Here is a 144179-nt window from a genome sequence, read left to right on the forward strand (position 1 = left end):
GTTTTTTTTTTTAACATGAGTTTTCTTCCACAAAATGACCAATGTGGAAATGTTTTACACAAGTGTAACCTCGATCAAATTGCTTACCTTTCTAGGAAGGGGAGAAGAAAGAGAGGAGAGGAGGGAGAAATGGAGAGAGGGAAAGAATATGGAAAACAAAATAAAAAAATGAATATTAAAAATTACTGGAAGAATTAAAATGTTATATTAATAAAATACAAGAATGGTTTTCTGTTTGGAGAGGGGAGAGGATATAAGGAGAAATTTATGCAATGTAAAATTACAAGATAGAATTAAATTAAAAAGAAAAATGTATTATTCATATATGTATATTGTATAAAGATAGCATGTTTATCAGATGTTGTATTGTATTGTAAATTTTCCAGTTAGCTAGCTATTTCCCTTCTAATTCTAACTGCATTTATATGTGCAAAATGTTTCACTTTTATTTAATCAGTTGTTCTTTTGATATCTCCTTGTCCCTGAATCCTTTTTCAGTCAAGAACTCTTCCCCCATCAGTACTCTATTACTTTATAGCAAGTTATATACATGTTTTGCCCTACAACTTCTATTTATAATACAATACATTTTATGGTGAGCATCTGATTCACTGGCCCCATGAGGTTGAATCTTTTCTTTCCCTTTCTAGCAAGGGTTAACCATAAATTTGGGGTGATAAAATGTGGATAAAAATCTAAACAGAAATACAGCATTTAGGTATAGTTTCAGTAGACCAATACTAAAAAATAAAATAAAAAAAGGTGGGTGGGGAGTGGGGAGGTAGAAAATCTCTACCTGTAGCTTTTGGTGTTAATATTTGAAATAATAGTCCATTGGTATTTCATGACATCTAAGTGACACAGTGGCTAGAGTCCTAGGTCCAGAATCAGTAAGATACATTTTTCTGAATTCAAATTTGACCACAGACATTTACTAACTATGTGAATAAGTCATTAAACTCTACCTCAGTTTCCTCACCTGTAAAATGACCTGGAGGAAAAAAAAATGGCAGACCTTTCTAATATCTTTGCCAAGGGAACCCCAAATAGGATCATGAAGAGTTGAACATGACTGAAAAAATGATTGACCAATTCAGGGTTTATTTTCCTAAGACTCTAGCAGTTAGCAGAAACTATGAAAATACTGTCCAGAAGGCAAACTTCAATATTCTAAAGTTCTGTGAATTCAGGGATGCAAATAGTTTTCCTAGCAGCACAGATTGTAGCCCATCCAATGCATTAGTAAACAGTCTTCATGAATTGCTATGGCCACAATAATGTATCATTTGGTGATCCCCCTGGTCTGGTCTTCCAAGCACCTGTCCTCAATCCACGACTGCACCTTCACATGGAAATCTTTCCAGCTTAGTAGGAATGGACAGTTTTCATTCCATGAGGGTAGCCCTGAGTGACAGTAGTATGAAGTTGTAGCTGCTTGCAGTACTAGTCTCAAAGTCAGTTCCAAATCCCATTTCAGGTACTCGCTAACATTGATTTGGTGCAAGTCATATAATTTGTCTGAACTTCATTTTCTTGATATGAAAATGAGTTTAATAATAATATCTACCCTCATTGGGTTATTGTGATGAGGTCTGGAAAATGCTTTGTAAACGTAAGTAACAAAGTACTGTATAAATGTGAACTTTCTATGCCAGTCAGTCAACAAACATTTATTAAGCATTTAGTTTGTTCCAGATGGTGTGCTGCCTTCAAAAAGCTTACTGTATAATGGAAAAGACAACACACAAAAGAAAGCTGAAAGGTGGCTGAGGAGGAGCTGCTAGGTGCCTCAGGAAATGGAGAGCCAGGTCTAGAGACAGAAGATCCTAGATTCAAATACAGCCTCAGACACTTCCTAGCTATGCTACCCTGGGCAAGTCACCTAACCTTCACTGCCTATCCCTAACCTCTCTTCTGCCATGGAACCAAAACCTAGAACTGATTCTAAGACAGAAGGTAAAGGTTTAAAAAAATTAAAAGAAAAAAAAGTGGCTGGAGGAGGGGATGAATGTAACTGGCAAATTGTGATGGAGATATCTCCCCAAATGCAGCCATTTGGGAATAAAAAGATGGTTGGCCTGGGCACCTTTCCTTAAAGGAGATCTTGGGAGCAGCCCTACCACCTCCAATCAAAGGGAAGAGTTGCAAAGGCAGAGGTGCTTCTGAGGTGTGAGGTAGGAGTTTTAGGGCTGAAGTGTTATTCCAGAATGAAGAAATTCTAAGGGGCATGATAGAAGATAATAACTATCATATTTTTAAAAATGTAATAAAATTCAACAAAACCATTGATTTTTTCATTATTGTTATTTCAAAACCCATCTAATAAATGGGTATTCTGACTTTGGAAGAATAAAAATTTCCGAAAGGAAGGAAATGATCAATGTTTTTCAGTGAAGAAATGTTTCTTTGTTCAGCAGTTAAAAGAAATTTCATTGGCAACTTTTTGAGGCAAATGTACAAAATCCTTTAACTTTCAGATAGGTCCCAAGATATTCAGATTTTGATTTATCAAAATATTCAGATTTTGAGTATCAAATAAATGACCTGTTCATTTCTAATTCATAATATGCTTAATTATAAAATTGACCATTATGAGTTGATATTATTCCTCAGTTTTTCCATTACTAGTAGTATTCTACATCATGTCTTGGTCTATTTTATTTCGTTGACAGGCCACATTTTCTTTACTCATAATTAACTTTGAATGTGTGTATCTCTGGATAGTTATCAAATTAATCTAATCTTTCTGTCTATCTATCTGAGTGGCAGTAGAATAGTGGACAGAGAGCTAGCCTCCACGTCAAGAAGATGTGGATTCAAATTGTACCTCTGACACATATAGGCTGAGTGACCCTGGGCAAATGACTGAATATCTCAATGTGTCAGGAAATTCCTGAAGATTCTGGTACAGATCTGCAGTGGATGGGAGTTTCTTCACTAGGAATTCCATTTATTGAGCATATGCCAAGTCTTGATAACATTAAAAAATATAATTTATACAGAGTATCCTGAAAGCCTTAATGAAGTTTTCATTCATTAAAGCCTAAAACTGTGCTGACTTTTAAAACATTCTGTGCATTTTATTTTAAATAACATTATATTGAGCTACTTATTAGACATACATGATCATACAGCTCTAGTGAGTGACACAAAATACTGTTATGATAGTTTTCTTCACCAATGAAAATCTGAAACTCATGTATAGCAATAGAGCAATGGACCTAAAGTTACGGGTCTATCGTAAGGTTATTTGCCTTGCTATGGTGCGATAGCTCTTACATGTTAGAGGTAGATTTGAACTTAGGTCTTTCTAACTTTGAAGATGTCTGATATTTTACATGATTTTTCTATGCATATACCTATGTGTGATAAAAATCACATTTTAAAATTCCTTTATATATACTATAGTAATTTTTTTAAATTTACAATAGAAAAACAGGCTTAGTTGGTATAGCTGTGAATTAGTTCAAGTTATTATAAAAAAGTCTTAATGGAATTTTTCAGGAAAAGTAACTAAAATATCCAATATCATCTCTACTGACATATGTCTCCAAGAAGACCAAATATAAACAGGACCTTTCTTCTCAAATATTGAAAACAATATTTTTTCTTTTTTTTAAATATGCCTGCTTTGTTTTTTCATAAATTAAATTTTCCAATGTAAGCCTCTCACTCCTTTCCCAGATAGACATCCTTTAACAAAGAATAAAACAGAATTTTGCCCTAAAACAAACACATCCAAATATGTTGTCATATGCAGAATTTCATATCTATAGTATCTAAACTGTACAGAGATAGGAAAGAGATTAATTTACTTGCCTTCTTTGAACCCACACTGAATCATTGTAACATTGCAGTATCAATTTTGATTGCTGTGTTGTATAATTTTCCTGATTCTGCTTATTTCACTTTGTATCAGTTCAGTTAAATCTCACTTTATGTCTCAATATTTATTAAATACATCCTTTTTTTAACAGTATAGTAACATCCCATCACATATATTACATTTTATTTCAACATTCCCCAGTTGATGGGTACCTAAACTGTTTCTGGTTTCTTTGCTATTGCAAAAGGTCATGCTGTAAATGTTTGAGTATGTATGAGAATACTTTTTAAAAGAAAAGTTGCTTATTTAATTATCTTTATCATTTCTTCCTCTAATTCAACCACTAAATCAAAATAAAACAAAACAAATCCAAACAAAAAATAAAAACTTCATCATAAATATTCATGGTCCAGAAAAACAAATTCTATCATTGGATGAAAGCATAAATCTCTTTGCATTTTAATTAAATCTCTCACTTATTTAGTCAATGCAGAGTGGCATCTTTTATTTTCAATCTTTTTAGGTTTATCATGTCATTGATTAGATTCCTGAAATCTTTCAAAATTGTTTTACTCCTTAATATTATATAAATTGTCATCATAAGTTGCTGTCATTGTCATCGTATAAATAGCTTTTTATTTTCTTCACTTTGCTCTACAATAGTTCAAAGAAGTCTTGGTTTCTTTTGAAACTGTCCATTTTGTCATTTCTTATGGCACAATAAAATTACATTGCATACACATTTCAAATATTCAGATGTTTAGCCACTCCCAAGTAAAGGATATCCCCTTAGTGTCCCATTTTTGACTATTATGAAAAGAGCCCTTATAAATATTTGTATAGATATAGGTCCTTTTCCTCTGTCTTTGACTTCTTTGGGAGTATAGGCCTAGCAATTATACACATAATTTTGTAATTTTTGAGCATAGCTCCAAGTTGTCTGATAGTAATGCATTAGTGTGTCCATTTTCTGGCAATTAACTCAAATAATTTTAGTTTTCCTTTTTTGTCATCTTTGTTAGTCTTGTGGGTGGGTAAAAAAGAGATCTCTCAAAGTTACTTGGAGGAACATTTCTCCAATTATAAGTGATTATTAGTGATTAAAGTATTTTTAATATAGTTCTGAATAGCTTGGTGTTCTTCCCCTGAAAACAGAATACTACCTGTTCAAGTCATTTGATTGTATATCTAATGCATCTCAGGCATCAGTTTGAATAAGTTCCATATATGTATCTACCTATATGCATATATTGATATGATATGTAGATATGTATTTGCATGGATATATTGATATGATACCTTCATCAGAGAAACTTGCTGCAAAATTTTTACTCATTTAACTTTTTCCCTTCAAATTTTAGTTATATAATATTTACTTATGGAAATTTTTAAAAATTTGACAGAATCAAAATTGTTCATTTTATTTTGTGCAATCTAATCACTTTTTTTAAATCATGAACTCTCCCTAAATCCATGAATCTGAAAGTTAATTCTTCCTTACTCATGTCATTTTTTAGTGATGTAATCTTTTGAATCTAGCCCAGATATCCATTTTGGAATTTATCTTGGTATGTGGACTGACTTGTTACTTTAAATCAAATTTTTACTAGATTGGCATCCAAACTTCCCATTAATTTTTGTCAGTGACTCCTTTCTCTAGTACCTGGAATCTTTAGACTTATTGAACACGATTTTAATGAGTTTGTTTGCTTCTCTATATGATATGTAAAATCTATCCCACTGATTAGCCTCTTATTTTTAAAATAGTACCATATTGTCTTAATAATTACTCCTTTATTGTAAAGGTTGATTTTTCTAGCTCTCTCAAGCATTCATTTGGCATTTTGATTGCTTCAATACTGAATTGCCAGGTTAATTTTGATGATAACAATATCATCATTATTATTATATTGGCTAGACTTAGCCATGAAAAATTAATGTTTCTCCAGACATTTAGGTCTGTATTTTTGCAAACAATTTTTTTATAGTTGAATTCAGGTAGGTCCTGAGTGTACCTTCATAGACAGACTACCAAATATTTTGTAACTACTCTTGTTATTTTAAATGGAATTTCTCTTCCTAGCTCTTTTTTATTGGTTTGTTAATAGGCAAGGATGATTGTAATGTATTTGGATTTATTTTATTTCCTGTAACTTTTCTGAATTAACTTTTGTTTATCTTTTGAGGGTTTCTAAGTAAGTCATTTTTATCTGTAAAAAAATGATAATTTCATTCTTTGCCTGTGATTGTTTCTTTGATTTCCTTTTCTTATTGCCATAGCTATCATTTTTAGCATTATATTAAATAATAGTTATAGTGATAATGAAGATTCTTGCTTTAATCTTGATCTTTTTGAAAAGGCTTCCAAGTTGTTTTTTTTAAAAAAATCATTGATATTGCTGAGTCAGAAGCCTACCAATGGAATCATTTGGTCAAAAAGAATGAACATGTTAGTCATTTTCTTAGTATAATTTAAATTTGCACAGTTTCACCAACAGTGTAATGGGCTTCACAACAGTTGTAGGCCTAGCATTCCTATTTTTTATGATCTTGGCCAATTTGCTAGATGTAAGGTGAAATTTCAGTTATTTTATTGCATTTATCCTATTAATAATAATTTGGAACAATCTTCATATATTAAATTACAATTGGTAATTCTCCTTTGGGGAGTTGTTTGATTATATCCTTTGACCATTTATACATTAGTGACTCTTGGTATTAAACATTTGTGTTCCTTATCTATATATCTTGGATATCGGATCATTGTCAAATATGTTTTTGCAAAGTTTTTTCCCCAGTGACCAAGTTTCTTTTTATCCTAGTATCATTTTTTTTTCATATAAAGACTTTTAAATTTCACATAATTGAATGTCTTTTTTCTTAAGTGATTGCTTCTGTCTCTTTGTTTGGTGAAGAATTCCCACCCTTTCCATGGTTGTAAATGTCATCTAGTCTTGTTCTCTTCTAATTTAGGGAGTTATGGAAGGCCCTCTCATATTCAGTTCACATCTCCATTTTTAGCTTATTGTGATAAATGGTATGGAATGCTTATTTTAACCCAATGCCTGTCAAATTACTTTCCAGTTTTTTTCTAGCAAATCTTTTCAAACAAAGAACTCTTCTACATGAAATTTATATCTTCAGATTTATCAAACACTAGATTATTGAGTTAAATTATCTCTAATTATTTCTTATCCAATCTATTTCATTTATGTAGGCATTTTCTTTGGCTGTTCCCTATGCCTGGGGTACTCAACCTCATCCAGTGCAACTATTGACCTCAGTCTCAACTAAAATTTCACTTTCTATAAGAAGTCTTCCTCAACCCCTGTTAATTCTAGTGCCTTCTCTTTGTTATTTCCTATTTATCATATCTTGCTTTATACATATTTGTTTTCATGTTACCTCTACCAGTAGGTTGGAAGTTCCTTGAGGGAAGAAAGTCTTTTCCTCTTTTTTGTAGCTTCAGCACTTAGCACAGTTGCAGACCCATAGTAGGGCTAGGTAGATCAAATGCCAGACTTGGAATCAGGAGAACCCAAGTTCCTATCCAGTCTTAGACACTAGCTGCGTGATCTTGAGCAAGTCATTTAAACCTGTTTGCCTCATCTGTAAAATGAACTGAAGAGAGAAATGGCAAACCACTCCACTATCTTTGCCAAGAAAACCCCAAAATGAGATCATGAAGAGTCAGACAAGACTAAAAGGACTAAATGAAAAGTGTTTCTTGATGGATAGTTTTCCATTTTTTAACACCAGTACCACAAAGTTTTGCTTATTACTATTTTTATAGTATAATTTGAAATCTTAAAGTGTTATTTTCCCATTCTGGACCACATCTAAATCTAATCAGTCTTATACTTCAAGATCAAGATTAAAATTATTCTATAACATCAGCAACCACCCCCCAAACAAATAAAACCAAATAAAAGCAAAAACTTTAACAACAGCAAGAGCAATCAGGATAGCAGACGTACTCACGTGAAGGTGAGCTCTGCTGACTCAGTATCTCCCACCTTGGTGTATACCAGGTCAGTAAGCATTCATCATTTGACCATCTCTCTTGCACTCTCCTTCCTCTCCCCCCTCCCCACCCCGACATCCCCAGGCCTCCCTCTTCTAGGTTTTAACAGAGGCAACCAGGAAGTTATTTCAATGGATCAATCTTTAGTTTCCTATGCTAACTAAATTTCAAGAACAACTTCATTATCTTTTAGGTAAAAGTGAACTAGGTATACGTGGGTATCTATTGCTCCTATCACATCTATACTTTATTACTAGTTTTCATTATTTCTCTTGAGAATATTCATTTTCCCTCTAAATCAATGCTACTAATATTTTGTCTGATTCTATATTTACTTGGCAATTTGACTATCAGGCTACTAAAATTGAAACTTTATTTAGATAGTATTTTAATTATAATTATATTGTTGGAACCTACTTATGAACACTGGATTTTGCTCCAGTTATTTAAGCTAGGCAGTTTGGTAGTACAGTGAATAGAATGTTGGGTCTGGAATCAGGAAAATCCAATTCCAGCTCAACTTCAGACACTGTGTAAGTTTGGGAAATTTACTCAACCTTGTTCCCAGTTTCCTTAATTATAAAATGAGGACAATAGAAGCACCTACCTCACAAGACTGTTGCAAAGATCAAATAAGATAATATTTGTAAAGAATTTAGCATAATACTCGGCATATAGTAAGTGCTAAATAAATGCGTTTGCCTTTTTCCTCCTCACCATATTATTCCTTTAAATAGTATTTTGTATGGTTCTTGAGTGTACATTGTGGAATGACACAGATATTTTATGAGTTTTTAATTATTGTATTGTATGGTTCTTGAGTGTACATTGTGGAATGACACAGATATTTTATGAGTTTTTAATTATTGTAAATGAGACTTCCTTTTTCTATGATTAAAACCAAGCTTTTGTTATAGCAATATAGAAATTATGTTGATTTTCAACTTATCTTTTATCCTGCTACTTTACAAAAGTCATAACATTGTATTTAATTTATTTGCTGATTGCTTTATGTGTTCTAAGTTAAGCCATCACTTTATCAATCCAGTAGTGATAGTTTTGTCTCCCTTTTTCTTACTTTTATGCCTTTAATTTCTTTCTCTTATTACTTTTGCTAGCACTTCTAGAACTTTGTTAAATAATATCAGAGAATGGTAATATCTGTTGCTTTATTCTTGTTTACAAGGAAAGAGTCTAGTGTTTCTCCTTTGCATATGATGTTAGGTTTTATTTGATCTTAAAAGTCTCTGTACTTTTTAGGGTTTTTTAAAAAGTATATATATGAGCATTGCACTTTGCAAAGTCTTTTTATTGATATAATCACGTGGTTTGGGATGTTGTTTTTACTATAATTACTTAGGCTAAGTGTTTTCCTATTATTCAATCTTCCTTGTATGTCTGGTTTAAAAAAAACTATATCATAGTGAAAAGATTTTGGCTATATCATGTGGTCTTTTGGGGGGGGACTTATTCAGCTTTAAATAAATATTTATTAATGCTATTGATGCCTCATTTTCTTCCTTTATTACATCATTACGTGGTTTAGGGTTTAAATTGTCTCATAAGAGAAGTTTAGGAATTTGTTTTCTTTCTCAATTGTTGAGACAATTTGTATAGAATATGTATTAAGGCGTGGCACAAAAAATTGGAAATAACATGTCTGACCATGTATTGGTAAAAGGAGGAACAAATTGTAGTGTATTCATTTAAACAAATAGGGAGAATTCAGAGAAAAATGGGAAGTCGTTGAATCAATGTAGAGGGAAAAAAGTCAGAACCAGAACTTTATTCTGATGCTCCTGGCACTTAGTTGGTACTTAAGAAATGTTTATTGAATTGAATTATTGTTCTAAATTTAAAATTTGTTTAGAATTTAATTTTTTAAATTTAAAATGTAAATTATCATTTAAATGGTTGTGCATTATTAATGTTCTAGGACTCAGTAAATTATTTCATCATATTGTCTTAGCAAAATAATAACATAAATGTAATGTTTACATCATGCTCTTGGGTTATGAGTATTAGGATAATTAACAGTGAACATTGTTTTAAAGTATGATCCTTCACTCTCATATTTTAGATGTCTTTTCATATGATGTTAAGTTGGAAGGGGCCTCAGATGTCATCTATCCTGACACCCCAATTTTACAGGTAAGAAAATGAGGGTACAAAGAGTTTTTCTAAGCTGATTAGGCACTGAAGTGGTGTATTTCAGCATCTTTTTTCGCTATAATAAATTGCTTCCTATTCCTACCCCTCATGAGTTCTGCTTGGAGAAAGGCAGTGTAGTATAATGGATAAAGAGCTAGCTGAAGATCAGTAAGACTTACTTACAAGTTCCACCTTTTACATTTATTGGCTATATGACCTGAGCAGATTTCTTAGCCTCAAAAGACCATCCAATTCTCTTACCCTATAAATTGCAGAATAGATGCTAATCTACATTGATAGAAGGAATTTTCTTACTAGCTTTTTCCTACCAATGAAATCAGAGGTAAAAAAACAAAACAAAACAAAACCTTTTAGACACCCAATCACTCACTTAATACTTGGCACATAGTAGATAACTCAGTAAATACTACTTGACTTGGGTTTGACTCCTCAAAGACTAAATCTATAATTGTTTCTTTTGTTGTTATTCAGTCATTTTCAATCATGCCAACTCTTTGTGAACCATTTGGGGTTTTCTTGAAAAAAATATGAGAGTTATTTACCATTTCTTTTTCAGCTCATTTTTTACAGATGAAGAAACTGAGGCAAATAGGGTTAAGCGACTTGCCCAGGATAACAAAACTAGTGAGTGTCTGAGATCAGATTTGAATTCATGGATGAACATCTCTGACTCCAAGCCCCATACTTTATCCACTGTGGCAACCAGCTGCCAAAAACTGTGAGGAAAAAGCCCTGTTTTACTGTAATGCCTCATGCCAGATAACCACTCTCACCCCCTGTTGGGGGTATGAATTTAGTTACCTAACATGTGCCTAGGATTATACTTTTGCACAAGCATTTCTTTTTAATGCTTAAATAACAAACCTTGAACAGCATAGTCAAGTAGTCACCTGATAGTGCACCTCTCAAAATTTTTTGTTCATGCATCTGATAAATGAAAATTATAATATCTACCCCTAGCTAGTTAGTGGGGATATATTCTAAGTAAATAAGATAATAGATATAAAATTATTTGGAACTCCAGGAAAAAAGAAAAAAGTGAACTATGGAAATCGAGATGCAATCAATTCTTGATTATATATTTGCTGATTATGTTAGACTTGTTCCTCTTTCCTGTAATGAGATTGTAAACTCCTAGTAGATATATCTCTTGCCATTTTAATGAAATTTTGCATGATACCTATCATATTAGTTCCTTGTACATAATAGGGACTCAGATAATACAGAGTGATAATAGTGAAGATGACAAACCAAATAAGATTTATTTACCTTGGAGAGGAGGCTAAGAGGAGGCAACAGATTGTCCATTGATTGCAATGATCATTTTAAGCCTCATTTCCTACAAACTTTGCAGACCTTTTTTTAGGGTTCATGACATTTTAGTTCTAATCTCCATTTCTTCATAAAATGGTCCCCTATGTCTGGAATGCTCCCCTACCTCATGTCTAACTCTTGTAATCCTTGATCTTCTTTAAGACTTTCTGCTCAGGTACCACCTTCTGCATTTACCCTTTTCCTTCTCCCTCTTACTAGTTCTCTTTAAATTATTTTGTGTTATTTGGCAAAATCTTTTTATTTACTTATCTGTGATAATGTTGTATCCTTCCAATAGTCAACTAGGTAGCATGGTGAATAGAGTGCTAGTATTGGAGTCAGGAAGATATTATTTTCAAATCTGGTCTCAGACACTAACTGCATGACTCTGGGCAAGTCACTTAACCTAGACCTCAATGTTCTTACTTTTAAAATAGAGACAGTAATAGTTTTTCTTCAAAAAGTTGTTTTGAGGGTGAAATGAAAAAAAATTGTGGAACACTTTGTAAATCTTAAAGTACCATATGAATACAAGTTATTATTTTATGCTTTTTTTGAAGGCAGAGAGAGGTTTTTTTTTGGGGGGGGCATTGTATATCCCATGCCTGGCATAGAACCTTGGACATAGTTGACCCAGTGGAACTGGATAGAATTGAATTAGTTAGAAGGATGGAATAAGAAACCTAATTTCAACTCTCATAGTGATTTGATAAAAAAAAAAAACTTTCCAAAGGAAATAATGAAATATTATTCCTATAAAAATTTAAAGTCATTCCTATGAGATGGTAGACTCAATTCAATTCAAAATGTTTTAAGGCACCTACTATGTGTTAGGGAGTATTCTAGGAAGTGGGGATATAATGAAAAAAATCCCACTTGTTTTTCTTCTCAACAGGCTTATATATTTTACTGGGGATAGTATACTACATGTGTTACATTTCAGTCAACTAACTTCAGGTGTCTCAGTTTCCTCATTTGTAAAAAAATGAGATCGGAATTAATTACTTCCAAGGCTGTTTCTATCTCTGAATTTGTGACCTCATGATGCCAAGTAAATAAATGTAAACTATACACAAATAAATATAATAATCTCTTTTCTATTGTTCTTCTGATTTCATAGCTTGGTCTGGCAGCCTGTCTGTAAGCTTTCAGTGTTTCTAACCTAGTGTGATCTGAGGAGCTCTTTTCACTGCCCTTTTCTGATCTGCCTGCTAGTTCTTACCCAGCTTGGGTCCCGCTTCCTCACGTCCGTGACTGTTCCTCTCCACTCTGGAGCTATGACCCAGAACTGGGTAAAGAACAAGAGAGCTGCCAAATGATGCATGATCCTGGAAGCAGTGCCAATACAGGGGGGTTCCTTCATCTCTCTTTACTGTCCCTGGGCTTTAGGCTGCTCCCTGGCATGCCTGTGGTCACCACCACAGTCCAGAGTTACCACTTACTGCTTCACTGTGTCCCTGGTCAGCCCCTACCCCAATGTTTTCAGACCTCCCTTTCTGTCTTTCTAAGCCCCTCTGAGCTAGCAAATGACTCAGCTGAAGCTCTGTCTTGGTTTTCCTGCTCAATAATCAGCTTGAGACATTTCCTGTGGATGTTGTAAAGAATTTTAGGGAGAGGTTTAGCAGTTCTGACCTCTCACTGTATCATCTTAACTCCATCCTCTAAGAGATGATTTATCTTCCTTAAAATAAAAGCAATTTCAAGTTCTTTATGGGCAGGGATATATCTTATTTATCTTTGCTTCTCCCTCAGTGATAGCCAATGGTAGGTGCACCATAACTAAAGTCATAAAGATGTTGTTACCTCTAAGAATTATATGAGGAAAAGGCAAAGGAAGGAACCTTGCCTGGATGACTACATGATTTTAGAAATAGAGATTTTGAGCTATACTCTCATTCCATGTATTTGGAAGGTTACATATTCTGTTAAAAGTTAGTTCTGTTTAAATTCCTTTGCTAACTACAATAGAAGCAATAATGCATTACAAATATCATCTCATTCTATCATCACAATAACCCTGGGTAGTAGATGTTCTTATTATCTTTATTTTACAGATTAGGAAACTGAGGCACATAGGTTCAATGAATTGCTTTGGGTCATACAGTTAATAAGATTCTGAATGGAGGTCTTTAATTTAGGTCTTCCTAAATTCCAGGTCCTGATGTCTAACTATTGTGCCACTGCACTGCCTCCAAAGAAAGGTATTTTGATTAATAAATTATAAATGTGCTTTTTTTTCTTTAAAAAAAAAAGAAAGAACACAAGACTTGGAAAAACAGGCAGAGTTTATTTTCGCCTTTGCTCTGATGCTTTAAAAGTTCCTTAACCTGTCTGAATCTATTCTCTCATCTATAAACCAGAGAGGTTAGACTAGATTATCTCTAAGTGTCCATCCAAACCTAAAATTCCATGTCTATGTGATATTAGCAACCAAACTGATATAGATTTAAAGACTAAGAAAGACTTTAACCACACATGTACTGTTAGATGCTCCTAAATAAAGTTTTATATTCCTTATTTCCAGTGATAGAGCAATTTCATTGGGAAATAAAAAGAATAGGGGAAAAGGTATACATTGGTCATCCTGTATAACTAGGCATATGTAGGACTATCATAGAAAATAAATATTAGTATTATTGAGACTTTCTCATCAAAGCTTTTATTATATACTTTAAATTATATTTTCCCACATTTATTCAGTTTGTCTGAAAGGATAGTAAATTATCAATAAGTTCTAACCCAAAGGTTTTCTTCGACCAATTTTACTCACTCATACTCAAGGATACAGTAAATAATTTAGAAGCCAAACTTAGAATTGGCTGTAGGTTCTTAGACCCACCTGTTATAAATGCCATAATGTCCATTAAAGGCTCTCAGATATATTGGATTAGAGTAGGGACTGAATAAAATAAATCAAAGAGGATTTTGGTGTTATAAAAATGAACATATATCTATTTGACTCTCAATTCAGTGAAGGAAGCATTTTTCCATTTTAACTATGGCCAAGGGAAAAAAAAATTCTGTCTCAGAAAGTCCAGGTGATATTTCTTCTCCCAACTAAGTACATTCCCATTTGCAGGGAATATAGTATGATAATTCTTTCAAGAATCAGAGTACTTAATTGAGGTAATAGTAATGCATTGCACTAAGTTGCATTAATCCTCAGCATTTTGAAAAGTGCATCTGTGTAATCTAAAATATCTGGCTTTTTAACAATATAGATTGGATGTTATTGATTTTTGTTTATTTTCATTTAATGTCTAACCTAAAATGTTATCTTCCCTTCCCATAGCTTTTCTGTTCTCCAACTCCTGAGAAGTACATGTGAAATTTCCTCTTCAAGCAGAGGAGATTTTATAAACTCCAAGTGGAAGTGAACTGCTTTCCTTCCTTTCTTTTCTTCCTTCCCACCTTTCCCTGGAGAGTTTCTGAAGTGTGTGCCTTATGCTGGAAAAGCATAGTAACAAGGAGAGAGGAGTCCTTAGAGGGGGTAGAATTGACTTGCAGGACCCTGGCCAGGGCACTTACACAAATGTGATCATGGCAGATTTGACCCCTCAGAGCCTGCAATATGAGTAAGGCTATTTCCAGCCTTGTTTTCCAAGCTGACTACTCTCTTATTGATCAAATTTCTCATGATGAACCAGAGGGAGAGGTACTTTCACTTGTGGGGAAACTGGAGAATCATAGATTCAGCAGAAGAGAAGAGCCAAACAAAGAAAGCATGATGAAGACACACATAATATCAAAAAGATATTATGTCAGAAGGCATTCGTAAGATGGTGGGTATCATCTATAAACCTAAAACCAAGGAGACTCACAAGACCTAGGAGATCTTACTTAATTGTAACTAGACAGCACTGGGAAATCAGTCATGGAATACCTTTGTGTTGCAGCAGAAGAGGTCTTAGCTGTCATGAAAAATGAAGGAAAAAAGGAAACCGACCTACTGTTGGGACAAGCAGATGATAATTGATAGTAACTGTTGGTGAACTTTGGGGAAAAGATGACATCATGATGGAGACAAGAAATCCAGAACATGGATTAAAATATGTTTGGAATGTGTGGTTTAAGTTGGATGGAGATGGAGATGATAAGACTATGTATGAAGAGATGCAAGAAGAAATAAATATCTAATGATAATATGGAAAGGGATGAGGCTATTGCCTTGAACACCTTCTTAGCCAATCTAATAGCCTCAGGTGAGCTGATGAACTCTAAGAAAAAGTATTTGCCTTCTTAGGACATTGATGTCTTTTGGTTATAATGATAAGTTATTTCTATAATGATGCCATCTCATATCTCAGAAGAAGACAAAGTTCTAGACATTTTAAAGTGTGGGGAATAAATACACAAAAAGGGTTTGAAATGAGTTTTTTTTCTTACAAAAGACAGCCAGTGATGACCAAGTGTGAGAATCAGCTGATTCTGCTCCTGAGATTCAATATATTTGATTTTCTTAAAGTGCTATGGCAACAAAGGAAGATGACTTTATACTGTACTTTGTTGATACATCCAGAGAGTAAAATGGAGAAGGAAAGGATCATGGGAGAGATTAAATCTTATTCAGAACTCTCCAAGTTCCTCTACTAGCTCCAAAACTAAGGAGGATCCAATCTAAAAAGAGCAGTCTTGGAAGAAGTAAGTAAGTCAATCCAAAATGAGCAAAGATCTGGAAATCATGCATCTAGATAAAGGTGGGTAGGCACTGGTCCCAAGGCAAGATCTAGTGTTCTCAGGGGAGTCATTTCATGGTCAGTTAATGCTATCAGTTTTCTGAGGAATCTTTCCACAGTCAATACAAGGTCTATGAGAAGATGCATGTGCCTCCTTTAAAGCCCAAACCTTTTTGACTCTGAAAACTAATTGCTGCCATTGATGAAGCTACAAAATATGTCTAGGCTGGACTTGAGGACTTTAAGACATTCAACAAGATACAGAGCAAACTCTACTCCACTGCTTTGAGACTGAGGACAGTCTAATGCTCTGTTCTCCCAAAGGTTCTTGAAAGACTGATGTGGCACTGGTGTGTATGCTCTGAAGATTGGAGAGCACATTAACAATGATAATACCATCAAGGTGGATGATTTCAAGATCATCCCTATTGCTCCTATGCATTCCCTGGTACAGGAGATGGTGGGAAACTTTGGAAAGCACCTCACAAAACAGGGTTAATGTGGCAGGGCTGAAAGTTGATCACCAGTTGTTCAAGGAAGAAATCAGAGCCGCTCAGATAATTGTCTAAACCCCTGAGAAATGGAATATCATTGTCCAGAAGGTTGGGGAACATACCTACATCAAGCTAATATGCCTCAACATGCCTAAAACGTTCAGTTTTACAATCGAGTAATGATTCCAAGGCAAAAGAGCAGTAAAGACTAGGCAGTGGGGGTTATGTGACTTGCCCAGAGTCACATAACTAGGAAGTATCAATGATAACACTGATTTTGCAAGTCTGAGTGACTGGAAAGATGGTGGTGCCTTTGACAGTAATAGGGGAGCAAAAGATAATGAATTCCATTTTGAACATAAGCTCAAGATGACTTTCTAAAATCCAGTTTGGGATGTCCAAAAGAAAATTGGTGATTCATGACTGGAACTCAGGAGAGATTAGAGTTGGATATATAGATCTGGGAATAATCTGCATATTCCTGATAATTGAATTTATGTAAGATGATGAGTTCATGTATCACTCTAGTAAAATGGAACTGCTTTGTTGTAGAGTTCAGCCATCACTAGTTTTTTGTTGGTCCTGGAACAAGATGCATCATCTCTGAATGCTGTGCCTTTTCACTGGCTACCCATACCTGATATGCTGTTCTTCATCACTTCAGCCTCCTGGTTTCTGTGGCTTCCTCCAAAACTCAGCTTAAATCACATTTTCTATAAGAGGCCTTTCTAGTTTCTTTTCCCACTTTCCTTCCATTGATTGTGCCTTTTCTATACGATTACCTCCTATTTACACTGTATAAATGTTATATGTAAATAGCTATTTATATGATGCCTTGCCCTCAAAATGTTAACTCCTTGAAGGGAAGAACTCATTTTTTTTTTGTATCTCCAGCACTGAACACCGTGATTGGCACATAGAAAGTGCTCGATAAATTCTTTTTGATTGAGCAAACAAAAAATAAATAGAAATAAAAAATAAAAACCCTTACATTCTGGCTTAGAATCAATTGTGTGTTGATTCTAAGGCAGAAGAGCAGTAAAGACTATGCAATGGGGGTTAAGTGATTTGCCAAGAGTCACACAGCTAGGAAGGTTCTGAGGTCAGATTTGAATTTAGACTCTCAATCCACTGAGACACCTAGCTGCCCCCTTATGTCTCATCATCTTGAATGGAATTTATCTTCTCCACAATGACAGAGGTCCTGTCTTGAAGGCTTTGGTAGCCAGTGCGATTTGAAATACTGAGATGACCCCAAAACAGATTTGACTCTTTGGGCTTAATGCTACCCTCCCAAACTATGAGATTGTTGCCATTTTCTTCATATAGTTCCTTCCAAGGGCCTTTTCTTCTGCTAAGTGCCTCTTGAATAAACATATGTGGGTAAACAAAGTAAAAAGGAAATCAATTATTTCCAGATTACAAATGAGATTATTTATGAGAAGATTTTGGAGCATGCCAGGAAAAAACCAGGTGCTAGTCTTTGTCCACTTTCAAAAGGAGACAGGAAAGACATCCAGGACCATTCGGGGTATGCGCCTAAAAAAGGATACACTGGACCTCTTCTTTCAAGAAGGCTCTGCCTCCACTGAGGTTCTAAGGGCAGAAGCTAAACAGTACAAGAATTTAGAGTTGGAGGACCTCTTGCCTTATGGCTTTGCATTCGTCATGCTGGTATGACCAGAGCTGACTGAATATTTATGTAATGTTTTTTCATTGACAGACCCATCCAGGTTCTGGTCTCTATAGCAACTCTGGATTGGTGTGTAAACCTCCCTATAAATACAGTCACCATTAAAGGTACATGACTATGTAGCCCAGAAAAGGGATATCAGTCAGAAGTGAGAGCACTGGACATTCTGAAGATGCTGGATGACCACAGTATGACACGAAAAAGGAAGCCATCCTCATTACATCTCCTGGGGAGCTGTTGTTTGTCCCTGCTCAGTCAGCAGCTACCTATTGAGGACCATCTTGTGTCATAGCTGTCTGACATGCTCAGTGCTGGAACTGATCACCCTGGAAAATGTTCAGAATGCAAAGGGTATAGTAAATTGACTGGATTATGCCTATTTATATAGACGAAAGCTCCGTTCCCCAAACCTCGATTGCTTTTCACTTAATAACCTTAAAGGTGATTGCTGGCTGGATTAGCGATGGCTAGATTGGATGCATGCTACAGCTCTCATGCTAGACAAGAACAATTTGTTTGATAAGATACAATAAGAAGACTGGTAACATCCAAGGGACAGAACTTCCCCATATCTCCAATCACTATTATGTCATCAATGATACAATGCAGACCAGCTTCTAATCCAGAGGAAGATTGGGCTCTTTAGAGTGTCCCCACTCTTCAGAATTCAAAAACATCACAGTAAGAGAGGAAGAGAAGTTAGAGCTTCAGAAATTATTGGAAAGGTTTCCTATTGCTATGAAAGAGAGCACTGAGGAACCAAATGCAAAGATCAATGTGCTTCTCCAGGCCTTTATTCACAGCTAAAGCTGGAGGATTTTGCACTGATGGCAGACATGATATATGTTTCACAGCTGACTGGTCAGCTAATGCATGCTGTCTTGGAAATTGTTTTACACTGAGGCTGAGCACAGCTGACAAACAAGACTCTGAATCTGTGGAAGGGGCTTGACAAGCACGTGTGCCAGTCCACATGTCCCTTGAATCAGTTCTGGGAACTCTCTGAGCAGGTGGTAAAGAAGTCTGAGAAGAAAAACTTCCCCTTTGAGCTGCTGTAAGACCTGAATCACAGTGAGATAAGTGAGCTTCTCCACATGTCCAAAATGGGGAAGACCATTCACAGGCATGTCCATCTGTTTCCCAAATTGGAATTCTCTTTGCATTGGTAGCCCCAAACTCATTCTACCCTGAAAGCAGAGCCGACCATAATTTCAGATGAGATGAAAAGGTCCGGGTTTTAATATTTCATTGTAGGCATTCTGAATTCTGCTAAATGTGGACAGTGAAGTAATCCTACAACAGGAGTATTTCCTGCTCAAGACCAAGCATGCCCATATGAGAGCCTCATTTCATCCTTTGCTCTTGTCTTTGAACCAGTTCCTCCTCACTACTTCATTCATGTAGTTTTAGGCTGCTGGCTGTTGTGTAAGCTCGTCTCCTTCCATCACTTAATCTTACCTGAGAAATATTCACCTTCCATATGATTTTTAGACTTAGAGCTATTGCCTGTGTCTGTCCTGAAGAGCAGTGCCTTTGAGAGTCTCTACCAGAAAAAAAATTCTCATTCTTCAATCCCATCCAGAGTCAAGTATTTTATGCTGTGTTCAATAGTGATGACAGTGTATTTGTGGGGGCCTCCATGGGCAGCAGGAACATCATCTATGTGTAATTATGCATTTTAAGGATGCTCTTGTAGAATCTGAAGGTCTCTGTTTCTGTATCACTGCTAAGGAGGCTTTAGCAGAATAGGTGTAGATGGACCAGTATGAGAAGTTCCAGAAGCAAATGAATGAAAAGGTAGTCCTACTGACAGGAGAGACCAGCACTGACCTGAAGCTTTGGGACAAAGGAAATATCATTAGAAGCACTTCTAAAAAGCGGGACATACTTTCTCTCCACTGGAAGCAGTACAAGAACATCCAGAATATCAACCGATTAGTGGTGGATGAGATCTACCTTATTGGGATTGAGAATGGACCTATACTTGAGGTTATTTACTCTCATATATACTACACATCCTCCCAGATAGAGTGATCCATCTGCTTCATGATACTTTATTTCTCCCCTTGGAATGCTGAAGATGTGGACCATTGGTTAGGCTGTAGCTCCATTCCCACTTTTAATTTTAACCCTAATTGTAGGGATGTCCTCTCCTGTTGGGAGTGTATGTTCTAGGTGTCAACATCAGCCACACACAGACTTGCTTACTATCATGTCATTACCAGACATTAGGCCAAGAATCCCAATATTGCTTTTGTCCTGTCATGTAAGCAGCCTCGCCTGACTGCCATCGATATCCTCACCACATGTGTAGTGGACATTCAGCAGCAAAGGTTTTTGCAGTGAAGGATCTGATCCAATTCCTGGAGAAGCTGAGGGACAGCACTCTTAAGAAGATGCTACTGAGCAGCTTAGGCTCCCTGCATGAGGGCTCGGCTCCTCAGAATGGCACCCGGGAGCAAAGCCCTTCAGCTCAGGTGCCATCCAGGTGGTGGTGGCCTCTTGAATCCTTTGCTGGGGCATAAACTTGACCTAAACCCATCTGATCATCATCAGGGACACAGTATTATAATGACAAAACTCACTTTTTTATGGATTATCCTATTTATGATGTGCTACATGTCAATCAACCCCTACAGATGATTGAAGGATGTTAAATCATCATCTGTCAGGGCTCCAAAAATGATTTATTTAATACATTTCTGTAAAAGTTACTGCCAATAAAGTCTCATATAGACCACTTCAATGCTGAGATCATCACCAAGACCATTGAGAACATGCAGGTTGCAATAGGTTACCTCCCATAGACCTTACTGTATGGATGTATGACCCAGACCTCCAACTACTACAACTTACATGGTATCTCCAATCATCATTTGCCAGATCACTTAACTAAAGGGTAAAGCAAATATTAAGTGACCTGGTATAGTCTAGATGTATCGATATTGAGGATGAAATGGATGTGGCACCCCTAAATCTTGGCATGATTGCTGCTTACTTCTACATTCATTTTACCCCCATTATTGAGCTCTTCTGTAGAACTCTGAATCCTAAGACCAAGGTGCATGGGCTCATTGAGATCATTTCCAGTGTAGCAGATTAAGAGAATATCCTGAAGTTGAGGGTCTTTCAATAATGAGAATGAGAAAAAGAGTGGAGACCTCTCTTCTCAAAGTGGGATTCAGGGGAGACAGCTGATGTTTTAGGGTTGGCTCAGAGAGAGGAGAGGGGGTTTGAAGAGTTTCCCCCTTCTGTCTTCCATCCTTAGCTATGGCTGTTCTCCCAGATTTTCTCTTGTCCCTCTTGTCCCCCCTCCACTACTCGAGACCCTTGATCTCTTCACTCACACTTAATTCACAGTTTGAGGAAAAGATAACTATTTTAATGTCAAATTAACTCAATCAGGGTAATACAAAGGATTAACTGGTAGGGAAAGCATGGGAAAGGAAAGTGGGGAAAAGGATATCCCTGTCTCTATCTAAAACCCTTTTCCCTCTCTCCTCAAGTTTGGGGGGAACTCAGGCCTTGGCAGCCTAAGCCCCCTGAGAGAAAGTCAGGTTGGTTGACCCTGGGTTTGGCCCCTTGGCCACTGTTCAGACCCAGGGCAACAGGAGCTGAGGTAAAGTCTGACAGACATTCAAAATGCCTTTCCTAAGTTTCTCTTCTCTGAGGCTCTTCAATTGGGAAATGTTGTGGGGAAGGATTTCCAGTCACAAGCAGGAAAAAGTGGGTTACCCTTGGGAGAAAGTTTTATTCAACCTTCTCTCTTCAGCTTCTCTAGACTGAGAGAACAACTGCTCTTTCATCCAGAATCTTCTGCTCCTCAAGATTCCAATCTCCTGGGACCCCTCCCCCATCAAGGTGATCAGTTCCACACACTCTTCAGCCTGGCACTTTTCTTTAGTGCCAGCCTCTGTCACAATCCCCACCTGACATCATGAAGACCCCCTGGTATCATAGTTGGTGCTTAAAGTTAAGCTAAACTAATCAAACTTAAATTCAGTGACCTCCATACTGAGACCAACTTGTTGTTTCAGGCCCGGCCCGTTGTTTGGCCTATATGTGACTTAGTGCTGAACTGCAATCTGACAGAGGGGATCCTTAGTAGGGCAATCCAGCTCATCCAAGCCTGCATCTTATTGTCCTCTTTAGCAATGGTTGGCTCAACCCTGTTTTGGCAGCCATAGAACGGCTCAGAGAGTTACCCAAGCAATATGGTCCAAAGACTCCTACTTGAAACAGCTGACACACTTCACTTCTGACCACATCTAAAAGTAAACAGGCAAGAGAGTAGAGTGGTTTTTACATTATGGGGAAGGAAGCTAAAGAACACAACACACTGCATTAACTGTAGAGACCTTCAGATTATTGATGTAGTCCATTTTAAAATTGCTAACCCAAAATTGAATTGTTTAATGAGGTGCTGGGAAAGGACAGCATCCACAGTAGTGGGCCAGTTGTCACACTGGTGCAGCGGGAGTGAGAAAAGGAAGTCACGGGCCTTGTTATTCTCTTTTCCCAAAGAATTGAGAGGAGGGTCAGCAGGTGGTGATTGGAGACTCTAAATCCAATAGCCTCATCTCCATCAAAAGGTTGACCCTATGCCAGAAGGACAAGGTAAAACTTGATTTTGTGGCTCCAGCCATTGGTGCCTGTAATTATCCTCTCTACTTTATGAGTGATGTCTATATAGGTTGTGACCAGGAATACAAATTCATTGTGGATGTGAAGGAAACAGAGAATGATAAGTGATTCCGAGTCCCAGGGCATTCATTTATACCCAAAGAAAATCACTCAAGTAGGATATGAAATATGTAGTTGCTGGGACCCTGAACTTTGGGAGATCCAGTATGAGAGGGAATCATGCCACTGTTGGCCTACTTGTCAGCATTTTTACCTTTTATGTGGTTTTGACTCTTTAACTCCAAATCTCCTTATTGATTTTAATGCCTGCTGTTTTTTGTTGACTATGCTGAAACAAGCAATTTTAGTGCAGTATTTTGGATACTGTTCTTTTTTTGGTCCTTTTTGAATTTTGAATATTCTAATGAAGTCATTTGAAGACTTCACAAATTGTTTTGTTTTGTTTTCTCCTTCCTTTATCCTTTATTATGAATCTACTATGTTCGAGGGTGTGTTCTAGACATTGAGAATACAAAGTCAAGCCCTTTGCTCAAAGAGCAAACGTTGTATTAAGAAAACATCACGTAATATATGTACAAGTATAAGCAAATACAAAGAAATTGAGGTGGGAAAAAATTTGAGGGATCAGTAACGTTTTCACGAGGGAAATGGCTCCATAGTTGAACTTGGAAGAAAATTAGAAAGGCTTAGAGTTGGAAAGTGGAAAATCATATGGAAATAACAGCAATTGGGCAAAATATTCAGATATTTGGGGCAGACATCTCACTAACTCACTAACAGTTTTGAGGCCTGTTGGTTACCCTCAACCTGGTTGAATCCATCTGCTGCAACTGTTTTACTGAAGCATGGACACTGTTCATGCTACATCTTCTTGGAGCCAAAGGTGAGAGTTAGGCAAAAGGTAGAAGCAAAAGTCAATGAGCAGCCCCCAAAAGGGTTTGTCAAGTTCTCACAAAAAAGATGCTAATCCTTTCTGAACACCTCATATATCCCAGTATGATGGGATACTGTCGAGACGAAAGGACTATAGATTTCACTATTACTTGTGTGTAAATTGTAATTTTAAGAATGGAATATAGCAATTATCATAATGCCTGGCATATAATATGATCTCAAAAAGTGAATTAATGAAAAAAGAGCTGGAAAAGACCTTTAAGATCTTCTAATCCAAGATACTCTTTTGCAGATAAAGAAGCTAATGGCTAAGAAGGTTGCGACTCATCCAAGCTCACTTAGAAAACAACTGTCAGAAGTAGAGTCTGAACTTCATTCTTCTGACTCCTTCCATCAATCTTTCCAGTTTAAATGACATTTTCTCCCCTGAAGATTAAATAGCATGGGAATTAAAAATCTTTCTGGAAGATGTATGGTAAAGTTATTACTTGAAGATATACTGCATAATTGAGATGAATGTGATATGTTGTCCAGAGTCCTTGGCCCATATGTATTATGTGTGTAAAAGAAATGTGTGTAAAATATAATTGTCCATAATCTTTAATAAAGATTAAGCTATGAAAACAAGATAAAATTTTAATAAAGACTGTCATGATATGCAGATTTTGAAGTGATTGAGTGATTGGTCTTAAAGAATAGTCATTATTATCTTGATTTCAACTCTAAAATGTCTATAGGCTATTACTCAGGGGATCGTTGCATAGACCTATAGTATCTGACACATCAATGATGGGTAAAAATGTAGATAGTATGCTTATTAAATTTGAAGATGACACATTGGGAAAATATAGCTAACACAAAGGATAAAAGAGTCAGGCTGTAAAAAAGATCTTGACAAGTTAGAATACTGGGCTGAACAAAGTAAGATGGAATCTAATAAAGATTTAAAAAATCAAATTGGTTTAAAATCAATTTCTCAAGTATAAGGTACGGGAAATATATAGATAAATTGAAGTTTATTTAAAGAAGGTCTTGTTTTTAAGAGGATTTAAAACAATATGAATTGACATAATTTAGTAACCAAAAAAGTAATTTGATCTTGGACTCCATTAAGAGAGGGATAATACCCTCTCTTGGAGGGCAAAGAAAATGATAGTCTTCATACACTTGGCCTTCTTAGGTCACAGAATATTTTTGGTTGCCACATTTTAGGAAGCACAAGTGCATTCAGAACAGGATGGTGAAGGGGTTCAGGATCATGTTGCATGAAGGTAGGTTGAAATGACTAAAAATGTTTATCCTGAAAAAGTTAAGACTTGGAAGATCAGATATCTATCTTTATATATTTGAAGGTTTATCAGATGAAAGGGCAATTAGACCATTTAGCTTTGGCCCTAGGAGTGATGAATAGAAACTAAAGAGAGGAAAACTTAATCTAGATGCAAGAAAAAAACAAACAACTTTCCAACAATTAGAAATATCTCCCCAAAATGGAATGGGTAGCTTTGACAGGTAGAGGGACTTCCCCTCACTGATCATCTTTAAATTAAGACTGACTAACTGGGTAGTAGAGATAATCACTGTTCAAGTATGACTGGTGAGGTAGATGGTTTTTGAGTTTGTATTCGAGGGATTTGTTAAATTGTATTCGAGGGATTCAGTCTTTCATTATAGAGAGGGGGAAAGAGAGAAGAGTGGGGGAGATAGCTGGTGTTTAAGGTTGGCTCAGAGAGAGAAGAGGGGTTTTGAAAATTTTCCCCTTTCTGCTTTCTCTCTTTAGCTAAGGCTGCTCTTCCAGATTTTCTCTTATCCCTCTAGTGCCCCCTTCACTACTCGAGACCAAAGGGTCTCCCCTTGATCTGTTCACTCACACTTGATTCACAGCTTGGGGAAAAGATAACTATTTTAATGTCAACTCAATCAGGATAATACAAAGGAAAAACTGACAGGGAAAGAATGAGAAAGGATAGTGGGGAAAGGGGGTATCTGTCTCTATCTAAACTGTTTTCCCCATCCTCCTTGAGTTTTGGGGGAACTTGGGCCTTGGCAGCCTGAGCTCCCTTTGAGTCAGGTTGATTCACCCTGGGTTTGGCCCCTTGGCCACACAGTTCAGCCTCAGGGCAACAGTAGCTGAAGTAAAGTTGGACAGAGATTTAAAATTTCTTTCTCAGGTTTCCTCTTCAATAGACTTTTCAATTAGGAAATGTTGGGGGGAAAAGATTTCCAGTCATTACAGGAAAAGTGGGTAACCCTCAGGAGAAAGTTTTTTTCAACCTTCTCTCTTTAGCTTCTCCTGACTGAGAGACCAACTCCTCTCCCAGTCAGAGACTTCTCCTCCACCAGATTCCAAATCCTTGGGTCCCTCCCCTGTCAAGATGATCAGTTTCACACACTCTTCAGCCTGGCACTTTTTCTTTAGTGCCAGCCTCTGTCACAAGTTCCCTTCCAACTCTAATAAATATTCTGTGATTCTATAGAATAACTATAATGCCAATGTAGTGCATTGTAGGGGTACATGGTAGAGAATCTCATGCCCCCGTCTCACTTCAGAGCAGGAACAACTTGTCAGCCTTGATGACTTTTTTTTTTTTAACTTACCTTCTGCCTTAGAATTAATAATAAGTATTGGTTTGAAGTCAGAAGAGTGTTAAGGGCTAGGTAATTGGAGTAGGCAACTGTAGTTAAGTGACTTGCCCAGGGTCACACAGCTAGGAAGTATAGCTATCCAGCTGCCCCAAGGATGACTTTTATTGGCTTTTGAACCAGAACTCTGGACACAGTAACTGAGTGATCCCTGCCTCTCAGTCCCATTCTTTCTACCAGCTTAAAATGCAAAGATGTGGGCCTGACTCTCAATTCACTGAGCCACCCAGCTGCCCCTCAAAGCTAGATTTTAGAGGGATTTGAATGCTAAGAAAACCAGTTTAAGTTTATATACAGGGACTAGATTTAGTCTGAAAAGCTAGCATCTAGGATAGTGCTGTTAACCTAAATAGATCCTGATTCTCCTTGTATATCTATTCCATAGGTTCAAAATTAACTTAAAACCTATTGTAAAAATAGTTACCACATACCTGATTGTTTGATACTGGTGTTTCTGTGTGTTGCCTTTGTTTCACTGCTGTCCTATCCCCAGAAATGCCAAATAATTAGAAATTGTAGTTGAGAGAAATTTTTGGTTTTCTGCTGTGTTTCATGGTTGTGTTTTGTGGCTCATTTGATGAAACCAAAGCTATTGGGGTATTTGTCAGCTAGTTGTCATTTAGATGCTGCTAAGTAGAATTGTGTTTTATATAAGCATTGCTTTCATATGGGTGGGCTATAATTTAGGACTTCATTGCTTACAATTCTGTTTTCCCATTTCTTTTTTATTTGGATATGAAGGTGATACAGAAAAGGTGAAGAGGCCATATCTGGCACACAATTAAATAATATTTATTAAGTACTTACTATGTACCGCTGAGCGAAGCCCTGGGAATACAAAGCGGCAAAAGATAGTCCCTATCCTTGAAGGATTTATAATCTAATGGGGGAAAAAGTGTGTGTGGGAAAATACACACACACACACACATATAGACACACACACATAAAACAACTATAGACAGGATAAATAACATCCATTAGAAGATCATGTCTCCCACCTAAATTTGAAAATTCTCATTCCTTCCCAGACCTCGATTATGTTCAGGATGTTTCTTTTATGCTGTTTGTAATGCCTTTTCTACTCTTGCAGTCTAGAGAAGCTGACTTGACTTATAGACTTCAAATTGATAGCAAACATTTTTTCCCAATTTTTTTTTTTAGTTGCATGTAGAAAACGTTTTTGACAATTAAAAATTCATATTTTTCTTCCTGTCCCCTATTACTCCCTCCCTGAGGTGGTGAATGGTCTGTCAATCGGCAAACATTTCTCAAACAACTACTGTGCTCTGGCACTGTGCTAGGCACTGGAGAGGTAAAAAGGCAAAAAAAAAAAGGCAAAATCGCTTTTATTTCTAAAGGGCTTGATTTGCAATGAGGAGACCCAGTGATGTGCTGGAGTTAGCTAAGCAAGCATGATTAAATTGTTAGTGAGAGATTTGTCCCCCAGAAATCAGCAAATACTATAAATTAGAATTCATATTTTAGAATGATTATCTAGATGTAATAAACTGAAGAAAGAAATAGTTAACTGTGTATCATTGATCCATAAAGGTGAGGTCAGGGCCAGGCGAGGCCAGAGGAGTCCATGCTTGTTTTGAGAATGGAAATTCTCATGGAATCCTCTGGCGGTCTAGTGAAACCTACGGATCCCTTCTCAGAACAATCTTTGTGACGATGTGAAGAAACGCCAAATTTCGGTTATAGGTTAGTGAAAATAAGGCTCGTTGGCAGGGGTGGGGTGGGAGTGTATTATATAAAGGTCAGATTAAGAGTCCCTGGTCTAGATAAGTGAGCCGCGGGACTTGACATCGGAACGACTCTTTTTTTTTTTTTTTAAGGAAAATAATTTCAGCCGTTGCATGGAGGATAGATTGGAGTGGGCAGAAACTTGATGCGTAAGAACATCAGAAGGCAAGTGGAATCGTCGGGCCTATAGGTCATAAGGGCCTGAAACAGTTTGGTGGCCTTGCGAGTAAGTAGAGAGAAGTAGAGAGATCCGAGGCATTATGGGGAGCCGGAATGGATCAGACCTGTTGACGGATTGGGTAGAAGAGGTGAGGAGGGATGAATCCCATCGCTTCTGTCCAATCAGCGTTAAGGGACTTGCCAGGTTCACCCAATGGGGAAGTGTCTGCGGACTGATTTGAGGCTAGGTCTTCCTGACGCCTGTCCACGAACTCTATCCCAGTGCTGCCCTGCTGCCTCACAATAGTAGCTTTTTAATAAATGCTTGTTCCCTTCCTTCATGTTAGTTGCTCTGCTGCTCATGAGGGAATTAGAGTCATCTCATCTACCTCGTATCACCTTCTGTAGGTAGGCATTCCGCAGTATCTGGTGATTTAGCCCCGGGAGCGTAAAAACTTGGAAAGTGTAGATTAGATATAATTCAGGTTTGAAATAATTGCTCTCCATGAAAACGATCACAGCATTGTGGGTATTATGTTAATAAAGACACTGGCTACCCATAGGAGTCCCCAATCTTAATGGTTACTTCATAATGATTGTAGAGCTGTAAAACCTTAGAATGGAGTTTTATTGTGCCTTTAATGGTGCTGGGGTTGTGGAGTCAATATAGCACCTGCCTGTGATTCAAGAATTCTTTCCGTGCTTGCTTACCCCACGCCAGGCACTGTGCTGGGAGTTGTTTGTGTTAACAGCAGAAGAAAAAGACTGTGGGCATGTCCTTAGGGGGACTGGAGACAACAATTCATATTACTACTAAGCTGCATGCTTTAGAGTAGCTTTTTGGAACAACCTGGCATTTCATCGGTGGTGGATCCTGTGTGGAAAGGTTCTCTGTGGATGCAGATCAGCAACTCATCAGATTCATAATTTATATTTTAATATATTATATAAATATATTTTACACACACATATATGTACATATACATGTACTTGATTAATAATTGCCTGAGGAACTCAAAAGTTAAATGACTTGTCCATGTTCATACCATTAGAATTTGCCAGTTTTAGGATTTGAACTCAGGTCATTCTCCTTCCAGCACAGATTTCTAATCCACTATACCACATTCTATCTCTAGAATGAAGTTTAACTAGGATTAAAAAAAAATCTGTTTTAGTTTTTCATTCATTCATTCATTCATTCATTCATTTATTTGCTTATTTATTTTTTAAACCTTTTTTTTTCTGTTTTAGGAACATCTCTAAGACAGGAGGGCGGTTAGGCAAATGGGGTTAGGTGACTTGCTCAGGATCACACAGCTAGGAAGTACCTAACGCTGTATTTGAACCCAGGTCCTTCTTGCATTAGGCACATTGACTTTGGGTTGATGGTGGTGGAGAGGGAAATAATAAAGATCAATAGACTAAGTTCCTGAACTCAATAATCTTACCATGTGAAATTCTGAGAGTGTATGAATTAAACTAGATTTGTTATTAATCTTTAATCTTCCAAGTCTCTCTTTATTTCACTTATGGTTAGTTAATGTTCTGAGGCAGCTTGATGGCACAGTGGCTAGCATGCTGGACCTGAAGTCAGGAAGGTGAGTCTTCCTGAATTCAAATCTAGCCTCAGAAACATAGTAGCCGTGTGACCCTTGACAAATCATTTAACCCTGTTGGCTTTAGTTTCTTCATCTATAAAATGAGCTGGAGAAGGAAATGGCAAGCCACTTCATTATCTCTGCCAAGAAAGCCCCAAAGGAGATCATGAAGAGTTGGACATGACTGAAAAATAGCAGAATAGCAGCAAGCTTCTTCTCTGTTCTTAATTCTTATACAACATAGTTAAGTTAGCTTACATTTTATGTACAATAAAATCTTGCAGTCTTCAAGTCCTAAAAAAATCTACTATTTAAAACCTTAATGTTTAAGATATATTTTCATAGCAAAGACCAGTCTGTAAAGCTAGCCACATATTTACATAGTTTATTTTCAGTAGTTAAAGAAAAATTTTTTTGAGTTGATATCCAAACAGTGGAGAAATAGAAGCAACATAGTACAGTTGAATAAAGTGCTAAACCTGGAGTATGACTTGGGTTCAATTTTGCCTCTTACATCTATTAACTTAATAAATCATTTAACTCTTAGGTGCCCCTGGACAACTCTCTAGGAATTTTATTTTAAGTCATTCATGGGATGCAGTCAACATTGATGCAGAAAATTCCCAAAGGAGGAGTCTCCCCATGCCTAAGAAAATATTACACCCCTTTCAGGCATTTAAGCATAATCCTGATACAGTGTTATCTGTATTTTTGAGGCCTATTCCTATTGAAAGAGGTTATTTGTAGGGAGAGATTTGTCAGAATGGCCTGTTTCTGGTACCCCTGAAAGTTTCTGAAGGCATTGTAGCCCGAGGCCTTATATCTTAATTTTGTAGTTTGCATCTATTCAGTTAACTTAGTAAGACTTCATTGCTTTGCATCTACAATGTGCATAAAGTAAGGTAATTGTATATATAATTGACTTACACATTTAAATGAAGCATATTTTCAGTGACTAAAAAATGCCTTGTAATCTTCCTTGTATATTTGGCAAAGAGACTGTTATCCATATTGAACTTGCTAAAGGCTTTGAAATTGGCTGTTACTACTGGAAGTGGAAACTTTTATTGGTCGGCTACCAACAGTATAATTTCTGATCTATTGGTTTATAGTTTTTATGGTAACTTCAAATATAATTACCATTTGTAATTACCAAGAAAAATAATCACAATTATTTTTTGCCTTGAAAAATCATAGAAATTATCAATTTATAACCTTAGCATGTTATTGCATTGCTCTATAATAACTCTCATTGTCAAATTATATTACTGTAACTAGAAATAGCTGTATGAAAAACTGCAGTGGAAAATAAATTTTTTCCAATGAAATATTAAATAAGTGTATCAAAATTCTTTTGCATTAGGCTGCTTGCATATTGTGATGGAGTTGTAGGAACATTTGTTCGTTCTCTTTTGGATAAATTCTCTTATTATTTTAAAATGTTGCTTGTTTGTAATATATTCAAAAGCTCCTTTATATTTGCTTCCAGAATACCAAAATCATTACCTGACTTAAAAAAATAGCATATCAATAAGGTTCTGGAAAAGGGTAATAGGTAAAGAAAAGAAAAATTTCTAGAGTGTGTTCTCTTAACTCCTTTTGTGTTATGGTCCCCTGTGTCAGTCTCATGAAATCTATTGATATTTACCTAGAAAAAAAGTTTTAAAATGCATAAAACAAGATATGTAGGATTGCAAAGAGAGCCAATCATATTGAAATACAATTATCAATTCTTTAAAAATATTACAGCCATATCTAGTGACAGGTCTAATAACTGCAGTAATTTTGAAGTAGTGGTGAGAATAAATGTTTTTCAAGGCAGCTGCAAAAACTATAACATGCTATTTCTATTGTTGACAAAGTCACAGTTACTAATGATACTCATGTAGTTTGTCATCTACATTCCTAATGGAAGGAAATGCTACACTTCAGTTAGAAATTAGTAAAAATAAAGAAGTATTTTTTTCTCATCCAAGATTATGGATTCTCAGAAATCCATCAAGAATCCCCGAGGGGTTCACAACTTCCAGGTTAACAACCTCAGATCTAGAGACTCTGCTGAGGAAGCATTGGCAGGACTGGATCGATTGTATTTGGGGAAGGCAGCATGGGCACTGGGCAGAGAGTAAGGAGTAATGAGGCCATGGAGAATTACGTGCTAGTAGTAGGTGTAGGTTGAAGAAGGGGAAGAAAGAACGAATTCAGCTTTTTACTTGTTCTGTTTCAAAACCTCTCAAGTTAACTTTTCCAAACATTCCCTAAAAACTCACTAGATTCCTTTTAAGTGGTCTATTTTTCTTTCAACTGTAACTGTCAATTTTTTTTAATTTTTCACTTTCATGTTAGGTTGCAGAGAAGAACAAAGCATGCAGATCCTCTCTTCCCTCCCATTCTACTGTGTTGACTTCTCTGCAGTCATGCATATTCTTCCCTATAAAAATGTGTTTTTAATGGAATCATGCTAAGGCTTTAATTTGTGGGCATTATAATTGACGATATTCCTAGGAAATATCCTTCACAACAATATTTAGCAACAGACCATGTATTTTCCATATCGTAACTTGAAGAAAGATGTATATAAGATCTCATTGTGCATATTATTTATTGATTATGAAAAAATTTGAGTCAGCAGAGCAAAATGCCATGTTAAAGGATCCTTTCCAGTAAGAGTCTTTCATTCATACTTCAGAATTCTTTAATACTCCTTAAATATCATTTTAAAAATCTTATGGAATAGTCTTCTGTTCATAAATACTGGGAAAGGCATATAACATGAAGATTTATGCTACAGAACACTAGAAGGTTGCCTTTCACCTGTTCTATATTTATTTTGTATATATCTATTTATGGATATGCTGTCTATTCCATTAAGCTTCTTAAGTAAACTCCTTAAGAGAAGGGACTGTGTTTGCTTTTTCTCTGTATGTGTGGAACTTAGAACAATGCCTTGTTCATAGTAAGCATATAATGAATGTTTATTTATCAATTGATCCTATCCATATTATTTTATTATAATATATTTGGTGATACTAAAGAAATATATAACAAACTGATATCATGATATTATGCTCATACATGATTAAATCTATATACAATATTTTCTAATTTTGACTGGCCCCCATTTCACCAAATTCTCTCATTGACTTCTTTGACAGAACTTTGACCCACTTTTTTTACTTCTTTACTAGTTCCTCTTTCTCTTCCCATTCCCTAACTAGGGCTGTTCCTTGCAAAGGCCAATCCTTGATATTTTGCCTTTGTCTCCATACATTCTTTCCCCAGTCTATTGTAATTACTTTTTGACATTGAGATTTCTGCATAAGAAGTCAATTGACCAATATATGCAGAAATAAATATGACTTTATGTGGCACATCTTAACTAACACAAGGTAAGATTTTTAGCTTGTAGGCACCAATGAAGAGGGGCAAGAGAAAAAGCCAGATAATTGTCACTAGAGACAAAAATACAAGCTAGTCTTCAGTTAGTCAATCTATAATTCAGTCATTGGAGACTATGCCAATGTGGGGGTCAGTTGATCATTAGGTTATGGTAAAATGAATAAGAGAATTAACCTTTCATTGAGACTATCTCACATTTAAAATCACGAGCTCTTCTAACTGTTGTCTTAATCTTTTGTTATATATGACCAGTCATCCAATTTTTTTGATTCTCAAATATCTCTTTCTTTTTCATTATTTCCTCCATATTTTCATATCTACCACATTATGTTGTAATTAGAATATTGCTGTAATCTTCTAACCAGTTTCCATTCTCTGAACTCTTTGCTGTCTATCCAGACATCTCCTTTAAGTGTGATTAGAATTTTCCTGCCCTAGTCCCAGTAGGTTATAGAGAATAAAGGCTTGAATCCTAGAGTTGGAGTTCCCCTTCAACTGACTGGGAAGTCACACATCCCACTGACAAGTAGGTCAACTCAATAACTTTGGGATGACCAGCATAATTCTCCCCATTCCTTTTCCTAAGAATAGTCTAACTCAATGGATTCCCTAGAATAGCAACATGATTTATTAGAAAACATGCAAAGCTTGGAGTCAAAAGACTTGTATCACTTTAGATAAGTCACCTAATCTCTCTGAGACTCATCTTCCTTATTTGTAAAATGAGGAATTCAGATTAGGTAATAACTAAGATCCCTGGGAGCTCTAAGTCCTATGCCCCCTATGTCTTCTTTGAGCTTCCACTGTGTAATTTTTAGATTTAAGTGTTTCCATTTTCCCATGGTACATTTTAGAATGTACTATGTGTAAAGTACTGCCTTCTTTACTTATGTTTCCTTTATTCCTTATATTTTAATTTTGGTCCAAGGCTTTAGGTTCACTAAAGATGGTAGCCTTGGGATATTAATCCACAGGAATAGAACTTAATAGACGAAAGAAAAATGGTAAAATAGTCCTATTGTTCCTTATTGCTTTCCTTTTCTTCTTTGTGATATTCTTGGTTTCCAGCTCCTTTTTAATATTAGAGCCTGATGTACTTATTGTCAACATTGCATGCTTTCTTCTACCATCCCATTAAGTTTCAGGGGTGTACTCTTCTGCTCAAATTCTGTGGAGACATAGAAATCTTTACAAAAAACTATTTCTTTACTCTAGTCAGTTGGCCCCAAATAAATACTCCATCTTGAAACTTACACAGGCTCAAGAATTTTCCCATTGGTGCCAGTTGAAGCAGCTGGAAAGTAAAAGATATTGTCTAGTTTATTTCAAGACCACATTCAATATTTTGCAAGGATGCTTATCTTTGGCACTAGAAAAACACACACTGAATTGGTCATAAATATAGGAAAGTACCCACCTTTAAAATACCAATGTATGACAATGTAAAGAGATAAGAAGAGTAGCATTTGAGGCTTGAAGTGACCAATATTTTTTCCTTTAGATATGAGAATGAGAATGAATCATAGTCATTATATGAGGTTGGGTGAGCTTCCTCTGAGGGTGCTAAACTGCATTATATGTGGCTATTGACTGCATTGATGGAACAATTTTCCACACTAGGAGTTCCCAAATTGATGAAATTTCCCAAAGTGGGGGACAACAAGATCTGTTCAAATTGTATGAGAATATATCCCCTGCTCCTTGGCTCTATCATGAATTATCTCTGTGATATTGAAAAAGGAATAAACATAGCCTAGCCAGTAAGTCAATCAGTCAATAAACATTTTGAAAGCATCTACTGTGTGCCTGATACTTTGTTAAACACTGGGTTCAAAGAAAGACAAAAAAACATTCCCTGTTCTCAAGAAGTTCATGATCGAAATGGGGAGATTACATGAAAATAAGTATATATAAACAAATTATATTCAGGATAAATTCAAAATGATCAACAGAAGAAAGGAATTAGAATTTAAGGGGAAGTTAGGAAGTGTTTCCTGTAGAAGATGGAACTTGAAGGAAGCTGGGGAAGTCAGGAGGCAGAAATGAAGAAGGAGAATGCTCCTGGTATGAGGGACAGTGAGTGAAAATGCCCAAAGTCGGGAGTTTGGGCTAATTTCCTCAACTTAAAAATGAAATGGTTGAAATAAATGATTGTTTGGGTCCTTTGTATTTCTAGAATTCTTAATCAGTGATGCTGCTGACAAAGTTTCTAGCTCTTTAGGACTTTTTGTCTGACTCATTCCTTTACTTTAGAGATTAAATGGAATTCTTCAACATAGTTTGGATTTGTCTGCATCTGCAATATTGAGTAGCAGTTAGAGGATCCACTTGTGTAAACACTCATTTCATTTTTGTCTTCAAACCCTTAAGGGACAGGTAGTAATCACTTGCTACAATAATAAAGGGAGATATAAAGATACAACTCAGCATGGAGAGTCTGGTGTTGATGAGCTTTTGAAAGGCACAAAATTAAGGGAATATAACTACATTGTTGTTGCAGGTGGTTAAAATAGAGTAGAAGGAAGTATTGAATTATATGCGATGTGAAGCAAGGTGAACACAGGTTCCCTGGCCACCTGTTTTATTACATTATAATAAAAAGGCAGCAAAATGCAGTAAATAGAGAGTTGACCTCAGATTTAGAAACCAAGAGCTGTATGGAAGACCTCTAACTGGCATATTCTAGCTGTATGATCCTGGGTAATCATTTAACCTCTCAGTTTCCTAGGCAATTGACTTTAAAATGATGAGCACTCTGCAGAGGATAGAGTTCCCTTACATTAATGAAAGCAGGGAACTGGTACCTACTGTCCCTCTGACCTTCCAGAAAATGCCATGAGCACAATTCACGTGGGAATTTCTTTCCTGTCTACCATCCTGTGGCATTTTTGTCCTTGTTCCACCATAAGTTTACTACATGGGGTTCACTTTTATAAATATCTTCTCATGAATGTGTATGTTTATTACACAGAGAATAGGCAAGGAAATATAAGCAGAGTAGGAATGGAGGGGTTGGGGGCAGAGAAAGGAAAGGAAAAGAGCTGTAATTTGACCTGTTCCTCATTGGTGCTGAGTTAACACCTTTCTTAATGGGAAGAAGAAATATGGAATTTTATTTCAATCTTCTTCAGTTCACTAGGGCTCACCCCCCCAATCTCTTTATATCCATTTCATATTTGCCTGTATATGTTTATATACACATACATATATGTGGATGCACGTAAATAAAATCTTATAGTGAAACTTGCATATGTATTGTACATATATGCATATAATTCTTTTGTATCTTTTTTGTATTTCCCTATATATACACACATATATAGCTTATATTTATACATAATATACACATAAAATAGCTTTGGTTCTATTTTTTATTTCCCTACATAAATATACATTTATCTTATATGTGTGTATATACTTACATGGTAGTTTTGGATCTTTGATATTTGCCTATACACATACACAGAGTCAAATACAAAATGTAGAATATATAGGCAAATGCAAAATAAGCAAAGCACTGTTTTTATATATTCAAAATGTATACATGTACATACGTATATAGGCATTGCTTTCATTGGTGGAATATAACCTCCTCGAGGACAGATATTGTTTGACTTTTGTCTTTGCATCTCCAATGTCTGATACCTGATGGGCATGTATAAATGCTTGTTGATTGATTGGTTACTAGTTAATTTTTCATTTTAAATAAATATTTTATTGATTCATGCCTTAAAATAAAGTTGATTTTGGTGTGCATCTCTGTCCCTTATGAACCCACCGCTGTAGAGAGCTATAATCAGCAATGGGCAACTAGGACTTTACCCGAAGGCACCAGGAATATACTTCTCTTTCATTGGCACTGGGTGACATGGAATCAGTGAATGGCAACTTGATGTTGGTGAACAATGGAATAAATTTGCATTTATTCGCCTGCATATTGAGTGCCAAAACACTGAGATTATAAATAGGAAAAGTTAGTCCCTTCTTTGAAGGGGTTCTGACTCCAAGTGGGAAGGCAGTAATATGGTGCAATAGATGGAGGAAACCCACATCTCCCCCTGGGCCTGGGCATTATCGTTTTCCACCACAAGTCTTGTCACCATCAAACACCACTTCCCTCAGCCTGCCTTCCTCCATTGGCATCGCTCTAACTGAATGGTGATAATAGACAACCGGAACACTCTTTGACCTGGAGACTGGCAAACGTGGAGTATGTTGTGTGATAGACTTGTATCCTTCCGGTCTCCCTCTCTTCCCTGTATTTACTTCCACAATGGTATTCACAATGCTGACAGGGCAGATGGCCCCTATGACGCCTGACCCAGCCTTTCTCATTGGGAAGCATGGGATCACGGGTGATGGTGATGCATAGTCACCAATGCATCCCAACTGGATTATCTGGCTTTCCCCTCTCCAGTCCTCTGCATTTACTGCTGATACCAGACTTTTCAGTTACCATGTTGATCATGTTCTTTGAATTAGAGGTAGAATTCTAACAGTCAAAAAACTACAAAGGAGTGGGAGTGAGAAGATGAGAAGAAAAGTGCATTAAAGGCACAGGCAAAACAGAAGGGTAGAGGTGGAAAAAGGCCCGAGAAATCATCAATCATTCAATATGGTCAGGACAGAGTCTTCTGTGAAAGGGAGTACCTTGAGATATGCTTGGAAAGATAGGCTGGAAACTGAGATGGAAGGCCTTGGATGGCGGGCCAAGAAAAGTCTATCATCATCTTTGCTAGGAAAAGGCACGATGATATGCATATATATTACATAGAAATATATGCACATCATTGTGCCTATTCCTAATATATGACAATCTGTATGTAATTAATTTCCTGCCTCTCATGCTTAGTCCCTGCCTGATTGATATTGATATTCCATGCTATTAACTCAATGCTCTAATTCAATGAGACCCTGGAATTTATTGGCTCTGCTCACATGGTACAGTTCAGTAAAGATTTTATGTGTGGCTCTGCTTAAAGTTGTTTTTTTGAAAGGCAAGCCTCCTCCTCCACCCCACCAGAACAACATCAGAAATAGGAAAACAGAGATTTCTGGCAGCATAGAAGCAAAGTGTGTAATTTTCCAGCCATTCAGCTACCACCTGCCCTGCCACCAGAGAGTTAGTCTAATTATCCTCACTGATCTGAGCCAGCCACAAGAAAAAAGACGTGATCTATGTGAATGGAATTTGAGGCAGTCTCTTCCTTTAAAAGCCAGAAGCTGCTTTGACTTGATGTGCCCTTTATCTGCATCTTCCTGCCTGTGATCCATCTTTCAGCCCTTTGCGGACAGAGGAGGATGGAGGGATGGAAGTTTAAGGAATGAGGATTAATAGGGGAAGGTGTTCCTGTGATCACTGGACAGAGGACTCAGGAAATGTAGTGCTGTCTGGATCTGTCACTGATCAGCTGTGAGACCTTAGAGGAGTGACCACCTCCCTGGACCACACTTTTCATTGGTCAGAGGAGGAGATCAGAATAGAAGATTGCCTAGGCTTTTCAGCTCCACCATTCTAGGATTCCAGCTTCCTGCCTCCTCCCCATCCAGTTCCAAAGGAGGCGGGGAGGGTGGTGTTTAAAGAAAGAGTTATTTTCTTCCTGTTTTCTTTTTTTCTTCCTGACAAACTAGATGCTGTTTCCTAAAATAAAAACAAATGACTATGTAAACTTCAGGATATCAGTGTTTGTGACTTTGGACACAGCTGTGATACTTCTTTTGGGTTGATGAGGGGAAGTTTGGGTTGACCATGGTTAAATGGTGCCCTCACCTGAATTAGGTTTGGGAGAAAACTTCTTGATGCCTAATAATGATGCTTATTAGTAATTTTCTCCCCTCACCCCCACTTCCCATTTCTGGATCCCTGCCTGCCCCTTGCATGGAGATCCTTACAGTCAGCTCCTCTGGCCATCGGTGCTCCAGTGTATTCATTTAGGGGTCTGTCCAACTGTTTTTCTTCACAGGTGTTATACTTAGTGTAAATATATTTCTGGAACAATGATATTGCATTTGTTTCAGGGTCAAATGCTGTCATCAGATAATCAGTTATGAGATACGGGCAGCTTTTTAAGCTTAGTGCTATCTGCTCATATCCTAGCCTTAGGGTCAAGGACACCCAAGTTTCAGTCTTGCCTGTGACATGGACAGACTATATGACTGCCCTAAGTCTCTGTGTTAAAGATGAGTGACTGACTCATACCCATGGAGAGTTTCCATGATGGAATTTTCCCTTTCTGATAACATGAGAAGCCGGAACGCATAACCCCTGGCCAGGGCAATGAGATGGTGAGAAGGGGGAAGAAGTAGCTTTATCAGAAAAAAATAAAATCTGTTCCTTATTTCTTTTTTGTTAACTTGAATTTGATTCAATGAATGTATCTGTTATTAATTATTGTGCCTATTTTGTGTTATGCACTTGGGCAGTGAGTGGTGGAAGAGGAATTTGACATTATCTAGACCTAATCATTTATTTTATATATGAGAAAACTGAGACCCAGAGTGGTGAAGGAGATGCTAAAAGTCTAATTTCCCGAATCCCTGCCTAGAGCTGTCTTGCCTCTACTTACAGGTGTCCATAATTAAGAAATTTAAATTTTAGAAGACAATGGCAACAAAGTACAGTGAATAATGAGATGACCTTGGAGTGTGGAAGACCCTGGTTAAAATTCTGTATCTGACACTAGGATCTTTTAGACTTAACAAATCACTTAATCTCTCAACTCCCCATAAGCAATTCAATTAGTTGTAGAGAAAATGCTCAACTGCATTGATAAAGAAAGTTCCCTCACTGACTGTGCCTTTTGCCAATAAAATCCCCGATGAGACTAAAAATCTAAAAATGAGAACACTAGGTTCTACCTGGGGGCAATTCATGATGTCATTTTTTATAAAGCAAAGATCATTTTCTTATCCTCTGTGCTTCAGGCCTCCCTTATTGTCAGACAAATGTTTGACTCAGCTTTATGGTGAGGAAAATTAATGTTGGATTATATTATTTATTAGCAATATTTCTATGAATCCATTCTCTCAAAACCTCTGAAAGTTAGACTAGGGCTTAGCTGAGTAGTAAGGTAATCACTCCTAGGCTGCAAGGCATTTAATCTAGACAGAGAAACTTGTCTTTTGTTAAGGCAAGGTGGCGACTTCTACTCTTTTTCTATAAAGAAGAGTCTTCTGTCCAAGCACATTCCCCTTTGTCCTTGTTAGACATATCATCTCTATTTGAGGGTGACCTGGCCTAAGATAGGGGAAAGAGTCAGGGAAAACCTGAAGGAAACAACTTAGTTGGCTAGCCAAAGACTGCCAGAGGAAGTTAGGTTTCACAAACTAGCAGATATTCCATTTCTTAAGGGAAGGGTGGGGGACAACTCTTGAGAGTCAAGCCTAGAGATTGGAAGTCCTGGTTTCAAATCTGGCCTCAGACACTTTTTAGCTGTGTGACACTGGCAAGTCATTGAACCCCTCTTGCCCAGCCCTTACTATTCTTCTGCCTTGGAATTAATATTCAATGCTCAGTACTGATTCTAAGACAGAAGGTAAAGATTTAAAAAAGAGAGAGAGAAGGGTAGTTTACTGAAGCTATAGAGATCCACTCAACTGAAGAGTAATCTTTCACCTTTCCTTTAATGATATAATTGGAGAGGAGCAGAGATCTCTAAGTCCACCTCTTCTTTTAAAATATTTGCCAACTGGAACTACTAGGAGAGGTCCAAATGATGTAATGTCAGGTCAGTCAGAAGGAAAATAATTCTGTTATAAGGTTCTGTCCACTTCCTGTTCATGTCTTTCTACACAGAGTCACCATGATTGACCCATACTTTATTAATAGATCAAAGGACTATCAAGACATGGAGATATATTTGGAGGTACGGTCTCCCACTGTCCAATGACAAAAGTCCAATGGCAAAACAAAAGTCAGGATGTCTGTGGATGGCCTGAGTTGTAGTGAATGACCTTGGCAAGTCTGACCAAGCTTTAAGTGCTCCACAGTATCTGCTTCAGCTGCCTTCATGGCTGCTGGAACCAACTGTTCTCCTCCGGCCATTCTAACAGGAAATCTTCACATGCTTGGGAAAGACATCCCCTTAACTCATTGGGCTTGGGACTTGCTGGTTACCCTCCATCCATCTGCCAAAATAGTTTTACCAGGGTGGACTTGCACATACTATATATAGCCTCTGAGAGTCACAGATGAGAGTTGGGTGAAAGGTGGATATCAAACGTGGATGAACAGCACTGAAAAGGATTCCTCATGCCCTCGTACCAGAAGCGCTAGTCCTCCCTGAACATTCCATACTCCCCGAGCATGTAGGGAACAACACAGAGCATAAAGGTAACATTTTGCCTAATAGGTTCACCTCAGGTTATCCTCATTATTCACATCTGTTAAGTATCCATTTGTGTGCTTAATTGGTGTGTAGAATTCTGCCAGGGATATGCCAAGACTTGTGAAGTACAAATCCTACTCTCTTTCCCCAAGAAGATTTTATTTTATCTCTGTGAGCCTTGATATTAGTATGCATACAAATAGTGATGAAAAGAACATAGTTTCATATAATATAATGCATTTCTAAATTTAAGAATGGAAATTAAGATATATGTGTACATATATAATATATATATGTACATATATTTAAATTATTTTTGGCACAAATGAGTGGGAGATGAAATTAAATGAAATTTTTTATTTCTTATCCATCACACTGGGTATGGGGAATTTAATGTGCAGGAATAAAACTAAGTGATAGGAAAAAATGGGTTGGAGAAATTAAAAAAAAACCCTGATAGAACCTTTATAGTAAAGGGGAAAGAAGAACAGGATTCAGAGGGGAAAGAATAGGAAAAAAGAACCTATGGAAAGGGAAAGGGTAAAAAAAGGAAAAAGATGGCTGATGAAATTTGAAGGGAGAGGAATATGTTTATCTTGTAGGAAACCAGAAGATAGTTTGATCTGGTTTGGAATGATGCCATGAGCCAGGATAAGTTACAATACTCTCCTGCCCCTCCCATGATGTCATTCTTTTCTGTCAGCGAGTCCTAGGAATTGGCTTACAAGTGCTACTTTCTGGTTGCCGGTAATTATCACAACTCTTCTCTGGAGAGGCTCCCCTTTATACTCAATCCAGTTAGTCAATAAACATTTATTGTGTTTACTATGTGCCGTGTACTCTGACTGAGTGAAAGTGAAAGCTTTTATTAAGTGCTTACGATGTGCAAAGCACTGTCCTAAGTGTGGAGGGTGCAAATTGAAGAGACAGACTGAGAGATAGACTCACATCCTAATGGAAGAAGGCAACATATGTGGGAAGTTTCAGCTTTAAGTAAGATGAAAACACCTCATGGTGCTTAGAGTGCAGTGGTGATGTATCAGGTAATAAGACATCTTTAATGTAATCTTCAATTATATGACAATATCCATTTCTTATTTTGAACCATTTTACTGTTCCAAGGACTTTGGTAGGGAGTGCTTTCTTTTTCAAATATTCATTGACTGTGATCTAGTTATATGCTAGAGATACAAAGATAAAGCAAAAAGAAGTCATCTCTGCAAGAAGCTTATATGCTGATGGTATAGACAGTATACGCACGAATAGGGACTTATACATCCAATGAAGAAAAGAAGTAGCCTTTGAGGGGAAGACATTAGGATCTGGAGAGGTGGAAGACTGGGAAGAATCAGATGAAGTGTCCTGTGTGAGGAATATCAAGTAGAATCTTAGTTTGTAGAAGAGGAGGTTGCAATATTTTCCATTTTCCTGGTCTCTAGAAATAGCCTACCACCCTTATATTCGGTATTTTAGAGTATCTACTATTAAGCATTGCAGGGCAAAATGTAGTTGTTTTACTGTGACAACCAAAGGAGGAAAGTTACACATGATGCATGTTTTCCCATTCAGACTCAGTCCTCCATGCACTATCATAGGGAACTGCTTGCATCTAACTCTTCCTTAATTTCCCTTTTCCTGTATGACTCACTCTCTACTTTTGAATTTGTTCCCAGACTTGGGCTGTTTAAAGCTATTCTCAGTTCTTTTTCTCTGTCTAATACATTTTGTAAGGAAAAGCTTAGAGTTGTCTTAGTAGTGTCTCTTGAATTCATTGCTCTGACTCCTTGGTCTGACCCTATGTTCTAAAAGATAGTGATCTTTTCAAATATCCACGTTTCTACCATCTCTATTGGTTAGCCTTTTCTACTCTTTGATGGTGGATGTCCTCAGGAGTCTTGTGTCTGTAATTCCTTACAGTCGGCTAATGCAACAAAAGTTGAGTAAGGTATTGTGGTAAACCCCAAGGATGCAAATACCTACAAAAATGTCCTCAAGAGAGCACATTCCAGCTGAATGAGAAAAATCCCTTTTCTCTTCTTTCTCCCCAATATCACTGATTGAAAAACTGCACATCTATGCAATTTGATGAATTCAAGTCTCTTTGAATGTCTGGCTTATTAGGAATTTTGACAAGAGGAGGTTTCCAGTGGAGTATTCATGGGATCTACTTGTGCTGTTTGCTGTTTTTAATTAAATAACTTCAGTGAATTATTTTAGCTTTAGATGACATACTTACCAAACTTGAAGATGATAAAAAAATCTAGGACAAATAGTTAATACACCGAACAACCCTGAAAGATCCTGACAATCCATTCAACTTCATACACATTTATTAAGCACCTGGAATGTAATAGGTATTATGCTAAGTGCTATTTGTTACATAGGATCCTAGGTAAACTGTAGAGCTTAACAGATGAGAATACTAGGCTAAATGTAATAAAGTGAGAAAAAAGATAAATGTCTTATACTTGGTTCAAAAAATCAATTTTATAAAAAAAGAATGGGGGAGATATGGTAGGATAATTGATGGGGGGGGGGGGAAATCTGGTATTAGAGGACTGAGAGTTTCATGAAGTCAGAAGTCAGAAGTAACCAAAAAAGCATGCAATCTTGGACTAACTTAAGAGTCATGGCTTCCGGCAATAAAGAGACAATTGTCCTCTTTTGACTTTAGATTTAACTCTTAGTTCAATGAAATTTTAACTAGACTATTATATATAAGATAGGCAGTATAGCCTTCCCCTAATACCCTGTGGGTTGATGCAACTTAAAACTTTTCTTCTACTCTCTGCCTCTACTCAAATAGAGAAACAAATTCAATATGTCTCCTTAAGAAACAGAATTTCAGAAAGAAAAAGTTCACTTTCAGTAAGTTGAGGAAATGGTTTTTCCTAATGGCCAGGGTTACAAATGAGAAGGAACTTTGCCATTGGAAAAGCCCTGTCTATATACTCCTTCCATTCCCAGATCCTTTCCTACAGCCCTGGAAGTTCTGTTTATTTCCTTGCTGTTGCTCCTGTCTCCCACTGCACATGAATCATCGAGGGCCAGTGACTGACCTGGCTGTCGGACAAAAGTAATTGATGGCCATAAATTTGGCCCTTTGCATTGCTCAGGGGTAAGGATCCCTTTATTTCATGGGTGCATCATAAATTACTAACTCACAGCCAGGTTCTGGAGCTGTTTGTCTTTCCTAACTCCAATTAAAGTTCGTCGGATTTGATGTGTGGACTGAGCATGGAATTAGCTCCTGAGCCATGACCCTCGACCTTCTTACACTCGAGGTTTGCACGTTTGTTGTAACTCATTAAGATCTGCTGTCCTGAGAACATTCACATTGACTTCAACCTTTGAAGATGTGAAGGCAGCAGTTCTCAAGGATGTTTGTGGAAATTGCTTTGAAGACCCTTCCTCACGAAGCTGCCTCTTTGCTTTAAACACTGCAATTTTTCTTTGCCATTCCGACTGCTCCTTAGCTAGCATTTATCTCTGTAGCACCGTACATTCTCTCAACCATTTATAAAGAAAAAAGTGTAGGCAGAGAAAAAGCATGTGAAAATACCACGAAATGAGCTGAATGACCTGGGCTTGGACATACAGATTGGGAGAGCAGATCTGAACTATTATTAGAGAGTATGTGTGTTTTTAAAATTCGTTTTTGACATCTTTTGTTTTTAACATAACTAATTTATTCCCCATTTTCCTCACCTCTCAAATGAGGGGATTGAACTAAGATGGTTTCTGAGATTGCTTTTAGCTCTAGATCTATGACTATATGTGCTTGGTAAATCTTAAAGTATTTTAAAAAGCTCTGCTATTATTATTGCTATTATTATTTAAATCCCTTAACTTTTGTCTTAGTAGAAAATCTAAAACAAGAGTGGTAAGGACTAGGCAATTGAGGTGAAATGACTTGCCCAGGATCACACAGCTAGGAAGTATCAGAAACTATTAATTTAATTATAACTGTTTTTTCCATCCAGTCTGTTGATTTGAGCTCTTCTTTGGCATTGTTTTCCTTGAACCTGAATAAAAGAGCTTAACAATGAGTCATGAAGAGTTTTTTTTTGAGGTAATCATTTTATATTCTTTCTTTTTCCCTTTGCTTCTTTTTTTTAAATTGTATTTAGTCAATTTAGAACATTATTCCTTGGTTACAAGAATCATAATCTTTCCCTCCCTCCCCTCCCCACACCCTTCCAGTAGCCAACTTGCAATTCCACTGGGTTTTACACGTGTCCTTGATCAGAACCTATTTCCATGTTGTTGGTGTTTGCATTAGGATGATCATTTAGAGTCTACATCCCCAACCACATCCCCTCAACCCATGTAATCAAGCAGTTGTTTTTCTTTGGTGTTTCTACTCCCACTTTTTTCTCATGAAGAATTTTTTTTAAAAACTCCCATTCTCAGCAAGAGAACCAGAACTGGCTGAAAATGGAGAGGAAAAGTTTCAGGTATTTTTCTGCAGCCCTAGGATATACTCCTCAATGGAGCTACCTTAATGGCATGTGTGAGTGTGATGACAGTGTTGACCCATGATCAACTCCTCGAAGTAAGAAAAGGCTAAAGGTGCTCCTCTGACCACTAGCTCCATGGGGGTGACTTTGCTTCTTTTCTGGGATCCAGAAAAAATTAGAGTGGTGGCAGAAGTGATAGTGGTATAAGATAAGGATATGAAATCTTTTAGATATATTTGTTTCCTCTTTAGTATGACAAAAAAGATCAGGAATTATTCACTAGTTTATTTCCCCTGAAACCATATATAAATAAGTAGGTTGGTAGATAGATAGACTATGTATCAGGTACCATGCTTAACACTGCTAATAGAAATAAGTGAGCAATCTTACATTCTTTTGGTAAAAAACAACCTATAAAAGAGAGCTGGAAGAAAGTGGGTTATGGCATGGAAATGGCCAGGAAATCCTTGGAGGCCTGTTTCCTCACTTATCACAACTAGGAGACCCCAGAAGAGTCCAAAAGAAAGATGAGATATGTTCAGAGTATAGGCAATATTGGGAGGTAACCATAGTTCCCAAAGAGGTAGTCTACCAACTTTGTCTATTAATAAAATACCACCGATACTCTGATTCATGGGCAAGGTCACATTCCCCTTCATGTGAACAAAGGCAGTAGTGGTGTTTTTCTTCTCTGGTTTAAATGTGTACATGTAATCTCATGAATTGAGGAGGGAAAGAAAGCAAAGTGAAGGTTCAAAAAATCAAATCCCTGGTAGATGTAAGAAAAAGAAAATGACTTTTTGACTATATCATTTTACTAGCAGTAATTTAGGGACTGCAATTCAGATTAATCAAAAAAAGCAAGAGACTGACCATTCCTAAGAGGGCAAAAGAGAAAGCACTATTTCATTAATACACATTTTTATGCTCATATTAGTAAACATTTCCAAGAAAGAAAGGTAGAATTTTTTAAAGCTAAAGATTCATAATGGTTAGAGTATTGGACTTGAAATTAGAAAGAACAAGGTTAAAAAAAGCACTTTGACTGTTTATGTGAGATCCAAGACAAGTCACTTAACCTCTCTGAGTCTTGGTTTTCTCATTTGCAAAATGGGGAAGGGGAGGGTTGGACTAGATTGATTTTATGGTCCCTTTCAGATATATCTGATTCTATGAATCTATGGTATCATGTGATGTGTGCTATAAATGGAACAAAAGGGAAAGGATTAGGGTTTTTACTTCTTGGCATTCATTCAAGCCATTAGCAGACCAAATGCTATGTTATTTTTCCTGTATTGCTACTGAAAGGTAGAAAATATTTCCAGGTGGAATTGAAGTGAATAGTTTATTTGAAATTGTATTGTGATGGAGAGCAAGGTAAAAAACAAGAATGGAGAGATGCATTTGTGTGTGGCATATGCCTTAACAGCATATCTGAGGTCTCGGTCTTGGTGACAAGTAGGTTGCTCAGTGGACTAGGAGCCAGGCTCAGCAACAGAAGGTCCTGGGTTCAAATATGACCTCAGACACTACCTATCTTTATGACCCTGGGCAAATCACTTAACCTCCATTGCCTAGCCCTTACTGCTCTTCTATCTTGGAACTAATAATATTAATTCTAAGACGGAAGGTAAGGGTTTTAAAAAATTACAAAATACTTTTCACACAAATAAAGAAAAGTCTAAACACTTGGAGAAATATTAATTATTCATAGGTAGGTCAAGCCAATATAATAAAAATGGCAAGTCTATAGTAATGGATTTACTTATTTGGTTCCATATCAGTTGAACTCTAGGATGTCATGGTCTGACTGAGCAGTTGTTTTAAATGGAATTTCTCTTTCTATCTCTTCCTGCTGAGTTATATTGGTAGTATTTAGAAATACTGGTGACTTTTATAGGTTTATTTTATAGTCTTCATCTTTGCTAAAGTCATCCATTGTTACTAGTTTTTCAGTTGATTTGAATATACTATCATTACATCTACATAGAGGGAAAAATTGCCAGCTCCCTGTTGTAATGGTTGAAAAGGGTTGCCAAATTGTAATAATTAAAATTAAATTATGAGTCTGTGAGTAGCTTTAACAATTTAGTTTAATCAAAGTAGAGATAGTAAAGAGAGAGAAATGTGGAAAAGAGATAGGGAGCAGTTTAGCTAAATGCTCTTGTGAGCCTTAAGGCTCCAATCTCTACTCAAAAGTCCACAAGAGTCTCTTCAGCAAGAGTCACCAGCGCAGTAGTGTCTCCAGCAAGAGTGGCCCCAATGCAAGAATGTGTCTTCAGTCAGTTACCAATGACAGTCTCAGAATTCGAATCTGAATGGGAGTCCCAATGGGAATCAGAAGACTGAAATCCAAATGTGAATCTGAGTGTCCATTCAGTAAGAACACCAGATCCAGAGAGGTAATGTCCATCAGAATCCAAATGGGAATCTTGGTCTCTCCTTTATAAGTCATTTTCTCTACCCATTGACTCTCCCAAGTCACATCTCAGGAACCAATCATAGTTCTTTAATTTTCCTGGTACCACCCAGGGGGACAGTGCCTGTGGGATCAGTTTCCTGTCTTTGATTCCTTTCACTGTGGGCACAGCTCAAAGGACCTCCAGGTTCATGATTGATTAAATGAAAATAAATTCGCTTTTCACAGTCTTGCACCCTGTACCTACCCAGGGGACCCCAGTAGCCTCTTTCTAACTGGTTTCCTGATTGTCTTGCCATCTTTGGTTTGAGAGTAACTGCTGTTGTTGCTATTGCCACCTTCAAGGTCCTCTGCTGATCTTGTTGCCATGTTGGTTCCTGGTCAGCCCCTGCCCCAGCATCACATCTTTTTCTGACTTCCTAAATTCTATTTGAGATGTTATTTTAAAGGTTTTTGGAGGGGAATGTTGAGAAAGCTTAATTACTTCCTCTTCCCCACTGTCTTGATGACATTATATTTTGAAACAAAGTCAACATGCAGTTTACAGGGAACCTTATATAAGAATTAATTGGACGATAGTGTATTAGAGAAGTTCCCATGGGGGATCTAGGTGGCTCAGTGGATTGAGAGCCAGGCCTAGAGACAGGAGGTCCTGGGTTCAAATTTGGCCTCAGACACTTCCCAGCTGTGTGACCCTGGGCAAGTCACTTAACCCCCATTGCCTAGCCCTTACTGCTCTTCTGCCTTGGAACCAATACATAATATTGGTTCTAAGACAGAAGGTAAGGGTTTAAAAAAAAGATGCTTTTAGTTTCATGCATTGTATCATATCTCCCCTGTGAGTAGATACTCTGCTCATTACGATGTAGAAAAAGAATACAGGAGAAATTTGAGTTTAAAACCTGTCCCTGATATTAACATTGGATAACCACAGACAAATCATTTAACTTCTCTGAGCCTCAGTTTCCTCATCCATATATATATATATATATATATATATATATATATATATATATACACTAACATCACAGGGTTATTATCAGGATTAAATGAGATAACTTATGAAAAGTGCTTTTTAAATCTCAAGATGGTATTTCAACCATTGTCCTAGTTCCTCAGTAAATTCCTTTTCCCTGATCCACTGGACAGGCTGGATTTTGTCCACAGTCAAACTCTTTCCACAGAATCTGAGAATTTGAAGAGACCTTACAGGTCACCTATTCCAAATGATACCTAAACACAATACTACCCCCTCCCCTCCCGTTTTCTTCATTGTCATTGAAATCCAATTTCCCAGTGATGATCTACAGGGAGAAGAAACTACTACTTTCTGAAAACAGCTATCAAAGATGCTATATTTATAAATGTTTTGGTTAATAATGCTCTCATACCATTTCATTTTTCCTCTCATGAATTAATCCCTTAGTTTAAGATTCATTCTTTGGACTAACATTACTATATCACTGTTGGTCTAGTCTTTAACTAATATATGGCTTTTTCATGTTAAGACTTGACAATTTTTACCCAATTCTACAAATTTCCATCAATTCCAGATCACAACCTTTCCTAAATTTGAACTCTGTTACTGTAGTTCCATTCTGGGTCCTGACACTAACCTAAAACTTGTTAGAATTATTTTTTTCTTTAATTTTCTTTTATCATTTGGAGCTCAAGGCTACTTGAATATTTGACTGACTCCTGAAACCTATCTCCCATTAATATTTACTTTACTTGTCTAAAAACTGACTCATGCAATGATTGTATTAAGGGAAGACTTTTGATGTTACTATGATAAGAAAACAAAAAAGAGGAAGAAAGGCATATAACATCTACAAAAATTTTAACAACCTCAAGGGATTTAATTAACTCTGTGTGTGCAAAGATCTCAACTGGGTTGGACTCTTTAGGTAATTTTGAGGCATATAAATGCTTCTCAGCCCATTGTGAACTCTCCAAATGTAGTTTAATATGGAACCTGACTTAATTTACCTATAAAGTCTGTTTGACTAAGACTGCTTCCTTAGGGGATGTGTGAGATTATAATTCTGTTGAAGTTTGTTACACCTTTATGCCCTAAACCATAAATATTACATTATGGTAAAAATAAATAAAATCCAATGTAATTTCCCCTACAAATTCACCTTTTGATGTCCTAATCAGGGCCCAAGATTATTTTCCTAAATCCTAAGTCTGTGCACAAGCATAATAAAATCTAGATTTTCACCTCTAAAATTTCTTTCTGGTGATAGCATTATTTGACAGCAGTTACCTATCATATGAACTTGGTTTTCCCAAAATAAACTTATCAGTCATTGCTTATCTAATATTCCACTTCTCTAAGCATTAGTAAAGAACAACTTCCTGGACAACCTTTAATCTTTTTTAGTAATTTAAAGTCCTGTTGTCACAAATGTCCAAATCTAGGGGTGTCAAGGTAATTTGGTATCAAGTCTTGCAAAAAACAAACAAACAAAAAAAGTCTATTAATTGCTTAATTTTTCTAACAGGATAGACCTTAGGATCCTTCTTTTAACTTTTCTAGAGAAAGTTCACTAGCTTTTTCAACTCCTTCAATTCTTTTCTTTAGGGATTTTCATGAAGAAAGAGAAATTAAGTCATAGCATAAACCATTGGCATGTGAAAAAAGTGAGTGATGATATTTTTCTAATCAATGGCTTTCCTTACAATCAATTGCTAAATTTCTCAAGTTCTCCCGCCCACCAGGCAGCTTGAAACTTATATACAATTGATTTCATTATTAAAGAGTTTCAGGTTTCTCAGTTTTGTAGCCTGGTGGTTGACACTGATATATGACACAAACTGCTCACCCTTAAAAGAATCATTTCCTCTTTTTTTAAGAATATTTCTGAAACATTTAAATAGAAGATAAATTGGTTTGAAAACAGAGCCAGGCAATGATTACCTTCCATCTTACTCCAGGGGGTAATTTTGCTTGGAGCTGAGTTTAAGGTGAAGAGGGTAATATGCAATTGAAAATCTTAAAAAAAAAGTTACTCCTCTAATTCCCACCAGCATATTCTAACCATGGTAGATTAGCTGTAACAAACAGTCTTCCTTCTTTACAGTATGTCAAATGAGCTACTATCAAACATTTATAACAGTCACAGTGGCTGTTAAATCAGAGGCACTGGGTACTATTTACCAACTAACAGAACCAAAATACTCTCTGATTTTGCTGCAGAGAATGGTAGGGGATTCCAAGAATGAAACAGGGCAGATGGAAGCGGGTGAGAGGAGTGGCTAAAGTATGGAGTTTGTGAGGGAAGATTAGTTCATTTCTCTTATTGGGCTCCTCTCCAAAAAGAGTCATCTGGTTAGTTGGCAAATACAGAATCAAACAACCATGTGCCAGATGTGCATTGCTGCTGTTGAGCCATCTGTAGCATGTTCCTGTGCCATATGCCAGTTTTATATTTGGTTGAGTAGGGTATCTGAGGCAAAATTCACAGTGCAGTTGTTTTTGCTATTATTTCTGAAGATTTGATCAGAAAAAATGTAATGATCTCTAGCTATACTGGGGACTGAGCAGAATGTAGTTTGGATGATCACTGACAAGATTGCTCATGGTCTTAATTCAACAGCTAGAAACAAACATGAGTTTAAGTTGCTTGGTGTGGGAGTTAGCATTATGGGAGACTGATCCAAACCATTTGATGTCCTTCTCAACCTCAGTCATCTTTAGTTTCCTCCAAAAAAAAAGAGTCCCCATTTTAATCTCATTAGATTATGGTAGTGAAAAAGATAGTACTGTAGAGTAAATGAAGGGAAGACCAGGTGTTCTTGTTCATTGAATGAAGGTCAACAGTTTTTTATTTCAGAGATATTTCTCTTTTCCCTTGAAAACATTAGTGTGTAAAGCTACTTTGAGTTCCACAGTCAATTTAATACATGTACATGCGATTAATAAAATAGCAAAGGAAGAATTGGAAAATTTTTGAGTTATCCTCTGTACACATCAAGCCAATTGAGCTAATTGTTTGTTTGTATAACAGATTGTTCCTTGATTACAGGCCATTAATCACCATTAATAAAGGAAACAAGTATCCTTTTTTTAGTTGGTAATCAAGTTCAGTTAACATTTTTCTGTACTCACTTCAAGACCTAGAGTCCAACTTAAATTAAGAGAAACTTTTTCTTGTGAAATTGTGATTTCATCGAACAGAAACCTTGCTAGAGTAACACAGATTTGCAATTGTTCTGCAACTTTCATTCTTAGAAAGTTGCTCCAAAATTTCTTGTCTTTTTTTATTCTGATAGAAATATAAATGAAATTCTAATTCATTTATTTAATAATTTTCTTTCCCATCTGCTAGTATTCTATTACATATCTTTTGAGTTTAATGAATATCTTACTGAAACACAAAGGAATGAGGCTATATTTTTCCTTAAAAATGTCTGAAATGATCTTATTACTATGAAAAATTTTACTTGGACAAAGTAAGTCAACTGTACTTTAACAAAAGTGAAAGAAAATGTTGGGATTTGTCAACTAAGAAATATTCCATACTAAGTTTTTGAGTCAACACCTGGGCAATGATGCACTCTAAAGACAACTTTTGCAAATGTTTCAATATGCATTCCCATACAATTATAAATCTTAAAGGTATAGTTAGGCAAGCTGACCTGATTTTCAGTCATTTGAAATCTTGAAAAGAAATCCTTAAGTGAAAGACAAAAAGGCCCTGTTAAAAATTCTGAAGTTGTTAAAGGAGTTAGCCCCGGGAATCATATTGCTCAATTTTATGGGTGTATATAAAGTACACAGTAAATATCTGATATTGGTATTATGTATTACTGGGCCTAGATTATGTTCATTTGTCAGAAACTGCTCAGGTTAGGTAAATAGGCAATTCGTTTATTTGTTTTAAATGTAAGCAGAGAAAGTCTAGAGGTGTGAATCAACTTTACTTATGTTGAAAAAGATAACTATGTTCCTAAGAGTCTCTAAAGACCATCTAATTTATCTACTATTAAGAGAGTTTTTTTTTTTTATCTCTTCCTTCTTCTCTTTAAGAGGCAAGGGAGCAAAAATATTTCTGAGTAAAAGCCCCCCTGCTGTGCAGGCTGTCAGTTGTTGAAAGTTAGGAGGATGTGGCTAAGACAAAAGTTGCAGGCACTTGGAAGGGGCTTTTGTCTCTGGGTCCCCTGGAGAGCAGAGGTGTCTGTCTATGCCTCCGAGACAAATGGGCAGTTGGAAAAATAACTGAAAGGGGGTAAAGAGAAATGGATTTAAGGAGGTGAAAGGTGATTAATGCTTATTGATTAACTTAGATAGGTAGTTAGATCGTGCGTATATTCTTAGATAGACAGAGTAGGTAGATAGGCTTGGCCTGCCCTGGCAGAAGATACTGCCCATGAAAGTAGATAGATTTAGGGTTTTTTTAGAAATTTTTAGTTAGGATTGGGATCTTAGGTATAGGTATAAGAGATTTCACTTTTCTCCTTTCTATTTCCTATCTGAACTTTCCTCAAAATAAACTAAGTGTTTTGTGTTTTACCAAACTGGTTTCCTGACTTTTGTTCAAACTCCTACCCCCCAAATTTTAACCCTTTACAGTCTGAAGAGACAGTTAGGAATCTGATTAATCTATTAATCTTCTGTTCCTTATTAATAATAGGAACAAGTAGAAGTGTAACCATGGTGCTAAATATCATGGTAAGGGTAGTAAAAGAGGTGGTGCCAATTTACCTCAGACAACTCCCACTACCTGAGACCTTCAATGAGATTTTACATCTCACAGTTTTGGATTTTCTCTGGTTAGTATTTGTGCTGTCTGCATTGTTTCAAGGGTACCAAGTGTATTAAATATTTAGTTTAATCCTTACTAAGAAAAAGAAACAACTAAAAGAGAAATTAATGGAGACTAGAGTTGTATACCTTGAGGACTGCATCTCTCAATTGACTAAAATTATTGCCTACCAAAAATGAAACTATCTTTAAAATTGAAGATAGTATCTCTCAAATGGCTAAAAATATAATACAACAAAATGAAACTATCTCTTATGTGAACCAATCTGCCTCTCCTACTGTTTCTAATTCTCTCACCTAGGCAGCTAAAACTAAAAACCAAAAGAAAGAAGATACTACCCCTAGCGTACTCCTTTTAAGAGAAGTACCAACTTTTAATCCAAAAAAGAAAAAGTTAGTAATTCTTAGGCACCACAGGCCATTTACCCCTCAGCATATGGAGGGATTTAAGTGCAGTATTCCTTCTTTTGAGGAGGAGCCCATAGCGTTTTAAAAAAGCTACAGACGATATGTAGCAATCTGATCCAACTTGGATTGATTTTAATATATTCTAGATGAGTTACTAACAAAAAGAGAAAAGGATAAAGTTATCAGCCGTACCAATAAGAAGTGGGGCACAGTTCACTGGCCTGTGAATGACCCTCATTGGGACTTTAATGATGAAAGGGACTATGTAAGGTTGTGCCAAGCTAGGGAGGCAGTTCTTGATGTGATGAGAATTTGTTCAGATAGAACTGGTACCTAGACAAAATTTAAAAAGCTAAAGCAAGACATAAGAGAAAATCCTTCACAGTTCATGGACAAACTTATAGAACTGGGAGGAAGATAGGTAGACAGACTTGACCAGAGAAAGAGACACTAGTATGTTTAAAGGAATAGCTTTCTCTAACACCTAGGTACTAGAAAACTCCTATCTGCCAAGACAACCCATTGTGCTTTAATTTTTATACGCCCCCCAAACCAATTGCGTCTAAATTTGCCTTTCTACATATTTTATCCATTAACTCCAGTTCTGTTTTCTGGATCAAAAACAGAATAAATGTACCCTTTCTTCTACCAGATAGCCCTTCAGATACTTGAAGATGACTATCCATCATGGCTCCAACTATGTCTTCTTTTCTCCAGACTGAATAACTACAGTTTTTTTAACAAATCATTTTCATTCTTTGGACCCAATGATTCAGCTTCCTTCTTCTTCTTTCCCTGCAACTTCCTTCTTCTCTTTGTAAGTTCTTAGAACTTCTATTTTGAGGAAGCGCCCAAAGACAGCTATCTTTCATTCTCAAAACTCTACCACTAAGCTGTCATATGAGGATTCTCTTCTAACTCTTGATTTTCAGCTCCTTTTTATGTGTTGTCTTCCTTTGTTAGAATGTAAACTCTTTGAAGGCAAAGACTTTTTCTTTTACTTTTATTAAAAATAATAATAATAACTAACATTTAGTGCTTTAAGATTTGCAAAATACCTGACAAATTGTATCTCATTTTATTCTCATAGCAACCTAGTGAAGCGAGTGCTATTATTTTCACTCCCATTTTACAGACAAGGAGAAAATTGGACCAGATAGCAGTTAAGATGATTTTCATATTTTTACTCATATTAATTAGCATTCCACTTAAAAGGTTGGCAATGTGCTTCAAAGACAACAAAATGTTAGGAGGCAAGAGGAAAATCACTTCAAAATAAGCCTGTGGCTCGGCAATGGATGGGATGATGATAAGAGCAGAAAGAGAGGCAAATTCAGGCAAACTCATGTGGTAGAAATAGCATTAGGTTTATTTATAGGATCATAGATTCAAATCTTGAAGAAACCTCAAAAATCTTTTAATCCAAAAAGAGTGGTTTGGAATAGAATCATAGCTCAGCTCAGTCTTCTCCCCATTTCCCACTACCTCCAAAGCTTTTTGAGATCTCTCCATCATGTCATTCTTCACTAGGAAGCTCATCATTTGGAAATATTATTATTTTGCAAGACTGAATCTTCCCAATACTCGCATATCCTCAATATCCTCTATCCCTTTGGATCTTTTGATTAGAGAGGCAGTGTCATAAGTTCTAGGATATCTATTTAATAAAGAGAGGGCTCAGCCTAGTCTTATCCTAATTCTCCACAGCAATATTGCCTTGGGATCTCTTTGGACTTCTTCATCATGCCTTATTACCCCGATTTTCAGCATTATTTTGTGTGTTCTCTTCCCAAATTAGATAATAAGCTTTTTGAGGGTAAAGACTATCATTGTTTTTTATTTCAATATATAATGCTTAGCACAGTTCTTGGTGCACAATAGGAACTTCACAATTTTTTTGACTGGATGACTGGATGAATACTTACCAGGTATATTGTCATTTTTTCTATTCTTTCTTTCATAAAGCCCTAGAAAAATATTTTTGTTAGCTTCTTCCATTTCTTTTCTCTCACCTACTTCTCAGCCCTTACCTGTCATATTTCTGATCTCATCATTCAACTATATATAAATGAATAGTACATTTATATTTACCTGTTGAAAATAATGACCATCTGTAGAACCGAGAACTGGGGAAGTTATTATGACAGTTACATTTCAGATTTTTTCTGAGAAAACTAGTAAACTGCATAAATTAACTTTTAAAGAAATTTTACAGATGATCCTAGATACCTACAAATTAACTAAAATAATGATATTTGGATCTTTTAAATTCTGTTAAAATTCATTTAGAGAGGAGAAGCTTCAACCCTGGTCCTTTTCACTATATGATTCTATTCTTTGTTTTTCACTAATTAGTCTTTCTCTTCTCCCTCACTTTTTAAATATAAGGATTCCCTGAAGCACTGCACTTTGTCCACTCTTCCACACTGTACTCTTTTTCTTTATCATTGTTGACTGACCCTTCTATTCCTGTCTATCATTGATTCAAGGAGATCTCCAATTATTGTGTCTCAGACAGGAATAGGGTGCAGAGGTCATTGTAGACTACTAACTTTGCTAGTACAAAGAACCTCAGACACTCAATAGCACAAATAGACGTGCAAATGGGGTCACACAATCCAACCTGCAGGGTTCTTCTAAGGATGCAAGTGATAAGATAATGTTGCCCCAAATGAGAAAGCCAAGTCCATAAAGGAACTTTAGACAGATGATCCACAGCAATGTTGGTAGGAATCTACAGCAGGTCATGTTTTCAAGCACTGTCCTATAAACTCCTCTGAGATTTTGTTGGACTGCTTCATCCGTGTGTGCACTACCTATAAGGTTGAAGGTTGCAATTATCCACCCCACCTCTTCTTGTACAAATCTTGTCCCGCCTTTCCCCCCACCCCCATAAATCAGGGATTGGCAAATTGGCCCATTAACAAATCTGCCCCCCCATCTGTTTTTCTACAATCTATTCATGAGTTAATAATATTTCTTATATTTTTAAATGGTTGAAAAAAATCAAAAGAAGAATAATATTTTGTGACATGAAAATTACATGAAATTCAAATTTCAATGACCATAAATAAAATTTTATTGGAGCATAGTCATTCTCTTTCATTTAACATATTGCTTATGGCTGCTTTCATGCTATAATTGCTGAGTTAAGTGGTTATGACAGGGACCGTCTGTGGGCCCTTATAGTTTTGCATTACTCCTTGGAATACTACAAATTGCAGTGACTCAGTTCCAACTTAACAGCATTTTGAGTGTCATGTGTATCATTGTGTCATTTATTATTATTACCTGTTCTCATCCATCATGATGAAAAAAGAAAAGAATAGAAAAGTGGGACATTGAATGTTGTACTTTCTTTTTCTTTTTCTTTTTTTTAAACCCTTACCTTACATCTTAGAATTAATACTGGTTATTGGTTCCAAGGCAGACTAGCAGAAAGGGCTAGGCAATGGGGGTTAAGTGACTTGCCTAGGGTCATACAGCTAGGAAGTGTCCGAGGCCATATTTGAACCCAGGACCTCCCATCTTTAGGCCTGTCTCTCAATCCACTGAACCATTCAGCTAACCCCTGAATGGTGTACTTTCAAGGTGCAATGTAATGAGAATTATTCTATTATCAGATTAACTGAGAAAGTTATTGCATTAATTATGCAATGACACTATGGATGTGCCAAAATAAAGCAATCAATAGCATTAACAGAGTAAACACTTGTCACAGTATTGCCAACTCATTGGAAAGTAATGATCAGGAAAATCAGAAAACTTAAAATGGAATGTCTCATAACAGCAGAATTTCTTAAGAAAAATAAAAAGTTAAAATGAGTTTGAAATCAATATAAGTTTCTAATTGGTTCATTTGTTAATACAACCAGGAAAAACATTTACCAATGGTGAGTTAACTAAATCATGTTTGCAGCAGCTGGAGAAACATATTCAGAGAAAATAAACTTTTGTTTGACTATTAGCTTTTTGGATAAATGAAAATCACATGTTCAAATTGATATCAGTATTTGGTAGTTCCTATATGTGTGAAAAGACATTTTCAAAGATGAAATACATAAAATCATTATAAATCAGCATTAGCATTTGAGCATTTGTTATCAATTTTGACAATAGGGAATAATAACTTTGACTTCAAATTATGTGAAGTATTATCTCCTATAAGAATTATCATTAGATTTACATTACAAAAATAGTGTACTCAATTACTATATTTTATTTTGAATTTCATCAATAAAAAGTGATGGCGATTTGTTTTCTCTACAGATAAATAAATAATTAACATGTTAGATTTTTTTTCTCTTGGTGTCCAAAGCCTAAAATATTTTCTTTCTGGCCTTTTGTAGAAAATGTTCGCTGAGAGGACACTTGGTAGATACTTTGTAGCTGTGTGACCCTGGGCAAGTCACTTAAATCCAGTTGCTTAGTCTTTACTGCTCTTCTGCCTTGGAATCAATACTTAGTATAGTTTCCAAGACAGAAGGTAAGAGTTCAACAAAAAGAAAAAAAATGAAAAAATTTGCTGATTCCTGATGTAAATCAAATGTCTGAGATGCCTTCCTCTAGATCCTTTGATATTACATGGATTCCCTATGAGCTATTTTTCCTTCCATGCCATTCATCTTTATTAGGTGAAAAGGAAAAAAAAAAAGTCTCTGTTCTTAAATTTTTAGGTTGTATTTTCTTATATCACAATTATTTCTGAGCAGACCCCTCCAATTCCCCCTTATAGGTCTTTTTTTTAATATATTATAAAGAAAAACAGGTAAGCAAAACCAACTGACAAAGTGACCAAATCTGATACCATATTCAGCATTCCATATTCACAGTCCTCACCTTTCCAGTAAAAGAAGGGTGGTATAATTGTTCATCTATTCTCCATATTTCTCTCTCTTATTTTGAGTTTAACCCATTTCCTTTATTAGACCTATGTCCCCAATAATATTGTTTTTGTAATTATCCCATACAACCTACCTTTGGTAATATAGTAGATCTCATTCATGTCTACAACCTACAATGCTTGTCTCCATTGTCCTTTGGATGATTTACAACCTTATTTGTTCAGAAACTATGGCATTGTGTGGTTTAAAGTCATACAGCATCACTGAGAGAATATTGGCAGTAAAAGGATAGAAATTTCCTTCAAAGAGAACCTTGGGGTCATTAAAAACCTACACAACTTTCCAAAGGCAATCCACTTAACTCTCTTCCTTCCCTTTAATTCTGGCCCAGTTCATTGTCTATGTAGAGTCTGTCAAATATTGATGCTCATATACATTTAAAGACAACCTCCAAGGTTCTTTCCAGCTCTGAGGAATGAGAGTCCTGCAGAGGCTATAAGCTGTTGGGCTCTTTTATTTTTTACTTTTGATCTATGTTTTCCAAATTTTTTTTACTATCCTCACCTTTGCATTGATGTCCCTGAATGTTTTGTGAATTTAATGTAAGTTGCTCTCTCTTATTCCATTTGAAAACCCATTTTGATCAGGATCAGCCCCAACGTTTGACTGGGTCCCCACAGGAACTACCAAGAGGTCTTGTGGCTATTTGGGTCTCAGCAGAGGCTGGCCCCAAATGCCATGTGACTCCTGGGATCCTGAAGACTAGGTTTTCTCCCACCAGAGAGATGCAGAAGGAGTGATGTCATTGTCCTTATAAGAAAGGGGACAGAGCAGGTGCTCCATTCCTTCTCTTTTAGGCTGGAGAGTCTTCTGAACAGGGTAGCAGTAGTATACAGATTAATTAGAAGTAGTCTGTATCATGCAATTTCCTCTCTCTCTCTTTCTCTAACTTTTACTAATAAATAATTTTAAATTAATATACATTCTCTGGAGGATTTTAAGCATAACATATAAGTATGTTTTGATGACTTGGAGGATCTACTTTGATTTCTCATAGAATTTCTCTAGCTCCTCAGCCTTTGATATTAGTATATAACTTCAGCTTTGTGGGATAAGGCCCTCTGTGCTACCTGAACCAGATTTAAATATATATTAATAAATACTTAACATAAATAAAAATATAATGGAATATAAATAATGTTAATTCATGTTTTTTCTGAATTAATATGTACCATTTTAATTTGAACTTAACACCACTGGTCTACATGGTATTTGTGAGCACTGCAGGATGAAGGAAACAAGTCTTCTTATGAAATAATTTTTCCTATTATTTTGGGATTGATAATAAAACTAGATACACAAACTCACAAACCCCTTCTCTTTAAGAAGAACCTGTGAACCATCTTTCCATTAAACAGCAATTTCCTTTTGTCTTCTGGTTTCATTCATAATGAGGATCTCAAAACTGATATGACTCAGTCCTTCCATCCAGTGACTCACAGAACATTGGATGATAAGATTACTGTTTATAGAATATCTAAAATCTAAGTGATTCTTGATCACTTTTGTCCTCTTTTTCTCCAGTATGCCACCATCAATGGCAGAAGCTGAAGGAAGGTTTATAAAACCAAAGAACATTTTATGATTTTATTTGTTTAATAGGTGGCCATGACCATAAAATTCTTTACTAAGCAGCCAACCTCCTGGTAATGAGCCTCTCCATACTGAATTGAACAGATCAGAAGCTGATCATAATCCAAACCTTTCCAGTAGGGTAAAACCCTTTGGAGTACCATTACAATTTCAATGACTAATCACCACTTTGCCACTTTTTCCCTTCTGCCCATGGGCCTTTTCAACTTTGGAGATCAGACTATGAGAAGTTAAGCCTTGAAGAAATTCCCATGCCTATATGTATCTCTTTCTGTGACATATACTTAAGGAGAAGAGTGATATGTCCACTGGAACCAGTGGTGTATCCTCATTGATCCTTTTTTATGATCAGGTAAATTTTTCATTCTAAATATTTTATGGCCTATGAGCATCTCACTGCATTACAAGAATGAATTATTGTATTGGTTTGAGTTACACTTGGGCCTGAGCAGCCCTGAAATTATCCAATTCAAGGGATGAAATGGTGCATTTTTAAATGGAGAACCACAAGGCTATTCTATCCCTACAATTTCTTAAGGTCATACCCTTTCATTTACCTCTAATCCTTGATCACTTAGAAGGAACTGATAGTTGGGAAATGGACATATTTCCAAAATGAGAGACTGGATGATTGAGTTTGAAATTTTAGCAAAATGACATAAATTAATGAAAATTAAAAATGAAATCAAGAACTTATTTCCTTTACTTCCTAAGAAGAAATACAGTGATGGTTTGATTTCATATTTTTATTTACTAATGACATGATCAGAAATCTTATATTCCTAGCTCAGCATATTAACAGTTCATAGCCATTTTCAGATGCAGTCTAGATTTAAGCTCTTCTACAAACAGCTCTTTCAATCTGTTAGTTGTAGAATAATTGCTAGTCTGAATTGCAAAAGGAAGTTGACTTACTCCATACAAATGAAATTATAAGCCTGTTTTTTTTTAATCATGGTTGTAGGGCAGTGGTGTTAATTACTAGAATTAAAAATTGATACATCTGACTATAGAGTTTGGTTTTGATCATCATCACTGCGAATAAGGCAAAGCTATAAGGCATTCCAAAATAGTGACAGGTTTTGGAAATAGGAAATCATTGTGATATAATGGAAAGAGCACTGTAGTAGGAATCTGAATTCAAATCCTGAATCTGTTACCTGTAGGACCTTTAGTGAGTCACTTAAACTCTGCCTCAGTCTCCTTATCTTTAAAATGATGAAGTGAGACAGATGTTCTTTCTAGGCCTGAGTCTACATGATATTCTGACTGACTCTGGAAAGAATTATAACCATAAACCCAAAGGACTGGTAAAAGCTAATTAACTAATCATTGACTTTCTCATTCATTATTCAAGCAAATCTTTATTGTAAATGTGAAATATGTAAAAGAAAGATGGCAATCATCATCCTCAAGAACAAAAGACCAATGTATTTAAAAGGCTTTGTAGATTGACCCACTAGATTTGAATTGGACACATTTCCAATACTGTCTAGTCTAACTGTTTTTACAGGGAAGAAAGTGATAATCCCCCAAAGAGGGGGGAATGATTGGCCCAAGATTATATAGAAAGTCTGTTGATGAACCAAGACTAGAATCTGGGCCTTTAGGGATATAGGCTGCAAATCCCAACAATTCCCCATTCAAATGAGTTATTAAGGGTTTCAGATCTGATTATTTCCCCCTTTCACTGAGCTATGAAGCATGATTTGTCTTTCTAACTTTTAAGGTTGATATAAATTAGCTAACTTTATAACTATAATTGGTATTTTTATATACATGAAACCATGTTCCCTTAAAAAAATTTAATTAGGATTGCATCAAGGTTTATGATAGCCCTGTTGTATAAACTGTTCCACAATGCAGCAGCAAACTAGATAAACATTTTACCAATCACTAATTAAAAAGCTGGCTCTAAAGACAATAACCTGGAGTCAGTTTGCATTCACATTTCTATTAGGGGCTAATGAATAAGCAGCTCAACCCATTTAGTCAAATTGTTACTTCATTGTGTTCAGAGTGAAAACTAACAATTCTACTTTAGCCCTGAGTCTTTAAAATTATATTTTCCACCCCTATTGAGTAAAAGCCTAATTAAAAGCTTTTAGTCTTTCACATTGTGTGAGCTGCTAAGTGATATTGTTCAGTCCACAGGGATTCAATTATCGCCTTGCTTTCAAATATGCAATCCTACATGTTTTTGGCACTTCTGCTAGGAAGGTATTGTGTTCCAAAAGTTAATTTGATCAGATTTTTAAAAAGCAAATCAAAAAGAAAGAAGTCGCCTTTGTGCTTCGGATGTGCTTTAAAGTAACCATCGTATATTTGTAAATAAAATGTCAAATGTATGTTTTCTATTATTTGTGACTCAATGTCCTTATTAAATAGAGGGAGTGGTTTTTAAAAATTGAATACCATTCCTTTGTGACAAAATTCCTTCTCCCACTCTTAGTCCAAGAAAAATGCTTTCTTTAAAAGGCACAGAGAACCAGAAAAATAGCCAAGACTTTTCTTAAAATATAGTGTACAACTATCTATTAATTGCTCCAGGAGTTGATTAATTTCCTGGATTAAAATCCCCAAATCTTTGTAAGTAATGGTTCCTTAACTCTTTAAAGGGCTTCCTAGCCTTCTTTCCAACTTAACTTTTTGCATTGTGAGGAAGCCTATGAACTGCTCAGAAAAAAAAAATGTTTAAATGCACTATATAAAATACATAGGATTACAATTATCTTGAAATACAGTTAGAATTTTAAAATCAAGTTCCTGAGCCCCCAAGTCAAAAAATCTCTACTTTAACCAATGGGCATGCTCCAAATAATAAACACCTGACTTACAGACTTATTTCTACAATACTTCAGAGACATGAAATCTTTTTGGCTTGGGTTTTCATTCTTTTCACTGATAAAGGTTGTAACTCTTAGATGTTTTATTAGACAGTCTTTTGGAATTACTATGGTCAAAACATAGATCACTCAGTGGCTAACTTTATGGTGATAAACCTCTCTGAACATAGCTAGGTTGGCCCTCCAACAACAAACATATAATCTGCTGCCCACCATGTCCTTAAAAGCACTATTGGTTTTAGAGAATTTGTGTTCCCATGGTGCTGCAAAGGAACCCAGAGTTACCTCTATCAATCAATCAACATTTCTCAAACACCCACTATGTGCAAGGCACCACAATGAGGCACAGGACAACCATATATATATGTATAAATATATATATATGTATATATATTTATACATATATATATATTTTAAAAACCTTTATAAGCTATCCTTAATTCTATTTTCAAATTAATTTGTAGAGAAACTGCACACTTGATGAGGTATAGACAACTGAGACAGGATTAGAAAGTCTTGTGCAAGAAATAAAAATCCTTAAGAATGAAGTTGTATTTTTATCTCTGATGCCCAGTGAGGACGAATGTTTCAAAATAACAGAAAGAACTCTCTCCTGTCCTGCCTTTTAGATAACACGAACTTCATGTTCCATAAATACCTCAAATTCAACATGTCCAAAATAGAACTTAATGTCTTTCCCTTACAAACTCTTCCCTCTTCTCAGCTTCCCTATTACTGGGTAGGGCACCATCATCCTAACAGGCGTTCAAGCCAGCAATCTTGGTGTCCCTGAGGACTCCTCACTTACATTCCCTCCTACATAACTAAGATGTCAGCAGATCTCTTATTTCTATTTTCACATCTCTCTTATCCGTTTATTTCTCTCAACTTATATAAGAACCACCTTGGTAGAGGCCCTTACTATATCATACCTGGACTGTTATTTTTTAAAATTTAATTTTATTGATTAAGAAAAAATGTCCATGGAAACACAATTCATGTTCTTTCCCTTCCTTCTCCCTCCTCCCCCAGCTGACGCACGATTCCACTGGGTTTTACATGTGTCATTGATCAAGACCTATTTCCATATTATTGATATTTGCATTAGGGTGATGATTTAGTCTACATCCCCAATCATATCTCCAATGACACATGTGATCAAGCAATTGTTTTTCTTTTGTGTTTCAACTTCCACAGATCTTCCTCTGGATGTGGATAGTGTTCTTTCTCATAAGTCCTTCAGAATTGTCCTGGATCATTGCATTGCTGCTAGTAGTGAAGTCCATTACATTTGATTGTACCACAGTGTATCAGTCTCTGTGTACAATGTTCTCCTGGTTCTGCTCCTCTCGCTCTGCATCACTTCCTGGAGGTTGTTCCAGTCTCCATGGAACTTCTCCACTTTATTATTCCTTTTAGCACAATAGTATTCCATCACCAACATATACCACAATTTGTTCAACCATTCCCCAATTGAAGGGTATCCCCTCATTTTCCCAATTTTTTGCCTCCACAGAGTGCATTTTTGCACAAGTCTTTTTTCCTTATTATCTCTTTGGGGTACAAACCCAGCAGTGCTATGGCTGGATCAAAGGTGAGGCAGTCTTTTAAAATCTTTTATACCTAGACTTTTATAATTGTCTTCTCCTCTGTCTTTCAACCTCAAGTGTCTCCCTACCAGCCTGCCAAAGTGCATTTCTGACCACGTCAACCCTCTACTCAATAAACTTCAGTAGCTTCCTATTACTCCCAGTGTCAAACATGGAATTCTATGTTTAGCATCTAAAGCTCTTCACCACTTGATCCCTTTCTAAATCTTCAATCTTTTTACTCTTTCCACAAAATCTAAGGTCCAGAGATAATATTCTTGTTCTTCCTCACACAATGAGATTTCATTTCTTAATTCTATGCTTTTTAATTGTCTTATCCTCATTCCTGGAATGCTCTCCATCCTCATGTCAGCCTCTGACTTGTTGGAAGAGTGAGTCTAAATCCTGTATCCTGCTAAAGGACTTCTCTGATTCTCCTCCCTGATAGCCCCTTCTCTCTGAGATTATATTCCATTACACTGTGTATATGTAGGTGTTTGCAGTCATTTGTCTGTATTAGAACGAGAACTTCTTGAGGGCAGAGATCATATTTTTTGTCCTTCTTTGTGTCCTCAGCAATGTCTGGCATATTGTCAAGGATTAATGAATACATTCAGACTTACTGAGAAATGCAGAATTGTCTGCAAATGGGTTTTGGATTTCTGGACCACAGTTGAGGTATGGAAATTAGAATGATGAGCTTCTATGTACTTACAAAGTCTGGTAAGAATTCATTTGCTTGGAGTTTTGAAAATCTAATTAAAAGGACTTTAAATCGAAAAGGGAAACAGAAGAAACTGCCTATGCATATCTACCAAGCCAGATACCACAGAGAATAACTAAAATGTATGAAGAATAGCAGTAGAGATACAAGAAATTCACAGGAGAAAACCTAAGAAAGGAATAGTCAATAAAATCCATGACTTCAGATGTCTGTGTACAAATGCACAAAATAAAAGTAACAAACAAGATGAATTAGAGATCCTAGTGAAGGGAGGCAAATTTGAATTCATGGGTATTGAGAGTTGATGAGACAAGACTAATTAATACCTCTAATATGACTCCTAATTCAAAAGGAGAAGGTCAAGGCAAGGAGGGTAGGCAGGAAGCACAGAACCACATGGTCTATTTAATCAATCAACAAATGTTTATTCAGCACATACTATGTCAGGCAATATGCCAGGGGCTAGAGGTCCAAGTAAACATGATTAAATAGTCACTACTCTCTGGTATCATGCCCAAAGAGCCATATAACTCTGCATAAATCCCTTGACCCAACAATACCATTACCAGGTCTGAATCCCAAAGAGATCAAACATAGGGCTAAACAAAAATATTTATAGCAGCTCTTTTTGTGGTGGCAGAGAACTGGTAACTGAAGGGATGGACATCAACTGGGGAATGGCTAAAAAGCTATGGTAAATGATTAAAATGGAATAATATTGTGCCATTAAAAATGATGAACAAAATGATAACATAAAACCTGGGAAAGACTAATATAAAGTGATACAAAGTGAAGTGAGCAGAACCAGGAGAATACCGTACCCAGTAATAGCAATAAAGTACAATGATCAACTGTGAATAATGTAACTGTCATCAGCAATGCAAGGATCCAGGACAATTCTAAGGGACTTTTGATTTTTAAAAAAGGGTACCTGGTGCTATAAAAGGAACTGCGCTCATGAAAGCACACTATTCCTCGTTTTATATCCTCCATGAATTTTTCTCTAGTGCAAGTGTGATGTGTCTTCTTTTACATATTGAAGATGGAAAAATGAATGATAACCTATATACAATCTATATCATATAACCTGCCATCTTGGGATGAGGGGGAAAAGATGGAGTATGCCAAAAGTGGAACTGCTATTTTACTTCTCATCATCATCATCATCATCATCATCATCATCATCATCATCATCACCTTCATAATCATCATAATAAATACTATTATTATTTAATTCTTTCAGAGAGCCTACTATGTGCTAAACGCTTCACAAAGATAATCTCGTTTGATCTGCACAACGGTGCTAGGAAGCAGGTTCTTTTATTATATTATAACATTCTCTCTTGACTTCTTAAACTGGATTAGGGGCAGGTAGGTGACCTTAAGTCAAGAGGACCTGGGGTCAAATCTGACCTCAGACAATTCCTAGCTGTGTGATCCTGGGCAAGTCATTTAACCTCAGTTGTTTAGCCCTTAGCATTTTTCTGCCTTAGGACCAATACTTAGCATCAATTCTAAGACAGAAGGTAAGGGTTTAAAAAAGAACTGGATTAGTATATTGAGCATGCTTTGGCTTCCTCTGGACATCTTGAGTTTGTCTTTCTAAGGATCAGATGTTACACAATAATATGACACACTGACATTTTTCCTACACAAAATGTCCCTAGACTGCCATACGTTTCTGAGTTCTTAAGCAGACTTTTCATTTCAGTCTCCTTTATCACTCCCAGACTGTCAGCTGTCACTTCTTGTTATAATCAGTGCTTTTTCTTCTAGCAGTATTTCTTCACTCCTTCTATTAAGCTGCTTTTACTGTCTTGTGGTTTCAGAGGCAGATTAGTGAAGAGCCAATAACCCAGATTCTTAGATTTGTATGTAAAATAAGGGTCCTAAAGTCCAGAGAGTCTCTGCCATCTGTAAAGGGAATAACTTTGGGAGAGTACAGAGACCTCTTGAGCTTCCCTCTCATTACCCAGTTGTATTATGGGTCATTAAGATTGTTACTTCCAGATAGGTGAGATATTATATTAACACTATGAATAGCCATAGCGAGCATTAATGTTGTGATTACTATGTGCCAGGCACTCTAGGAAGTGTTTTACAAATAGTATCACATCTAATTCTCACAACAACCTTGGGTGATAGGTGCTATTATTATCCTTACTTTATAGATGAGGAAATGGAAGCAAACAAAGGTTGTGAGTTGCACAGGATCACGCAACTAGTAAGTATCTGAGACTGAATTCGAACTTGTCTTCCTGACTCTGGGCTCAGGCTGCTTCCTATAGGATAAATTTTTAAAAAATCAAATCAAATCAAAGTCAATAAACATTTATTAAGCATCTACAACATCTCAGGAAGGAAAAGATATACAAGGAAAGGAAAAAAAACAAAATTAAAAAAAAGAGTCCCTGTTCTTATGGAACTCACAATAGAATGAAGGGCACAATAAGTTCAAATAAAATAGACTGGATAAATTGGAAATAGTCTCAGAAGGAAGGAAGACTAGGAAAAGCTTCTTATAGAAGGTAAGATTTTATGTAAGGCTTGAAGGAAGCCAAAATATTTGAAAATTTAAAATAAAATTGTATTTAAAATATATTCAAAGAAAAAGAAAACTTAAGTACCATGTTGGTGCCTCAATTCAGCCATTTCAGGCAGCTAGGTGATATAGAATCAGGAAGACCTGAATTCAAATTCAACCTCAACTTGCTATCTTTGTGATCTTGGTCAAGTCACTTAACCTCGGCTTGCCTCAGTTTCCTTTTCGGCAAAATGGGGATAATAATAGTACCTAACTTTGCAGGGTTGTAAGGATCAAAGGAGATCATTATAGTAAAGCACTTAGCACACTGCCTGGCATGGCATGCAGTGCTATATAAATGTTAGCTATTATCATTTAAGTAGTTTTGTATTCAGTACGTTGAGAAGGCTAAGTACAGTCTAGTGATGAGTAGGCAGAGACTTTCTTCATGCCTCAAAAGTCCCATGATTTTATCACTGTGAATACTTCCTCAGGCAGCAGAGACTACAATCCCTCACTGCCTTAGTAATGAGTTTTGTCAAAAGAAAAACCCAAACCCAAAACAAACCCTCTCACCTGATGGCCAGTCTCCTAGCAAGCACTCTCTCTATGTTTAACTAACCTTGTCATCTGAAGAGATATGCAGTCTATTATTTTGTCCATTCCAGGAAGGAAGAACACAGACAATTATTAAGTGCTAAGTGTGTGCCATTAGACTCTGAGTATAGTGCATAGTGCTGAGTCCTGACATATTGTTATTCAGTCATTTTTCAGTCATGTTGGACTCTCTGTGACCCCATTTGGGGTTTTCTTGGCAAAGAAATTAAAGTGGCTTGCCATTTTTCTTCTCTAACTCAATTGACAGATGAGGAAACTGAGGCAACCAGGATTAATTGGCTTGCCCAAGGCCACACATCCAGTGAGTATCTAAAGCCAGGTTAAAACCTGGGTCTTCCTAACTCCACATCCAACACTCTGTGCACTCTGCCACCCAACTGCCCATAGTTCTGAGCTTTGGTACCAGCAAAAATAAAGTCTTTGTCCTCAAGGAGATTGCATTCCAATGAGGAAAGACAACACATAAAAGGGAGCTGAAGGGGGAAGGATGGATAGACCTGACATGGGGGCATGGTTAAAAGTTTGAGAGTCAGGAACAGGGGACCTGAGAAGGAAAGAAAACTACCTTGTGACACTTAACAAAATGGTGGATCCAAGAGGAACTTACTCATAAGAGAAGTCTTAGAGATGCATGTTCCATGTTGATAAGGTCATAGAAGGAGTTGGATGTTCCGGAGAAAGGAGGGTCTATGCACAGAGGGAAGTTCCAGGATGAGACAGAATGGTTCAGAAGTCCAGAAGCCAGGAACTAGACCATGTATAGTTGGAAAATCTTAAACCCCAGAACTACATTCCCCAGAATTCCTTTTGTATTTCCCAGCATCCTTTGCCCTTCCTTTACCTGAGTCTTTATGTTATTGTTATATAACTTTCTGGGACTCTGCCCTCTTCTGCTTCTCTCTTGAGATTGCAGCTTGAGTTAGTTAGCTTCCTTTTAACCCTAGTTTTTATTTTAATAATTCTTATAACTATAATACTGAGTTATTATATATTAATTTTAATTCTCACAATCAGGAAGGGAATGAGTCAGAATAGAACAAATTTTTTCAGTTTGGTACGATGTGCCAAGAGCTTGTACTCTTGGTCCTAGTCTCTAAGAGTTCAAGTCACTTTTACATTGCAATGGAAAAAGGAATTATTGAACTAAAGATTTAGCCTGGCACATGGGTTCTAATTAGTCTCCTTAGTGTTTCCTGACTGTGTTAGTCAATAATGGTCTTCATGGCTAGCATGGAAGAATATATTGCAAATACTTTTTAATTTAACTTTTAGCATGCCAATACAACCTTTAATAATTATTTTCTGTCATTTTGCAGTATGTATTCTCTCTCTCTCCCTCCTCTCCAAGTCAGTAGGTAATATGATATTGGTTGTACATGTATCATCACATAATACATATTTCTATATTCATCATGTTGTGAAAGAAGACACCTCTAGCTTACATTAGAGAAAATTCATGGAGGAAATAAAGTGAAGAATGGAACGTTTCCATTTGTATTCAGACTCCATCAGTTCCTTCTATGGCAGTGGATAGTTGATTTATTCACAGTTAATCATCCTGCAAATATTTTCACAATATAGTGATAAGTTGTAACTACTTGAAAATTCTAAAAAAAAAAACAATTGAAGTTTAGAGAATATTTGTATTTTTATTAGTGCTTTTATTTTGTCTGGATCTATGAGTTAGATAATTATATGGAAATTTTTAGAGAAAAGGAACTAACCTTCTTGATCTTCAGTGATAATACAAATATAAATCAAAATACATTTTATGTGTATATAATACACATATACATAAAATACACATACATACCTACACATGTATGCACATTTCCCTCTGTGTGTGTGTGTGTGTGTGTGTGTGTGTATATGTGTACATAAGCTATATCTTAGAAGGGAAGAAACTGGTCTTGAAACCTGAGTTCAACTCCTACCTCAGACACATCCTGGCTTGGAACCTTGAGCAAGTAACTTCATATCCCACTGACCCGCTGAATCTCTAAGTTGTGAAGCTGCAAAAGCTATCAATTTGCATTGGGAGAGGGAATTTCCCTATCCAAGAATTCTCTATATAAAAGAAACAAAGATCCAGGCTTTAACTATCAGTTTATCTTGTCAAAGCTTTGAAAGAAGAGGAATATAAGTGCAAGGAAGCGAAATGGAACAGCCTTTCATTTGTTAAGAAGCAAATCAGTATTATGGGAAATACAAGAAAATAACTCAGACCACTTCTCCACCTACTCCCTCTATGCTTGAGTCCTAAGGCATCTTTGAGCCTTCTTATCTCCTCCTTCCTGTCTTTGTACATCATTTATGATCTTTTCATTGCACTTCTCCCACAAATCTGAAGTATGTTATATAAAAAAGACATTTTAATTAAAAAAATGTGAATTGATTTTAAACTAAATATTCAGCCACATTTATATATGATCAAAAATAGGTTTGTATGAGCCCTATTCTCTCCTTCGAGCTGAGGTGATTTTAGGCGACAGATTCTTCCTGTTTGCAGAGAGCCTCTTTCCCCTAGAATTGGCAACCATCTCAGACACTGGCAGGACAGCTTCTCTCTGCCTCCCTCCTGCCTAGCTGTCTAGCACTTCTTTCTCTCCAGCACTTAATGCATTCGACTTTGGGTATTGGAGGTAATCAAGAGAGACAACCTGATTTACTGGACTGGGGACACTTTTCATGCAGCTGAACATTTACTTTGACTATCCTCTGGCTCAGCAAATCCGAGTGGCTTTTGGGATTACCCCTGTTACAGCTTTTGGTCATCTGACTCCAACACTGGCACAGGCCTTCATCACCTTATATTTGGACTTTTGCAATATCCTGCTAGTGGGTCTCCCTGCCTCAGATGTCTCAACAATCTAATCCATTCTCCATTCAGCTACCAAAGTGATTTTCCTAAAGCTCAAATCTGACCCTTTCACCCTCCTGTTCAATAACCTCCAATGACTCCCTATTGCCTTCAGGACTGAATGTAAAATTCTCTTTGTTGTTTAATGCTTTTTTAAAATATATAACCTAGTCCATTCCTACCTTTCCAAACTTCTTCCACATTACCTTAAATCATGTACTCTTATTTCCAATGACCTTGGCTCTCCTATTGTTCCTTGAACCAGACACTCCATCCCTCAGCTCCATGTTTTTTCTTTGGTTGTCCCCTGAAATATTCTCTCTTTTTATTTCTGCTTCCTGGCTTTTGTGATAAGGAAAGGAGAGAAATGGGTGCAAAATGGCAAGAGAAAGGATTTTTAACAGAGATCAGTGTATTGGGCTTACCACTTGCCATGGAATGGAATAGACTGTGTTCTGGAATGCAGTAAGTCCAATACACTGATCTCTGTGAAAAAATCTTTTCTCTTGCCAGTTTGTACCCATTTCTCTCCTTTCCTTATCACACTTTCCCAGCTTCTTTTAAGCCTTATTAATTTAAACCCCGGGTGTATGAGGTATTCAGAAAGGACTAACTCCTCTGAGGGCTAGCTGAGCTCTTTTTAGAATTACCCAAACACGTTTGATGTCCACCTTTCACCCATATTTTACCTGTGGCTGAAGAAGCTATAGCAGGCTTAGTGGAAGACTGCCTCAGTAGATGGGCTAAGCTGTCCCTGAGATATGAGGTTGTCTACCCCAAGCAGGTGAAGACTTTCCCTTGAAGTATGGGAGGATGGGAATGATTCGTTCCCAGAAACTATATAGAAACCAATATTTCACATCCTATACCAAGATAAGATCAAACAGGAATCTGATTTATATATAAAGGGTGATACCATAAATAAATTAGAGGAACATAGAATAGTTTACCTGTCAGATCTATAGAGGATGGAAAAATTTAACACGTAGAAACCAAACACGAGATAGAGAACATTATAAGATGTAAAATGAATAATTTTGACTATATTAAATTGAAAGGTTTTGGTATAAACAAAACCAATGTAACCAAGATTAGAAGGAAGCAAAAAACGGGGGAAATTTTTATAACAAATTTCTCTGATAATGGTCTAATTTTTCAAATATGTAGAGAACTATAAGAATATAAGTCATTCTCTAACTGACAAATGGTCAAAGGATAGGAACTAACAGTTTTCAGATGAAGAAATGAAAGCTATCAATAATCATATTAATCACTCTTGACTAGATAAATGAAAATTAAAATAATGCTGAGGTACCATCTCACATCCATCAGATTGGCCAATAAGACAGTGAAGGAAAGTGATAAATGTTGGAGAAGATGTGGCGAATCAGGGCACTAATGAATTGCTAGCTAGAGTTGTGAACTGATCCTACAATTCTGGAGGACAATTTAGAACTACACCCAAAGTGCTATAAAACTTTACACAACTTTTGATCCTGGAATTTAGGCCTATATTCCCAAAGAGATAATAAAAAGGGGGAAAAGACCAACTTCTACAAAAATATTTATAGCAGCTCTTTTTGTGCTGGTGAAGAGTTGGAAATTGAGGAGATATCCATCAGTTAGGGAATGGCCAAACAAACTATGGTGAATGTTGGTGATGGAATACTATTATGCCATGATAAGCAAGATTATTTCAGGAAAATCTGGAAAGACCTACATGAACTGATGCAGAGTAAAATAAGCAGAACCAGGAGTGCATTGTACACAGTAACAGCAATATTGTGAGATAATCAACTGTGAGAGACTCAGCTACTTTCAGCAATACAATGATCCAGGATAATTCAAAGGACTTCTGGCAAAGAATGCTATCCACTGTTGGAAAGAGACTGTTGGAATTGGAATGAAGATCAAAGCGTACTCTTCACTTTAGTTTATTTGGGTTTATATTTGGGGATTTTGATTTTATATGAGTATTCTCTTACAACAATGAACAATATGGAAAGATGTTTTGCATGATAAAACCTGTATAACCTAGATCAAATTGCTTATAATCTCCTGAAGGGTAGAAGGAAGGGAGAGAGGGACATGATTTGGATCATATAACTTCAGAAAATATTATGTGGAAAATTGTTATTTTATATAATTGGTAAAATGAAATATCTTTAAAATAAAAAAAAGAATTATGCATTCCAATGATCATGCACTTGAAGGAGGCATTGTGGAGAGTTGTGAGCTTGTTCAGACATCAAAGATGCCAAGGTCATGTACTTCATGCCTGACTTAACTCTCAACTTCAGTGACTCTGGAAGAGAGAGTGAGGCTGATGACCTTGGGCAACTCTGCCTCCCTCAAGTCCAGCTCTGTGTTGTTACTGGTCTTCTTGGAAAAGGAAGGACATGACCACAGGAAGCCTTTTTCAACTCTTCTTAATTATAGTGCCTTCCCTCACTTCTCTACTTTCTGTCTAACTGTTATATATATATATATTTTTTTCTTATGTTCAATATTTGCTTGTTGTCTCCTAGAGATTATGAGCTCCTTCAGAGAAAGAACTGCCTTTTCCCTCTTTTTTATCCATAGCACTTAGCTCAGTGCCTGGTGCATGGCAGACTCAGTGCTTTATAAATGTTTCTTAGGTTAGTGAATTGATAGCTATGTGGCGGAGTAGCTGAGCCTTTAGTTAGTGAGACTTAATTAAATTTATCTGGCCTCAGACTTTGAGTAGCCATGTGGCGATTCAGTTAACCTCTCTCTGCCTCAGTTTTCTCAACTCTAAAATGGCTAGAAATAACAGCACTTGCCTTCTAGCATTCTTTTAAGTATCAAATGAAATAATATTTGTAAAATGCTTAGCACAGAGCTTGGCCCATAGTAGGTGCTATATAAATGCTTATTTCCTTCCTTTATTTTCCCCCTATCCCTATCTCCTCTTCCTTATAATAGTCCTGTGAGGTGGGTAATGCAGTGTTCCAGTTTTTCAGGTAAGGAATATGAGGCACAGAAAATTTAAATTGCTTGCCTAGGGCTTCTTAGCTAGTAAATGCCAGAGCTAAGATTCAAATTCATGGCATAGAACTTGGGTTAGAAAGGATAACAGGGGAAAATTATTTTGATGCATTTGTAAGGGTTAAATTAGGAGTTTTGACAAAATAAGAGAACAACTTTTAATAATTTAAGTTTTAATGAGAATATAGTAGGGTTATAAATTAATATTATCCATTTAAGCCAGAGAAAAGAAATCTTCTAGCAGCTTTTAACAATTAACAATTTAGTTTAATTAAAATGGAGATAGTAAAAGAATATAGTAAAATGTCTATACTAGTTATCCTATAACTACCCATAATTACTACATAAAACTGCCTATACTTACCTATAGAGAAAGTCTAGCTGAGCACCCTTCAGCTCAGCTCACCAGGCAGAATCAATATATATAACTCCCAACCATCAACTAATCACCAACTCACACCACCAGCAACCAATCCCCAATGACCAACTCATGCCCAGCAGCCAACTTCCCCACAACTTCCAGCCCTAACTGTCAGCAACTGACTGAGCAACCAACTCACCCTGGCCTACTTCCTGTCTTTATGGTTCCTCCTTCCTGTCTCTGTGGTCTGGTTAATCCCTATACATCTCTATGGTAAGAGGCTCTCCAGGTCCCCTGTTAAATTAAAGAAATTGAAGAATTCTTTTTTACACTTTCCATTTATCAGCAAGAAAACCAAGGCCCAGGAAGATGATTTGACTTTTCTTTCTAACTCTTAAGTCCAGAACTCAAAACATGCCACTTTTCTTCTTCAAGAAACATAACTAAATTTTGTCAGCATTAAACAAAACTCTAACCTTCAAATTTCCATGAATTTTGAGTAGATTCAAATGGAAATTCTCTCCAGTGATACATATCACAATCCATTTCATGCCTAATTTATGTCATGGAGCAAGGCCTGGGTCTTTGAAGGTCATCTAATTCAACTCCTTAACTTTGCAAATGAGTAATGTCAGGTGTAGGGAGGTCAAGGAACTTTCCCAGTATTGCATAGGTAGAAAGCATTAGAGGGAACAAGTAGGTCAATGGATAGAGAGCCAGGCCCTGAGACAAAAGGTCCTAGATTCAAATTTGATCTCAGACACTTCCTAGCTGTAGGATCCCCTGAGCAAGTCACTTAACCCTAGTTGCCTATCTCTTACTGCTCTTCTGTCTTGGAACCAATACTTAGTATTGATTCTAAAATAGATGGTAAGAATTTAAAAAAGAGAAAATATCAGAGGTAGATTTTAAACACAGATCTTCTTACTTTGGAGACACTGTACATTACACAGTTTGTATACCTGCCCTCAGATTGGAGTCTTTTCTCTTTGGTGGGATCTACAAGAGCCTGTATGTTTCTAGCATAGTCTTCAATTTTAAAAAATGGTAGAAATAATGGCAATGCCTTGTTTTCCCTAGAGAATGAGAAATGAATCTAGGTTTCTAAATCTGAATGGTCCTGTGCATCATGGAAAAGTTTGGTCTCTGTTGTTCAGAAAGTAGCCAGCGATCTTAGAAGTATAAAATTCAGTGGTGTTGATCTGAAATAGAAATGGATCACTTAAAAATCCCCACAAATTAACATTATCTGTACTGCATTGTGTTCTTATTTATTTTTTTGAACATTTTCCATTTTTGCTTTCCATGTGCCTTACGTACTTCTGATTCATACTGACTATATGAGCTACTTCGTCTTTCAGTCCTCTAGGTAACTCTCTAAGATCATAAATTACAAAGAGGATGCTGACCTGTTTTGGTAGAGGCATATTCTTTATCTGGGAGTTCCTTATATCAGAAAAATCCCAGGTCTAGTCCACATACCTGTTAAACCAGTGATCTGGCTTTGAATGGTAGGATCATAGAATCATAGGTTTAGAGCTCTAAGAGGTCCTAAAATTTGTCAAGTCCAACCCCCTCATTTTACAAATGAGGAAACCAAGACCCAGAGAGCATAACTGATTTGCTCAAGATCACAAAACGGCTAAGTGTCTGTGGAAGGATCCCATCTCAGGGCTTCTTGACTCTCTGCTACACCAAGCTCTCTCTTGTTTTAATCACTTTTTATTACTCATTTAAAACTTGCTTTGAAAGCAATTTAAAAAAAAATAAGCTGATTGCATCTCTCAGCTCTCATCAGCTTTATCTGAGCCAGTTTTTTTCTTGGGAGACGAAACCTAGGGCAACCTGTAATTTGCTCTGTTTGAAGAATTTTAACACAACCTAAGCTTGAAATTCAATAAACTGCCACTCTTGGATGGAAACCCCTTAGGAGTAGTTAATGGTTAAAATGAATTCCCTTTATTGCCCCAGTAAATTGTCAAATTGCTAGCATAAAGCCATCTAAATAACACTTAAATTAAAATTGTAATCGAATGAAATGTCACTACAGGAAAACAAACTCATGGAACATTCCATTTGAGTGGAATTTTGCCAAAGACTTCAGAATCTCAATGCCTTTGAGAGGGTGTGTGGGGGGGGGGGCACACACACGCATGCTTCCCATAGAAGTCATATTTTTAAATACTCTTAGGATTAGCCAGTTATCAGCCCCCCCCCCATACACACACCATGTCACTTCTGCTGTTTAAGATATCTTTGACTCTTTAGTGTTACTGCTATTTGTGATAGAAACGCCCTGTCTGTTTTCTTATGCTTTCCCAATAATTATGTTTTCAAAAGGTTTTCCCCCTATTCCTTCCTCCAAAAAGCACTAGTATAGAATTATGGAACCTGAGGGAGGAAGAGATGGAGCTGGGACTTGAGCTTTGTTGAGTCCAGTAACAGTTGGCTAGAAGAATATAGAAGAATTAGAAAAACTCTTAAAAAGTATACAGCATTTTCTCATTGTTCTTCCTGGAATTGTAGGATTTAAATAGCTAGAAGAACCTTAGAGATAATCTATTCCAACTCTTCTCATTTAGCACATTAAGAGAGGTCAAGTGACTTCTCTGAGGTTGCTGAATTAATAGAAGACCCCAGTCTAGAATTTAGGATCTCTGATCCCATACGCCTACCTGGCCTTAGGCTGTGTTCCTTTTTAAGAAGTCCATTTTATCAGTTATTAGGGTCTCCACTGACATTTTCCCTAGTCTTATTTTCTTATCCTTTGATTTATTTAGATTATGAATTTTCTCCTTTTCTTCCACTTAGAATGTTTTTAATTATTATTTTCTTCACCTAATTTTCATCTTCTCTGAGAGAAAATTTGGTATAATGACTTGAGAGTTGACCTCAGAGTCAGAAAGTTTCAAACACTACCTCTGAAACATCCTGGCTAGGTGACCCTGGGCAAGTAATTTATTTTCTTAGTGCCCTGGGCAAATCTTTAAGACTATAAATTGTGTAGCAGATACCAAGCTGTTTTAGTAGGGGGAGCTTCCTCACAGAGCTTCTTATGGGGATGAAGGAATGCATTATAAAAATTCTCTTACATCCTTTGACATCTACCTTTCTACCAGTCATTCCCCTTCTTTTATTATTTTTAGAAATCATTTCTGCACCATTTAACTGGATCAGGATGTTAGTTGAGAGAAATATGGCCCTAACGTATGAACCATACCACTTCTTATTCTTTAGCCTCCATTAGCTGACCCCCATTCTAAATCTGATGTCCTGACTATGTACTGGATTTTAATGAATGTTGAAACTATTTTAAAGAAGAAAAACTTTTCAAGTAGGTCATGATCAGAGTTTAGGCTCTTAAGACCTTAATATCTGGTAGCAAATAGCTCCCCGATTATTTTTAGGTCATTTAGACAGTGGGAATTTGAAAGTTTTACTTTATAGGCATAGTCCATTGTCATTTTTAAGTGACTTTCTAGTCTTCTGCCATGCTCATTAGCAGAGATAAATGATTTATAAAAGGAGTTACACAAAAATGCTTTTGGGGGGCATCAACAATTGTCATCTTCCTCTGTCCAGACTGATTTGACTCTTACTTAGACTTCAAAGAAAAATATATGTATGTTTCATGAAAGAGGATAGTTGGTACTCAGCTGCAATAACCTTCAATAATAGTGAGTACATTTCAGAGGCTACATTCAAAGGTAGAATTTTTAATGCTTTGCATGTCATTTCAAGAGGATTTTCATTTCCCATTAATTCCATAGACTTTTCCATATATCTCTAAAAACTCAATTGATATTATGTGAAAAAATTTTTATTTTATCAGTGAGGGGAGCTGTGTGGAGGTACTATATTTCCCAATATGGAAACTCTCTCCTCCAAAATGGATAGAAACCTATTTATGATTTAAATAAACACTGAAGACTTACTTGAGACAAATAAAGGTTGAGACTTGACTAAGATCTCACAGCTAGTCACTGTCAGAGGTGGAATCTCAACCTGTATCTTTTTATTCCAAGTCCGACACTCTATTCTGCTTTTCTGTCCATTTGTTTCCATTTCAATCCAACAAGCATTTACTCAGTTCTAACCTCCATGCCTAGAATACTCTTCTTCCTCACCTCTCCCTCCTGACTTCCTTTAAGTCCCAACTTAAGGAAGTCTTTACTAATACCTCTTAAATTCTAGTGCCTGCCTTTCATTGATTATTTCCCATTTATCCTCTACAGAGATTGTTTGAATGTTGTTTACATTTTGTCTCCCTCAGTACATTGTGAGCTCCTATAGGGCAGAGCCTTTATTTTATCCTTCTTTGTTTTCCCAGCATTGAATATACTCTCTGGAATATAGTAGGCATTTAATAAATGCTTATTGACAGATGGACCTATTACTATGTGCTGGTGGAGAAAATGAAGCAGTCTTTGCTATTAATAAACCTGCTCTTTGCTTAAGAGTAGGATGTGGGAATAACATATGAAGTAAACACATGAAATAAAAACAAAATACATACAAGGTAAATATAAAATAATTTTGGGTAAAAACACTAAAAACTGAGGGAATTGGAAAAGGCCTTTAGGTAGTACGTCAATACTAGAATCAAATCTTGATAGGAGATAGGGATTCCACGGCACACAGGTTATAAGGGAGAGTTGAGAACAATTAATAGACCACCTGCATAAAGACAAAGGAGCTCAAGTTGTTAATGTTACATATATACTCTGCAAAGAACAGAAAGCCAGATAGTTTCTCTAGAATGTAAAGTGTGTGAAAGGGAAATACAAAATACACCTAGAGAGACAGATTGACTCAAGACTAAATGGTTTTATATGCAAGGCTTTGAAATTTGCATTATATTCCAGAAGTAACTTCTGGAGTAGAGTAGCAACATGGTTGGATTTATATTTTAGGAATATAAATTTGGCAGATAACCATGTGGAGACTGGATTGGAGAGAGAAAATGTTGAGGGTCAAAGGGACTAATTAGGAAGCTATTACAAAAGCTTAGTCAATAGTGTGGGTTTAAATTAGAGTGAGAAAGAATGGGACATTTGAGGAAGTAGAATGGACAAAACTTAGCAATTGATTGACTATGTGGTTGTGAGGTAGAGTGAAGAGGCTAGTAAAAGCCATGGTTTCAGATCTTGGGGACCAGAAGGATGGTGGTGCGCTAGGCAGAAATGGGCATGTTAACTTGGATAAGGAAGGTGTAGGAGTGGGAAAGTATAGGGAGGGATGAAAGGATAGATATGAGAATAAAAATTAAGCCAATTTTTTTTTCTTAAAAGATGAGACTATCTCTGAGGCTTGATTGGCTTCAGAGACTAAATGTTCAAGTTGTGAATATTGTTTCCTCGTTGCCAAAGTTCAAACAACCATGAGGAACTCCAGTTTTTCTCTGATGTTTAGCTGGCAGAAAACAATGGTCAGCTTAGGTAAGGTAGCTTCACTATCTGAATCAACTCAAGGTAACCTTCCTGCCTACCCTTGTCGAATATACTTTTCCTTCTATGGTTACATAAATCTCCTTTTGTTAACTATTGGACAGTCTGAGTGTCTTATTTTATTCTAATATTGAACCTAAACTACCAGGTGACTCGTCTGAGCCAGGTGCAGGCAGGAACTGTGGTTTTGATCAGCAAAACGTTCAAAGTTCTAAAGTGAATGAATTAAAGCTTTGTGGAGATAGAACATGTTGGAGTGATGAGAACAAGGCTATGCCCATCCCCTCATGTGGCTGACGTTGAGTGTAGGTGAAGGTCATAGGAGGTAAGGAGGTTGATAAGCTGGCAAACCAGGAAGTTTGAGGGGACATCCTCAATGATAACAATGAAGTGTGGTATTGGTTTGGAGAAAGACGTTGCCAATTATGGACTGAATGCTTCAACAAAATCAGCAAAACAAGGCTAATAGATTCCTGAGAGCAGACACTAATTAAGATGATAAATGTAGTTGGAGTGAACCTCAAAGAAGTAGAGGTTGTTCATGAAAGGGTATTGATTAGTAAAGGAAAGTAAGAAGTAAGCTTATTCTTCATCCTAATATGGCATGTCCATAAACATTAAGAAAATGTACATCCAGCAATTGAAATGACCAGAGGTACAGCAACTTCTAGGGGGAGCCAGATTTCCATGTCTGCACGAAAATGGAAGGATATGAAAGGAAGAAGGCTAATATGAAAGAAAGCATAACAATACAATGTGTATTTCAGAGGGGACAGTGGAAGGGGATGGAAAAATAGTATAAGTGAATGGAAGAAGTTGACTTAATTTTCATTCTCATGTCTATCCTTCCATCTCTTTCTATGCTTCCCCATTTTATAACTTCCTTATCCAAGTTAACTTCCTCATTTCTACCTAGGATACCACCATAGATTGAAGAGTGGGTATTGATAGCTGGGAGAATAAAATTTTCACCTGGGCAGTCATTAAGAATCTTAAAGACCTAGAGGAGAATAGAATATTTTCTCCCCAGAGAACATTAGATTTTCTCAGATTCTAGATAGGATATTGATCAAATTGTCAATACCTAGGGAGGAAGGATGGGGAAAAGCTTCTGGAATGTAGTGGTCTCATTTTAAGGGAACCCTTATTAACCTGTGCTCTTTAACAAGTAGTTGGGTTACACATTCTCCCTCATTAGTAAGGACAACTTTGTCCTTGGTCATGTTCCGATATAAAAAAAAAAAATATGTCTAAAATCATGACTCCATTTTCTCTCCTCTCACTTTCAGACTATGCATTTTCACTTCTGACATCAAAACTGAACTGCTCTCTCCAAAATTACTAGTGATCTCTGATGGTATTTCATCATCTGTGATTTCTCTGTGGTATTTGGTCACCCTCTTCTCCTGAATATTCTTTCTCTGGATTCTTGTGACACTGCTCCCTCTTGAATCTCCCAACTTTATAGTGACTCCTCATTCTTTTTTTCTAACTTGAAGTCCATCTCATGCCTCCTAAATTTCAGTATGTCCCAAGACAGTCTGGGGCCCTTTTTGCCTTTCTCTGCACTCTCTCGTTTGGTGGCCTTAGTAGCATGCATGGGCTTAATTATCATATCTTCACAGATGACTCCCAGTTATGCACAATTACAAAAGTCTTAGTGCATATAGCTTAATAAACATAGTAGCTTAAGTCTGAACAGAGACATATGGAAATCCCTATTTGTCCAAACCCAGTATCTTTCCTGGACTGTATTTACACATCACCAATTTCCTACAGGACATTTAAAATTATATTCCCATAGATATCTCAACCTCAATGTGTTTAAAACAGGAATCGTTCTGTTCCCCTCATCCCCCAGAGCTGATTCTTCTTCTCAGTTCCCCTTTTTCCCCTATGGAAATATCATCTTTCTACTTTCCTAAGTTTCTGCCTTGAAATTTTCCTCAGTGTTTTGCTTTCTTTCACTCTACATAAATAATCATTAAATTCCATGATTTAATAACTCCATTGGATCTATTCTATACCCTTAGCACTGCCCCCATCCTAGTTCAGGCCCTTATTTCCTCTCAAATGGACCAGCTAGTCTCTAAGGTCTCTTCTAGCTCTAAATCTTTGATCCTATATCTTCTCATGTGGAAATTTAACACTAGCCTTTACTCCTTTCTTTGGCACTTCAAGATAACCTTTGAATTTTCAAGGGAAAAGATTTAATCTTAAGATTGAAGCTACACTTTGCTTCTTCCCCTGCCCTCTTGTTGAATGTGAATGGAGACAAAGCTTTTCATTTATTATCTGTAAACAAGTCTCTTAACAGAGTAGAGTAAAGAAAAGATGATGAGGTAGAAAAAAATGGACATGCTTATTGTGCAGTCATTCTAAAAGTCTTATTTTAGCATCCAGAAGATCCTTGGCTCTTGTTCATCATCTGGAAGACCACTTCTTGTCCAGAGTGAGGTCAGAGTAGTCCAATCAGTGGGGCTCAGGAAAGGGACATCACAAAGAGCTTAAATCGCAGTAATATATATATAAAACATGGTCCCCTTTTCCTGAGAATCCAGAGTGAATAGAGATGAATCAGTTTGGCTCTCAGAAGGGAAGGAACCGTAGCACACCACCTGTGGCTGATGCCTTTTTTATTTCTGGCATGCTTTTTTATTATTTAATAAATAATCATAAATTAAGAAACAGTCTCCAGAGAATTTTAATCATAAGATAATTAATTATTCTTTCTGCCTCATGTCTCTTCCCATTTCAATTTATCCTCCAAATAGTTATCAAAGTAATTTTCCTTAAGCACTCTTCTGAATATGTCCATCCTTTACTCAGTAAATTCCAGTGGCTCTTTATTATTGCCTCTAGGATAAAGTCTAAATTCTGATGCTTAATTTTTAAAGCTCTTTACAACTTGGCCCCAACCTACCTTTCTAGCCCCATTGTACATTTTTATCTTTATGATACTGTATTCTAGTCAAAGTAGCCTTTTGTTTATCCCCTCATGCGACATTTCCTTTCTTCCATCTGTTTCTTTTCACCAGCTGTACTGAAAGTTCCTTTCTTGCCCTTCACTTCATAGAATCTCTCTTCCTTCAAAACTCAGCTGAAGCTCCACCTTGTATAAGAAGCCTTCCTTGATCCCTTTGTCTTGGAATCCAAATCCTTCCTTCCCAAAACTATATGGCATTTATTTAGCATTTATTCTATATATACTTTCATATACTTGTTTCCTCTCCTGGAATAGAATGTCAGTACCTTCAGGGTAAAGAATGTTCCCTTTTTTGTCTTTGAGTCCCCATCACCTATCATGTGGCTAATATATAATAGCTATTTAATAAATGATTACTGATTGATTTTTAGATAGACCTATCCCTATTGATGTATTTATTGTATATTACAGAAGTTATATTGAAAAATTTACACACATTTCCATGTGCATTTATATATATATGTATATATATACACACACACACACACACATATATATATACATATATATGTACACACACATCATAGCTATCTTTGTTGGACTCGGAAGACAATCTTGTTTAAATCTTTAACTTCACAGAAAAAGAAACTAAGGCTGAGGTGATGTGGCCAAAATTGCACAGGCTTTAAGTCACAAAAATGGGGTTTGAAAAAAAGTTCTTTGACTACAAATTTAGTGCTCTTTATGTTATCCTGTGCTGCTTATTCAATTTGACTTTCCATATTTTTCCCTAAACCTATTCCTCCTCCATACTTCCTTATTTCTTTTAAGGACACCACCATCCTTCCAGAAACCCAAGCCTGGCACTTCAACTCTTCTTTCTCAACCATCTCCCATAGAGTTGCAAAGCCTTGTGAATCGTCTTCTCATAATCCTATCCTATTTCTTATATTTGTCTCTTTTCACTCACATGGCTACCATTCCGGTTCAGTCCCTCATCATTTCTCACTTTGACTATTCAAATAGACTCTTCGTTGGCCCCCTGGTTACAATTAGGGAGAACAGACTATATTAATAGCTTCCCAATTGATCTTCCTGACTCCAACTCATCCTCTACACAGCTGCCAAATTGTTATTCCTAAAATATAGGTCTGGTAATATTGATTCATTGGACAAGAATCTAACTTTTCGAGCATAAAGAATTGTTCATATTTATAGACAGCATAGAAAATTGCCTAATTCTTAACAACCTCTTTCTCTGCTTGCCATTCTGCTTCTGTCACTACAGGACGAGGACTGCACAGGGCTGAGGACCCCTTTGTATTTCCTTGGTTTTAGGAGTTGCCATGGCCAAAGAATTCTTCACCAAATGGCCAGCCTCTTGTTGATGAGAGTTAGCTCGACTGTTCCAGAAAGCAGCCATAGTCTGTTGACAAAACCATGCTCCAAACCTCTCCAGAGTGGCAGAATCTGCCAGGGATTCTGTTCTCTTGACATAGCCTTCAAGAGCCCAGGATCACCTTCTCACCTCCATGTTGTTATCAGGATAGAATCATGGCGGAGGTCATGAGTTTGGGGGCCAAATTTCGTCGCTTTATAGCAATGCTTCTGGTGATGAGTCTTGTCACACTTAGCTCAACTACTTCTCAGATAATAGACTTACAGTCAGTCACCAGTTCTGAACTGAAAGCTTGCCCAGCTTGGTAGGATTTGGCAGAGCCTGAACTTGACTTGCATAACTTTCAAGAACCTTGGAGCACCTCCAGGCTATGATTAGTCATCGGAGTAGGAGGGTATATGTTTATGTAAGTAGATAATAATCCTATGAAAATAAAAAAAAATCTTATGATGCTAAGAATGCTGAGCCCAAGCCAATGACTCCATATATCTTGAGTAGTATTTAGGATCATAGCAAAGTGCTTGGCCAGTGTTTCGAACATGAAAAATTCACAGAGGCTCTTTGAGGATACAGGGAAGCTTTATTATCACAAAAGCTAGCAGGTTAGTGCCAGGGAGGGTCTAGCATCTTTGCAGGCAGATTTGGGAGAACTTTTATTGGAGGTGTCAGTATACCCAGACTTAGTTAAATGGGTCAGGGATGTAACAGCTAGAAAAACAAGATGTCTTGGGGTCTGACCCTTCTACCCCTTTATATGCTTGCGGCACAGTCTCGATGCCAAACAAAACCCAGGGAGTAACAATTTGAAAAAACAAGATATGAATTTGCTCCCTTCAGTGGGCTCAGAGCAAAGTCTAGGATGACTGCCAGACATGGGGGGGGGGGAATCATATCAATAGGATGAATGATCATGGATTTTGCATTGAGAGGAACCTCAGAGGGTTTCTAGTCAAACTCTGATTAAGAAACAAAACCAGGGGGCAGCTGGGTGGCCTAGGGAGGTCCTGAGTTCAAATCTGGCCTCAGACACTTCCTAGCTCTGTGGTCCTGGGCAAGTCACTTAACCCCCATTGCCTAGCCCTTATCCCTCTTCTACCTTAGAACCAGTGCACAATATTGATTCTAAGACAGAAGGTAAGGGTTTAGGAAAAAAAACACCAAAAAACAAAATCAGAAACAAACATACATGTTGTTGCTGGATAAACTATGCTTCTAGGAAAGAGATAATCTTTTAGAACAACTCTTCATCTGGACTGCAGGATCAGCCATGTGAATGAAGGCCTCATTACTAATAGAGGTGCTGCCATCCCAATTCTTAACACAGGATTATCCTACCAAATCCTTAGTTCTCTCCTTTCCATTTTTTCTGGCCCAATAGCTTCCAATTTTCTATCACACATATGCATACACACAATAACAACAGCCAACAAGATCCCAATCTCTTCTTTTTTGAAGATTAACAGTTAACCCCTCTTTCCTTTCCCATTTCCCATTATATTGTTTCTCTAGCATCTTCAAATTTTCTTTTCCATTGCCTACATTTCTCTACTTTCATGAGTTTCCTGATTTCTACTTTGAAAAAACTCCACTTTATAAATTGACTTCTTTAGAGATCATCTTATTTCTTTTTTGTTGGCAAACTTTTCTATCCCATCTGTATCTAATTTCTTATCACCAACTCTTTACTTAAGAACATAAGATTATAGCTCTGGAGCTTAAATGGACTTTAAGGGCCATCGAAACGACTCTCTTATTTTACAGATGAGGAAGTTGAGTCAAAGAGAGGCTAATTAACTTTCCCAAGGACACAAAAGATAGGATGTGGACCCTAGATCCAAGAACTCAAACCCAGTGCCCTTTATTCTGAACTACACTGCCTACTTTAATCATCTGGAGTCTACTAAGCCCACACCCTATAATACTTTTCCCTAATGAAATAATACTAGGAAGAAGTAGACTATCTAACATTCTCTACTGTGGATTGCTTTGCCTTCCAATGCCTTCAGGACTATAGCATATAAAATGAGGGGATCAAAAGGAGGTGGGAATTTATAGTGGAAGGAACAAGAGAAATCAGGAGTTTTAATCTGGAGTTTTATTTTTAAAAATCATCTTTTTATTTATTTTAACATTCATTTAAAAACAATTTGGACTTCCAAATTCTTTCCCTCTTTTCTTGATTCTAATTTACCCATTGAAAAGGCAAACAATATATCCATTATACTTCTGAAATCAAGCAAAACATAGTTCTGTATTAGCCATGTTACAAAAAAAGAAAGAAAAATAAAATAAGTGAAAAAGTATACTTCTACACTCTGTGTTCATTAGTTTTCTCTCTGGTGATAGCATTTTTCATTGTGAGTCATTTGACATTATCTTTGATCATTGTCTTGATCAGAGTAGCTAAGTCTTTCACAGTTGATCATCATTACATTGCTGTGACTGTGTACAATACTGTCCTGGTAACCTATACTTTGTTGTAAAAAAAAGCTTTCACTAACTTAGGTAGTAAATATTTTACAGAATGGCAAAAGTTTACTAAAAGGTTGTGTGTTGTAATAGACAGATAACTGACCTCAGCAGCAGGAAGACCTGAATTCAAGTTTCATCATGGACCCATAACAAGTTATGCCATTTTTCAGTGCCCCAGGAGCAGAATGAAAGAGATTGGATTATCATCCTTGAAGGGGTAGTGTGATTAAGGGAAAATTTTTTTAAGTTGGAGAATACATTATTATGTTTTTAAGGGAAAAGAAAAGAGGATAGAAAAGAGAAAGAGATTAAGAATGACAAAGAGAGTGTGGGTGATTAATGGAGCGATACTGTAAATACAGATAGATAGATAGATAGATAGATAGATAGATAGATAGATAGATAGATAGATAGATAGATAGATAGATAGATACAGGTGGAGAGTTTAGCCATGACAAGGAAAGGGATATCTACATCCTTTGTAACTAGAAAGAAGGAACATTATGTCTTATGAGGAAGCTAAGAGATCTTACTTTAGATGACCCTAATATTTTTTATTAACATACTAGATTAGCTGCTCATAAGGCAAGGAAAGAGTATGATGTAGGTGGCTTAGAGGGATAAGAATCAGTCATGGAGGAGATAAAGTATAAGCATACCTATATGGGGGTCAAATTTCTCCCTCCTCCAATTCACCCTCCGTACAACTTCCAAACTGAAATTAATCAACCGTTATTATGACCATGTCATACTCTTGATCAAGAAACCCTAATATATACTTGTTGACTTTAAGATAAAATATAAACTCTCCTGTTGGACATTTCAAGCCGTTTACAGCCTGGCTACAGATTACCATTCCTCCTGCACATTACTTTCCTCCACACTCTATGATCCCAGAAAAATGGCCTGCTTGTTATATGTTGCATACAATATTTCACCTCACTTTTACACAGACTGTCTTTCTCCATGATGCATCCAACTCCAGTCCACCTCTGCCTTTTAGAATCTTTGAGTTCCTTCAAGTGTCACTTCCTATACTCTGATCTCCACCCCACCCCTGATTCTGGTGCATCCCCTTGGAAATTACTTATATTCTTTATTGGTTTATCCAATATCATGGGGTTTTTTTTCTCTCCAAAAGGCATAAACTTTCAATACAGGAGACTTTTCATTTTCAAATGTTATCTAGAATAGGGCTGTAGATAAAACATCAACCCTGGAGTCAGGAGGACCTGTGTTGAAGCCCAGCCTCAGAAATTTGCTAGCTATGTGACCCTGGGCAAATCCCTTCATCCTGTTTGCCTGTTTTAATAATTACAATAGATTAATTGGGTGAGGGAAAGGATAGTAATACAGAGGGAAACATATAAAAATAGATTTTATTAACAGAAAAAGGGATGAAGAGTTTGGGAATAGAAGGAAGGAAAGGGTAACTGCTAACACTTATCCCAGATATTAAACCCTCTAATAACTATCCTAAATCTAAATAACTAAGCTTCTTCACATTAAGTCCAACAGAATAACAGAGTCTCACACACAAGAGTCCTTGATGAACCAGGAGTCCCAATTGATGTTCACAGATGCTCCCAGTCAGGCTGCCCAGCAGGCTGACCAGATATATTCTCTCACCCCAGCTGAAATCCTCAAAGGCCAGTTGTTGATGGATGATCAGGATCTTTTCAGCCACACACCTTAGTCCTTCTCCTGCTCCTCCAGAGAGTATGGCATTTGGAAAAAATATTATAATTTATTATTATTATTTGCCTCAGTTTTCTTATTTGTAAAATAAGCTGGAGAAAGAAATGGCAAGCAATTCCATTATCTTTTCCAATAAAATTCCAGATAGGGACATGAGAGTCAGACACAACTAATTGACTAAACAACAACCTCTACCACCTAGTACAATGATCGACACATCATAGACACTTCAATGCTACTTGAATAATTGGATCAGAATTGACATTGAGCAGAGCAGGAGCAGAATTGAGGAATTTAGGAAAAAGAGAAAGATTTAAGATTGTTGTGAAGAACTTAACAGGGAAATGAAAAGGAACATCATGGAACAGTGATGACCCAGCTGAAGTTAGGTAGTATACATTTATAATTGACTCAGCCAGTATAATTTTCATTTGAAAAGACCCATATTCTTACAGTTAAAAACAAGACTTGCTAACTGCTCCAAGAAGTCAGCTGCATTTGTTTTGGGAGCCATTGTAAATATATGTACAACCACAGAAATCATCAAATTTACAATAGAGCTGGTATTTGGAGACAGGAGTGAGGGCTGCCAATAGCAGCAGATCTGAGAAAATTCAAATTCTCTGACATACAAAGAAGAGTTTGAATTATAGCAGTATGAGGGACTGTTAATTTGTAGTGATCATTCACATCTAACACTAGAATAAAAAAAAAACTTTCACTAGAAATCTATTATGATGAAGTTTCTATTACGATGAAGTTGAAAAATGTAAAGAACAACCACAACAAACCTCAAAAGATTCAAACAAAGGAATTTTCGTCCCCTGTTCTCCCCCCTACTTGATGAATGAGGCTTCCACAGCAGAAGGAAAAAGTAGACTTTTTTTTGTTAACTCTTTTGAGAAGAGGGGGAAAAAAGGAGTGTTAATGAGACTTCTTCAAGTCTTTCTGAAGCTTTGTTAACCATAGCAGGAACAAAAGGAAGGCAGAGAGCCTGGGCAAACTCTGAGTAAATTGCAGGCTTTGGAGGAGGTTTGTTGGATCTCTGAGATGGTTGGAAATAGCGCCAGTCTTCAAACTTGTGAGGCAGGGCCAGGTGCAGTAATGTTGCAGGGATTACATACCCGTCTGGAAACACAGCTGGTTGTGGGTGTAATGGCTGTCCCATCCTAGATGCTTTGGACTTGAAAGCTGATGTCACTGAAATTTCCTTCTTTTGAGTGTTTCCTCCTACTTTCATCCTCTCTTCTGCTTTTCCCCAAACCTAGGAACTCACAGTGTCTCTTTCAAATTCTAATATTACTAAGTTTAGTAAGTTTCTTTTTGGTCATTTCAAGGAAATAATGGTAGCTAGGTGCCACAGTGGATAGAGTACTGGTTTTGGAGTTAGAAAGACGTGAATTAAAATATAGCTTCATGTACTTGCTAGCTGGGCAAGTCACTCAATTGCTGCTTGCCTCAGTTTCCTTGCCTGCAACCCTAGCTTTTAGTCGTCATTGGGAGGAGAAAATGAGATAATATTGGTAAGGCAATAAATCTTAAAGTGCTCAATAAGTGCTAGTTAGAATGGTCAAGGCTCCTGGCTTCTTTCTTTCAGTTCTAATATTACTATATAGTAGGCTCCATCTTGGTCAAACCAAGGAGATGATGTCTAAAAGGCCTGACTCCTATCCTCATCAGATAATTTATGTCATCACAGGATTCCTGAAGGACCTGACATTGATTTTGTCTTGGGAATGTACTTTTATTTTGTCATGAGGTCTATAGAAGGGCCTCCAGGTCAGTTGTAAATTGCAAACCTGACTTTTTGGAGCTGCTTTATAAGAACTCCCAGATAAGCTGCTATTGCCTATACTCTGCCAAGATGTTTGCATTTCCTCCTAAGTTATAATAGAAGGGAGAGAAGGGAGTGAAGGAGGGAGGAGGAGAGATAAGAAGGAAGGAAGGAAGGAAGGAAGGAAGGAAGGAAGGAAGGAAGGAATGAAGAAAGGAATGAAGGAAGGGAGGGAAGAAAGAAGGAAGGAATGAAGGAAGGGAGGGAAGAAAGAAGGAAGGAATGAAGGAAGGGAGGGAAGAAAGAAGGAAGGAAAGAGGGAGGGAGGGAGGGAAGGAAGAAAGGAAGGAAGGAAGGGAAGAAGGAAGGAAAAGACAAAGAAAGGAATGAAGGAAGAGAGGGAAGAAAGAAGGAAGGAATGGAGGGAGGGAGGAAAGAGAGAAGGAGGAAATGAAGGAAGGAACAAAGGAAAGAAGGAGCGAAGGAAAAAAGGAAGGAAAAAAGAAATAAGCATTTATTAAGCACTTACTATGTACTAGGCATTGAGAATAAGAATACAAGCCCCCAAACAACAACCTAGTCTCTGCTCTCATTCTATTAGAGGGAGATAACACATAGAAGGGAGCTACAAATAAAGGGGGTGAGGAAAGAACTTCACAATGGGTAAGAATTTGAAGCCCAGAATCAAGAACCAGATCTTGGAAGGGAATGAAGGGGGGCAGCCTATGGTTCACTCTCAAAATTGAGACTCCTGGAGGAACTCACCAGAAGGGGAAGGATCAAGTTTTACAGAGATGTTACAGGTTACTTAAGTTAAAGGGCAGTTGAATGTTTCAAGATGAAGAAGCACCAGACCCTAAGGGAAATTCCAGGAAGGGTCAGCATTGGTTGTAAGTCTAGGAGTCAGGAGCGGATCAGAAGATGAAAGAAGGAAAAACTATTATGGCAAACTCTCTGGACCATCAATAATTTCCCTCCATAACTAGACAATTCTATCACTTTCTATAGGTTTAAATGATGTTTGGATAACATTTCTACAAAGATCTAAAAATGGCAAGATAATAAGGGTAAATAATGCTCAACTGATTTTACTATTAAGAGTCAGCAAGTAGAAGTAGACAAAAAAACATAGATTTGGAGTCAGAAGACCTAAGCTCAATTTCTAGCTCTTATGCTTGCTAGTTGTGTGACAATGGTTAAGTCACTTGAATTCCTAGAACCTTAGTTTTCCCATCCATAAAATAGGTTTGATAATCCTTATAATACCCACTTTCCAGGATTGTCATGGGGAAATTAGTGCTTTGTGAACTTTTATTATTGAAAACTGGGATATTATTGTTTTTTCATGTCAGACAAAAGGAAGTGTTTACTATGTTTCTGGCATTAGGATGGATATGGTACATGTTCCATGGGAGCACCCCATCTTCTATGATGCACATGATTCTTTTAGAGTCAAACTTCATGGTAATTGTAGCTTAAGTCTTTGAAGATATCACATCTCTGGGAATGTCACAGGGCAATTGTCCTTCTAAGACACAAAGTCCATGCTTTGGGCCATGAGAGATTTAGATTTTGAAACCCACAAATCAAATTGCCTCTTCTGATTTAATTCTCTTTTCATGCCCTTTCTATTTTCCATTCCAAGTACTACAGAGACAGTAATGGAAAGGTGCATAATGTGCATGAGTAGATAATAACAGTAATAATAATAATAGCTAATATTTATATAGCCCTCTAAGTTTTGCTAAGCACTTTAGAAATATTATCTCATTTTATCCTCACGGTAATCCTGAAGGTAGTTGGTGTTATTATCCCAGTTTTCCAGCAGACAGAAGTAAAATGATTTGCTTAGGCTCATATAGCTAGTTATTATTTAAGACTGGATTCGAATTCACATCTTCCTGATGCCAAGTCCATCTACTGTGCCAATCAACTGTGAGCACACCATGACATATAACAGAAGAACAACAGGAGAAAGGATATAAGGAGGGACCTGTTTTATCAAAAGGGAGATGAACTGATCACCTATTTAAAATAAAGAATATTAAGCAGACAACCCAAGCATTCTGCTGTCATCTTTGCAACATCAGGAGAAAGCAAGGGAAAGCCTCCAGCAGCAGATTAAGTCGAACTTTCTGCTGAATTCATGGGAATACATGCACATGAGTCAGACAAGACAGGCAGGCACAAAAATGTTGTGTTCCGTATTGTTGGAGTGCATATCGATACCAATGAGTTTGTCTCTGTTTGTATATATTAATAGTGTAGAAGATGATAGCCCTGCAAATTTCCAGCCACAGACTATACCTCCAGCCACTACCTTCACTCCTACTCTCATGCTGCTGAACAAAGCAGGAAATAAGTCATAAAACTGCCATTTGAGTCCACCACAAATTTGTGTTACCCAATCCTACCTGGGTCCTCACTGTGGCAAGGCAACCCTTTTATGCCTCCCTAATTGATTTGCTATTGTGCTTCCCATAGTGACTTTTCATACCTGCTCATATCTCCCATGTTACCTCTTTCCTCCACCGTCTCAGCTGAGGACATATTTCATGGGAGAAATGGAGGCCATTTGCCATGAGCTTCCTCTTATCCCCTCCTTATGCTTTCTGCAACTATCACTTTTATTTCTGTCTCATCTGAAGTGGTGACTCTTCTTGTTTTTTTTTTTTTTAACCCTTTCCTTCTGTCTTGGAGCTCCAAGGCAGAAAAGTGGTCAGGGCTAAGCAATGGGGGTTAAGTGACTTGCCCAGAGTCACACAGCCAGATTTGAACCTAGGACCTCCCATCTCTAGACTTGGCTCTCAATCCACTGAGCCACCCAGATGCCCCCAGTGGTCCTTCCTTTGACCAAAACAAACCCCTCCACACTCCACACAAGTGATATCATTCCATGACATCTTTGCCAGCAGAATCCTCTTATTTCATCCCTATTCTCACTAATCCTTCATTGTTCTCCCTGCTAACTATCAATCTCTACCTTACTTCCCTTTTGTGGATTATCTCTTTCAGAAAGCCATCTATATTAAGTAACTCCACTTCTTTTCTTCTCACTCTCTTAACTCTTTGTAGTTTAGCTTCCAACCTCACTGTACCACTAAAACTGTTCTTTCTAAACTTAATAATGATATTTTAATTTCCAAATCTTTTAATTTTCTCAGTCCTCATTTTCCCTGATCTCTCTGTGGTTTTTAACACTATTGATGACCCTCTTCTCTTTGATATCATCTTCTCTCTCAATTTTCATAACATTAGTCTCTCCTGATTCTCTCCCTCCCTTTCTGACCATTACCTCTCTCCTCCATCATCCAGGTCATGCCTAAAAACTAGGGGGTTCTCTCAAAGCTCAATGCTGTGCCTTCTCCATCTAGACTAGCTCACTTCATGAGATGCTCTCCATGTGAATGATTCTTACATCTCTGAGCAGTTCTAACTTCTCTCCTTACATCCAGGCTTATATTCCCAAGTTCCTGTTATGATCAACACGTCCCAAACAGAACTCATTAGCTTTCTCAACAACAATTAAAAAAAAACCCTCCTCTCTTTCTAACGTTGCTGTTGATGTTAGGACTACTATCAACTCAATACTCAGTCTTGAAACCTTGGTGTAATTATCAATTGCTCCCTCTGTTACCCTCCATAACAAAATAATCAATTCCTTCCTACCTTTTCCCCTGTATCTCTTTTCTCCTCTGGCACTTCAACTGTCTTTATGAAGACCTACATCACTTCTCTCCTGGACTCTTATCTTTCTCCTCGGTTCTCAAATTTAATTTATAGTATAGTTGGGATTATGTCAACTCCTACCTCTATCCCAATTCCATAAACTCTAGTGGCTCCATCTTTCCCCCAGGATAAAAAGTGAAATCCTTTGTTTGGCTTTCAAAACTCTTCATGATTTGGCACTTTATTCCTTTCCAGTTTTCTTACACTTTTTTCTCCTCCATGACCCTTGCTCCCATATACTCTGCAATCCAGTGATAGTGGACATAGTTTCTCTCACATCTCCTTATGATGCACATTTTCATTGTTCCCTCTGAATGGAAATGTTCTCTCTTGTCATTTTTATTTCTTGACTTCCCTAATTTCCTTCAGGTTTCAGCTAAAATCTCCCTTTCTACAAGAAACCCTTTCTTAAATCTCCCAAATCTTAGTTCCTTCCTTCTGAGACTTTTCCCCTTCAATTTATCTTGTATATATCTTGGTGGCACAGAGTTGTATTTGTGCTGCTTTCCACCTTGAAAGAAAGAACAATTTTTCTCCTTTTCTTTGTGTCCCTACTAGCTGGGGACAATGGCTATCACATAGTAGGTGGTTAAGAAATACTCGGTACAATGACTGGCATATAGTAAATGGTTTATATTAATTGATTGAAGAATATAAATATCTCACAAAAGGCAAGAAGCAATGGAGAGTCATGTTACCATGGAAAATTTTTCTTAACTAATCAATCAATAAAATAAAATTAATATTGAAAAAAAAACAAAAGCAAAAACAAAAAAAGAAGCAATGAAGTGACATGATGCCTCATCAACAAACATGCTATGTGAGGATTTGAAATGGCATAAAATATGAAGAAATCAGGAAATATGGCTAGGGCAGAGAAGCTTTTCTTTATAAAAATAATTCATCTTCCATTTGACCTCCATATAGAATTTCTTCCATGATTATGACAAATAGTTGGCAAGCACATCTCCTTGTTTTATACTTTGCTTACTACTGACAACCAGAGAATAGATGGGTTTATCAAGAAGATAATGAGTTCTGATTTAGGTATGTTTGAGTCACTAAAGGGACATTTGGGAGAAGCTGTCCATCTTTTGAGTGAAAATGTGGAGATGGAGCCTAGGTGAAAGATTGGAATTAGATGTGTAAGGATAGAGAGCAAGCTGTAGCATATTTCTAGGAAGAAGTGGAACAAAGGTCATTAGACAGATTTTATTTGTTGTGTAGTGAAAAGAATGAAATATTTGGGAGTCAGAGGAACTGGATTCAAATTCTACCACTGACCAACTTTATAACATTGTACACGTTACTTCATCTCCTGGGCCTCCATTCTCATCAGTAAGGGAAATCAGACTAAATGATCTTTTCAGTTCATTGTGTTGGATTCATTACACAGGACCTAAATAAAATTTCTCTGGCCAGCACAATAATTATGATTTTTGTAGAACAGAGAAGCTTTTATTTTCCTTTTGATAAAGTAAAGCCCTGGGAAGATTTACCTTAGTTATAAGAAATCAAAAAACCTAATAACTAAGGTGGGTTTCTGACCCCATATAATACATCATTATTGCTATTTGACTTGTTAACCACAATTTAGATGACATTGGAACTGAGACAAGGAAACAGCAGAGGTCATAGAAGAAGAAATAGTAGATCAACATGTGTCAGGTGGCAACTGAACTGAGAGATTTGGGAGAGATAGTAGAGATCAGTAAAGGAAAACAAGTTCATCAGTTAACTTGGAGTTCTGTTTTAAAAAAATAAAAGAGGAGAGAAGTTTTGTACCCCGAGAGGAACTTGGACTTTCATTTTGGAGAAGGGGAAAGAGAGGAGAACCCCCTTCTCAAAGCAGGGTTCAGGGGAGACAGCAGATATAACAGTTTAGCTCAGAGAGAGGAGAAGGGGTTTGAAGATTGTCCGCTTTCTGCCTTCCCTACTTAGCTAAAGCTACTCTCTCCAATTTACTCTTGTCCCCCCTCCACTACTCGAGACCAAAGGGTCTCCCCTTGGACCAGTCATTCACACTCAACTTGGGGAACAGATAACTTTTAGTGTTAAGTCAATCAGGTAATCCAAAAGGAAGAATGGGCAGGGAAGAATGGGAAAAAGAAAGTGGGAAAAGGGGGTCCTTGTCTCTATCTAAACCCTTTTCCTCCCTCCTCAAGTTTGGGGGGAACTCGGGCCTTGGCAGCCTGAGCCCCCTGAGAGAAAGTCAGGTTGACTCATCCCTGGGCAACAGGAGCTGAGGTAAAGTCTGCTCAGGTTGCTCTTCAGAAAGTCCCTTCAATTGGGAAGTGTTGCCGGGGAAAAATTTCTAGTCACCAGCAGGAAAAATGAGTAACACTCAGGAGAAAGTCTTTATCCACCTCTTCCGACTGAGGGCCTCAATGCTCTCCCAGCCAGAGTCTTCTTCCTCCGGATTCCACCTCCTGGGGGCCCCTCCCCTTCGAGGTGGTCAATTTCACATACTCTCCGGCCTGGCACTTTTTCCTAGTGCCAGCCTCTGTCACAAATCCTCCTTTTCTTGTTGTTCTCGTGGTACCACACCAGTTACTTACCTTCTATGTCTATTCCAATCTATCTATACTACTTATTGTTCCCATCTAACCTTCCCCTCCCAAAATAATAAATCTTATCCTAAACTGTCTTATTTGCTAATCTAAGTTTCTATCTTATGCTAAGACTGAGTTGTGGGAAGAGGGTTAGGATTATGTGCCAACAAAATTTTTTACAATATAACAATTTCTTAATACAAAAGTCATTCCTTCCTATTGCAATCAATATAAAATTCAAATCTTAAGTAAAATTAAACTATCCTATGCCTTATGTAATGCTAATTCCAATGTAACAATTTAGAACATTTATATATATATATATATTCATATATATTAACTTGTATCCAATGAAATCTGATTTATTCTGTCCCCATGTTACCTCTCTAATTACATTTCCTTTTCCACCCTCCCTAAATTACTCTGTCCCTGTCTATTAATTGTTAGTATTTTAACTCTCCTTTCTATTTATATTAGTGGATTAGATCATTATTATGTTACATATGTACATGTCTATTATTTGTACACATTTGTCACATATTATTTAAATACATATATACATATATATCCTCTGGTAGTAGAGATTTATCTACAGATATACAATTTATGAGTTGTCCTTATTTACAGCACAGCCCCTAAAGTCAGTGTAAAATTTGTTCGTGTTCTAGATATGTTGTGGTGGATGCATATTTATTCCAATGTGCATGTGAATGTACTTCCCTATATGTAAAGTAAATGTGATCAACGATTAATATTACATAATCCATTTTCCTGAAGTTCATTCCCCATAATGTCTTTGATTCAAAGTTCTTTCCAGTTGTCCATGTATATTCTATCCTTTCGAGTTGCTTGAATTTTGTCACAGGTCCAGGGTGCCTTCTCCTTTACAGGATACATACTTCCCTGTCATCTCACGTTGAAAGATGATCTCAGGTATCCAGAACTACAGGATCATACACAGTTCTAAAAAGAGTTCAAAGGAAAGACCCAATATTAACCTAGATTTCAAAGTACTTTCTGGTACAGATTGGATAAGAAGAAGAGGACTCTATAACCAAATGTTGAGAAACCTGGCTTAGAAGATGTAATTATTGACTGGGAGTTGAAAAAAAAAGCCCTCTAGTCCCTCCTTTAAAATGATTATTGCTAGTAGAGGATAGTTTTAGGCTTCCTTTTAGAGGAGGAACTTATTAATCATAGCATGAGAACAGAGCTTCAAGTGGATCTGAAGATAGCACTGTGGGTTGAGGACTTTAGCTGAGGTACAAAAGAATTTATTTTTATCTTTTTTTAAAGCAAATTGAAAGATCTGTAGTCTTTCCTCTGCAAAGGACAGGCTTCTTAAATGCAAGCCTCGCTGGTGGATAATGAGTATATCTAGAGAAAGCATCACAACAACATGAGTAGAAGACAGTAGCTTTTCGGATTTAGTTCCTCCTCATCCATATGAAATATGGGTTCCTACTGTATTCATCCCTTTACAAAGTTGCTCTGCCCACAATCATTTACCACATGTAAGTATCCTTACAAAAATCTAAAATACTAAGTAAAAAACCAAAATTCTCTTTAATGTTCATTATACATGAGTACGATTTCAAGTCATCTTTTTAATGAGTAGAGAAAAAAGAAGAAAAGAAACTAAGGATAAAATCTAGAGCCATTTAAGGAGCCCTCAGTTAGGTAAGTTAATTTTAACCAAACTTTCTTGACTTTGTCACAACATTGTTGTGGAAGAAAGATGTTAGAAACTGGAAAAAATTAATAAATTCTCTACCTTCCCTGTGTTCTTGACCTACTTTTTGTAAGTCCTTTCCTGAGAATCATGTTGCTGCAGGGAAATGGAAGAAAATAATTTCCCAACTAGTGTATATGAATCTATGAAGACGTAAATCCATGATTTATAAGAGAAATATTCTATCATTATTTTTATTTAATTCTATTTAATTAAATGTCTTTATTTTGAACTATGTATCCTATGATTAACTAAAGTAAAACATAACAGTGAGGGCTTATAAGCTATGGATTCAAAGAATTCTGATCAACCTGGAGTAGCTAACTGTTTGCCCAAATTATGAGAGCTCCTGGTCACTATAGATATACTCACATGCAAATATATACAGATATAGTTTATATAAAGTCATATGTAATTGAAGCTATGGTAGCAGATGAACTCATCAATCAATAAGCCTTTATTAAGCACTTAGTATTTTCTAGGCTGTCTTAGGCAATGATACTCTGTTTGTAAATAATTAAACAATCCCTGGCCTCAGAGATCTTGCATTATAATATAGGAGACAAAATATATGTGTATGTAGAATGAATATTAAGTAAATAATACAAACAAGTACAAAGTCATTAAGTACTAGATAGTTTTGGAGGTAGGGTACTACCTGTTAAGAAGATCAATAAAGGCTTCATGTTAAAAGATGCTATTTCAGTTTCATCCTAAAGAAACTGAGGTACACTCTAAGAAAGAGGTTAAAAGGGAGATTATTCCAGGGATAGGCAATGAGAAGTACAAAATCACAGATATGAAAAATGAAGGGTCAAGAGTAAAGGACAGAGAGAATCTGATTCACTTAGTAGCAGAGTAGAAGTATAATGCATACATGAACAGGCTTAAGTAAAATAAAAAGAGTAATGTACAATAAGATTTTAAAGGGCTTTTAAAGTCCAGATTTTGAAGAGCTAAAAGCCAAATGGAGTTTATATTTTATCTTAGAAACAATAAAAGGCCACCAGAATTTATTGAGTGGGGGAGATATTAAAGAAAAGAAAGAAGAGGACTAGGGACAGAACCTTGAGGCATTTAATGAATGAGACCCAGAAGGACCAAGCAGACAGGTAAGCTGACATTAATTGAATTCTCCCTCCCTCTCCTACTCTGTTTTTCTCATCCTATTGGGAGACTTCCTGGGAAGAAAGAAATTAGAGATATGAGAGAAAGTACTGATTCCCCACTTCCCTATTTGGGGATACCCATTTCACCTACCACTTAATGACACTTTTGAGTAGTAAAAGTCAAGAAAAGTTATGAAAATCTCCAAGTATCTCTTTGGACAGTTGGAAGGTTCCAAGCAGTGGACACATCTGAGAGATAAAAGTGAAAGAAAAACAATTGATCAAAAGAGTGATGGGAGTATATTTCCTCCTTGCCTGGATTCCAGATTCTCAGTTTAATGTCTTGAATCATTATTTTTAGTCTCATACTAGAACATCTGGAGTTGTAAGAATATAAATTCATGAACGACCATATCAAAACCTCCAATACAGTTCAGTTTCCAGTGACTCAGGGACTTGTGGCTTGAAAGATCCAGTCTTATTATTCACCTCAATTTTTTTTCTAATATAAATACATAGAGTGCTGCTAATTTCATGTTTGCAAGTATCTCTTTAGTGTGGTGTTAATACACATTTTTTTTTGGCAGTTGCTATTCTTTGCTACTTGTCTTCTCATTTAAAGGTGAAAAAAAGAAAAGAAATCTTCCTTTCCTCCTGTTGCATGTACTTTTCTTCTTGAGTGCATGCGGTGATGGGGCTTGTATGAGAGATTGAAGAGATAACTTTATTACCTTCAGTTCACAATAGAAACTCTATTTTTCTTACCTGCCCAAGAATGTTACTTTCTGTTTCATTTTCCTTCAGTTATTTTCAGTGTTCACAAATAATCTTGGATTTATTTAGAAGAAAATGGTGAGTTTTTCCAGACAGTAGTCTAAGCATAACAATTTGAGTGATTTTCAATGTATCAAGTTATTTATCATACTTAGAGGATAAATGTCACGATAACAGATTTCAGGCATTGTAGAAAAGACAACTGCTTAAGGCAAACATATACTTCATGGATATTAGGGGAACATATTACCAACATGAACTGGAAAAATTTGATGAGCTAATTTTTAAAAGGAACAGAAAAACATGGAAAATATGACATATTGAATGAGATGATTTTCTCAAACAGTTACATAAAAATGAGGTCATTCCATTGATAGTAAAGAGGTACACTTTTTTTTGAAGGCAAATCACGATGGCTAAATTGAGTTAATTTTAAGTCGTGTTATAAAACTGGATTTGTCTGTAGGGCAGAAGCTTGATGGTACACCTTAAAGATGAACTTACTTTACACAAAATATTTAAAAGGAAGCTCATGATAAAAAAGAACAAGTACTCAAGGGTAACGTGATAGTTGAAGGACAATATCAGGGATATAAAACATGATCCATGGAATTCTTTACCTGTGATCTATGAGTCTGGTTTTTTAAAGATATATTTTAGGTCTATATCATAATATAGTCATTTCCCTTGCAATTCTATGTATTCTATTTTATATATTTTAAAATATTCTAAGAAGAGGTCCATAGACTTTACTGGAATGACAAAGAGGTCCATGACCTAAATAAAAGCTAAGATACTTCACTGAAGAATAGGTTTTGAGGAGGAAAATATCTGAGAAATAAAGTATCTTAAAACTTGGCTTAATCCAGATATAGCTAAAGACATAACTCATACAGATGGTAATGAGAGAATTTATTATTAGACTTCATTTCTTCTGCTATTCTTTTAAATACAGACACAACTATCTTTCCCCATGGCTGTTACTTATTTTGCTTGCTATGGTTTGAAAAAAAGAAAACAGGAACTTGTTAATTTAAATTTGCTAAAAAAAAACCTTGCGCCAATGTGTCATCATGACATAGAGGTGACCCTGATATCTCAAAAAATGCAGTATTTCTTCTGTTCTGTCCTCTCTTCCTTTATTTACTCCCAACTCCCCACTCCTCACAACTTCCCTCCCCCCCTCCTCTAGAATTGGTCTTATTGTGCCATCAAATCACTTTTGACCTATTTCAGCTCAGAATTCCTGAGTTCTGTGGATGAAGTGATCCAGCAGCCTCAACCTCTCCAGCAGCAAGAATTGTAAATGTGTGTACTATGCCCTGATATGTACCTATTTTCCAAGGATCAGCCTAGATGAATAAAAATGGGCTTATAATAAATAATGTAGCAATTAGTTTGATGACATAGTTGGCTAGGACAACTTGTGAAATAAGGAAAAAAATTTAATGGATCTTGGTCCCATGATACTTCAACAATGTTGATGGAAGAGTGTCAGAAAAAGAGGTAAAGATACCTAATAATTATATACTTTTTAGACTGTAAATATTAACTATTGGTAGATTAAATGTGTGAAACTTGTATAGTAACTAGTATGTTGGTTGCAGGACAAGGGACTTATTATTCTTGATTACTCTTGACATACTTTTTATTAATGCAAATAAAAGAGAAAAAATTGTAGTTATCCCTTAATGTAAGAATGGCTCAAAAACTCTCTTTGGAGGTGAGTAATTAAAGCAACCATTGGAGCTTTTAAAAAAATCATTATTCTAAAGGCAATAATAAGCATCATTTCATGAGGCATTTGGTCATCTTATATTTTAATGCTCATCATTAGCATTTATAAAATTATTACCTTGAGAAGATTCATAACTGGTTTACCAATTTATGTAGTAAAGAATAAAAGAGAGAAATTCCCAAATGAGTTAGATCTATCCAGAAGCAGAATGGACTACCTGAGGAAACTGTAGTCTCCTCCTCTTTATAAGTCTTCAAGCAGAATCTGGATGAACATTTTCAGATTTATTCTAAGGGGATTCACTTTAAAATATGAACTGAAATAGATGGTCATGAAGGTCACTTAGGTTTCTGAAATTCTGTGATTCTGTGTTTTGGGGGCAAAGATATAGGACTCTCTAAATTAAATCAGCTAATATTTTTTTTTTACCAGTGCAAAGGAAAACTAGATTAAAAATGTAGCTAACAATTAGAAAAAGAGGCCAATAGCTTACTGACTACAGAGTAAAAATTCTTTCTTTATTCTTATATATAGTTATACATGTGTTATATTTAAGCATATTTGTATATATGACATGGACAGGTAAAGAGGCTGGACTTGTGAATTCATTGATATGAGTTCTCTTGATGAAGAAACTCCTTCTACCACTTTAGTGGTCTTAGAGAGGTGTCTAGAGGCCTAAGAGATTAAATGACTTGCTCAGGGCCACCACCCAGTCAATATGTATCAAAGGTAGAAGCTGAACAATTGTTTTTAGGACATCTCCCTATCAACTATACCATAATGCCTCTATACAAACACACGTACATACATACAGATTTCTTTCAGAAGAGTTGTTAGACCTGTCAAGCATTGAATAACATCAGAAAAATTAATTTATTGTATCTTACTAAGAAATGATTGGTTACCAGTAATGAAGTTATTTCTGAATCAGTTGTCTGTGTCTAGACACACAGTTGACTTGTTAGATCAAAACTCAAAATCAATACCAACTTAGAAGAATAAAAACGAGAGCATAAAGTATGCAGCTCCTATCTAATCTATCAATCAACAAAAATTTGTTAAGCAATTATTGTGTGCCAGATGCTGTGCATGGCTCTGGGTATACAAGTACAAAGAATTAAATAATCTACTCACAATAAACTTATATCTTCATGAGGGATAAGTAAATAAAATAAAATAAATGAGCATAATAATATACACGAAATAAATATAAAATAATTTAATACAAAAGTATATGGAGTAGTTAAATACAAGATAGTATCAGATAAGAGGGCAGTAACTGTACCAGGAAGGTGTCAGGAAAGACTTCTTGTAAAAGAGGGACTCTATGAAATGAAATCAAGGGGGGGACTGCAGTGTAGGCATGGAGGACAGTCAGTTCAAATGGATATGAAGTGTCATGAGTGGGGAAAAGAGAGTCAGTTTGGCTGGATCAAAGAATCATGCAGGGAAAATAATGGCTAATGGAATTAATGGTTGGAGCCAGATTGTAGGGTTTTAAAAGCTAATCAAGTTCATCTACATTTTGTCCTACAGGCACTAGGAAGACACTGGGTTTCACTGATATGTGCTTAAAGAAACTTAATTTGGTAGCATTGCATAGATAGGATGAATTATAAGGGCAATAGGTTTGCTATAAGACCAAACAGGAAGCTATTGTAATAATCTAGGTAAGATGTGTTAAGGACCTGAATTTATGGAATTTATGGAAGTTGGCAACTGAATTAATATATGAAGTGAAGAAGAATGAGCAATCTAGGTCAATTCTAAGGTTATAAATCTGATAGACTAGATGGATGATAGAATCTTCGACAAAAAAGGAGAGGGAAGAATAGAGGAGGGTTTAGGAGGAAGATAGTTTGGTTCTAGTTTCTGGAACATTCGATTCAGAATGTCCAATAGATGATTGGTGATGTAATGCTAAAACTTGGTTGAGATTGGGGCTGGAGAGATCTAAGGGTATATGCATAGAGATAATAAATAGTAAGACTCACAGGATATGATGAACCCACCATGACCTATTTTTAAAAGTTATTGCTACAAAAAAACCTGAGGAGTGAATAAAAGAACAGAATCAATGAAAATTATCCTCATTACCTAAAGAAATTTAATTGATGTAAATTAATCTCCTGACAGACAATCTTCTGAGAAGCAGTGTGGTATTGTGGATAGACGACTGACTTCAGAGTTAGGATGAACTTAAGGTCAAATTTCACATTTGACATGCTGGTCTTATGACCCTAGGAAAAGTCAATGCCCCACTGATTCTTTAAGACTGTGTTGTAGAACAGTTGTCAAGGGATAGTGAAAATTATGAACAATATCAACTAATATACCCACTGATTAGTAGTAGAAGGGAAAAGAACAAATTAAGAGGAGTTTGGTAAGACACGAATTTAATCCAGATTATCCAAGAGCATTTAATTATGAACATGGAAATATGAAAGTAAACAAGCAAAAAACATGAAAAATCTGTCAGGTTTTTATAAGAAATTCTCATCAACCACCATGAAACATTTGAACTCTAAAATTACAGTCCCTGATGTGATGTGGAAATAAATAAAAAGGGTAATAAACAAAAATCAAGATAATAGCAGATGGATTAGATTGTGTATAAATGGGTATTTATGCTGGAGGTGAAATAATTTGTGTGTGTGTGTGTGTATTTGTGTGTGCATGTCTCTGGGTATATTTAGGATTAGAAGATGGAGGAATTAGTTTCTGAGATATTTCTGAGATATTTAAAAGAGAAGCCTGTGTTAAATGCCTGGGAAAATAATGCAAATAATTAGCTGTAAAAAATGATGACCAATAAAAAACAACTTCCAAAAATATATCTAATTTATCATTTTTACAACATCCATACTGATTCCCTATATGAAGGACATTCTTGATGAATGTAAAAGAAGGCAAAATCCAGGTGAGATTTCACAAACTATAGCAAAACATTTTTTAGGGTCACATAATCTGATTCCAGCCTACCTTTCTGATCTTATTTCACATTGCTTTCCTTCACATACTCTATTTCCCTTTCAAACTAACCTAATTGCTGTTAATCATATATGATATTCTGCCTCCCATCTCCAAGCCTTTACCAATTTCCTTCTAAACTCAATTCAGGATCTGTTTCCTTCATGAAGACTTTACTAATCCATCAGGAATGTATAACGTGTTTAGGAAGACTAGCGCCTCTGGTATGAGAGCCTGCTGAATTTCAGGGCTGTTCTTCTCTCCTCCATATCTACCTTTCACCCAACTCTTACTTGTGGCCTCAGAAATCTGTAACACGTGCTATGGCTGCACCAAGGTAAAAGCCTCTCAGGAGAGGGGGCAAATGAGGTTAAGATAAGTGACAATCCTCAAACCTATTGGTGCGTCATCTACCAAAAACATGAGAAGACTTCTCCTGGTAGAATGGGTGGATGAGAACAATTTATTCCAGTTGCCACAAAGACAACTGGTGAAAGTACTCTGGAGTTTGTAGAGCTTGGTTAGACATAGAAGATGATAAAGACCATCCACTGCATCACCAAAGCTCCTGACTTTTGTCCTGTGGATGGACTTGAATGCCTCTGGAAATGAGAACAAGATGGTCAATTTTGTGTAACTCAGCCTCTCTAAAGCCCAATTGACACTCAAGTCAAGACATCATTCATGCTGTCATTTCCCCCCTCAAAAACGAAGACAAACAACTGATCCCTCAAGCTTCTATGCCCCCCAAATGCCTATTTACTTTACCTATACTTGTACTTGTATGTGTTGTATTGTCAATACAATGTATGCTCTTTGAGGGCAGGGTTTGTCTTTGTATTCCCAGTGTCTAGAACAGTTCCCAGAACACAGTAGATATTTAATAAAGGATAAAGAAAGGGGGAAATGTTCATTTTTCAGGGAGTTTTCTAATGTATTAGAAGCTTTCAAACAAAAAGTACCTACAAAAGAATGACATCAAAAATATTGTATGACTTACATGTTAGAGCATAGTCAACAAAAAGAAGCAGGAATTAAAATCAGTAAAGGAGTTTGGGGTTAAAAAGAATATAAGATGAAAATGTTGACACCTAGGCTCATATTGCCATGATTCCCTCCCATATTGGATCTATGAAAATCCAAAGTCCTAGGTAACTATAGATTTCAAATCCTAGTTTAGCATTTTTCTTTGCGAGTAAATGAGTACCCTGGGACTCAGTCACAATCACTATCATTCTCTGCTTCTTTCACATCCTCACTGAATATATATTCCTAGTCACAGCTCATGTAGGCATCACTCATAAAGTAGAGAGTATAATTATGGGCACCAGTGACTGGAGCCACAAAATCAAGCTTTACCTTGTCCTTCTGTTGCAATGTCAACCTTTTGATGGAGATAAGGCTATTAGATTTAGAGTTTCCAATCACTACCTATCAGCCTTCTCATGTTTCTGTGGGAAAAGAGGAACATTGACAGATTATATGACTTTTTGCTCCAGCTGTATCAGCAGGAAAACTGGCCCCCACTCTGGAGGCTCTCTTTTTTTTCCACCTAATCATAAGACAATTCAGTATTGGGATAACAATGATGAAAAGGGGCCACAACTGGCTGACAGCTGAAGCAGTGCATTGTGGTCTTCATTTTCCTTCACTATAATATCAAAGACACTCTCCATTCCTTTGAGTGTACATCCATTTGATAGGGTCAGAGGTGAAGTGTGGCAACTGCTTCAGGTAGGTGTCTTTGAACCATTTGACTTGGGTAACCTCATCTGAACCAGTTCCATGGTTGTCAGGGCAAGGCTCAGACAATCATTGCTAAAGATGACATCGACACAAGCTGGGATGACCTGGATTGCCCTGCTAAGAATCTCCTTTTGTCAGATTGAAATTCAGCACTTGGCTACATGTAGGCTAGTTGCTGTTCTTAGAAGCTGAGCCCCTCTTGCAGGTAACCCACACCTCTCAACAGGGCTCTTCTTGAGGATGCTGTCACTTAGCTTCTCCAGGTAAGGGATGTGCAGTGCAAAACCCTCTGCTACTGAATATCTGCTGCATGGGTGGTGAGGATGTTGAGGGCAGTCAGGCAAGTCTGCTTGTATGATAAGACAAAAAAGAATGATGGGCTTCTTACTTAATGTTTTCTTAATGGTGTGGTATATTGGTTTAGCCAGAGATAATAGGCTACTCTGTGGGTAGCTAATGCTGAAGCTCCAAACATGTAGTTCCAAGCGGACACAATTTTTGGGGGGTGTATGAAAACAAAATATACCCATTAGATTAGATACATACAATATATCCTACAATTCTTCCCATTGTTCTTGATGTCTTCATATTGTTTTTCTAACAGCAAAATAGCAGGCCACTGCACTCAAAGAATAGTCTATTCCACCTTTCTTCAGAAGTTGTGTTCATGATTCTCCCAAACTCCCAACTCCATAAACACACACACACAAACTTTTTTTCTACTACAGAAAGTGCTGCTGCTCTGCTATTTTGGTACATAGAGGACCTTGCTTCCTGTCATTGACCTCCATCCACTCTGAGTAGTAGGACTAGATCAAAGGATATGAACAAATAATAACTTATTAGATACAAAATTAGATGCAATCATTCTGGAGAATGATATGGAACCAGGCTCAAAAGACCACAAAACTCTACATACTCTTTGATCCGGGAATAATACTACTGGATCTGTATACTGACAAAATTAGAGCTAAGAAAAAAAAAGACTTACCTGTACACAGATGTTTGTAGGGGCAAAAAAGTGGAAACTAAGAGGCTATCCATCACTTGGGGAATGGATAATAAGACATTGTACATGGTTGTAATGGACTAATGTTGCACCATAAGAAATGACAAACCGAATGAATTCAGAAAAAAACTTGGAAAGACTCATATGAACAAAGTGAAGTGAGCAGATCCAGGAGAACCATGTATTGAGTAACAGAAATATTATACAATTATCAACTGTGCAGGACCAAACTATCATCAGCAAAACAATTTCTTGGATAATCATGAGGAAGTCATGATAAAAAAATGCTCTCCACAGCCAAAAAAGAAAAGAAAAGAAAAAAAGAAACTGTTGGTGTTTGAGTGCAGATCAAAGAATGCCACCTTCTACTTTATTTACTTCATGAGATTTTTACTGTAGGTGTGATATGTGTCTTCTATCACAGTGTGAACAATATGGAAATATGTATTGCATGAAAGTTCAAGTACAACCTGTATCAGACTATTTGCCACATTGGGGAGGAGAGAAGATTTAGAAGAAAACCTGAATTCTAAAATATCAAATTATTAAAAATTGTTTCTACATATTATTGAAAAAAAATTTAAAAAGCAGAAGTTGCATAATAGCCTAACCAGTGGGCTACATCCTTAGCATTCGAAAGGGATGTGGATTGGTCACTATCTGGAAGGAGATATAGTACATACAAAAAGCAGATCACTTGGAGTGTAGACCCATTTTCACTCCCAATGAGGTGAACCCATCCAGAACAAAGAATTTGACATTCTGGATGTTCTTGCACTACTTCCAGTGGAGGGAAAGGATATCCCATTTTTCAGGATATCAGGATATCAGGATGGTGATAATGATATTGTCTTTGCACAAAAGTTTCAGGTCAGTGCTGGTCTCTCCAGTCAACGATACTACCTTCTTGTCAAGGTATACCTGGAATTTCTCATATCAATCTCTCTCTCTCTCTCTCTCTCTCTCTCTCTCTCTCTCTCTCTCTCTCTCTCTCTCTCTCCATATATATATATATATATATATATATATATATATATATATATATATATATATATATATATATTCTGCTAGAGCCTCCATAGCGGTGACATAGACATAGCAACTTTCAAAGTTCTTCAAGATCATGCCTTTAAAAATGGCAAATTCAACACTGGTAGTCTTTCTGCTGCCCATGGGGGAGGGCCCCAAAATACATTGTCATTTCCATTTTACACAGTAATAAATATTTGAGTCTGGATGGGGTTGAAGAATGAGAATTTGTCCTGGTAGAGACTCTCAAAGGACCTTTTCCTCAGGGCAGATGTGGGCAAAGGCTGTAAGTATAAAGGTTCTATGAGAAGCATCAGATAAGATGAAGTGATGGAAGGAGAAAGGCAACTGAGGCTCACACAGCATCCAGCCATTTGATACCACATGAATAAAGTCCTGGGGAAAAAGTGGCTCAAACAAAGAATCTAATGAGTTCCTCATCCACACATGGTTGGCTTTGAGCAGGAAATATTCATGGTGTGGGATCATTTCACTGTCTACACTTTCTATCAGAATCCAGAATGCCTCAGGTGAACCATGGACCTTTTCATCCCATTGAAAATTAGGGGTTATGATCAGATCTACTTTCAGGGCAGAATGAGTGATAGGCTGCAAAGGCACTATGAGTTGCAGTTTGGGGAACAGATGGGGAACATATTTGTGGATGATCTTCCCATTCTTGGAATGTGGATAAGCTTATTGTGATTCAGGACAGATAGCTGCTCAAAGGGGTAGTTTTTCTTCTCAGTCTTTTTTACTGCCTCCTCAGGGAGCTTCCAAAACTGGTACAAAGGGCATATGGACTGCTACATATACTTGTCAATCATCTTGCAATGATTCAGAGTCTTGTTTGTCAGCTGTGCCCAACCTCATTTTAAGATGTTTACGAAGATGGCATTCATTAACTAATCAGTCGACTGTGGAACATATATCATGTCTGACATTGTGCAAACCCCTCCAGCTTTAGCTGTGAAATAAATGATCATTGCACTTGATTCCTCAATGCTCTCCTTTAGAAAGGGATAGGAATCCTCTTGAGAAATTTCTGTAGCTTTATCTTCTCTTCCTCTTTTAATGTGATATTTTTGAATTCTGAATAGAGTGCAGACACTCTAAAGAGCTCAGTCCCATTCAGTGTTGGTCTCAAAAACTGCTTATAGATCTACACTGAATCATTGGGGCCATAATAGTGGCTCACAGTACAGCCAAGCTCTACCACTTGGAAGTTGCCAGTTTTCTTATCCTGTTTGACCAAAATATTCTTATCTAGCATGAGAGGTATAGTATGCATCAGATCTAACTATCGCTGAATCAGCTGGGGAGTACCCTTAAGGTTATCATGTGAAATGCCATAAAGGGTTTAGGAATGGATTATTTGCCTAGATAAATAGGAACAACTCAGCCAATTTACTGCATCATTTACATTTTGAATATTTCTCACGATGATCAAAGTACTGATCAGGTCAGGCAGCTTTGATTCTATAGAGTACTCAATGGGTAGATGTTGATTGAGTAGGGGATGAAAAGGACTGAAGCTTCCCAGGAGATGTAATGAGAATGCCATCCTCTTTTGTGTCCTACTATGCTCATTCATCATGGGTCAGCATCTGCAGAATGTCCAATACTCCCAATTCTTTCAAGCACCCATTTTCTGGTCTATATGCCTGTGTGCCTTTAATGATGACTATATATGTGGGGATAGTTACATCCCAAGCCAGAGTAACTGAAAAGACCAGCATCTGAATGCATTTGTCAGCCAGGAGTTCTTCCATAAGTGTTGGGTCAATTCTCATCAACTTGATGAGTGGCAAAGACAAGGCAAGAGGTCCTTCAACTCCAAATGTTTGTAGTGCTCAGCTTTTGTCCACAAAAGCTCAGTGAAGGAGTGAAGGCAGAGCCCTCTCAAAGGAACAGGCTAAGTATATTCTTTTCTAGATCCATATCCCAGATAGTCCTGGCTATCTTTCCTGGGTGTATTTTTTGTAGTGTCTCCCCTGGCAATGATTGTTCTTCAGGGCCAAAGGCTTTAGACTTCAGAGCAGACACATGTACCAACCTTTTCATAGCCCTTGTGCTAGTGTCAGAAGGATCCCTCAGGAAGCTGACAGTGTTTATTGGCCATGAATTGGCTTCCTTTAGCGAAGGCCAGTTCCTCAAAGTACAGAATCTGCCTTAGAGCCAGTGCTCCCACTCCCACTTAAATCCATGTTTTCTAGATCAATGTCCATTTGGAACTGACTTACACATTCCCTTTAGGACCATTCCTTCTGAATAAGATCATCCTCAGTTTCATGGAGCTGATAGAGGAAATCAGAGATCTCTAATTTCCTCTATCAGCTCCATGATCTTGTTTTTTCAGTTTCATTCTGTGCACTTGCTAGCAAAGTACAATATAAGGGAATCATCCCACATTGCCTCAGCACTTAAAAACCCCCATACTTTCTGTCTTAGAATCAATATTATGTATTACTTCCAAAGCAGAAGAGCAATAAGGATTAGGTAATTGGGGTTAAATGACTTGCCTAGGGTCATTGAGGCCTCAGCACTTTAATAAATTGAAATATACTGAAATGAAAGAGAAGAACCAGTTGACTTACTTGCTCTCTTGTTCAGCACTGGCTTTCTTTGAGACCTAATACTTCATCTACTTTCTTCTGAGACACAATGGTATTATCATAAAAATGGCTAGGTTGTTACTATAGCCAAAAAGCATCAATGACCCCAGGATACAAACCCTTTTTCCTGGAATTTATTAGCTCATCTGAGGCTATGAAAGTGGTTGAGAATTTGCAATGCACAATGGCCTTATCCTCTTCCATGTAATCAATAGAGGCTTCTTCTCATACCTGCCCATACACATCCTCATCAACCCCCTCTTCATCCAACTCAAACTGCACATTCACACCATGTCTCGTCAGTGTTATCATCCATATTCTGTATTTCTTGTCTACACCATAATCTGTGATCTTTTGGTTCAAATTCATCAATACTTGATATTTATGGTTATCTGTCTGTCCAGGCACCAGATCAGTCTTCTTTTTTTCCTTCCTTGTTATGGAGTTTTTCATTTTTCAAGATAGCTAAAACAATCTGCTATCACAAAGGTGATATATCCCATGGATGATCTTCCAGTGCTGGAGTAGCCATTTATAGGTCTCATGGGTCTTCTTGGGCTTGGATTTATAGATGATGCCCATCATCTCATCAATGCCTTCTGACAGGAGCATCTAACCTTTCATCCTACTGATGTCATAGTGTCCTCATCAGACTTTCTTCATTTGACTAGTACCTCCCCTATTGGGTCATCATGTCATATTTGATCAATAAAAGGGCAGTCAGCTTGGAGGACAAGATTGGAGTTAGCCTTGTACTCATACTGTAAGCTCCCTACAGTCCCATAACGCTGCTCAAGTACCCCAGTTGAGGCTCCAAGGATGAAATATGTTCCCTCAAAGCCCAATTCACTTTGTTATTATGCTCCTTCAGCATAATGCACACACCCCAGAAATGCAGGAGCCTAAAGTCTTCACTTCCAGCTCCATGTTAACAGACTTCCTCTGCTTGAAGAAATTGCACATGCAGGACTCCAGAGCAAGGGAGAGTGAAGAATAGAAGGGTCAGGAAGGGATGAACCTACCCAGGTAGGAGGGAATGGATTATTTTCTTTCTTGGGAGTGCCAGGCTTGTGCTCAATATGACATCACTCTGAGTCTGTAGGTCCTGAATACTGTTGAGCTTTAAATAGACCCAAGTAGACTGATGAAGAGTGAATATTCTCTCTTTCTCCTCTTGTGGCTCCAAGAAGCTATAGCATACATTGTCTAGTAAAGCCATTGTCTCCTCAATCAAGATAAACCAGGTTGAGTGTAACTGATGACCCTCAAACTCATTGGTGAGTTTGGGAGATGTCTACCCCAAGCATGTGAAGACTGGCTGAAGGGGGACAATTTTTTCCTGTCAGATAGATGGTAGAAGCAGGAACTGTGGAGTGCTTAGACTTAGAGCTTAGTCAGACATCAAAGATGCTGAGGTCATTCACCATATTCCTAACCACTGAGAGTCACCCTGTTTGTTTTGCCTCTAAACTTTAATGACTCTGAAAAGAGAGGGAAGCTGAATGAAAAAACAAAAACATTTATTAGGCGCCTACAATATGTGAGACAATATGTGAGCAGTTTACAAATATCTCATTTGTGCCTCTGAAATTATTAACCATTAGCCCTCTGAAATAGATGCTATCATGACATGTTTTATAGTGGAGAAAACGAAGGCAGACAAAGGTTAAGTGACTTGCTTAAGGTCATATAGCTAATAAGTGTCTGAGGCCAGACTTAAACACAGGTCTTCTTGACTATATGCCCTAGCTGACTCTATCATTCTTTGTTAATGGATTGATATAAAACAACATTTTGTTAATTATTTATTGATTACAAAAGTGTATTTGAGCAAAATTCCTCCTTAAAAACTCTTCTCCAACTTGGGTCTTCCCAGGTATAAGTTAATATTATAAAAGATTCCTGGAAAGATACAACAAGAGAGACAATTTTGTTAATCTTTTGGTTATTAATGCCAAACATTAACATGGCAGGTTTTAGATGGGACAATTGCAACTGTAGTGAAATAGGATTGGAATAGCTTTCCCATAGAGATTCACGTATTCTGTTGCTCTTACACCAAATGGTCTCTTTCTTGTTCTTGCAGAACACAGCTGGTCCCTCTTATGAAAAGGGAGCACATAATAATTGCACTAAATATGCATTAAATTGCTTTGCAAAATGATAGTGGCATCCATTATAAACCCTGCATTTGAAGAGTTTAATCAGCTATTTTAATTCTCATCAGGCTGCAATATGACATGCAAGCTTTGGGCCAAAGGCATCCTCATCACCATAGGAATATTTGTTGATAAAATGATGCCCAAATATGAAAACTTTTCTTGTTTTTCAGAGGCACAAGAGCATACCTTTCAATCAATGACAAAAGACATGTTTTAACTTGAAAATTTCATTGTACATTATTACGTGAAGTATATGTTGAAAATGATCTAACATTCTTCTTTAGGAAATCAACTTGATAGCGGAAGTTCTGACTAGTTGCTTTTATAACAGACAAAAATTTAAAGGCATGAGATCGATTGGTTTATAGTATTTTAGGGCCATCTCTATTTTTCCTTCACTTGACTGGTGCCAAGCTAGCAATGGATTTGTATTGATTAGAGTAGGAAAACAAAGAGCCAGAAAATTTGTTTTTGTCTGTTGGGCCACAGGGTGAGAATTGAGAGGGAAATAACTTATAGTCCCCTATAAAACTAAATGGTACTATTTATGGAGCCTTGGAGATCACATAACAAGTAGGTTTGGGAATGGGATGAGGAGTCAGGGAAACTGAAGTCACCTTGAACTTGGGGAAGTGGGAAACAATTGGGATTAGTTAGATTTTTAAGCAACTGATAGAATTTATTCTTTTTTCCTGTTTAATAGTGTTCAAAACCATTCCTGGGGCTCATACTATAATTAATAGAAAAAGAAGTTAGAAAATGGAATGATATGTATTTATTCTTTGTGTAGGATCTGTAAGGACTTTTCTAGTTCTAAATCCCATGATCCTAACTGATTGTGAGATTTGTAATTGAAAGGTTCTTTGGATTCTTCACTATTGACCATGTCCTTAATATCTGGCTCTCAATTAGATGCAGATTATAGGTGCAGTAGAACTGTCAAGTAGGTGAGTAGCTCACAAGATTATTTAATTTAGCCACTCTTATTTTAAAAGGTAACATAACAATAAATTGGCATGCACATAAAGAATGCATTTGCTGTTGTATTTTGTTTCACAATATGCCTTGTAGACTAGTCATGCAGAAGAATGAAAGAAATATTTTAAGGCAGAGGGTGTACTATGTAAGGATGTGGTTTCCTTTGGAAAGCCCAAGTCATAACTTTAGGTCACTAATGCTAAAGACTTGAGTGAAGATCAATCAATTAATCAATAAGCAATTATTAAGTGCCAGGCACTGTATTAGGTACTCAAATTATACATATACTGTGACAGAGGCTGGCACATGAGAAAAGTGCCAGGCTGAAGAGTGTGTGGAGCTGATCACCTCAATGGGGGAGGGGCCCAAGGAGTTTAGAATCTGGAGGAGGAGAAGATTCTGGCTGGAGGAGCAGTTGGTCTCTCAGTCTAGAGAAGTTGAAGAGAGAAGGTTGAATAAGACTTTCTCCTGACGTTTACCCACTTTTTCTGCTTGTGGCTGGAAATCCTTCCCCTCAACATCTCCCAATTGAAAAAGACTATTGAGGAGAAACTTGAGAAAGGCATTTTGAATCTCTGTCAGACTATCTCAGCTTCTGTTGCCCTGGGTCTGAACTGTGGCCAAGGGGCCAAAGCCAGGGTGAGCCAACTTGACTTTCTCTCAGGGGACTCAGGCTACCAAAGCCTGAGTTCCCCCAAACTTGATGAGGGAGGAAAAATGGTTTTATATAGAAACAGGAACCCCCCTTTCCCCACTTTCCTCCTCCTTTCCTTGCTAGTTATTCCTTTGTATTACTCTGATTGAATTGACATTAAAAATAGTTATCTTTTCCCAAAACTGTGAATCAAGTGTGAGTGAACAGATCAAGGGGAGACCCTTTGGTCTCTAGTATTGGAGGGGGGGGACAAGAGGGACAGAAGAATCTGGGAGAGCAGCCTTAGCTAAGGAGGGAAGGCAGAAGGGGTAAAATCTTCAAACCCCCTCTCCTCTTTCTGAGCCAACCTTAAACATCAGCTGTCTCCCTGTACCCTGCTTTGAGAAGGGAGGTCTCCCCTTACCTCCTCTCTTTTCCTCTTTCTCTATTCTCAAAACTTAACCCCTCGATTTCAACTGGCACCCCAGGATTTAACAGAACCCCATTAAATAAAAGCTTTAGTGACCAACTGTCACTAACTATCATCAACTGTCAGTTGTAACTCTTGAGGCCAGCAGCCATTGTCACTAGCTCTGCCTAGGGGTTTCCACACAGCATCAAAAACATCTTGATTCCTGGTGGGGGGAGTAGAAGCCAGTCACCAACTGCCACTCTGGTCAGTTGGAAAACTGAGGAAGAGTCTATTGTAAAAGGGAGTCTGTACTAGGGCTGTCAGCTTATAGGATCTAGCCACAATACAAAGGAGATGGTGCTTGCTTTTGTGGAGCCTACTTTGTACTAGGGGAAGATAATATGTTCACAGATAAGTAAATACAGGATATACACAAAGACATGGTGATTTGATGGAGCTACTAATAACAGAGGCAATCAGGAAAAGCTTATTAAAGGCAGTGACAATTCAACTGAAGCTTGAGTGAAGTAGGGAACCAGGAGGCAAAGATTAGGAGGGAAAGTATTCTAGGCATGGGTTCAACATTAGTAAATGCATGGCTGTAGGAGAAGAAATATTATGTACAGGGAATGGTAAGTAGTTCAATTAAATATAGTGTAAAGTGCTGGGAGGAGTTGGGGGGAATGTGTACAGTGAACTAGAAGAGATTGTGAGGGCCTTTAAGTGCCAAATAGAGTTGTTTATGTTGTATTCTACAGGCAATCAAGAACCCCAAAACCTTGGATAGGAGAGTAACTATGGTCAAAACTATATTTTAGGACAACCAGTTTAACAGCAGATTTGAGATTAGACTGGAAAGGGAAGAGAGTAGATGTATGGAGGACAATTAGAAAGCTATTACAGAAGTCAAGGAAGGAAGTGATGTATATGGGTCCTGTGGTGGATAGTTGTGATGTGGCAATACAAAGAAATGTTGATGGGGAGGAAGTAGCAAGTTTTAGCCGGTGGGAAATGGAGCAGGAGAGAAGGTGAGGGAGAGTGAAGTCAAGGAAGCAGGCTAGAATGTGGACCAAGGTGACCAGAGCTGGGATAACTTTGGTAGAAATAGGGAAATCAGGAAGAGGAGGAGTGGGTTTGGGAAGAAAGATAATGAGTTATATTTTGTACAAGTTGAGTTTGAGATGTCTCTAAGCCTTTCAGGTTGAGATGTATATTTAAGCAATTGGAAAAGGGAGATTATAGCTCAGGATTAAATACTGGACCCACAGATCTGGGAATAATTTATATATAGATAATAATTGAATTCTCAGATTCCTATAAGATCATCAAGAGATATAGTGTGTAAAGAGAAGAAATGGTCTGGGATGGTGTTGTGGAATTCATCCAAAAATAGAATATGGGATGTATTGGCAATGATTCTTGTATATATATGTACATATATAAATATACATATACATATAGAGAGAGAAAAAGAGAGAGAGAGAGAGAGAGAGAGAGAGAGAGAGAGAGAGAGAGAGAGAGAGAGAGAGAGAGAGAGAGAGAGAAGGAGGATGGTATAGTTGAAAGAATTCTTTTGTTTGGAATTAGGAATACTTGTTCTGTATTCCCACTTCTGCTACTGATGAGCTATGTTTCCTTGGCCAACCTTCCCTCAATTACAAAGTGGATATAGCAATATGTTTATATACTTCTTGGGGCTCTTGTGGGAATCAAAAGAAGTATATGAAATGCAATAAAATATGAATCAATACTAATTAATATGGCATTTATGAAATAATATAGCCAAGTATCTCTTAAGAAATTACATGTGCCAAGCATTATGACAATCACTGGGAATTTAAAAACAAACAAGCCAATAAGTTTCAGCCCTCAAGGTGCTTACATTTTATTAGAGGAGAAAACATTAACATAATGTGTTATATATACATCTAAGACATAAAAACAACATAAATAATTTTAGTCACAAAAGTATTAGACTGGGAATTAGAAAGACATCCAGGAAGTTATGATTCTGTTCCCTATTTGTGTGACAAAGGCTAAGGTAGCTTATCTTTCAGAGCCTCAATTTTCTCATTTATAAAGTAGAGATATTAGCATTACTTATTTCACAAGATCAAAGGTGATAATGTAGTTAGCTCATTTCATAAACAACAAAGTGCTATATACAATTAAACTGTATAGAGATAGAGTGAATCTGTTATTTCACTTCCCGGTGGGGAAACTCCCTTTACTGCAGTTATCTTCTCTGCAATTATAAACGTTGCCTAGAGGAGAAGTCCCCTAAGCTCACACAATCAGTATATTTTAAAAGCAGGACATGAAGCCAGATATTCCTAACTCCAAGACCAGTTTTATATTCATTAAGCCATCTCTCAGCTTGTAGTGGTAGGAGTAGCAGTAGCAATAGTAATGGAATAGTAGTGCTAATGGTGGCAGTAATAGTAGTAATAATAGAAGCAGTAGTAGTGATAGTGGTAGTAGTATCAATAGTAGATGCTTTACATTTTAAAGGTGTCATCAACAGGGAAAGTATTACTATTGATGGTAGGAGTTTAGAAGACAATCACTAGGCCCTTCAGGCAGTCACATTTGAAGAAGCTCTTTGATTAATATCTGAACTTCTTGAATTGTAATACCTGGTTTGCAACTTTGCCTTTTACATACACTCAAATTCTTGTATTTAAAAAAGCCATGGATTCTAGACCTGATTATATCCCTAAGTAGCTATGTATTTTTAGGTCAATTGTCTCACTTCTGTGAAGCCTCACTTTTTTCCTCTGTTAAATGAATGCATTAAATTAGATTATCTTCAAGGTTGAATTTTCTTTTCTGACTATAAAATTCTAAATTCTTTTTATTCCTAGATCATCTTAATTTATTGCTCTTTCTTGCTTGGTTGGTATTGTAAATATTGAAATCTCTCAGACTTGTGAATGTTAAAAATTTCCCCATCGGGGAATTCTTCATTGGAACAAATTCCCTACTGAGAAACATCCCCCATTTTGATGTGAGAACTTGCCAGGATCAGAAATGGGAGGACCTTTACTCCAACCATACTTAAGACTGCTTTAGGGGAGAAAACTCCTTGCTAAATAATGAAAGTACTTGGACCCATGCTTATAATAAGGCAAGGAGTTCTTTGAGCCAGGCCTGTTTTTAGAATTGATACAATGGGATGCTAGGTACCTAAAAGGGTCGGGTAAGTTTTCTCTTGATGAGATTAGTTGATTCAGCTGTGTTTTCTCTCATTCAGACTTACTGAGGAGATTGGTCGACTTAGCAGGAATTTAGATGGGCAGTCCTTTGGAAAGTATCTACAGTAATTGGTAGATGTAGGGACTTAGGGGAGGTGACATGGGAGAAAAATCCATATATAAGAAAAAGCAGAATCTCTTGAGGAGATATCCTTTTGGAGAAATCCTTTTGGAGGATCTCTGATGAGGATCGCTTGGAAAGAATCTCTTGAGAGAGGCTCTGGAGAAAGGCCCTTTGGAACAGTCTCTGGCTGGAAGGCTCTCTGGTGAAGTCAGCTGAGATGGAGCTGGCCTGGTGTCACTAGAATCCTTGTTTAGGCAGACCTTGTGGTGAGTGTTAAAAAATTGACTGATTTCTCTCTTAAGACTCGGTTCTAGGCCATATTGGCTTGAGGCACTTCATACTTATTCCTTTCTTACTCTCTCTCTCTTTCTTTGATTACTCATTGTATTGTTAATTAAAATCTCTATAAAACCCAATTGACTTGGGTATTTGAATAATTGGGAGTATTTCCCTGGAGACCACCTTATATTTGATTTAAAAACCAAGACACTGTAGTGAAACATATTTCTGCGGTCAAATTTACTCACCCTCTCTTATATCTATCACAATTTATATCTTCCACCATTTTAACTCACTACAGTTTATGGGCTTCACTATTTTAAATCTCACAGTATGGTTTCCATACATCAAAGGAATACAGTGGCTATGTCTGATTTTTTAAAATTGTTTAACAGTGCTTTTTATCTCAAAAATAATATTCAACATGTATATACTGAGTACCCCCAATGTTCCCATTGTTGAGTGTGTTAGGTGGTATACAAACAAAAACAAAAAGTCTCTGCCCTCAAGAAAGGATGATCAGAAGAGAAAGCAACTTCTTGTCCTCAAATAGATGCACAGAAGCTGTCAGGAACTTGCATGTTGTCATCTCCAGCAGAGCCCTGAGAATAGTGCTGGTCCTAATTCTAGACTAATCTTTCAGCCATCATAGAAATATTGTGCATAGGGATTGATCTTTGTAGAGAAAGGACCCACCATCCATCCTACCATTATGACTATCAATTACCAACTGGCTGGTAAGCCCCAAGCCCCTCAGAATAGAAGTTCCCCTCCCTGCTCCATTTTCAGTTGTGCCACTAGCCTAGCCTTTGCAGCCATCATCCAAAAAAAAAGCTCTTGAAGAAATGTGACCTGACAACTAATTGCCTCTACAAATCTGACAACTATGCTTCCCCCTAAATAGTCATAGCTTCTAAAGATCTGACACAAGATTCCTTGGCAGAGTCAAATGGTTCAGCAACAGAATAGAATGTGTTTTTCATAAATGAAAATGACATTCAAAAGGATGTATTACTATTTTCTTTTTCACTGTGCTCTGTAAAAGTTAAAATAGTCTCTAGTAATAAAAGTATTATATTTTTTTGAGGTTTATTAAAGATTATTAGAAATCAAGGATACAAAATAATAAACTACGAGTCTAGGGATGATTAGCTCATTCACATCTTTCTCACTACATCTTGCCATCTCCAAGTAGAGGAAGAGAGAGACCAAAGTAGGCATTACAGCCAGTTTAAATACAAATTGTGATCTCGCCCAGGTGGGGACTCAAGTGAGAATATAGGGAATTCTGGGAAGTACCAAGGATTTCTGGGGATTGATGTCTGGGGTTCAAATCTCCATTTTACATTAACCCCCTGAGGCCTGAGGAAGACTAGTCTCTCCACTGGGACTTGTAAACATACCAACTTTGATAGATGCATTGACAAAAAAGCCAGTTAGGGGGCAATCCCCTCTGGCATAAGAGTATAACATAAAAGTAAATGTTCAATCAACCACACCCAAAGTTCATTCTCGATCTTCTCATGCACAGCTTGTGGTCTGTGGAGGCATCTTCATAGTGTCTTCTCCAAACAGTTCAGTTTCTGGATTCAGAGAGGTAGCATGATTTTTAACCTAAAATTACTCTCAAAAAGAATTTATACTTTGCAATTTAGAATAATAATAATTTTACATTACCCCCCCTGAAGAAGATGATTGAAAAACACAGGTATCATTTAGGGATACATGGCTGAGTTATGAGGTATATGAATCAATTGGCAAGAGAAATTTTAAAAATCAGAAAAATCCAAATAAAAAAAGATAATTTCTGGATGAAATATAGACTATCAAAGTCTTATGTGTAAAAATTCTAAGTAAGGAAAAATAAATCTATAACAGGTCCTTGAATCAGGGCCCAATTAAAATGATATAAGCAATTAAACATTTACCCAGTCAGTAGCCAGGACTACAGAAAGTTGCCACATTATGAAAGACGGAATCAGTAAAATGACTTCCTCTATCTGAATCAATACTTGCTGGCAGGCCAAAGCAAGGAATAATTTCTTTTAAAAGCACTTTAGCAACAAAATTTGCTGTGGCTCAGGTCACAGGAAATGCTTCTGGCCATCTGGTCAGTTGATCTACTATGACTAGACAAAATTTATAATGTCCGGCCTTTGGCATCGTTATGAAATCTATCTGTAGGTGCTCAAAAGGTTTGTAAGCCAGAGGACACCCACCAAACGCTTTTCCACGAAAGGCATATTGATTATACGCCTGGCAGGTAGAGCAGGCTGAACACTCTTTAGAGGCTATGGTAGTTATACCATGGGCTATCCATACTCTCTTAACAGAGTCCACGATGCCCTGGGTACCAAAGTGACCATTTTTATGAACAGATTGGTAAATTTGGTGATAGAAACTTCTAAGGAGCAGGGGTTTCCCTTCAGATGACATCCATATTCCATTAATCTTTTTTGCTTTGAATTTTTGTTTCCATTTTTCCACTTCCTTTTCATTATAGTGAAGTGATAAATTTAAATCATCAGTGGTTGTTGTGGAAAGGAAACTAGACTAACCGTTTGTGTGGGGGAGGGCCAACTGGGAGTGGCAGTTTGGTCTGGTGACTAGCACTTCCTTCCTGCCGGGGGAAGACAGGAGACTGGGGTCCTGGTGTTGGAGGAGAGAGGAGCTTTTTCAGCCCAGTCTGGAGTGGCATGCTCTTCTTGGTTCAGCCCAAAGACACAGGCTTCTAAAGGTTAGAATTGTTCTCGTTTGCTTTCTGTGTACTGCTAAGATTCTGAATTAGAACAACGAGAGTAGAAGGAGTGGGACAAACTCTCCGCCAGCCTCTAGGGCCTTGCCTTATACTCTGAAGCTAAGGAAAAACTCTAATTCCAACTGGATTATTAAACTTTATATTATTTGAATTCACAGTCAGATAAATGGGACTATCTTTTCTGGTCATAGAGGGAGCTGAACTTCAGTTTCAGTCATTCAAAGACAAACAGACCTCTTTGGACCCCTGCTGTTTCCTCTCAGCAGGGGGCATCTCCCTCCCTTGCCTCACCAGGCAGCATACCCTCTCTCCCTTCTCTCCTTCATACCCCATACAAACCTCCCATTATCCCCCTGTTTTCTTCCTATTTCCTTTCCCAATAAATATTACATTGTTAATGTTAAAATTAATTCAGGCCCTTCTTTGGCTGCTAGCTTTGTAGCAGTATCTGCTCCGTCATTTCCCCTAGAGACAGGGTCAGAGCCACCTGTATGGGCAGAGCAATGAACTACAGCTAGGGCTTCAGGTAGTTTGAGAGCAGAAAGAACGTCATTAATAATTTCTGCATTAGCTATGGATTTTCCAGCTGAGGTTAAAAATCCTCTCTGGAGCCATATAGCATCCTGACTGAGTGACAAATGCCAAAAGCATATCTAGAATCTGTATACATTATTGCCTTTTTACCCTTGGCAATTATATTTTTAAACAAAGTAAAACTTATTTGGGTCTAGAACATCATCAAGAATCTAGATATCATTACAAAGTACTACTAAGCCTTTCCAATTGATTTACCTCTGAAATTTCCTATATATGTTGTCCCCCCCTACCCCCATTAGAATGGGATCTCCTTGAGAGTAGGGACTCTTCTTGCTTTTCTGTTTGCATTCCTACACCATACCATAGGGCTATACACAGACTAGGCAATTAATAAATGTGTTTTTATTCAATCATTCACTCTTTGAAGGGAAACTGGGATGTATGGAGTGTTCAGGGAGGACTAGTAGTACCCCTGGTGAGAGGGCATCAGCCCTCAGCCACCTTTGGTGTCTACTCATCACCCAGCTCTCCTCTATGTGTGCAGATAAGTAAATACAAAACATAACAATGTGAACTAAGAATTTTTAAAGAGAAGGCTAGCAATGTGGAGAATCTGTAAAGCTGTCTTGTAAGAAATGCCACTTGAGCTGAACTTGAAGAGGGTTAGGGATTCGAAGAGGCAGAGGTTTGGAGAAAGACCATTCCAGGCATGGATGATTGCCAATGCAAAGACAAAGAGGAGAGATAGATTGTCAAGTATGAAAGTATGAGGACCTGTAGATTGATGAGTCTAGCAAATTGGTGATAGGGAGTGATATAACTAGGTTCCAAAGAGAGAGGAGGCTAGATTGTAAAGAATTGTTACTGAACATATTTGCTGTCCACTTGGCTTCATGATTGCTCTACTTTAATATCCCAGATGGCAGCTTCTCAGTTCTATCAGTATCATGCAGTCTGTGCACATGTCCTGTCCAAAGAGACTGTATGGTGAAGATCATTGGGTCAAATCATTACTGATTTTTCATTTTAATTAGCATTCACAACAGATGACATGTACCTGATGCAATGACACACATAGCCAGATATTACTTCTGTGATCAGTCATTAGGATCATAAACCTAAAGTTGGAAGGGACCTCAGAGTTATCTAATCTGACTCCTGCATTTTACTGAACAGGAACTGAGGCTCAGAGGTCACACAAGCAGTAAGTAGCAGAACAAAGATTTGAATACAAACTCTCTGGCTGTGAATGCAGTACATTTTTAAAAACTCTTACCTTCCTTATTAGAATCAATACTAGGCATTGGGTCTAAGGCAGAAGAGCAACAAGGGCTAGGCAATGGGGGTTAAGTGACTTGCCCAGGATCACACAGTTAGGAAATGTCTGAGGCCAAATTTTGAAATAGAAATGGGTGATCTGTGGAAACTATTTTTCTTGAAATGAAAAAGGGTGATCTGTGTGACACTATTACTTGTTGCAACAGTGGTGCTCTGACAGACTAGAGAGAGCTGCTACTAAGTATGGGGACACACCTGCCTATTTGCAATGGTGGAGAGATGAGAGACTCTGCTGGTACAGGGGAATGCTGTGGGGTTTGCCTACTGATCCCTACTGATGGCTGATGGATCAGTATACCTTTCTAACCTCCTCCCCATTTCATTCCCTTCCTTCTCCAACCCTCTCCTTCCTGCCTCCCTCTCCTCCCAGTTCTTGAAGCCTTTGGCTTCTTCCCCCCCACCCCCCACCCCCCGAGTGAACTGTAAAGATACTCTTTTTCTTTTCCTTTTCAAGTCAAGGGGTTTATTGGAATAACAGGATAAGAAACTGAGGTAAGAGGGATGAGGATGTCCCTAATCTAAAATGAGGGAGAATTTGAGGGTTTGAGAAAGTAGTCCAGTCACAACTGTGACTCTGAGACAGTTAGAGAGATGGAGGACAACAACAGTTCAAAATCTTCTTTCTTCTTCACAAAGCCAGCAAAGTCTCTCAGCTCAACCCCAGAGATAAACAAAGTTCAAAATCTCCCCTTCAGCCTGGCTTTCCTCCAACTATTGGTCAGTCTAATCTCAGAGAGAGACAGAATCAGATCCTCCTTTGGTCAAATGACTCAACATCAAGCCAAGCCCCCGAGGGTCCTTTCAGCCAGCTTCAACTCCAGAGACAAAACAAAGTCCTAAGTTTCTCCCCTGGTCAGCTTCAACTGCCCAGAGCCAGAGAGCCAGAGACCAAGTCACCAGTTTCTCAGTTTCTTCTGGCCAGCTCAACTGCCAGATCCAGAGCCAAAGTCAAAGCCAAGTTTCTGCTTCTTCTCTTCTCTGTGGCCAGAAACCCCCAACTGTCACTCCTGGGAACATTCTGTTTGGAAACTCCTTCTTCTTGATTGACAGGCAGGTCAGGTCCCCAGTTTCTTGCATCTTGGCTTACAAGTCCTCTCTCTCTCTCCATGCCTCTACCACAATTTGAACCCAGGACCTCCCATCTCTGGGCCTGGTTCTCAACCCCCTGAACCACCTACCTGTTCCCTGAATGCTGTCCTTTCCACCATTCAATATTGCCTTCAGATCTTATGGTTGTGTGAAAGGTTGCACTATTATACAATAGTAAACAGTAGAAATAGAATTGAAACACAAGATTCCTGGCTCTAAACTCAGTACCTTTCCCACTTTACTACATTTACTTTCATAGTAATTGAGTAAAGCTGAAGAACTGAGTCTCTGTTGCTTATAAAAAAGAAATGAGCCTGAAACAAAAAGAAGTCCATCTGTCCTGAGTTACAGACATTTTCCCAAAGTAGAATCAGAGAGAGGATTTTTAAAACCACAAAAGTGTGGCAGTAGGAGTTCATAAAGAACTTATAGAGTAAGTTCATATAGAATCTAGTTTGTGATAGGAAGATCAGTTACATCATCTAGACTGCACTTTTGAGGCCAGGGAAGGTTTGCTCTATTCACAGCATTTTAAGCACTCTAACCACTTTTAAATACTTTAGGATAATAGCTCTGCTACCAAAATCTTTCCCAATTTTTAGCCTCATTTCCCTTTTCTTCCTTTCATTCATTTAGTCTTAATCATGCACTCTTACAGCCTCTTAAAATTTTTTCTCCTTTCAATGTGTTTAATCACTTTTTTCTATAAGTGTTTGAAGGGTAAATTTAAAAATCCTCAACTCATTTGAATAAGTTTAGGTTAGTCATACAACTCTCTTCCTCCTCCCTCCTGCTCCTCTCCCGCCCTCACTTCCACCTTCCTTCCTTTCTTTCTCCCCCTCTCTCCCTTCATTAATGCTGAAGTCACTCTAATTCCTAAAGGAATAAAGGGAGGAATAAAGATTGTTTTTCTTCTTAAAAGAATAAAGTAGTGAGAATTTTAGAGCTTCAATTAATCTCAACAATGGTTTATTTATTTATTTGAAAACACTGGAGAACAACTAAATTCTCAAACTAATTTAAAAATACCTTCTCTTAAAGCCATTTTGGTCTTATTTTGATGGTCACAGAAAAATTGGTAGATTATCCAAGGGGACCATTGCCTCCCTCAATCCCCTCTTCCCACCTTCTCCCATTTGCATTATATTTTTTATCAATCAAATAGTATTTATTGAGCACTTTCTATGTGCAACACATTTTGCTAGATGTGTAGAGATACAAAGATGTATACAAAGTATTCCTTGACTTCTGTGGGTTTATATACTAGGTGAGCATATTCTAGTCAAGGAATCTATGTTCTCTTTGGAACTACTAACTGATCCCTCCACATCATAGTGTAAGGAGCATATAAGCACAGGAGGTTTTGAAAATCTATGAAAAAATCTCATGTAAGAAATAATTCAAAGTAACAGAATTTAGTGGTGGTTAGCTAGGAAGAGATAGAAACAAATGGAATCTCTACCTGAGCTCCAATATTCCATCCAAACTTTGATGTTGATGACAAGAGCTATTGGCCTGGGTTTTCATATCTAGTTTCCATATCAAGAAATCCATTGTTCACTAGACCTAAACCATTGTTCTTTATGTCTATGGCAAATTTCTCTAGCACTTTTCATTGAATAACTGACGTGTTCCCCTCCAGTTGGCATGGTGGAACAAAATGTTTAATCAGGAGCCAAGATTATTGCTCCCTTAGAGATGCTAGTCAACATTGCAGCCATTTGGGAATGTATGCCAAGAGCTTTTAATATGTAATTCAATCCCAGTTATTGCTTTGTGATTTTTTGTTAAATGACTTTACTTTGGATTCATAGTCTTGGTTTGGTCTAGAAAAAGGAGCATTAGAGGGATTTGCAAGCCATGGAACTGAAGAGAATGGCATTCCAAAAGTATCCAGAAACTGACTGTGGCTGTGAAAGAAGTCACCTTGAGAGGCCACAATTGCTACATAACCATAAAAAGTAGAGGGAAATAACGTCACAATAATCTAGAAAAAAGAATTCATTATGTGAAACTATGCATAATGACTTGATTCTTATACTTATCTGAACTTCGAAGGTATAGCCATTTAATTCCCACCTGTGTGACTTTAAGAATGATCTCCTTAGGTAGAAAAATATTAGGAATACCAGTTTAAAAGGTCAATTTCAAAGTCAGTTATATTTCCCCTCCCATTCTGACCATTGCACACTAGTTACCCAAAGAAGGAATCCACTTTCTCTCTCTCCTCCAACCCTAATCACCACAAGATATTAGATAAATTCATTTTTTTGCCTTTTGTTAGTGATCCTTACATTTTACCTATCTGTTCTTCTTGTAGATGCTTCTGTTTTAAGATTACCTTTCAGACTCTTGTCCATGCTTGTTTGTCCCTCAAATAAATCCCTGGCCATTGTTTTTCTGATGCATCACTCAATCATGCACCTAGATTCCTGATTCTGAACTTTACACGTCTAATCCATCCCATTGCAGTTAGAACCCACTTATAAAAGTGTGGCTGAAATATCTTGAAGAGAGGCCAGAAGAGAGAAAGACAGTTGCTTAAATGAAGATATTGGACTGGAGATAGAGAGGCTGAGCGATGCATGACAAGTAAGGGGAAGAATGAGTAGACTGAATTTTTGGGAACATAGGGTCATAAAACATGGAGCTTGAATGAATATTTTATAGTCCTACTGTCCATGAAGAAATGCCATTTTTCAAATGAGGAGACAAAGGCCTAGCTAGATTATACAACTTATCTAAGATCCCAAAAGGAGTAGGGAGAAGAGTTGGGATTCAAACCCAGGTTCTCTCATTCCAAATCTAATGCTCTTCCCACTAAATTATATTCCCTCTTATTTATTCATAAACAAAGATTCATGTCCTTATTTGTAAAATAGGCTTAAACATTATACTACTATATCACAGAATATTGCATTTGTGTAATGTTACACTAAACAATGCTAGTGATACTTTCCTTTGGCCTTTTAAAGTTTTTTTTTTTTCCCTAAGCATTTCATGTCTTTTTGCATCTTGTTATTCCTTAGCTGCAACACCAAGCAAGAAGGATCTCTGACCAACTGTAAAAATGAGGAGGTCCTTATCTATTGTCACCATCACATTATTTGGGAGACTAACCACATGGGTGGTAGGATATCAGGATTCATCCTTGATATATCTGTATTGCTTCTGTAAGGATGATATTATAAGATAAGTAATGTTTTATTAGTTTAGAGGTAATCTGCAGAAGTGTGCCTATGTGATAGTGAACATCTTCTGTGTGAGCCCAAAAGAGGGGACACACACTATCAAAAACTAAACTGCAATGTTGTCTTCCTTGTGTAGAATATTTAGGGTTTGTTCTGTCTGAGGGGTCCAGAAGCATTTCCCAAAAGAGAGTAGCAGACATACAAAAATTGAGTGCCCCTAAGATCAAAAGGCAACTCACAGCTATATTTGGAAAGACAGGATTTTTGCAGACAATGGATACATTATGATGAACTTGCAAAATCTCTGACTGCTTTAACAAAAGACACTGACAAAGATCCACTAAAACTAAAACCAGAGCATTTGCAAGTAATTGCAAAATTAAAAGAGGCAATATAATCAGCCCCTGATCTTGGTATCTCTAATTATTTGAAAACATTTTCACTTTATGTCCACAAGCAAAAGGGAATAGCTTCAGGTATTTTGACACAGAGTTTAGGACCAAACCAATGTCCTATTGCATATTATTCTGGTCAACTGGATCCCATAGCTACAGGAATAGCTACATGCTTAAGAGGGGTGGCAGCAACTGCATTGCTTGTTACAAAATCTGCACATTTAGTGTTAGGCTGCCCATTGACAGTCTATTGTTCACATGAAGTTGAGACACTTCTCTGAAAGTTCAGAACACAGGCATTTTCAGATCAACGCCTGGCTAAATATGACATAGTGCTTTGGGGGAATGAACATATAACATTAAAGAGATGCAACACCTTAGATCCAGCTACATTATTATCTAATTTACCAACTTGGGGGAACCATTGCATGATTGTGAAATCATGTAGTGTAGTGCAATTAATAGAAAGGCCTTGAGAAAATCTGTCAGACACACCTCTTAACAACCCTGACCTGATCTTATTCACAGATAGATCATCATGTATGCAGAATGGAATAAGATTTACAGTTGCTACAGGAGTGAGTGAATTTGAGACTATGGTTTGCTTCACTACCTAAGAACCTACGTGGTCTGGGAGCAGAATTAATCACTTTAAAACATGCATGCGAGCTTGAAAGAGACAAATGTGCAAATATTTATACTGATTCAAAATATGCATTTGGAATTTGCCATGCTGTTGGTTCTCTCTGACTTCAGAGAGGATTTTTAACATCTAGTGGGAAAAGAATCACTCATGCAGAAATAATTTGAGAATTACTGTCATCTCTCTGAACCAAAAGAGTTGGCAGTGATTCACTGCAAAAGGCATTCTTTAGTACAAGACTTAGTTGCCAGAGGAAATCATAGGGTGGATATGGCTGCATGATATGCTATGCAAAATGCTCCAGCTTTAATTATGAATCTCTCTGCTACAGATACCACAGATTTAGAAAAAGCATACAATGGCAAAGAGGTTCAGAAGTAGAAGCAAAATTTTAAAGCTAGAAAATAAAATGGGATTTGGATAGTGTCAATGGGAAAACCAATTCTTCCAAAAGCATTTTACTCTTACATCTGCCAAGCAATACACAAAAAGGGTCATTTTGGGACACAAGCATAACTGATACTCTTAAAAATGCTTGGTTAGCTCCAGGAATTAGCACTGTGGCAAATAATATCTGCTCAACTTGCTCTGTGGGTACATAATTTTACCAAAGGATATTTAAGCAAAAAGACTTTTGATGGTTGTCCACTAGCTCACACACCATTTGATCATTTGCAAATAGATTAAATCAACATGACCAAATCAGGACAATTTAAATTTTGTCTAGTAATAGTGGACCAACTAACTAAATGGCCAGAAGCTTTTCCATCTAGTAAAAACACATAAAGTTTTGCAGCCAAAATCTTGTTGAAAGAGGTCATTCTAAGATATGGTATACCATTAAGAGTAGATTCTGACAAAGGGTGCCATTTTACAGATTCAGTTCTTCAACATATTTATGAGAATCTGGATATCACACCAAAATTTCATGTCCCGTATCAGCCCCAAAGGTTCTGGGCAGGTGGAAAGATTAAACAGATGACTCAAAACTATGGTTGGGAAATTATTAATGGAAACTCATTTGAAGTGACCAGAGATTTTGCTTCTAGCGCTATTCTATCTGGGCACTAGACCAAGAGAAGATGTGCATATCTCACCATATAAAATGTTATTTGGACATTCACCATTACAGCCAAAAAGGTTTAAAACAGCCTCTGTATCTATGCTTGGAGGGGATCTTGCACTTGCTGAATACATCACGGAGTTACAAAACAGGGTTAGAGAGTTACAAGAAATGGGGATTTTTAACTCAAGTTGATCCATTAGATTATGCACTCCATTTGATAAAATCTGGGGATTCCATTTACATAAAAAAAAACTTTAATAGAATTAGCACAACACAACCATTAATACAAATTAAAAAAAAACCCATACATATCTTTCTAAAGAAAATCTTTATGGTTTTCTTAGACTATCTTAAGGGGGGGGGGGAGTTTATTTTCCTCCTGAAACATGTAAATAGTTTATACATAACATATACATAGATGTAGAAATTGCAGAGATCTGTAGATTTAAATAGATGTATATATAATTAAATTATTTAAAAAGTTTTTATTTTATTAGTATAGTAAGCTGATTTTGAGTTTTAATATAGTTAGTTTTGGTTTTCTGTATTAATGATAGGATAAGGTCTTAGCATAGAGAAAAGTTTCTTTTGAATTATTCAAATAGGATTTGTAAAATGAAGTTTGAGGGGGCAGCTGGGTAGCTCAGTGGATTGAGAGCCAGGCCTAGAGACGGGAGGTCCTAGGTTCAAATCTGGCCTCAGACACTTTCTAGCTGTGTGACCCTGGGCAAGTCACTTGACCCCCATTGCCTAGCCCTTACCACTCTTCTGCCTTGGAGCCAATACACAGTATTGACTCCAAGACGGAAGATAAGGGTTAAAAAAAAATGAAGTTTGCTTGAGTTTTGCATAGTTATTATTTTAGATAGACTTTAGTTTTTTATAAAATATAAGTTAGTTTGTAACTGTATTTTGTTTCAAAAGTTTACAAAAGTTTGAATTTTGTATTTTGCATTTTGAATTTTTGTAATTGTATTTTTTGCGCTTGAATTTCTGCAAATATGTTTTCATTGAAATTTTCTTTTCTTTTCTTTCATTTATATCCCTAATACAGATTAGCATAGATAAAATGTAGCAATAAGAATAGGATAACATAAGCATAAGATTAAAACTATTTTAGGAGATATAATAATAATAAGGTTAGGTATATCTTTAGAATTACAAAGAATAAGTGAGCATACGGGAGAGATTTTTCATCTCTCCATATGCTCAAAGGGGGAAAATTGTAAGGATAATATTAGAAAATAAGTATTGTTTTATTAGTTTAGAGATAAGAAGTAAAGTGGCTGACTTGAGTAAAGAACTGGAGTTTGAAGCAGAGCTGAGAAAGCGTGTTAATTTCAGATGTTGACAGTTATAACCACTTTTCTGTGTCAATTATTCTCTCTGGCAGTTGAGAGTTGGTCTCTGGCAGTTGGCAGAGACACACTCTCAGAGACTCTCTCTTAGGGCTTTAGGAGGTAACATCTTTGCCTCACTTCTATCTGAGAGAAAGACCTGAAGAAGCTCAGTGTTTTCCTTTCCCAAATTGGGAAACATTATTGTCTATCTATTGTGATTTATATAGATTGATTAAACTCTGTGAAGACCAAAGGATAACCTGGTCTTTGGTTGGGACTCTGAGTCTGTTAAGGCTCAGAGTCCTAACTTGATTCTTGTTGAGACTCAACCAGCTAGCCTTTGATATTTTATAATTTGAAGGCAAAGTTAAGAATTATAAGCATAATAGTAATAGTTTTTATTTAAATAGAATACATTTGGGTTAGTCAGATCAGGGAGGAGTAGTGTAGTCTGTGAAACACAGGAGAAGCAGTTCCTTGAAGAACCAGGGAGTTTATTTGGGTGGATTTAGAATCCTTTCGTATTAGAAATCCTTCCTTATCCTTATATATTTCAATAAATATTTTATTTTTACAATAAGAGTCCTTTTAGTGTCCTTGAGCCTGGCCCTGAAGGGAAGTTCACATTTGAACTTCACTTCATTACTGAGGATACTTTGATTACATCTATCAAAAATATCAGAATAGTTTTAAACCTATATTGGACAGTTTTTCTATCTATTTTGTGTAGCTCGCCATCATCATTTTTATTTTTACACTTCTTAGAATAACACATTGTTAATAGCCCTTACTTTCAATGTGATAATTTGCTACCCAGTTCTAAAGTGTAGTATTATCACAAAGAATCCATTTCCTTTGGCAGTTTTATTTTTCTCAATGCATTTTTGTTATTTTGAATATGAATATTTTGTCTTTGAGCTACTATACTATGTGATGTTCTCATTTCATAAAATCATTATTAATAGATACAAATCCCAGCTTTTAATTTAGGATGGGTTTAGCTTGTAATTTTTTTAAAGCACTTTTATAACTACAAACCATTTTTCAGTGATAATTAAAATTATATTAAGTGAATCTTGTAAAATGCAACACCATAAACTGTTATAGTGGTGTTAATCCGATAAATCTCCAAAGCAATGAATGTCATTAGCACTTTAAACACATGGAAAACAAATATAATATCAAGGAAAATAATACAGACACCAAACAGTCGTAGCACTTAAAGTTGGGATTGATGGGCCCCTGTATTGATTTGCAAGCATGCTACTGCATAAAGAATGCTGAAGGGGATAAAAAGATCTAATAAATGTTTTCCCCCATTTTGTTGAAAGAGAATGAAGCAACAATGGTGCATCACACTGGAGAAATAAATATTTTCTGAAAAGGAAAAAATCAGGATCTAATGATTAGAGTGTTCTACTCTGGGACCTTCTTCTTAGGAATAAAGTAGATATAAAATCAGTAGCTGATTGATTCATGGCAACGAATAAGGACAAGAATTGATAAAAATGATCTTGCCAGATCTGATATTCTCAAATTGAAAGTTCAAATCACTTCCTAAGGCTTAATGGCATAGGTTCTGGAACATTCTGTGCCTCAGAGGCACTGAAGTCTCAGGGTATACTGCCTGCTGCATTTTTTAAAATTTAAAACTTTCCCTTCCCTCTTGGAATCAATACTGTGTATTGGTTCCAAGGTCGAAGAGTGATAAGGGCTAGGCAATGGAAGTCAAGTGACTTGCCCAGGGTCACACAGCTGGGAAGTGTCTGAGGCCAGCTTTGAACCTATGACCTCCCATCTTTAGGCCTGGATCTCAATCCACTGAGCTACCCAGCTTCCCTCTGCCTGCTGCATTTTTGATACAAACCCATGTGCAGTGTTTGGGAGGACAGAATAGTAAGATGGGTATGCCATTCGGATGTACTTGTGCTCTTTGGAGCTCCCTAGTCTTTGCCCTTGTCCTAAAATTTGTCTTAATTTCTCCAGAATGTTCTCATCTAACTCTAGGCATTCACAGGGTGCTCAGAGAGGATGGGTCAGTTTAAATCCTCCTTTTGGGTCCTGATATTCACTTTAAGAAGGATATTGAAAAATCTAGTTTAAACCAGAAAGCTAATAAGTAGATTAGAACTTAGCAGAATGTCCTAGAATCAAATAAATTTTTCCAGAGTTTTCTGAATAAGGGCTTGCCTAGAAGTGGAAGGAAGGAAAGAAGAAAATAAAAATTTATTATGCACCTACCATGTACCAGATACTTTGCTAAACATTTTATATATCTTATCTCATTTTTTTTTCTCTTTACAAAAACCCTGGGAAGTAGGTACTATTAATATCCTCATTTAATTGTTTTAAAAAATGGAGTTAAGCAAAAGTTAAGTGATTTGCCCAAGGTCACTCAGTAAGTAAGTGTCTGAAGTCAAATTTGAACTCAGGTCTTTCTGACTCTAGGAGCAGAACTCTGGCAACTATACCATCTATCTGCTCAGAGAGCAATGGATCTTCCATGGACATATAAGTCTGAATGTATGGAATCACAGATCATGCATTTGAGTGGTATAGTCTTTGAAAATGTTCTAACCTGTACTTTCATTTTAGAGTTGAACAAACTGAGGTCACATATGTAAAATATAGAATTTAATCTCAAATAATAAAAATATTATATTTTACGGAGGTTTATTAATGATCATTAGAAATCAAGGAATAAAGAAGATACAAAATAAAGACCACGTGCCAGTTCAAACACCCATCTTACCACCACCAAGCTCTGGACAGGAAATAAAAGGCTGGGACCTTCCATGTACCTGCCTAATATCCCCTATCTACAGGAAGTATGTAATGACAGGAAGTCAGTGGGCTCCTGGGAAATGTAGTTCTTTTTTAGGGTAACAGATTTTCAATTATGCATGCCCTCCGTGAGACCCATAGAAGACCCCCTGAGACCTCCAGTGGGTCTTGTAAACATACCAACCTTGAAATTACAATAATTTGAGGATAAGATGAAAAGAGATCAAAATTGATAATTGCTAGGCACATTGACAAAAAGTCAGTTGGGGGCAGTCCCCTTTTGGTAGAAGAGTATATATTAAAAGTAAATGTTCAATCAACCTTCAGTTCAATCAACCACACCCAAAGTTCATTCTGGATCTTCTTGATGTAGCTTGTGGTCTGTGGAGGCACCTTCATGGTGTCTTCTAAGAAGAGTTCATTTTCTGGATTTGGAGAGGTAGCATGTTTCTTAACCTAAAATTACTCTCAAAAAGAATTTAAATTTTTCAATGTAAAATAATAATAATATATTTCCCCCTGAAGAGGGTGTTGAAAAACACAAGGATCACTTAGGGATACATGGCTGAGTTATGAGATATATGAATCAATTGGCAAGAGAAATAAAAAAAAATTTAAAAATCCAAATAAAAAATAAGTTCTGGATGAAATGTAGACTATCAAAGTCTTATATGTAAAAATTCTAAGTAAAGGAAAAATAAATCCATAACAGGTTCTTGAATCAGGGCCCAATTAAAATGATTTAAGCAATTATGCATTTACCCAGTCAGTAGCCAGGACTATAGAAAGTTTGCCACACCATGAAAGATAGAAAAGGGACTAGATTATAGGAGCCAGGTAGGAGGCAAATTTGAGATACTTGATAGAATTTTGGACAAGGAATACCTGCCTTTAACACATGTTAAGAAGCTGAAACTTCAAACCCCAAACAATATCAAGTTCTCTTGTCTTGGCTCGAAATTTTCGTCAATCCCATTGGGATTGCTTGGTCTCTTTGACCTTGTGCTTGATTAGCACTATGAAGTTTAGCTTTGTGCTTCTTTGGAACTATGAAATGGCTCTTTTTGTATTTCCTTCTCCTGGAATCAGACAGAATTATTAGGCAAAGTCTCATAATATTTTTTAAACAATCAGTGTCATCATTTTTATAGTCTCAAAATTTTTGAGTATGCATTGATATTATAGCAAATATATTTTAAACTTATATTACTGCAAAATCAAAAAAGTTAAAGAAAATCTCAATACTGGTGACATGTGCTTCAAATACAAAAAGGAAAGAAAAAATAAAACTGAAATAGTATATTGCACATGCAAGCAAAAAGAATAATAAAAAATGTTTTAAAAATCAAAAATATATAGCTTACAATCATTGACATGCTGAGTCAGCTAAGGAAAGGTAGATTACAAAGATTTCTCATCCCAAAAAATTAGATCCATTTCCTCTTCAAACCTAGCCATTATCCACTGAGTGCAAGCAAATGATTTTCACAATGTAACAGTTTTTTTATTAAAGAACAATAGCACAGCATGTAATGCTCATTCAAAAAGTAGCAGTTCCCAAAATTCACAATAGCCCAGTTAATTACAATAGCAAACAAACCCACTATCATATTTCATATAAGTTGTTGTATGACAGAAAAAAACCAAACCTATGAACTGATGGATATTTGTCCCAATTTTACATACATAACAGTTCTTTCAAGCCTGGCAAATATATTTATAAAAAAAGTAAAACTTATTTGGATCTAGAACATTACCAAGAAATCTAGATTGTTCTGGTAGAAGTAAATTAAACTGAATAATTTTTTCAGGAGCTCTTTTTTGGCATCTTGATACATAGAAACACCTTGGTAGACACATTTCTTTGTTTCTCTATCTTTAATAAAGCATTCTTTAAAATATAAATATAAAAAACCCCATCAATTCAGAAACCACTAGTTAATTAAAATTATCTGCAAAGACACCTTAGAATCAGCATTAAATTCTTAGTTTATTAAATTCTCTTAAAGTTGTTAGCCAGGTTGAGTCCATCCATCATCTATGTGACAATTAACAAATGAAAAATGGAAGAAAAAATGTTTATGGGCTTTTACAATATTTTATTCAGTAGCCATAGGGAAAGGTAACAGAATATGTCTAATAGTTAAAACACAGCAGATTAAAATGATTCAGTATAATGAACCATATCAAATACATTAATATATGAACTTAAACCAACAAAATTAAATCTTAAACAAAACAATCGGCAAAATACAATAAAATACAGGGGCTTTAATAAAAATTGGAGTCTAAAAAGGCTAAAAAATTTCACCTCTAGTCTCTTTAGAGTTCCTTTTTTAAAAATTCAGATCCCTATTGTCAGCACTGTGGGATCTCCCATAGTGGAGGGAGAACATGGGTTTTAGGAATCTCAGACTGGGTTGATCTTAGAGACTGGGCAGGCCCAAATGGCAAAGGGTTGTAGGGAGATAAATTTCTCCCCTGAATCTCAGGCAAGATAATTGAAAGGATCAGTGGTAGAAAGAAACAACATCCTAAAGCTGGAAGCTGTTTGAAATAGATAATGCACTATTCTTTTATAGAATATTCCATGCCTGTAATCAGCTTCCTGTTTGAAAGAGTCTCTTCCTTCTCCCCATTCCCCCTGAGGTAAAACACTTTTTCCCCAGAGGGAGTTAGGAGGCTAATTGTTGTCGAAGGGAAAAGACACTCTGGTTTTTTGTTTTTTTGTTTTGTTTTGTTTTGTTTTTTGCCACCATCTGCCCTGAGGAGTGACTCCAAGGACTCCTAGATTCTTGGTGGCACCAAGCAGGCCAAGAGGGGTAGCAACAACAGTCAGGGTCAGGGGCTAGAGGAAGCAGTATCAGCGACACCAGAGTTAGCAGGGAGGAATGAGGAATGAAGGAAGAAAGAGGACTCAAGCAGTTGGGGGAGAGAAGTGGTTCATCTCTTTTTTGCCAAGAGTCCCCCAGATAAAAATAGCCCAGCCAGTAGGGAGAGCAAGCCACTGGGCAAAAAGTAGGAAAAGAGGGGGCAGCTGGGTAGCTAAGTGGATTGAGAGCCAGGACTAAAGACGGGAGGTCCTAGGTTCAAATCTGGCCTCAGACACTTCCCAGCTGTGTGACCCTTGGCAAATCACTTGACCCCCCATTGCCTAGCCCTTACCACTCTTCTGCCTTGGAACCAATACACAGTATTGATTCCAAGACAGAAGATAAGGGTTTAAAAAAAAGTAGGAAATAAAAAATGCAGCAGTTCCAAAGAGAGTTGGAGGTTGCGAGGGTGGGTGGGGTGGGCAAAAAGCCTTGTAAGGAGAAATGTGGCTTAAAAAATTATCTAGGCTATCTTAAAAAAAATGAGATAGCTTCTTGTCCTTTTTTGTCACCAACTGTAAAATTTAGAATTTAATCTCAAATAATAAAAATATTATATTTTACAGAGGCTTATTAATGATCATTAGAAATCAAGGAATAAAGAAGATACAAAATAAAGACCATGTGCCCATGGCTGATCAGCCAGTTTAAACACCCACCTTACCACTCCTAGAACCTTCCATATTCCCTCCTAATATCCCCTATCTATAGGAAGTATGTAGTGACAGGAAGTCAGTGGGCTCCTGGGAAATGTAGTTCTTTTTTTAGTAACAGATTAACAGAGTAACAGATTTTCAATTATAAACATAGCACCAGAGGACAAATTCAAGCCTGGGTCCTTTAACTCAGAAACTAGTTTTGTCCAGTGCAAATTCAGGGTATATCAAAGAGAATGGCAGTATTCAGTCAAGAATAAAAAAATGCCAAGGCATTCTGGTGCCCTTTGAGGGTGATTTTATGTTCATCAAAATATAAACTATGAGTTAGGGGGGAAATGGAGATTATAAGGATGTTTATTTTCTTAAGCAACATGGAAGTTCCTGTCATCAACCCAAGGGCCATGTTGGCAAACCATGGTACACGTGTCAGAGAGGGCTGCTCCTCTCCCCCTCTCCACCATGCCTGAGGACATACATCACTTCACCTGTCCCTCTGCCCAGCAGCCCAAATGGGAGTACTTTCTTCCTCCCTTGTCTGGGATAAGGGGTGTGTGCGACTCACATGAGGTGTGAAGGCTGCAATTTGGGCACTTGGTCTCTAAGAGGTTCACCGTCACTGCCCTAGGGAGACAAAAATAATGGAAGTTTTCTTTTCAAGAAGCTACCATTTTACTTGAGGATTACAATCTTCATAAGATATAACATGTACAAAAGGATACAGAGTAATTTTTGGAGGGAAAGAGTACTAATAATTGGAAGAATAGGGGAAGGGCTCATGTGGGGGCACCTATTCAGTGTCATTATGGAGGAGCTTAGGACAAATTTGACCCACTGAGGAAAAAAATAGCCATAGAGGAAAAGCTTGTGAAGTTTGCCTGAGACTCTTGGCAAGGCCAGTCTCATTTTACAGAACACCTATTCTCTAAGCTATAACTTAGACAAGAAAGGATTTCTCCCCCAGTATGGACATCATCAAACCTTGAATCCTTCTTCATTCTGAAGAGCAAAGAAATCTTTGTAATATCATGACTGAAAGTACCAAACCTTCCTTTCTTTAAGTTATGCAGAATAGATTAGCAGTCACTCTTTCTCAATTTGCTTATGTTTATAAAGGAACCCTGTAATATTCTTGTGTGAAGTCATTTCATAAACAGTATTCTGTGGGAAAGTAACAACCTCCAATAATGATGTAATACTTGGAATTCTACTCTCTATAAAAGTCCTTCTTTTTTGTCACAATAGAAGGAGTTCAAGGAGACCATGCCTCCCCATCGGGCCCTTGCTTTGTTATTTCTAAATCTCTCTATCTTTCCCTCTACTTTCTCTCTCAATGACAGAACTCTGGCATTCAGCACATAGTGCCCATGACAGGAAAAAATGTCAAAATTTATTTTTAGGAAAAAAATCTGTAAATCATATGGAAATTAAACTAATTCACTCATCATATATTACATCATCTTATAAACCAAGGACATACATTAGCAAAATGGTTGGTTGAGTTTGGGTGGTAATTGAAATGAACAAACAAAAAACGTTTCCTTCCCCCAGAGATAATAATTGCTCTGAATTAATGAATATGACAATATGACAACAATTAGAATTTCTGTCCAAACTAACAGAGGGAGGAATCTCATTTTACAACTTTTTATTCCAATTTCATGTTTCATGTCTTTTAATGATTTAGAAAAATATACATTATTGATGAAAAGCTGATTATTTAAGACAATACCTTCTTTTATCACTCTAAAAAAGAAACAAACTTTTTGGGAAAAAATACAATATCTAAACTTTGTATCTCTCTCATCAGCTACCACAGTGTTTCACACACAGAAATTCCTTAATCAAAGTTTGCCAGATTTAATTGATCCCCTTCTCCTTCCATTTCCCATCCCCAGTGAGATAAGTTCCATTACTTATAATTCTCTTAACCAAGGGATGTATGGTGACTAGCAACTGAGTCACTGTGACTAGTTTTCAAAAGCTAGAAGAAAAAGAGAAATTTCTAGGTAATATATTTTCTTTTTTTAGTTACATTTGGTTTCAATTTTGTCATGTTACTCTTATGCTCTCTGGTCAAAGATAATCAAAAGCTGGCAAAGATTCTAGAATCCAATGGAAACTTAGATCACCTTAGTGAATCCTAGAGAGGTGGACTTAGTTGGTCAATATCAAACAGATAATTCCTGTCAGAGTTGAGATTTGAATCCAGGTCTTCTAATTCCTGCTTATACTTCCTTCTTTATCATATTCATTTCATTTTTCATGGTAGTCTTGGATGGCATATTATAAATATTCTGTCTAACATTTGACTAGTTAGAATCTGGTCAATCATGACACTAGGTTCACAGTTCATATTTTCTAGCTGGGGGGTGGAGTTGGGGTGAAGCACATAAAGACAATTTTGCACTCTTTCAGGTAATGGAATAACTAGTTTCCATAACAAGTCCAACAGAACATCTGGATTATACAATACCTTAATACTGTGGAGAAGTACTTTCAATTTCTGGTTCTATTATGCCGTTAGCTATATGCCCCAAATGTTTTCCTTTTCTTGTTAGCAAAAACTTCTTAGAGTTGAGATTAAGGCATCTGGAATTCATGCAAGGCTCAGGAGAGCTGTAACTGTACTTCTGCATACATTAGAGTTCAAGGAGGTATATGCCAGTGTCATTCACAGGTTGGTGGAATAAAAAGCCTTCTGCCCTAATCACTTGTCTCTTTTTATGCCCACGTAATAGTCGAAATGAAAACAGACAGTGTTGAGAGTGAGAAGAAATCCCCATCCTCTGTGATTTCACCTCAGACACTTAAATATTTCTGGGGAACTTGAACCACGTTATGAAGTTGATGAGTAATACATACCTTTGTTTTATTGTATTGAAGATTCCAAGCAGAAGCCAGTATTTTTGACTCTGATGTCACTTGTAAAAAGCCATGGGTTTTGGCTGGTCTTTAACTGCATTGGTAACTCAAGCCTCTTAGAATCATAAAATCATAGGGTTTTACAAGTGAAGGGACACTACACCCTATCTAATCCAACTTCCCCATTTTACAAATGAAGAAAACAAAGCCAAGGGAATTTAAATAATTTGCCCAAACTGATAAAGCTTTTTAATGCCAGAATTGAGACCCATTTTAGAGCTTTGACTCCACTTTCAATGTTTTCACTATATTATATTGCCCAACTAGGCCCCACCTAACCAACTCATTTAACTAATCCCATTAGCACCATTTCTGAGAAGTCTTATTGTAAGCTCCTTGAATGTGGAGTCTATTTCATTGTGTGGTTCATAGAAGCACAAAATTTGACTTATAACTCTCTTCAATGGCTATCTATTCTAACTCATATATGAAAGAAATTTCCATGATATTACATCTGAAATATGATCAAATGGTCATCTATTTTCAGCTTGAAGATGTTTAAAGGAAAGCTTTTGTATCTCCAGGATCTAGCGTAGTTCCTTGCACATTTTTTTTTTTGGCCTGGACACACAATTTCATTAGTATAGGGCACTCTAACATAGGTGGAATGTGGCTATAAGACAAGGACCAGAGTAGATTCTAAAGAATTTAAAATAAATATCACACAGAGGATAATAGAAAAGTTTTAGTGAATGAGTAGTCTGCAACCTCTGGTAGTTAATACATTTGAAAAAGAAAAGGGGTAAATAATGTTTTCAAGGAAATGTGTAACAGAACAAAAGGCTGGTCATCTAATAAGGGTAAATGATGACAGCCTGAATATTCTTGTAAACACTATATTACTGGCATCCTTGCAATGTCAGGAGAAATTAATGATGATGATGAAGAGAGGGAACTGAAATGTCATCCCCTGACTAAGGAATGGTTTGTTATGCCATTTGATGATGGTGGTGGGTGGACTTTCTTTGGTGAAGCTGTGGGAGGACAAGGATTAGAGTTGCACAGGATAGTAGGTATGAATAAGTCGTGATCTCCATTGTTGACAGTCAGAGACCTATGTAGGTATTTGAGAGGATTCCTAGTATAAAAGCTCCATCCAGGAAAGTTCCCTCCAGCAGCCCTTGTTTAATTTAATCTTAGGCGGTGATCTCACCATTGACAAGTTCAGTAACTTACACATGAACACACAAGAATCAGAGACATGACTTGAACACAATTCTTCTTGACCCCAGTTTACTCTGCCTCTCATGTGCTTCTGCTCCTATGCTTCTTATGTGCTTTTCATTCATGCCTTATGCTGAGTAGACATTTGATAAATGTTTGGTGAATTATTGAAGCTTATGGAAGGATTCTGGATTCTATGCCTTATGCTTTGGGGATTGCATAATTCCGGACATTTCCAGTATGAGTTCTTAATTTTATGTCCCTGAGCTGGGACAGGGAACCTTGATTTGAATCAGTATGGTGCAATAGCTTTTTTTTTTCCCTGAACTAGGGTTCAGGATGGGGACTTATTGATCCTTTCACTCAAATCATTTGTTAAAGGAATCATTGAGAAGTATGAAAGCAGTCTCTGGGAAGTGGAGGCATACAAGGTGACTTCCTTAAGGAGTTGGTATGGACCTCCTGAGGAAAACAGAGAAAGTTCAAGGAGCTGCTCACACATTTACCTTATTCTTTGAACTTTCTCCTTTATGTACTGTCTTTCCCCATTAGAATTCTAGTTAGTATGCTTGTAAACTGTCTTATTTCCTTGTCTTTGTTTTCTGACATATGGTATCTGACATAGTGTCTTTCACATCATAATGATTTAATAAATGCTTTTCATTTATTCAAAATATTTTGAAGTGTCACATGAGGTTTTTTACTTACTATCACCTCTTTTTACTGCCAAGGCAGTGATGCGCCTTTCCTTCATAGCAGTTATTCCCCCCCTAAAGCATTTTAGCAACATTTGGGGTGAGGATCACTATATAAATGTAAAAATTCTTATAATGAAGTGTAGCATATCACTGGACCATTCACAGACTTCTCCCTCCATTGCCAGTCAAGCCATATTATCTTGCACCTGAGCTCTAGAATCCCAGGAGATCTATAATATATTTATTTAACTACCAAGTGAAATATCCTGATAATGACAAAGGAGAACTTGAATCCCATTTCCTCACCCTGATGCAGTTTGTCACTCAATAGAATTCACTTGTTTTTCTTAGAAGTTCACTCTTTTGAAAATTAATTTTCTTTAGGAACATTTTTACCCCCTCATGAAGAAAGGAGCTGAAATGTCATCCTCTGACTAAGGAATGGTTTGTTGTGCCATTTGAGTCTGCTCTGGAGTATATGAGATGAAGTCTGTCTATCTTGTGAGCTCAGAATGGAATCAGG

At 36.9% G+C, this 144179-nt stretch overlaps 1 long non-coding RNA gene and 2 pseudogenes across 2 annotated transcripts; 2 read left to right on the top strand and 1 right to left on the bottom strand.

The window, feature by feature from the left end:
- The first annotated feature begins 14763 nt into the window (after positions 1–14763).
- Positions 14764–22951, top strand: LOC100619091 (U5 small nuclear ribonucleoprotein 200 kDa helicase-like; annotated as a pseudogene).
- A 5095-nt stretch (positions 22952–28046) lies between these two features.
- Positions 28047–102774, top strand: LOC103105027 (uncharacterized). 2 transcript variants are annotated; one of them, XR_001628403.2, is made up of 4 exons: positions 28047–28693; positions 98988–99205; positions 100414–100535; positions 102543–102773. It is a non-coding gene; the product is annotated as an uncharacterized LOC103105027 (long non-coding RNA). The 2 variants fall into 2 exon arrangements; XR_008916630.1 differs by lacking the exon at positions 28047–28693 and adding an exon at positions 50862–51134 and having other exon boundaries at positions 102543–102774.
- A 4339-nt stretch (positions 102775–107113) lies between these two features.
- LOC107651132 (U5 small nuclear ribonucleoprotein 200 kDa helicase-like) lies at positions 107114–113343 on the bottom strand (annotated as a pseudogene).
- Between the last annotated feature and the right edge of the window lie 30836 nt (positions 113344–144179).

This window comes from Monodelphis domestica, chromosome 2 (genome assembly GCF_027887165.1).
Source record: "Monodelphis domestica isolate mMonDom1 chromosome 2, mMonDom1.pri, whole genome shotgun sequence".
In the NCBI taxonomy this organism is placed as follows: Eukaryota; Metazoa; Chordata; class Mammalia; order Didelphimorphia; family Didelphidae; genus Monodelphis; species Monodelphis domestica.